The sequence below is a fragment of the Xenopus laevis genome, chromosome 1L (assembly GCF_017654675.1).
Source record: "Xenopus laevis strain J_2021 chromosome 1L, Xenopus_laevis_v10.1, whole genome shotgun sequence".
NCBI classification, from domain to species: domain Eukaryota; kingdom Metazoa; phylum Chordata; class Amphibia; order Anura; family Pipidae; genus Xenopus; species Xenopus laevis.
In genome coordinates this window covers 141,000,702-141,144,880 of record NC_054371.1, presented here as the reverse complement: position 1 = coordinate 141,144,880, position 144,179 = coordinate 141,000,702, and the positions used below count along the sequence as shown (strand labels likewise).

Here is a 144,179-nt window from a genome sequence, read left to right as displayed (position 1 = left end):
ACAGCTAAGCTCATCTTGACACAAAATTTCTGATTAACTTGAATCTCCCCTTTCAACTTCACCTTTAAAGCACTTCAGACGCGGTTCTTAAACTAGAAGGAATGCCTATGGGTATAAAATACACACTGTATGGATACAATTCCTCATTTACACTTATATTGTAATTGAGCATGCCAGCATAGCTACGAAAACCCGCAGACACAGACAGGAACTGCTTACTGCCGTTGCTATAGACGGGAGCAGCAGTTTTTTTTACCAGAAGGTTCATCAAATTGTCGCTAAAAAAATGTCAACTAAAAATAAATAATTGTTTATGCTGGCATGTGATATTAGGGGGTTATTTATCAAATGTCAAATTTTAGAGCTATGTGAGCTTTTTTAAATCTTGAATGAACTGACAACTCGAATGGTTTCTAATTTAATAAAAAACTTGGATCGGCGTTTCCGGAGTTTACAAAAAACCCGAAAACTCAAATTGATCGTGTTTTTGGCAAAAAAAAACAAACTCAAGTCCATCGAGTTTTCGAGCAAAACCCCACTGAAAAAATTTCAAACGTCATGAAGGCTATTAACTTCTTCAAATGCTTCAAGGGACCTCTGCCATTGACTTAACAGGTTTAAGATGGTGTTTTTTTTTCGAATTTGAGCTATTTCCAAGTAATTTTTTTTAACCAGAAAAAAATTATTTTTGACAAAAACATAACCTCAAAAATGTTTTTGTGGAAAACAACCCGCGACCCTTAATAAATCTCATAACCACTTTAAATATACATCTCCTGATGACTTGCTTACACTAGTGCAAGAGTGGGCCATGTTTGGGAAAATACTTCTTTTGGTAGTATTTGTTACTTTTATTTTGAAACGTAGATACGAATGGTAAACGGTTCTTTTTATTCTTATTCCCTTTACTTAACATTAAGGGGTTTCTTGGAATCTTTTCAACTTCACTAGCTATTGTTTCCATTTCTGTTTTACTGTACCCTTTTTGTGTGAATCTTTCAACTAAGTCAGCAGCTGCTTCTCTATAATCATTAGTCTCACTTGTTATTCTCCTAACCCTAAGGAACTGACCTTTTGGAATTCCTTTCTTAACCTTTGGGTGATGGAAACTATCTGCTCTCAACAAGTTATTTCTATCCTGAGGTTTCCGATATAGATTAGTTGTAAAAGTAACAAAATAGAAAGGGTGATTAAAAGATATTGGCCATTACTACAGAATGATGTAACATACGGACATTTATTTAAGGATCAACTACTTTTTTCATATAAAAGAGGCAGGACACTAAAAGATAGATTATGTAGCTCTGACCTTAAAGCTAAAACTGTACCATCAAGATTTTTTGATAAGCCCAAAATGGGAACTTTTCCCTGCTTGAGTTGTGGGGTTTGTAATTCAGTGATAAAAGGTGAAAAAGTGAGTCATCCATTCAAAGGCTTTGATATACCAATAAAAACATATGCTACATGTGAGAGCTCATATGTTGTTTACCTGATTAAATGTCCATGTGGGTTTGCCTATGTGGGGCAAACGTCCAGACCAGTAAAGACTCGCATTGGGGAACATAAGGGGTATATAAGGAATTTTCACCCAAAAAAACCCAGCGACTCCTTACTTGCTAAACATTTTTTTGAAGCAAAACACCACCCGTCACAATTGAGATGGAGAGTTTTAGATGAAGTAGAACCACTTCCTAGATGTGGAGATAGGGTTAAAATGCTTCTACAAAAAGAAAATAAATGGATAAGGCTTTTGGATACAATGCAACCGAAAGGTTTTAACGATAAATTTAGTTATAAATGTTTCTTATAAGTATCTAATATACCCTTGTTTCTATGCAGCTCACAGAACTAGGAACTGAACACTACAAATGTAAGTGTAGAAAATCTTACAGTGAATGAATATTTGAAAATAATATAAGAAGTGACATGTTTCCTATATTTTTAATATTTAGCTTGACAGGCAAAGTTATGCAGTGTCTTAGCGTTAATACTTAGATAGGCGAGGTGCAATGTCTAAAGTATTTTTTACTTCAACAGGATGTTTTTGGAATCGTATTTATAACACTATGGATTGCCCTACAAGAAAAGGTGCTGGATACATGGACTTAAGGGTTAAATCTACCAGTAATGAATGTGCATCACATGGTGTAGTTGGGTGGAGGCTTAGGCCTGCAGGGTATTTATTGTGTATTCAATTGGCTTTTTTGTATCACTTGAAAAAGGGATTCCTGAAACATGTCGTGATTAAACACCAATAAAGGGTGATTGCAGAGAAAAGTACTGCCTATGTTCCAGTCTGTTTCGACTGATCATTTGGCCCTTGAACAATGATAGGATGAGAATGCCAGCTGTAATACTGAAGGCCACATCAACGAGCAGATACGGAACTCGATGCGACAGGAAAATCAAACCTATTTGACATCTGGCTGATTTACAACCAGATATCAGTCAAGAGAGCTTGTCAGAGGGCCCCATAGACAGGCAGATAAGCTACTGAGTCGTTAGAAGGGCCTGAGTCGACGTCTTAAATCTGTTTATCACCTTTAGAGACAAGCTACTGAGAACTAACATTCTGGCTATTGAGATATGTGTTGGCCATGCTGGCCTCCCTTGCTCTATTGCCAGATGTTCGCGCTTACATGCTGTTCATGGTCTGCTGTTTCCCTGTTAGTCGCAGTAATCCTATTGCTCACATAAGAAGCTTTATAAAATAGGGTTCATTTAGCTAACTTAGATGGGCCACTGTCATAAATACAGATAGTGTTAACCCAAGACTGAAAACTAAAGGCGCTGAAGCCTCAAAAAGAAAAACTCTTTGGACACTGCTAGTAATAAAACTAGTAGTAAAAAAAATGTTTTTGCCATTCACGTTTTCTGTTTGCTGCACCAACTTTTCCCATTATGGTTGTCTTGACTCTAGATCACCATGTCCTCACCATAAAGCCATGCTTCCATACATTTAATTGTAGGAGCTGTTTCCTCTCCAATACTTAATTCAAGCATCCATAGTGATTAAACATTTATAACCCACCCCCCAATCCACATTACAAGGATATCATTACATGGAATACAGACAAAAATGGTTAGGGAAACGATAAGAAGGATAATCAAGGAAAAGATAAAACATGTTAGAAGTTTGGGAAAGCACTTCAATAGTTATCAATAATTTAATTATATCTTTTTAAAAAATGGCCTGACCCACTTCTTATACTCATCTTGGTCACATATCATATGCAGTACTTCAGTTTATATGAGCTGGTTTATGTCTGCACTGTTTCAACATGTCATAATGATTCATCTTGTTAATTAATCTGCCTGTACTCAAATGAGAATGTACCGAGATGTTGTGCCACGAGCAATCCTAGAGGAATTAGGGTGGGAACACTGTCCAAATACTGGTTTTTAAGCACTTCCTTACATAACAATAAGCAGGTTAAATGCTTATAACTAGTTCTTGGGTGCATTTAATTAATGCAAGCAATAATTTACATAAGGTAGTGCATACCAGTGCTTAATTGTACACCATTTATTATATAGCTTAGATTTCCTTGCATTTGTTTTATAGCACAGGTATCCGGGCACCTTGAAGATAAGTTAGCCTTGAATGTTGCGAATTTTTAACTTTTAAGGGGAAATGTAATCAATCTTAAATTTGCTACTTGTCTAGTATCCTATAGCAGCCAATCGGCAGGTAGCATTTATTGCTGTTGGAAAACAAACATCGGATTGGGTGCTATGGGTTGCCAGATGTGGGTAAAATTAAAATGTTTTATTACCCTGTTAATATGTCAACCATTTGCCGTTAATCTTGATTTTATTTATTTTTGCGGTGTTTCAGTTATTTGGCTTTGTGTTATGCCGCTCTCCAGTTTGAAATTTCAGCAGATATCTGGTTGCTAGGTTTCAATGTTCCCTAGTAACTAGACAGAGGTTTGAAGGAGTGGCTGGAAGATGAGTAGGAGAGGGCCTGAAAAGAAGGATTAGTAAAAAAAAATCAGTAATGGGAAAAATATAAATTTTACAGAGGTCAGTGACACCCAAAAACCAGATAGCATTTTACATTTCAAGCTGGAAAGAGGCAGGAAAGGAAGGTTGTTAAGAATAGGACATATTATAACACAGTAATAATAGTTAACTTAAAAATGCCCCACCCATATAATTATTATATTATTTAAACATGAACATGAGGTATATTATGATATTATCATTACATTAAATTGCTACAGGCATACATAGGGTATATATACCTGTAAACTTAACACACCACTTATGATTACATAAATTCCATATATATGGCAAAAGAGTGTTTTTAAAGCTCCCTATGTGAATGTAGTAGTGCTACTGGATACAGTGTAAACAGGAGATACTAACTATGGTACAATAAACTGAGGAAAGGGATACACTGATAAATATTGGCTTCCTGTTCAAATCCCCCTGTAGGACAATGAATTTCCTTCATCGACTCGGTGGGCACATCCTTAGTTCATTTACATGACATGTCGCATCTCTCTTACAATGTTTGTTGCTGGATCATGTCATGGTCGCTGCCACCCTGGGAGCCCTTGGGTTTAATAGGGACCCTTGTATATATATATGTGCAGTGTATACAATTCCATTGGGAAGTAATGTAAATGGGCTCCAAATAAGACTGGAAGATCATTGCAGACATTATTACACTAAGATTTATGGAGATGTACGCAGTAGGCATTCATTTTAACCATATATGATGCAGGTCTAGTTCCAGGGCAGGGGCAAACTTACTAAAGGGCGAAGTGGCTAACGCTAGCGAAAATTTGCCAGCGCGACGTCATTTTGCCACTTCGCCAATTTACTAATGGGTGCTGGTGTAATTTTACTAGCAAAGTGAACCTACTCGAAGTTGCGCTCTGGCGAAGGGACGTAACTACGGTAATTCAGTTGCGGATTTTCGTGAACATTACCTCTTGCTCCAGACTTTACTTCGCCACCTCAGACCAGGCGAAGTGCAATAGAGTAGTCCCAAAAAACACGGGCGTCTTTTACTTCTTTAAGGGTGATAGGCTGAAAAAGAGCAAAAATTTTTTTTAGGGTACCCTCCTTCCCCCCTACATTTGATAACATATGGCACCTAAACTATACTGTGGGCAAATGTGTAGGGCATAAGAATACATTTATTAAGGTTCCCTGGCCTTGTGTAGTGTAATTTGTCTTCACTAGTGTAACTTCGAACTGCTGATTGTAACATCACTAGCGCAACTTCGCTAGCTGCATGCCATATGCAAATTTGTCTTCACTAGCGTAACTTCGAACCGCTGATTGTAACATCGCTAGCGCAACTTCGCAAATGATCGGTAACTTGTGGGCAACTTCGAAACTTCGTGAATTTGCACAGCCCTGGCGAATCTACGCCTAGCGAAGTGCAGCGAAGGCAATGCTGGCGCAACTTCGACGGTAAGTAAATTTGCCCCCTAGAGTGATACGGGGTAAAGCTGTATATCCGCCCCAGGAGTTTTTGTGAACCTTATTATTTACTGCAATTTATCTATCCACACAGAGCCCCAGATTGTATCTGTCAGACCAGAAATAAGAGAAAATGTGGAACCAGATTCCGAGCCTGATCATGCTTAGATTCATTCCTAGCAATGGTATATCTTGGCTGGCTAGGCAATACAGGGTGTATCTGACATATAATAGACAAAAATGCAATATTATTAATAATGAATAATATTTTTCCCATGATTCAACTGCACCTCACATCTACCTGATACTAACTGAAGCCATCACCTAAAAAAGGATTCGCTGGACAAATGACAATGAACGTGACAGCTCAACAACTGTCCTTCCACTTCTGCCTGCTGAGACAGACAAGATTGATAGTTTCATTACACTGTCTGTTACCTAAATAACTTTTGTCCATCTCAGATGGGGCGATTCAATCATCTTGAAATATAATTTTTTCTTAATTGATGATAATTGAATTTGACTTACATTTATTTTAATGAGCCAAGCCAGGCATGCAAAGCAGTTTATGAGTACTAGGTCAGAACCTCTGTGGCCTGCGTGACACAGATCTCTGAAAAACAACAAAAAAAAAAAAACATTCGAAAAGTCTGCTAAAATAGCTGTTTTCGTTAGAATTGTCACCTCACTATTTTCAGAGGGCCATCTATGCGTGCGTATGGTTCTGCAAATGTGAAACTAACAGGAAGCTGCACGCTGAGCTGCTCCATCGCCTGTATCTAGGAGATACGTGTTTGTGCTGTTATGCTTTTTGTGCAGCATCGGTCAAGTTTTTAATAAAATGTACCTCTAAAGGCTGTGTATTATCATTTTTAGCAAGTTAAATAGGTTTGCTATTTTTTGCAAAACTAAAATATTTCATATTGTGCAAATTTTCTGTATATATTTGCATGATGTTTTTTTACTTTTTAATGTTGCCCTTATGTTCATAATGAAAACTATCAAGGCCCTTTCTAGGTAAAATGTTGAAATCATTGTGTCATTAAAGGGATACTGTCATGGGAAAAAAAAAATTCAAAATGAATCAGTTAATAGTGCTACTCCAGCAGAATTCTGCACTGAAATCCATTTCTCAAAAGAGCAAACAGATTTTTTTATATTTGATTTTGAAATCTGACATGGGGCTAGACATATTGTCAATTTCCCAGCTGCCCCCAGTCATGTGACTTGTGCCTGCACTTTAGGAGAGAAATGCTTTCTGGCAGGCTGCTGTTTTTCCTTCTCAATGTAACTGAATGTGTCTCAGTGAGACATAGGTTTTTACTATTGAGTGTTGTTCTTAGATCTACCAGGCAGCTGTTATCTTGTGTTAGGGAGCTGTTATCTGGTTACCTTCCAATTGTTCTTTTGTTTGGCTGCTGAGGGGGAAAGGGGAGGGGGTGATATCACTCCAACTTGCAGTACAGCAGTAAAGAGTGATTGAAGTTTATCAGAGCACAAGTCACATGACTTGGGGCAGCTGGGAAATTGACAATATGTCTAGCCCCATGACAGATTTCAAAATTGAATATAAAAAAATCTGTTTGCTCTTTGGAGAAATGGATTTCAGTGCAGAATTCTGCTGGAGCAGCACTATTAACGGATTCATTTTGAAATTATTTTTTTTCCCATGACAGTATCCCTTTAAGTAATCAGCAGGAATAAACTATAGATCCCATTGTTACTTAAATCAACCCCTAGTTAATCCTCAGTATCTTATTTAGGGTGGTGACACATGTTAAGATTCTGGGGAGATTAGTCATCCAGCAACAAATCTCCTCTTCTGTGGGCAACTAATCTCCCAAAAAGCCTTCCTGCCAGCTAGAATGTAAATCGATGGTGCTCCGAATGCCATCCGAGTGCCATCCCGCCAGCGATTTACATTCTAGCTGGCAAGAAGGCTTTTTTCGGGAGATTATTCGTCTGAAGAAGAGGAGATTTGTTGTCGCTGGGCGACTAATCTCCCCGGAATCTAAAGCTCCCCATAGACGCGACGATTCTTCTTGCCGAATGACCGATTTTAGGGAAGTCCGACCAATCCTTCGAAATTATCGTGTGGTTAGTGGGATTCGAACGATCGTACATCTACATTTCTGTCAGGAAATTGATCGGCCAGGTCAAAAAATCTTTGTCGGTCCCAGTGCAATTTATCTATGTTTGCAGGGCCAAGCAGGCAGCTCCCCTTTGTTTTCCTGGTAAATTGGTCTTTTTAGTTGATGGTCAATTCGTACGATCGTGCGATTGTTCCGAGAAAATCGTGGTCTCACAATCAGGATCTGATCTTTTAAAAATCTCAACATTTATGGCCAGCTTTAGTGTGTGTCACCACCCTAAATAAGAATAAGATACTGACGATTAACTAGGGGTGATATAGATCATTTAAAGTAACAATGGGATCTATAGTTTATTCCAAAGTCGCTGAAGTTTCCTCGTGAGGCAACTTTGGACAACTTCAGAAAACAAAGCGCTCTGAGTGCCATCTCGCGGGTGATTAACATTCTAGCCAGCAGGAAGGTTTTTCGGGGAGATAAGTCACCTGAAGAAGAGTAGATTTGTCGCTGAGCGACTAATATACCCGGAATCTTAGCATGTGTCACCACCCTTAAGGTACAGTATCTATGAGATAGCTAAGAAATATATTCAATGAGACATGGCATTTATGCATATATATATATATATATATATATATATATATATATATATATATATATATATATATATATATATACACACTTATATGGAGAGTCAACAAAACAAAGAACTACAAACCTCCTTATGAAATCTTTGGTATAAATAGGAAAGCAAAGATTGTCAGCTATCGGGGATGAGATTAGGACTGATGGAGAAGCCAGTATCAATGCTAGCTGGGGTGTAATTGACAGGATTTAAGAAGACTACAGGTATAGAATGACATGGGATTCAGAGTGCTAAACTTGGAAGATATCCATTGGAATTCATAGCTGGAGACTTTGCAGGAAAGACAACTGCAAAAAGCGGCAGGAAATATTTAATGATTACCATGCAGAACGACGGTGGTGGGCAGACATTAAAGATGATAATAAGCTTTTCCAGAGTATTTCATACCTTTTTGGACTGCATGCCCCCAAACTCATTGGAACCTGATCCAGATACTCAGACAAGTACTGCTATATGTGGGAAAACTACTAGTGTGTATGACCCCTCTCTGATGGCTTCCCCAATAGACATCTGGCTGAAAATCCTCCATATATCTATCAGGCAAATCCTTTTTGGGCCAGGAGCACATCGGCACGTTCATGTTCTCCTCTTCTGGTGGGACTGCAGAGGCATTAATTATAATTTGATCCATGACCCAGAGGCCAATCAGATCAGTCCAAATGACCCAGAATGTAGGAGGTTAAATCAGTTAACTCATCTTGTTAATTTTGTTAGACCTTATAGGGTCCCTCATCTTGTTAATTTTGTTAGACCTTATAGGGTCCCAAAAATAACTTTGCATAGTGACAGAAAAATGTAATGCTGAGCAACTTTCCATTATACATCAATTACACGTTTACAGTGGTTGTAAAGTTATTTGTAATGTAATAGCTATTGAAAGCAGACTCCTGCTTCATAGTTTTAAGAGTCAGACCCAGCGAACAGAAATAGATAAACATATTCTGCTTTAAATGGCAATTATATTTACACATATCTTTAAAACTATTGACATTTTGTAATGAATGTACATTGAGAAGTAGCTTCTAATGCCTTTCATTGTGCAATAAATCTGTTTTTGGGTGTAGGGCCCCTTTAAATAATTGATATTATAGTTTTAAAAAAATCAACTTTTGTAATCTTTCCGTATACAGATAAGCTTCTCTTTCTGGAGCAAATACTGCCCTATCATTGTGATCTCAGTTGTGAGAGGAGAACAGAAGTCATCAACAATAAATATTTACAGTCTGAGGTTGCCATTTCTGCTCTTCACTTCTGCGTGTTTCCATGTCAGTTCCTGTTTTTGTTGAGTATACACATACACAAGCCAAAAGCCATCTTGCTTGCAATATGAACCGCAAAGACTTCTCCTAATAGTAGTCACTGCTCCGGGTGAGGTTTACTGGGAACATGAGCCTTATATGAAAGCCATATATCTACCGTAAGATAGCGTGCAGGTTATGTTCTTATGACTTATGTCATCAGTTCCCTGACAGATAAGCACCCATCCCAGAAGCAATTACTCACCCAGAGTCATGCTCTGACATCAGAATGCACCCTTCACATCTATTTCCAGCTACAGGGATGAGACCCATAGTTTGTAATAATTATTTATGCCCTTTCAATTCCTGTTTTTGTCACTTTCAAAAATACAGGCCAAAAGCCATCGTCCTCCCAATCTACAGAATGATAATGCTTTTCCTGGAAAGGATTATATAAAGTGTGGTTTCTCTACCCTGCAGAACTAGTTACTCTAGCAGCGTTCTGTGAAAAATTCTGGATAAAGTCTTTTCTTCACATTCCTGAAGGGTAAGTCCTATATAAATGTTTCTACATCCTTATATATATATATATATATATATATATATATATATATATATACTGTATATATAGGGTGACCATATCAGTCCTGTGGTAATACACTATTTATAGAAATCAAATCATTTAGATTTGCCTACCAGGGGGAAAAAAGCATTATCAATGTTCCAAGCAAATTATTCTACAGTATTGTGGCTTGATGTAGTGTATTCTATATGTTGCTGACAGGCACCATACATTCATTTAGTTCAGGACTGTCCAACCGGATGCTCATTGTTATAGCCCTTCAGGCCATATTTATAGTTTCTAGCCTGCTGAAGATATTTGTTGATTTCTATGCATGACATCCTAATTTTAATATTACTCCCACAAACATATTACCTATTACATGACTGACCCAAGTGGAAAAGTCCTAGTTCCACACAATACTATTATTTTATTTGTATTCTTTATTTATATAGAGCTGACATATTCCACCGTGCTTTACAGATATTATACATCGTTAATATCAGTCTCTGCCCCCGTGGAGTTTTAAGTCTAAAGTTCCTATCACAATCACACATACACACTATGGTCAAGTGTTTTTGAACCAACATTTAGGTGGTCATTTATCAAAGGCCGAGTTGTTACCCGTTTACCCCAAAAAATTGCGTTTTCAAGGGTATTTTTCAGTCAAAACTCGATTTTTCAGGTTTAAAAAAAAAAAAAAAATTGAATTTTTCGAGATTTATTATACCCGGAAGCTGAAAATAGCTCTAATCTGTAAATACTCCAGCTAAAACCTTTAAAGGTAATGTAGAAGACAATGGCAGAGGTCCCTTGAATCATTTGAAGATGTTGGTAGTCTTCATGATTTTTCTTCGGTGGTTTTCACTCGAAAACTCGATTATTTCAATTTTTTTCCCGTGGAAAACTTACTTAGGTTTTTCACCCCAAACTCATTGATTCAAGTTTTTTTCCATTTGGGTTTTTTAAAAAATAAGAAAACATTTGAGTTGTGAGTTCATTCAAGGATAAAAAAAACTAAAACCATTGATAAATAACCCCTTTACAGTCTACAGCCTAGAGCAGTGATCCTGAACAAGTGGCTCGTGAGCAACATGTTGCTCTCCACTCCCATTGATGTTGCTCTCAGTGGCCTCATTTTGAAATTCCTGGCTTAAATTCAAGTTTTAGAGGCCCTTAGACACCGGTTTACTTCAATAGAGCCTCCTCCAATTTAGTAGTCCACATGGAGCTACCAGTTAGCCCACCACAGCACTTATTTGGCATCCCCAATGAATTGTTCTTGCTTGTGTGGCTCCCCAACAGTTTTATGTGGCTCATGGGTAAAAAAGGTTGGTCTAGAGTGTTGATGTAAAACTTCTTTAATGCACATTTTCTATTACACAAAAGAGAGTTCTGTTCACACCTCTGTTTAACATAAATACGCTCCCCTCCCGTCTATACAGGACAGGTGTCAGGCTTCTTCTCATGTATCTATCTATACTGTATGCTGACAAGAAGAGAAAAATCTCAGTTGTTTGTATGTACAGACTGTGTATGTATGAAAATCTTGCTGGAGTTGTTTGAATACTGAAATTCATTCAGGTGCATTTGCCCCATCATGTTTTTGCAAAGATTGTGAGTGGTTTAAAGGATAAGGGAAAGGTTCAATCACTGGGGGGGGGTAGTAAATGTTAAGCTCCCCCAGTGATTATAATCACTTACCTGATACCCCAGGCCAGTGCTCTTGTTAGCAGAAAACTTCTATAGCAGGTGTGCAAACTGTGTAAGAACCTTGGACAGACAGGCTTTGTTAACATCTTGGAAAACATGAACCTGTTTCTCTGTTTTGCACTATTGCATTTTGCTGAAATTATGTTTATCTTTACAAGCTTCCCATTTTTTTAAACAAACAAACATAAAACACACAAACCACAGTGAGCGACAATAATAAAGGGTGTTGCATTGCCTCTTAATCCCATTAAGTGCTGCGCCTCTATAGCAGCTAACACATCTATACCATCATTTCCAGTTGCAGACAAGGGGTGTTACTACAAATCTCATTGCTGAATTCAGTACATGTGATACCAATGAGATATGTGATTACTGTTTTATCAGTATGGAAATGACTTGTTCTCAGCAGCCACCTCTTCTATAGCTCTGCTTTGGACTCATACATAGTATTCCAAATATCATCTCTAACATCATCAACATGATTCTGGCAAGCCTGCATAACAAACAATGAGCTGTAAGCATTAAAGTGGCAGGTCTTTTCCCTCTCCATTTACATTTTTGGCAGTATAGGATAGAACATTAGCTAACATTGCTTCAGTTTGACAATTTTTACATGGTGATAACCCATAGAGCTCCATAGACTACTATCTCCATGAATTTCATTTACTTTCTGGCACAATGATCATGACACAAATAACAGTGCAGCATAGCCAGTCTATGAGGAAGACTATTATAAAAATAGTACTACTTGGTCATTTGCATAAAGTTTATGAATGGACTACATTAAACTTTGCAATTTATACTATTGTGACCACACAGCTCACAATATTTCTCAACATACCCCCTGTGCTTTGTAAAAGTCCACCCCCCCAACCCAAGTTGTGCATGAGTATGGATCCTAGGTAGGGTTGCCACCTTTTCTGGAAAAAAAATACCGGCCTTCCTATATATTTATCTTTTTTCCCTATTAAAACATTGGGATCCACCATCATTTTTAACGGCCAGGCCGGTAAAATACCAGCCAGGTGGCAACCCTAGTCCTAGGTAGTTCCTTTCTGCCTATCAAATCCCATGAAAAGACAGAGACAAATGCCCTTGATTATTTTTACATGAGCTGTTAAACGTATTCCAGGGGCAGAGCAGAGGATTTCCTGAGAAAACAAGCCAGTGCAGGAAGCAGTGGAAACCTTGTAGTTACTCGCCAGCTGTAATTAATTGAATGGGTGCAGCAGGTTTTGAAACTCACATACTTTTTATTAGTCTTAATTTGTTTTGTGACTCCTTTAATAAATGAGCCCTATATTGCCTTGCCTGTAGACTAGACATTCTTCACAGGCCTTTAGGTCATAGAGTCCAAAAACGGGGTGTTTGTCTTTACTTGTGGGGGCTAAAACACAGGAAACAGGGGCTCAGTCTAGATTAAGATTTGATATGATTTGCTGTTCTGGATCCCCCTAAAAGATTTTCGGTGTCTGTTGTTTTGAATTCAAAGATACTTTGGGATACCCATATGGTACTCTGCTAGTTTGATTTGTTTTCTTTATTAGTATGCCTATTTTACCCAGAATGCTCCATTTCCCCTACATGATACTTTAATAACATGATAAAATTCCGGGGCCTTTATTCTAACAGACTGTCCATGGGACCCTGTTTTCAGTACCGTATTCATAAGGTGCAAACCAGAAACCCAGTGAAACACAGAGAACTCAAGAAAAATCCAAGGGGTCATTTACAATGCAGAATGCAGCATGCAAAGTAAAAAAAAAAAAAAAAAAAAAAAAAAAGAGTATGCAAATGTCCTTTTTTTGCACTTTGCACATAGTATACTGAATTATGTGAATGTCTGCAGGCTATTTTACAGAGCAGAGACCTGGCTCTTGCCTCTAGAATACATCGGTGACTGAGGGGCGAGGCATTTAGGTTCCCATACCCATATATATGTATCCCTGCTTGGACAAAACACTAGAGGTTATTTTCTATTACCCAGGCACTAGTCCTAAAGTGCAAAGTAACACAAGAGCATGCCCCTTAGTGCTCATTAAAAAGCTCTTGTGTCCAAGGGAATGTTTATCTCCATGGCTGCCATCAGGGAGGACAGTTGTCCCAGGCCCGTGGGGTTTTTGTTTAAGGAAGGGAGGGCAGGAGCTCTGGTACCTGCATTTTGTTTTCTTACAGACCTCTCTTTAATCAGTTGTCAGAGCTAGTAGAGTGAAGGCAGAATTTGGATGCAAGGGGTCACTTTTTTTATTATAAAAAGAATCTGGACTTTTTAATAAATGTATATTAGAAATATGGCTCTTTTTTAATGTGGAACCAAGGACCAGGAGAGCCCCTGGCCTCCAATATGTAACATCTAAAAATGAAAGTGTTTTAAAGGAATGACAATATAATATACTGTTGCCAAAATTGGTGTATATGCTTCAGAAAAACTAGTATAGTTTATATAAACAAGAGGCTGTGTAGCTATGGGGGCAGCCATTTAAGTACATGATAAAGTAGATAAGAGATAAATTCTGAAGCATCCCATTTTATACTACAGAGTTTATCTGTTATCTTCTTTGTAACCTGTGGCTTTTCTTCTTTTTCAGCTTTGAATGGCTGCCCCATGGCTACCCAGCAGCTTGTTTATATAAACTATAGTAGTCTTTCTGAAGCAACAGTGCAGGGCAACATTACATTTTATTTTAATTACTTAAAAAAATTATATTTTTAGGTGTTACTGTTCATAGGCTCCTGGGAGGGGGCCCCCATGATTTCTGATGGCAGCCGTGCTGCTCTCTACAATGAGTACTAGTTTAAAGGAACAGTAACATCATAAACCGTTTTTTAAAGTAATGAAATGTTGACCGCATGGCGCTGTTTGTTCAGTGTATCAAGATGTTTAAATAAAGAAAAACTGTTTTACTTACTAATCGAGAATGAGCGATTTCTCTGAAAGGGACACCGGAGTGCGCCGCCACAACCATTGATGCATACAGCAAATACGTTTCCCTGAGTGACAGACTCATGGCGGCAGCACCTGGGTCACAGTAAAGTCCGGGTAAGAAACTTTAAGACATACATTCCATATGTTTGGGGAGTTTGAATCGCTCCAAGTGTTGTAGCGAGAGGTCTGGGGCAAAGTGCACCCGACCATAGAGTTTGAACGGTGAGGGGGCATACAGGAGTGATCAATTAATTAATTAAATAAATAATAGGACTTGATATTATGGACCTGAGATTGATTAAGAGAACCCCCGGTGTGGCGCTGCATGCATGTGTATATATAATGTTGACCTGCACTTGTAAAACGGATGTGTTTGATTTAGAAACACTACTATAGTTCATATAAAATATGTCAGCGCGGCTATATATGTGGGCACTATATAAATAAATGTTAATAATAATATAAACAAGCTGCTGTGTAGCAATGGCAGAAACTGAAAAAAGTCTATATCGCACAGTATAAATAGTAGATAACAGATAACATAATTATATCCTACAGAGCTTATCTGCTATCTGCTGTGTAATCTGAGCCTATTCTCCTTTGAATAGCTGCCCCCATGGCTACACAGCAGCTTATTTATATAAACAATAGTAGTGTTTGTGAAGCAAATACAGCAGTTTTACCAGTACAGGGCAAAACTGCATTATATTTTTATTACTTTAAAACACTTCCCCTTCCCATCGCTCTGTATTCTAGGGGCGAGTGTGCTCTGAAATAAGTGCAGAAGCCTGAGGCCATTTACACAATGCAGAATGCAGTATTGTGCACGTTGCAAACTGCATTAAGCATTGCAAATGATGCCTACTATGTACAGAAACCTGTGGACTATTTGGGACACAACTTACTATTAGCACGGGAAACCACTTGTATCACACTGTATTGAGACAGTAAAAACGGTGGTCCTTTAGTAAGTTTACCTTTATGTCCCCTAAAACTCAGAACTTACTTTTGAGACGGGCTGTAGTATATAGTGGAGCAATAGTTCTTTACTTCTTGTATGGCGGGAATTATGTGTAGGGTCTGCCCTGGAATGCACAGTTACGTAAGTAATTTCAGATAACAGTGTCAAACAGCAGTGCTCAATGGCAGAGGCTGAGATATAGTAAAATACTTATGGAGAGAAAAGATTTTAAGTCCTTGTATTACAGTTTTTTATGTAGCTTGTCCAGCAAATTTATATATATATTAACACACATATGTGTGTGAGTGTGATATATATATATATATATATATATATATATGTATATATATATATATATATATATATATATATATATATATATATATATATATATATATATATATATATATATATATATATATATATACATTTGTGTGTGCAAGTCTGTGTGCGTTTGTACATTTTCCGGAACCCCACCTGGATGCTTTCCGATGGCAAGTACTTAATACAAAATACAGGGGTTTTTTTTCAATTTTTCCAGACATTCAGGTGCCATCTGTTTGTTGTAAATTTAAAACTGGCCAGAGTGCCAATACCCTGCCTTCCATTGCTCTAGTTTCCACTTGGAAAAAGCTCATTCAGGCAGTAATGTGCTACATACAAGTGAAATGACTTTAAAAGGCTATTTACTGTGTATATCATAGAAATAGTTGGCGTTAGAATTAATTTTCCATATCAGTTCTTCAGTAATAAAATATGTGTTCAGATTCCATGTCAATGTATTTTATTATGAAGTGCTACCTGAATTAAGCAGTGTTTATATTTAACATGTACAGGTATGGGATCCGTTATCCGGAAACCCATTATCCAGTTAGCGCTGAATTGCGGGAAGGCCATCACCCACAGACTCCATTTTAGCCAAATAATTAAAATTCGAAAAAATTATTTCCTTTTTCTCTGTAATAATAAAACAGTACCTTGTATTTGATTCAAATTAATGTATAAGCAATCCTTATTGGAGGCAAATCAAGTGTATTGGGTTTATTAAAGATTTAAATAGTTTTTTAGTATACTAAAGGTATAAAGATCCAAATTACAGAAAGTTCCATTATCCAGAACACCTCAGGTCCCAAGCATTCTGGAAAACAGGTCCCATGCCTACCTTGAATAAACAACCAGGGAATATTTACTCACAGTACTGGGCAATATATACAAGGGCAGCAAGAAATCATAAAAGGAAGCTACATGGCTCTAAGAGTTTGACTAGGTATGGGGCTCATTTATAAATGCAGGTACAAGATTGTGCACACACAAGGGGTGTGCAAGGCCCTTCAAGTGCATTCCAGGGGATTCTCCTCTAGCCAGAAACTACCCACTTGGGATCCTCCACTGGCAGATCATACCTGGGGTACAAACCCTTCACTTTCATTGGTGGAGTCCACGACTGCTCTACTAATGACCATAGTCTATCTCTTACTCTAAAGCTAAACAAAGGGGCTAAACAAAGGAACTAAACATAAGGTCTAACTAACTAGTCTTTTTCCTGAAGTTCCTCCTGTCTAAAGCTGCTGAGGTGTCTCCTCAGGCTCTTCTTTTAGGTGAGGCCTCGGTTGCCTTAGTATTCTTGCAAAATGGACACCCCTCCATGAGTGAAGTTCAAAGAGCCTGAAAATAGATAATGCCTACCTTTTATACTACTAACAGAAACCAGCTGCCATCCCTGGGACAGTGAGGCTTCCCAACCTCACAGATAACCTACCTACCTAGATGACCAACACCATCTCTCTTATATCTAAGAGCAGTTAAACTTCTATCTAGGCATGGCTGAATGGACTTCTAACAATAAGGGAAGGCTAAAGCCCTTCCTACATTAGTTAAATAGTTTAATCACCTGCCTTCTTTACAAAACGGTGGCAGTCTGAACTCTATTTATATTAGAGTAAGAGCATATAGTATATATAAGAGTAATGCTCTTGTTTGTGGAACACAAGGACACGTTTCCATCTCTTTTTTACTACAAGATATTTTTGAATCCTAACTGTTTTTTACAAGAATAATCAATTTTAGGGTTAATGGCTTTAGCAAAGATTCCTCATCATAAGTTAGGGCTGGGGAAATCATTACATACAGTATATTGTAGATGGCAGCTGACTAGAAAAGTGCCAGACTTGAGAAATATTGCTCTCCACAAATGCCTGAAATAAGATACTCAGTTGTAGCAAGTTGAAACTTTGCTCAAAGAATCATTATTTAGCTTCTTGAACCAAAGAATGTCCAGGGGAATCTCTAATTTAATCAGAAAAGGGCAAATAGGCCTTCCTAACTCCACAATCTTTATTTTTATATTTAGGCAGAGGTTTTTTTTTCTCAGCATCCTCTTTTTGTTCTCAGAATTATTGCTGCATGCTGTTCATCCTACTAGTTTAAACTAAATATAAGGCATTGCAGGGTACACGGGGAACTGATATATCCTTTCAGCACGAAAAAGTAGCATGACTCAGAATCAATATCATTCTGGGAAATTAAGATAGCTCAAATATCAGTTGAACCAAATTCATTCATGAATATAGATAACAGCAGGAAGGGTGTATATTTACCGTTCTTACAGATAATAATAAAAATGATCAGTATGACTGCTCTGAAGCAGTGTGCAATGCAAGAGATGTGCTCATACCAAGAGCCAAAAACTTAAAGATATGGAATGTAGTGTTTTTTTTACAGTTTTGCTGAAATTAACATAATAAAAATGTAACGTAAAAAATAAAAATGATATACAGATTCAAGCTTTGGCTAAAGCTGCTTTCTAAAATAACTGCAAGTCTGCATCTAAAGGTAGGCAGGCAAGGCTGCTGTAATATACTTTATATATTGTTGATGACCTAGATATTTCTTTTACTATATTACCCTCTATCCACTCCATCTTGTTGGTACAGCAACATTCTGCTGCTCTCTGCCAATCTCATTTACTTTTATAGTTGCTGCAGCACAAGGTATTTTCCCATATGAATTAATGAAAGCTTGTTGGATGAAATACCCATACATACTATAAGTAACCTAGAGTTTTTTAGGTCTCAAAGCAAAACTTTTTCTTAATAAACTTGTACCCACTGCATTGTGTGTGATTAGGCCATACAGATATAGATGATGTCCTTGCATGCCATTTTCAGAACCTGTGTGTACAGTAAATTATCAGAACAGCTGGTACCACAACAACTGGTTCTTTCCCTGAATTGGCAGGACTGAAAATTCTGGAGGGATCGGATCAAATGATTATCTGTTCACGCATAGTCAGTTTAACTATGGGGATAGAACATTAGTAACAAAGGATGCTTCTGATTGGTTCCCTACAGGCATCTTTACATGCATGGCTGGACTGCCAAGTAATCTTTCATACATACGATAATATTTCCGAGATAGCAATTTTGGCATTTATAATTATTTGTTCTCTATATAATATTTGGGGGCCCAATTATTAAACCTCTTTTTTTTTTCTGGTCGAGGTTTTTAGATATTTATCATACCCCAAAGCTGCTAAAAATCCAAAAATACACCTATTGAGGTCATGTAGACGTCAATGGCTGAAGTTTTTTTTGACATCGTGATCTGCGCTGGATAATCCGAAAAAGTCAGGGTTTTCGTCCAATAATCTGAAAGAGTCACGTTTTCACGTTTTCAGAAAGTCAATTGTACAATATGAATTGACGATCAATATTGTCACAACGTTTGATTTTTTAAAAATGATTGATAAATGAGTTCAATTCGTGGAAGGGAATTTGGTTGATATTGTTTTTATAAAATACTGAGAATAATTAGAATTTAATAAGTTATATAATAATATCTTCATTGCCTTTACTATGCCGATGCACCAAGCACACATAGTGTCTGTATATAGTGCTGCACCGTGATGGCAATGAAATACATTCTTAATAAGAGAGAAAATTAGCCATGATTCCAATCTCCAGTGTATTAGTGATCTATATAGAAGTGAACAAAAAGACATTCTCTGGTTGATTTAATTTCACCCATGGGCTCATTTTATTACTCCCAATGCAGTTTTTATATGGAAACCAAATAGGTGCATCTGCTCTTACATGAGGCAAACTTACTATTAAAAGCATTAATATCCTTTTACTTCCTTAATATTCATGCCACTTTCCCTATTAATCATATAGTTCCTGTTCTGCAATGCAGTTGGCATAAAACCCACAATTATGTAATCAATATTTTGCAAGGTACTAAATCTTGTAAGAACAATAAACCACTTTTTTCTGGCTGATTCTAAGTAGGCAAACGGTAATAGCAAGTCATATATTACACCAATTTAAACCTTCAGACATCATCAGACGAAACTCAGACCTCAGCAGATATTTCTGGATAAATTATTGCATCTTGTATTGAGAGCAAAAAAATATTTTGCTGATCAGAACCAATACATTGACTATCTGTTTTAGTTCTTAGACCAAGTTTGAACCTCTGTCTTCTAAGTAGCTGATTGATTGACTACATTAGCCAAGCCTGGACTGGCAATCTTTGGATTTTGGCAGCTGCCAGAGGGGCTGCTGTAAGATGCCACAGATAGCCACTATTTATTGGGCTGGTGGGGGCCTGTTTGAGCCTCTGTGTATTCGGAATGCAAGGGCCTTGTTCTAAATTTCAGATTCTCATGACATGTGACATCAGCCAGCACAGCCAAGCAATTTGCCTTTCCTTTTTCAGAATTATCCTGCAATGTGTTATTGTGTTATTTAACTGGTTGCTTTGGAATATATAGAAATACAATTGTAATGGTATCTGTGACAGGTTATTGATTAGCAGCGATGACATCCTACCAACAGGCGGCTAATGAGATCTAACAGCATTGATTTAGAAATAGCTGACGAATCTGTTAGCGTCTCAACTCAAGTTCATAATTAGTCAGATGACTCACACGAGACGTTGCCTTTATAAATCAGATTTGCTAAGTGCTTACTTTCAGTCCCAGATTTTTGTTTCTTTTAGAAAGGGGAACAAAGACAGTATTTATTATTTTAAGCCTCCATATAACCACTCAATAAATGCCTGCTGACTTTTAATTGTGAGTAAAAGGCTTTTGTGAATTGGAACACATGTCTTGAATTTCTTTTCCTGCACAAGTTTTATTTACTGCCATCTATTAACTCCGTTTTTTGTTTGTTACACTGGTTTATGGCAGTGGAACAAGATAACTTCTAGTACTGGTTCCAATACTGAAAGACCATAAGGGTATAGAACATGATGAATTTCGGGAGAGTCATGCATAGCCGATAACCTTGTTTTGTCATGCACCTATCATTTGTAAATTCAGTGAAGAAAGTATATAATTGGTGATGCACTCCTGCCTAATTACCCATTCAAATATGTGGTGCTCATTGCAGGGGTCCCCTGGCAGATCTTCAAAAGAAAACAAATATTATTAAAATAGCAGGGCACTCAGGATAATGTTAGTGCAAAAAAAGTTTATTTCTCTCTAAGAAAAACCCCAGCGTTTTTCGACCCCCACTGAATTGGGGGGGGGGACTTTGTCAGGGAAACAATAAAAATTCAGTGGACTGTATGCCATTTAACATATTCCATTTAGTTCCACATATCTCTGTAACTTCACAGTTAAGACCTGGCTGTCAGAATACTTAAAATGAACGCGCGTTCTATATTTTCAAAGACCTAATTAAAGTTTGGAAAGAGAAAAAAGGGACAGTTTCTAGACGGGTATTATAAAAAGCTTCTGCATTGTTAATGTAAAGGTCTGAACTACCAGTTAGCTTCATTATGCTCAAAGCTGTTACTGCTCCTCACAGACTGGAGATACAACATACACAACTAGCATAATGCCTTCTGTTTGGTTTGTCTGATGAGTCTGCTTATTATACACAATGGGTATATGCTAATAAAATAATTATTCTGCATATTATCCGTCATTTGTGTGCTAACATTATGGCTCCACTATTGTGAAATAGACCTTCATTAAAACACCACTCAAGGCCTTTTTCCATTTCAGAAGCACTTAATCCCTTGCATTCCATCTGTTCCACCTTAATCCCTTACCTCCTTATTAGTCCACAAAAAAAAGTCTAATGGGAAAAATTACACATGTTAGAATATAGAGATTCACATAACAACACTCGCACTGCAAGAGAGAATATTTTTTTTACTATTACCTGTAGGGGACAGGAAGAATCCTTCCCCTGTTTGTCTTCCAGTGACATCATCCAGCCCAGTTGCATGCTGGATAGTGACCCGATTGGCTGGGAACCCCAGTGCATCCTGGGGAGAAAGGGTGTGCCTGACTTTGGAGCCAAAAGCACAGGGTCTCCCAGGAAGAGAGCTGAGAGAGCCAGCGTGAGTAGCTGTAAGACTGTGAGGTGCAGAGAAGAAGCTGCTGAATCTGGGGAGATTGAGCCCAGCCTGTCCCCTGCCAAGTTGCTGCAAACTCAGAAGGAGAAAGGTGCCACTAGTGAGACTGATTCTGCTGCAGAGCTGTGTGTGATCTCCAGTGTGAATTCCTCTGAGAGCACCCCGGTGAGTGAGCCACCCAAGGGAGGATACTGGCACGGATACAAGCGTGGGGCCCCATACTGAAGACAGCTGTTAACCCTTTACCTGCTACGAGAGAGCTGCTGCCAACATTCAAAAGGGAGAGGTACTTTTGGGGAATAAGGTAGCGCTACCTGGGGAGTAAGAGCTCTGGGGAAGGGACAATCATTTGAACTGTGTGATTATTAACCCCTTCAGGAGGATTGGGACTGTGATATCTACTAAGGACTGTGATATCTACCAAGGACTGTGTGAAGCAACAGTTAAGCACCTAATAGTGGTTTAGGGAGTGTCCCACGTGTCCCCAGTGTAGGAGTGCAGAGTGTATTAGTTGCCCAAGTGTTTACTTTTTGTTTATATAAAGTTTATATTGGTTCAAATTGCAAACTGTGTGTTTTATTATTCCTAGTGTAACCCCCTGAGGTGTCTTTCTCAGTGTTCACTAGGTGGAGGCACTGCGCTGTAATTCCCAGTTCCCAGTACTTTTCAATGCAAAAGGGACTCAGGGCCCCTGGATTGCCAAGGGTAAGTGGTGATTTAAAGAGACAGTAACCAAATTAGTGTTACATTTTGGAGGCACTGCTGAGATGTCGACTGGGAAGCTGGATATGTTTGATGAAAATATGTCTTCATTTGAAACTCCACAAACTGTTCGCCAGTGGTGTACTGCATTGGGACTTAACCCTCGAAAGGTTGCCGCTGTAGGGCCTATGGTGCCCAGAGTGAAAGAAGAATTTATTTACCAAATTCTCGATGGGGAACAGACTTTTTACCGCCCAAGAGTGGCTGCGTCACGGAGAGATTCTGCTGGGGTCCTACTAAATGTTCTTATAGAAAGCCCTAAAGAGATAGATCGTGACCGGGTTCCCCCTGATATTGATGCTGAAAGTGAAGGGCCCTGGAAGATTGTTCTGCCTGATATGTCTGATGATGCAGATGAGTTAACTTCCCAGGGTGATGCCCTTACTACTCAGTATGCTGTGAAGGCACAGGAAAGTGTGCTGCGGGACAAGACATTGTTTGATTCACCAGCTGGGAAGAGTCAAGTAAAGAGATGTCCATCCTGTGAGAGTGTGGTCTCCAAGGGGAGTCGGCATAGCTCTGGTTGCCGGCTGGATACCCCAGAGATTGTGAGCGCGCTGGGACAACTGACTGACCAACTAACACAGCTGGCCTGGAATGGTAATTTTAAGAGACTTAAAGTGTTTTCTGGCACAGATCCTGTACCTACTGGTGAAGAGTCCTTTGAGAGCTGGAGAGACTCCACTGTTGTGTCCGTGAGAGATTGGACTGGCCCCGAGACGACTATGAGAAGGAAGATCCTTGAGAGTCTCCGCAGTCCTGCCGTGGATGTTGTTAAATCCTATATGGTTGGCCACCCTGATGCTACTTCAGGTGATCTGATTGAAGTCCTGGAGGTGACGTTTGGCCCTGTAGAGAGTGCTACAGAGATGCTTCATCGCTTCCACTCTACCTTTCAAAAAGAGAAGGAAGATTTGTCTGTTTATCTTGTGCGGCTAGAACAAGGCCTGAGACTGCTAGTGAGCCGTGGTGCAATTTCAGACGGTGAAATGGATCCTCTGAGAATTCGCCAATTGAAGAGAGGGACCCTGAATAGTGACCCTGTTGCCATGACAATTAGAGCACACTACCAGGATAAGTTACCCCCTGGGTACATTGCTCTGATGGAGAGAGTGCGGCGAGAGGAGGCGGATGCCTATGTGAGGGTCAGACGAAGTCCCACTTCAGGGCATACAGAGAAATCCCCTGCTGATGCTAAACTGTTGGAGGAAAACAAGAAGCTTCGCAAAGAGTTGGAGGAGTTAAAAGCTCAACTGTCAGAGAGAGCCAGACCACCCCCAGCTGAGGCTAAGAAAATTCCTAAGTGTTACCGGTGTGGCAAGCTTGGCCACATCCAGCCAAACTGTCCAGTTCCTGATGAAGGTGAAACCCAATCTGCACTGTGTAAAGTACGCCGCAGGCGTAGAAGTTTCTTTGGAAGATGTTACAAGTGCCAAGTGATGGGTCATCAGGCCCGGAATTGTAAGACTTACAAAAATGTTACAGTACAGAAGTCTTATTATGAGCCTTCCATCTGTGAGAGTGACTCCCTTGAAGAGGATAAGGTGTTGAGTCGAGAGAAGACTACTGTGGAGAATCCTATTGGCATGAAGGTGGTCCCTGAAACCTCTGATACCCCCGATAGATCTAAAGGACTGGGTCTGGGTAAGCGCAGGTCTTCATGTAGGGCAAATGTTAGGGTCTCAGGTAACAGTAGTGACACCAACATTATTGACTGTTTTACTGTTCAGGCATGCCAGGGCGTACGGCAAGCGAGGTCGTTGCCGGTTTGTCCAAGGGGAGAATGTAGGGGACAGGAAGAATCCTTCCCCTGTTTGTCTTCCAGTGACATCATCCAGCCCAGTTGCATGCTGGATAGTGACCCGATTGGCTGGGAACCCCAGTGCATCCTGGGGAGAAAGGGTGTGCCTGACTTTGGAGCCAAAAGCACAGGGTCTCCCAGGAAGAGAGCTGAGAGAGCCAGCGTGAGTAGCTGTAAGACTGTGAGGTGCAGAGAAGAAGCTGCTGAATCTGGGGAGATTGAGCCCAGCCTGTCCCCTGCCAAGTTGCTGCAAACTCAGAAGGAGAAAGGTGCCACTAGTGAGACTGATTCTGCTGCAGAGCTGTGTGTGATCTCCAGTGTGAATTCCTCTGAGAGCACCCCGGTGAGTGAGCCACCCAAGGGAGGATACTGGCACGGATACAAGCGTGGGGCCCCATACTGAAGACAGCTGTTAACCCTTTACCTGCTACGAGAGAGCTGCTGCCAACATTCAAAAGGGAGAGGTACTTTTGGGGAATAAGGTAGCGCTACCTGGGGAGTAAGAGCTCTGGGGAAGGGACAATCATTTGAACTGTGTGATTATTAACCCCTTCAGGAGGATTGGGACTGTGATATCTACTAAGGACTGTGATATCTACCAAGGACTGTGTGAAGCAACAGTTAAGCACCTAATAGTGGTTTAGGGAGTGTCCCACGTGTCCCCAGTGTAGGAGTGCAGAGTGTATTAGTTGCCCAAGTGTTTACTTTTTGTTTATATAAAGTTTATATTGGTTCAAATTGCAAACTGTGTGTTTTATTATTCCTAGTGTAACCCCCTGAGGTGTCTTTCTCAGTGTTCACTAGGTGGAGGCACTGCGCTGTAATTCCCAGTTCCCAGTACTTTTCAATGCAAAAGGGACTCAGGGCCCCTGGATTGCCAAGGGTAAGTGGTGATTTAAAGAGACAGTAACCAAATTAGTGTTACATACCCTTGCAGATATGTGTGTTTGCACATTATAAACTGTAAATCAAAGAAAGGGGAATGACGCTGGCCAGCAACCAAAAAAAGGTATAAGTCAGGAAGCAAGTCAGGGCATTTTACAATAAAAGCAATTGCACGAGGTTGCATACATATTGGTTTATTATAGCTGGAATATGACCCCCACAAATTAAGGGAAGTGGTATTTAAAAAGAAAAAGGGGGTGGGTGTTTGCAGTCTGACTTTGTATTTACCATCTTTCTATTTCTGCTCACATTTTCTCTTCTGCAACTAAAAACAAATGATTTCATCTTAAAAAAAAAAAAAACGTTTTAACAACATCAAGTTCTTAGCCTTGAAGGAGGCAGATAGATCGTATGAATTCTGCTTGTTAAATTTTAATGGCTGGGGAAAAAAAATGACATCTCTTATTTGCTGAGCCACATAAGATAAAAACCTTGAAATAACCTCCTGGAAATACATATAGCTTCTATCTGGACAATTCTAATTTAAGGGAAAGAAGGATATATATACCGTCTTTTCATATAAACCATATATACCATCTTTTCGAGCTGTGCCTATGAGTGCAGGGTGTGCTTAATATATTCATGTTGTCTGCAGAGGTCAAATCTTCAAGGGGAAACAATATCAAAGCTTGGACTTTTAGGCATGGCAGCAAAGCAATCAACCCTGGCATTGCTGCATACCTTTTATAAATATGTACAGCTCAATTTCATTTTAAATTGGAAGAAGCCTGCTACATGAAGGCATGAGGTGGATGGCTCATCCTATTCTATCATCCTGGCTATGCAAATAGCAGAGGTTATTGGACTGTTTTATAACCTCCCGCGTGCCTGAGGCAGTTCTCCTCGCTGCTGCATCCAAAGTAAACAAATGATTTGCGTTGTAATGAAATCAGGCCTACGCGCATTTCATTTTTAAATTGTTGCATTTCTGCGTAATGCCATGATCAATATTGATTAGGACCTGGCAATTGTTGTCAGAATAATCGTTTGAAATAGTTACAAGTGGCAGTTTGCAGAGATCTGTTTAAAGGGCAACAGAGAAGATGCAAATGCCTGCATAACGATATTCTTGTTCAATTTTAAAACATTAAAAAAAACGAACTCGGTCCTAATCCTAAAATCAAATTGCAAGTCGGGCTATCTATCAGGGTCCATTATTTCTGGGTGAACATGCAACCATGGGACATAATGTTTTATATAGCATAGTCTATGGTATTTCCATAAAGTACATAGAAATAGCATATAAAGCACCTCATTTATAAATGGGATAAGCACAAAGTGCCAAAATATCATGGCTTCTTTGCAGGTTCTTTAAAAAGAAAGACAGAATGGGTGCAGTTGTGCAAGAAAATAAAGGCACAAGTGCTTAAAGGGATCCTGTCATCGGAAAACATGTTTTTTTCAAAACGCATCAGTTAATAGTGCTGCTCCAGCAGAAATCTGCACTGAAATCCATTTCTCAAAAGAGCAAACAGATTTTTTTATATTCAATTTTGAAATCTGACATGGGGCTAGACATTTTGTCAATTTCCCAGCTGCCCCTGGCCATGTGACTTGTGCCTGCACTTTAGGAGAGAAATGCTTTCTGGCAGGCTGCTGTTTTTCCCTCTCAATGTAACTGAATGTGTCTCAGTGGGACATGGGTTTTTACTATTGAGTGTTGTTCTTAGATCTACCAGGCAGCTGTTATCTTGTGTTAGGGAGCTGCTATCTGGTTACCTTCCCATTGTTCTTTTGTTTGGCTGCTGGGGGGGAAAAGGGAGGGGGTGATATCACTCCAACTTGCAGTACAGCAGTAAAGAGCGATTGAAGTTTATCAGAGCACAAGTCACATGACTTGAGGCAGCTGGGAAATTGACAAAATGTCTAGCCCCATGTCAGATTTCAAAATTGAATATAAAAAAATCTGTTTGCTCTTTTGAGAAATGGATTTCAGCGCAGAATTCTGCTGGAGCAGCACTATTAACCGATTCATTTTGAAAAAAATGTTTTTTCCCATGACAGTATCCCTTTAATCTTAATTTCATGCATGCTGTTAGTAAATAACACCTTGATAATGTAATTCAGTGCTGTTCACTGGCAGGGGTGATGCTAGGGCTGCTTCTGCCGACCCCTCCTCCTGCTCCACACATAAAACGTTGGCATTGGAGCGGGTCCAGGAGGGACCGAAGTGCTCGTGCAATGAGCACTATAGCACTCTCTGCACTAGTGAAACCAAATTTCCATTTTGAAAACCAAAATCTGCCTCTTAAATTATTTTAATTGATTAAAGTAAACCAGCACTCATCTAAAATACTGGTTTCCAACTTTTTTTCATACCTTAGGCAATTCAGGACTCAATATGAGTTATAGGCATTAGCTATTTATGATGTTTTATGTATTTTTCCCTTTGCCTCTAGAGTAAACCTTTAACTAGAGGATTAGAAATGGGGTATTGTGTCTTAGAAATGCTGTTCTAGCAGAAATGAAGGGTTGGGAGCTGTTGGGAGACTTGTTGCTGTCTTATTTTTCTGATATAGCTTGCTGTCTGGAGTCTGTGCCAAATATGTGAAATAAAGGCATTTTAATTCAAAGAACTAGCCTTATAGTGCTGTCTGGAACATGTATGCAGTTATATCCCAAGCAAAGTGAACATAAAGGGACGTGCACCAATCCAATAATTAAGACCACTAGACCAGTGGGGTGCTGACTACAAATTGGATACCCATGTTTGGAGACCAGATTATAAAAAAAAGTTGATACCATCCAAAGAAGTTTATTGTGCACATAGACAGACCTGGGGACACAAATCCACTGGGGGCCACATTTGGTTAGCTAGCCTCCAGTTAACAGATAATAGTAATTGAAGAATCAAGCATGTGAACACCTGATACTTCAATGAAAACCTGGTTCTGAAACCTATGGTCACGGACCACCTGGTCTCTCTCACTATCTTTCTGTCATCTGGTTACTAAAGCATAAAGTTGAATGAATATCAAGTGTTTTTCTTATTTGAATTAATGAAGCATATTTGTTTAGCAGAACCATAGTTCCAATGTCAGTGGTTTAAAATCACACAGGAACAAACCTGAAAAACCAATTATGAGCGTAATGATAATGAAACTGGGTATATTTAGAGCTCTCAGCAAAAGGAGATCATTGATCTGATTTAATTTGGCACTGAGGAAATTACGACCACAGGATGAAGTCAACATAGATTAATGTAAATGCTTGTCATAAAGAAGCATTTTACAGATGTCATAGCTTGTTATTTATTTATTGAATGTCTGTCAGTAGTTTTGCTTTAAAGTACATTAACTTACTTTCTTTAGATAAGATTATATCTTAAGTGTACAATATTAAGATAAAATTAAGAGTTTCAGAAACCTCATGCTTTCAGTGGACTGCCAGTCAAAAAAGCAACGGGATTTCATGGTATTCGGGGCATGGTACAACATTTTTTCATCTGTGCTGGATTATACTCTAACAGGTTGAGGTTTGATAGCAATGATCATAGACTTTATCCCGATACCTACACGTGGAGGTGATCGTGAGCGACAGCTATTACAGACTGAACTCAAATGGATACACCGTTTGGATACACTCAGCCCTAGAGGACTGCATGAACTTATTTCATATGCCCCTTTTTACTGAATTGTTAGATACCTCAACTTTCTTACCCATTCATAGCTGAACCAATGAAGGCACAGCCTTCTTTCGATATGGCACCTACATGCCACACCGGAATGTTTGCTATAGCCACCCATTCTTTTGACTTCTTCACTTCTTTCTCCACTATTCTCGATTCCCACCCTTGCACTATGCACGTCCATTAGCCTTACTCTCCGATACCCAGACTAATATGACCCCTCAGTCTATGTGGACAACATGGGTCTATGAGTATTATCTTTGCCTGTACTATGGGCATTATGCCATATTTGAATTTTAACTTATATACGTTTGAAGTGCACATTTCTTGGAATGAAATGTGACGCTACACCTCTCGCTCAATAGAGGGAACAAGATACTTTATGTGTACATAAACAAAACATATTCAAGGAAAAAAACAAAGAAGAAACACAGAAAACAAAATGTTAAACCATCTAATGGTAAAGTGAAAGGAAACCTTGTGCCATAGTGTAACAAATGTAACAACTTGGTAGCGACTGATGAGTAGCTGAGAGCAGAACATATCAATGGTCATTGTTACATAGTATCAACAGGGAATCAAGCTAATTATATCACTAAAACATCTTTTTACATCATACATAAAGGGGTAAATTAAAAGGCTAGGCAAACATAACCGCACTTTCATTCTATGGTGCGAGATCAATATAGTAAGAGACTTCGCTTCTGTATTGAGTTAGAGCACTTCTGTAATTGAGTTAGAGCATGGGATATATATATACGAAACGAAAAAACCATGTAGTCGCAGTCCACAGTCCCGTGGTGTATGATGAAGGACAAAAGTATCTGTCCGAGGTTCAAGATCATTAACAGCTGTAGAGGTTGGTCCCGGCAATCTCAGTAAACATTGAGACGTGAGGGATCACGCTGGGATGCAGCCGCGCTTTCAGTGTATCTAGGGCTGTAAAGGTTGTTAGGAGGTGATGACATAGCAACCAGGGTTGAGGTTAAATCGCCAATCTGGTGTTCCCATGGAGACGGCTAAAGATGAATAGTTGGTCTAGAGCCGATTATTAAGACAAGGTTTCAGAGACGGAAAGCTGGGGTAACTGTCAAAAGGTCGTAGCTGCTGTGTGTGTAAGTTTGTGCAGACAATGGTGTGGTATCACACTGGAACGTGAGCACATTCTCGGTGCCTCTGAGGTTAGCAGTGTTGTCATGGGCCGATGATCAAGCAACCAGGTTCCATGTCTGTATACTAGTCCACCTCCGTGTGGATAGCGCATGAAGTAAGAGGAGAAAAGTCCAAAGCTAGAAAATGAACATTGACAAAAAAGTGACAAGAAGGAAAAGAAAAAAGAATAAAGAAAAAGGAAAAGAATGAAAATTGGAAAACGTGTCAAACATAAGGAAGAGGATAGAAAGTAAAGAAATAAAACAAATCAAAAAAATAAACCGAAAGAAAACAAAAAACAAAAAATAAATAAATAAAAAATGAAGAATGAATGAAAAACAGAAACAAAAAATAAACAAGCTCAGTGCACAGAATCTAAGGCCTACCATAGGGAACCAGATCGGGAACTATACCCACAAAGGACTAATGGGAGGACACACTAGGTACTGGGCTGGGTAGACCACCTACTTTGTAAGGGGTACATAACACGAAGCCAGTCCACAGTGAGGTGTCCATTCAACGTATACTGTTTAAATCATCAGGTACATGTGTCTCATTGTGAAGTTTTGCCGGTAGCACATTAATTTTAATCAAAAATAAAGTATAAATCTGTTATGTCTTTATTGTTTACAGCAAAGAATATTTTCAAAAAAGAATTGATATGATCAAAGGTGCACTGGATAGCAGGCATGGTATACCATCTCAGTGTTGTGAGAGGTGTAAAACACATGGCCACTCCTAGATATGTGCACAAAACTCTGTAATATTGTATGCAAAGGTAGACGCTGTCCCTGGTGAGGGATGGGCCACGGTCAAAAGACAGATTGCGTCAGTGATATGCTCTAGAGTGGGTCCAGATGGCCAAGTGGCGTAACTGTGCCTGTTGTGCCTGCTTGAGGTCAAAAGTAAAACAGGGGAACCGAGAGGGGAGGAAACAAAATTTAAATACTGACAAAAGAACAACAGGTCTATTAAGAAGCAAAAAGAGTAGAGAAGGTGTAAAGGTGAAAAAGTAGGGCTGCGCACATCACAGTTATATGGAAAGAAAAAGAAGAAAAGAATAAATCCTATGCAGAGAGGATCATGGCATAGGTCCTTAAACAATTTATATGAGTTTAAGGAGTGAAACAGTTATTTGTCCAAGTGATACCAAGCCGAAAAAGAAGATTTCTTGGTATGACTGTATACAGGGAAGACACGTCCATGGTGGCAAGAAGAGTATGATTAGGTAACGGTAAACAGTTCTTTATTTTGTTAAGAAGATCCTCAGTGTCTTTGAGGTAAGTGGGGGTATTCTGGACCAAAGGTTGTAGATAGTAGTCCACAAAGGTTGCCAAGGGTTGAAGTATCGATTCTCTCACATTGACTATTGGACGGCCTGGTGGCTCTTTTAAACTCTTGTGAATCTTGGGGAGTGTATAAAGAATGGGGCAAACAGGGTGTGTTTTCAATAGAAATGAAAATGTAGTCTCCAAGATGATCCCCTGTGCGAGGGCAGAGTTTAGAGAAATATTAACTTGTCTTTTGTATGTAAAGGTAGGATCTTTGTCCAGAAGTTGGTTAGTGGATGATCGCTAAGTTGTTTTAGTACCTCTGCTGGATATGAAGTATAGTCGAGAACAACTATACCCCCGCCTTTATCCGCAGGCCTGATGACTATATTTTCATTCTTTGTCAATGAAGCGATGGCTTCTTTTTCAATCTTTGTTATGTTTGGTCTGTAGTTGCGGTCTCTGGGTTTTAGAGATTCATCTATGATTAGTCTTGTGAGGGCTGCAATAGATTTTGGAGTATTTGGGGGTTTGAATGTGCTTGCAGAATGGAAAGGGGTAATTGCTTTGGTTGTCTTGGTTCTGAACTGATCCTTAAGTTTCACGGTCCTCTGAAATTTGTGTATGTCTATCATCAGGTCCAACGAGTGGATGTTGTTGGTTGGTACAAAAGACAGTTCCTTTGAAAGTACTTTGTGTTCAACTGGGCTCAGTGTGTGGGAACTGAGATTGAAAACTACTTCCTCTTATGGAAGCTTGGGGGTGTTGTGTCTAAGCCCTCCTTGCCTTTTATGGGGACATCCCTGCCTTTAGAGCGGTTGATTGATCCTAAAAAATGTGAGCTTGGATTTTCAGGAGTGGTGATGTTGGATATTGTGCTGGCTGGTGAATATCGGCCTCTGGATTTTCCTCTGCCTCTTGTGCGGGTGTCCGTATCAGAGGGGGAGGAAGTATAGGGGGAGGAATCAAAGCCGATGAAGCCGGTGCGCTGTCTGTGCGGTTTCACCATCCATCAGCCAACCGTACAGTCTTCGGTTTTGGTAATCAGAGTTCACAATTTAGACTTTATTCCGTTTAAACTTGTGTAATTCAGTGACATACTGTATCAACTGGTGTTCGAGTTTGACGTTTTAGTGATATAATTAGCTTGATTCCCTGTTGATACTATGTAACAATGACCATTGATATGTTCTCCTCTCAGCTACTCATCAGTCGATACCAAGTTGTTACATTTGTTACACTATGGCACAAGGTTTCCTTTCACTTTACCATATAGATGGTTTAACGTTTTGTTTTCTGTGTTTCTTATTTGTTTTTTTCATGAATATATGTTTTGTTTATGTACACATAAAGTATCTTGTAAAAAAAAAAAATTCTGACACCAGATGACGTCAGCACCTACGTTTTCCCGCCACTTGGTGTTTAAATGATTGGTTTGTATTTTTGTTTGGCACTTTGAGAAAGGCTAGAGAGCTAGCCGAAACGTCAGCAACTCCTTTTTGTTCTAATAAATTTTTTCTTTATTTTGTTATAAGCCCTGTGAGTGCTCGCCTTCTTTATGGATATCTACGTTTGATGCTGATAGCACCCAGGCAAAGTATACCTGCTACATGAGAAGTGCTGGCCTCCTACGGACATATATATAATATTGCAAAACAGCTGTAGTGCTGTGACATCTATTGATACTAAAACAGCTGTAGTAGACTGGTTGTATGTGACTGAGAAGGCTAGATAGTGCAAAGACATCCTCATATGGGAGTTGCTAAATAAGGCCTATGATTGGTTATTTGTTAGCCCTGTGCTTACAGAATACTTTATACAGTACACTTGTATCTTTATGTCTTTAAACTTGCTTTAGAAGTTCAAAATTGAACACTTGCTTGAGACCACTAGGAGCAACACAAAAAGTCATGGTGAGTAAGTAACATATTGCTCATGAGCCACTCGACTCCTATAATAGACTCCTAAAATAGAATAGTGTACCTAATCTGATCAAATCAGCTCAATTTAGAATGCCTACAATACAATATACAGGTATGGGATCCGTTATCCAGAAAGCTCAGAATTCTGGAAAGGACATCTCCCATAGACTCCATTCTAATCAAATAATTAATTTTTTTTTTTTAAAATCTTTCTCTGTAATAATAAGACAGTACATTGTACTTGACCCCAACTAAGCTATAATTAATCCTTATTGAAGGCCAAACAATCCAACTGGGTATAAATAATGTTTAAATGACCTTTAGTAGACTTAAAGAATGGAGATCCAAATGACAGATCTTATTTGGAAAACTCCAGGTCCTGAGCATTCTGGATAACAGATCCCATACCTTTACTAACATCTCAGAAAAAAAGTATAGTTATTCAATTAGGATCTAAACTTTAAGAACACGTAACCTTTTCTCATGGATTCCAACCTCAACTAAGTAGGCCTAAGGATATACAGTCCATCCCCTAGTGCATTTTACCAGTCAATAAGCTACTACCTTCTTTTGTGTTCCTTAGTCTTTTTCTTATCATCATCATTTATAATGTCATCATTTATTTATATATCGCCGACAAGATATGCAGTGCTTTACCTTAGTTATAACAAACAGGGAATAAATGGTGGATAACAAAAAAAGGGTTTACAGAGAACAATATGATTAGAGGGCCGTACTAATTAGAGTTTACAAACTAAAGGTTAGGGTACAATTGAGACATTAGGATTTTAGAACCAATTTTGTGATTTATGATACAGCAATGATATATTAATTAAGGTACATTAAATAAGCTTCTTTAAACAGGTGGGTCTTTAAGGAAGCCTGTGTGGTGAAATGGAAGGTAGTGTTGTTTACTGTGAGTCATATCTGAGGGACAGGGGAAAATCTTGGAGGAAATATAATGAGTTCTGTTTTTGAAAGGTTCAGTTTCAGGTGGCGCTGTGACATCCAGGAGGAGACAGCAGATAGACAATCTGTAACTTGGGAAAGTACAGAAGTAGAGTTGGGTGTCATCAGCATAAAGGTGATAGTAAAGTCCAAATGACTGAATACATTTTCCTAGCGAAGTAGTATAGGGTGAGAACAGCAAGGGGCCTAGAACAGAGCCTTGAGGAACTCTGACAGAGAGAGGGAATGTAGTAGAAGTAGAGTTAGAGAAGGCAACTTTAAAGAATGGTCAGACAGATAAGATGTAAACCATAAAATAGCAGTGTCAGGAACCCAGCTGAGAATAGAATGTCTAGGAGGAGTATGTGGTCAACTGTGTCAAAGGCTGCAGAGAGATCTAGAAGGATGAATATGAAATAGTGACCTTTAGACTTTGCCAGTAGAAGATCATTGGTTACTTTGGTGAGTGCAGTTTCAGTTGAGTGTGTTGTGCGGAAGCCAGATTGCAGGGGGTCGAGAAGGGAGTTGTGAGTGAGATGCTGGATCAGGCGTTTGTAAACAAGCCTTTCTAGTAATTTGTATGTGAATGGAATGCAAATAAACTTGATTGCAATCCCTATATTTGGTCTCCGTGGAATGAATCCACTTGAAGACCTCTTCCAATGCCCTAACTCAGTGCTGTCCAACTTCTGTGGTACCGAGTGCCAACATTTTACTGGCCTATGTGGTGGAGGACCGATAATAGAAGTCAGTGTTGGCCACTCCCCTTTTAAACCACACCCATGTTACCACAAGAACTTTTAAGATCATATCCACATTAACGGTGGTAGCACACCAAAAAACCAAATGGTTGGTGCTCACTGCAAGGAAATCACTCATATGTGAAAAAAAGTCATGTTAAAACATACCCTTAAATCCATATGCCTCATCCTCCCCTGTGGATAATACAACAACCCCCCCCCAACACATGATTAAACACCTTAGGGGCGCATAACAACAATTTCCAAATGCTAACAAACCCCAAGAACAAACCCCTAACAGGCTTACATTCCACAGGTAGCGTAAGGCAAGCAGAGAATGGCACACACAAGCAGCACTGGGCAAGCAAAGAATGGCACACACAGGGAGGTGAGGCAGAACAGAGCAGAAGACAAGGAAAGCTATCATTCTAATATGTACTACATACAGTGACACAGTGCTGGTGCCCCATTAGCATTTTGAATGAAGTGTGAACAAGAGAACAATATGGGCAGTTTCATTCTGGGTCTCTGGTGTGAACAGTACAGGGCTTTAGGAGTGTAAACAATAGAGGTGTCACAAGTGTGAACAATGCAGGGGGATCACAGGTGTGAACAATACAGGGGATTAGTCTGCATTTGAGGTTTAAACAATGCAGGGGCCAGTAAATTTCTGTAGTGATACCTTTTAAATCTTACATATGGTAAACAGACACAGCAGGTGTAGGGCCACAGAAGCATGCGGCCCCCGGGCCGCCAGTTGGACAGCCCTAATTTATTAAATTCTCCTTATACAATATTGTGTTTTTTATCCTTATCATTCTGCCTAATGCAAGCCATGCTGAGCAGTGGCAACATTTGGGTGATTGTATCCATATTCATTTACCTATATGTTACTGGACCACAGTAGATGAAGTAGGAGGAAAAGTGATTCTCTATTACAAATAATTCCTAATAATACCGTGCAACATCACTAAATGTTTCTGTTATTCAGATGTGAAATGGCAATGAAGTGATATTTTGAGTCATATCATTTGCTATATAAAAGTTTTCAAGGGAGACAATTTAAAGGCAGTTTAACTGGGAGTTGACCTGATTAGCAGACAATGGCAAACAATATGCTCATAGAGAACGAATCTTTCTATGCAATTATTTCAGACTCATTTCTAATAATAGCGCCTGAAAAAAACCTAATTAGGAATGTCAGTGTATTATCTTTGCAAGAAAAAATCTTTTTATAGATAAAAATAACACAATAATGTAAAAAAAAAGAAAACTGTTATTTCATTTGCATTCATACATTTATCTCTGAGATCAATATTTTTTCCAGAAACCTTGATTGAAAATGTATCTTACAAGCAAAATAGCTCTTATATAATATTTAGCTCTTATATAATACAATATATACAGTAGAATTGTGATATTGTTAACACTATGCTCTCTCTCTCTATTTGTGGTTTTTAAATTAGTTAATGCTTTATTCAGAAGCCCTCCATTTTGTAGTTTGTGCAATCTAGTTGCTAGGGTCCAAAGTATCATAGCAACCATGGGTTGATTTGAATAAGAGACTGCAATATGAATAGGAGAGTGCCCAAATAGAACGATAAGTAGTAAAAAGTAGCAATAACAAGAAATGTGTAGCCTCACAGAGCTTTTGTTTTTAGATGGGATCAGTGACCCCCAACTGTTCCATGGACACCAGTTAAAACATGCAATTATAGCCATTAATATGAGATAGACTGTATGTTACAGTTTATGTAAATGGAGTGTTGGGGAGCACCTCCCATCAAATATGACGAACAGTAGATGGTGTGCAGGGTCAAGTAATGAATCACAAGGAAAAGAACTGACCCATATATTTGCACCCTCCTATCTAATCGTGTCCACAAACTCATATATATATACACTCAATTAAAACATGACTTTTACTAACCAAATTAAAATAAAGTAGTCCAGTATAACACAACAAAAAATGGTTAGGACCAGGGAGACGGATTTACTAAGGGTAGTGGGCTGGTGGTACATATAAAGGGCAGTATTTAGTCTGGGTAATCATCCCATGGACCTGTTATCTCATCCGTATTTTACAGTTAAAACTACTTGAGCTGCACCCTGGAACCTCAACAAACCACAGCCCCTAATCCATTCTGCGCCCTGTGGTCCTTTATAAACCCAGAAACGGGTTCATTGTAAAACTGGAAGAACCCACAACCTGCAGACCCTCTGACACACATCTCTTTAATTATCCCTACCTGCATCTGCTTTTGCAATGGCTTGTTACACCCAGAGAAAGAGGGTAAAATTTTTTAAAATTATTTTTAAATTATTTTTAACATTTATTTTTTTTCAGAGTCATCCTCTCAGTCTTTCAAAGATGTTACTTTATTATTTTTTGGGTGGGTTTGTCATTATATTTAATAGATTTTATGGACAATAGGTTTAATTAGGGTGGTCATATATAGCCCAATATCTGACAAGTTGGCTTACAGCTAAGCAGACAGTTACTGAGCGGCCATAGTACATGGTATGGCCCAGAATGAGAGAAAACTCTGCCTTTTCATTTCCTTATTTGCCAATGCACCATATACTGGCTGTCATGTTACGTAGGCACATGGAATTTTCAAAGCAACCCAAACAATGAACTAATATATATCTTTAGTGCATACGTAGATATTGTTTGGGATCATCCAGCCAGTATACAACTGGTAGTGTATGGCCAGCTTTGTGTTCAAACACAATTTATATGAACCAGATTTCATTCCAATGTCTTCCACTGAGGGTGGGGCTATATAGTAGTTTTATATCCTGTATGAAGGAGATTGATTAAAGAAATTGATTTCGGTGGCATAGCAGATTGGTGTTTCAGAGCACTGTCTCACATCAGGGATATTTTTAATGAACACCAATTACCCAGTGATATTTTCACTTTGAAATGCAAGTTATCCCAATGAACATAGTTTCACCTTGACTCACTTCCCCGCAGACTTTCCTATCATTATAGACAACTACAAAAAAATCCCTTCTTACTAAGTTTTTTGTTACTTAACAGACAAGGTAAGAGCCGCTTGGTTGAGAACACCTTGTTAATGAATCAGGTTTCAAAATGTTCTAAAATAAATTATGCCTTATTTTTATGTTGATCAATGGTGTAAAACTGCACCTTCAAAACTGCCGTCATGAGTGATTCATCATGTGAGTCAGGAATTGTCATTCGGTGATTTGCAGAAACAACTTGGGTTCCTGTTGTATGTAGATTAACTCTGCAAATACTCTGACCAGTGGGAAATTTTTCTTATTTGGTAAAGATACAACTGACAGTTTAAAGGACCAGTTACACCAACAATTGAAAGTGATTTTCTGAATATGTATATCATTTACAATTACCTGTACTTGAATAAATGATGTGTTTGATTCAGTAATGCATTTAGGGGGGTATTTACTAAAACTCGAATTAAAACAAAGTCAACCTAACTCCTTTCCATGAATTTACCTAATTTATCAAAAAATAAGATCGAAGAAGTTAGTTTGGGAAAAGTCTCGCCAAAATCATGCGACAATTCGAATCGTACGACTTTGTAGAATTTGACGCTCGAATCACTTTACTTTTTCAAATTGTTGCTCAATAACCTCGACTTTTTTGGATTATCTCCGCACTGATCACGGTGTCAGGAAACAAATTCTAATTGTTAAAGGGGCATCTGCCATTGACTTCTACATGAACTTGACAGGTTTTAGCTGGAGTATATTCGGATTCGGATTTTTGGCTTTATGGCATTGTTTGTCCATTAATGGTGGTGATTTGCAGGTGACCATCAGAGCTACTCTAACTCTGGCCCCATCTATTGCTTTGATTTATTTGATTGTCTGCTCTTATGATTTATCCTGCTCATTAAAAAACTGCTAGCATTTCTTTTAACGAAGGCTTCATTGATTGTGCTGTACGGACACATGCTCTGCATCAGAAATCAGTTGGGTATAAGAGACCATAAGCTCAAACACTACTTTAGAAGCACTCTTCCTGCTATCTTATACACCACTGCGCCAACATTTTTAATATTTTTCTTTTTATTTGCTTAGGGCACCTATCATAGAACAATTATTTCGGCCAATAGAGCCTGCACTCCAGTCGGGGGTAGCAATACTATTTTAGGCATTTGCACCTGATGAGCATTATGCTTGGTGTGGGCATGATGTTTGGTTACACATATGCAAATAATGAGCTAGTACCTGGGCTTATTCATTAAGCATATATTTGTGCGATGTAAGATTGGCGGAGGAGTTGACCTATCCTACATCACATTCATGTACATAATGGGCAAGCTGGGACACATTATGCACATGCGTATTGTCCCAAGATGGCCGTCTGCTCCCTCCTGGTGTGATCAGCATAGTGCTTGCCAGGGGTGTTTTCTGGCCAAAATAGTATTGTTTTCTCCAACCAGAGTTAGTCTGCACCTCTGGTAGGGAAAACAATGTTGCTGTGATAGCTGCCCTTTAATAACCCCCCTATGGCACGCCTTTCAGTTTTAGCCTTGCCTGAAGCTGGTCACACAAAAAATATAACTGTCTGACCAATTCTGACAAAAATGGTCAAGCAACTACCCTTGTGTGTAACTAAAATATGTGCACTTTCCAAATAAGAATTTGCTTGGCAAGCGGATTCCAATCAGAAAGATTATATCTTACATTTTACAGTGATCATACCAGTTGATAGCCATTGTGGGGCTCATGTATCTTTATACATAAATTACTCTCCTCTAGATAGACTTGTGAAGTAAAAATATTCACATTAGTAATGTGAGCAGAGCCTGTCTGGACAGGAATAAGAAATATATCCTTGTTTTGCCTATTGATAAAGCAGTAACATCAGACAGACAGTGAAGTCACTTGTAAACCAGAAAAGCAGATTGAACAGGATGTAAGTCGGTTCTCTGTAATGATATAGTATTTCATTTCTTCATAGTGTTAGGGAGGGGGAGAAGCTCTAGGAAATACTGCACCAATGCCAAATGCTCTGCTGCCATTTCTCTATTCTGCAGTACAATAAAAAAGATGTAGGTGGTTTGTTTTTTATTTAACAATATAATGTTGCAGATAGAAGTATTATGCTGACAGGGTTCAACCCACATACCAGATACACTGTACTGTGGGAGCAACATACACACCAGAATTCTAATTTGTATACCTAGTGGTGGGAGGAAAGTTAATACCTGTCTCAGCATACATGGAAAATGTATTTATGTGGTATTGCTACACAGACACCTGGCTAATCATTTTGCATTGTACTCATTATTTATTTTCCCATTTGATGAAATTCTGTCTTATAACATGAATCTAAGACCAAGCATCTGATACCAGTGATACAGTATTCCTTGAGGCATGTTTGTAAAGATTCCCATACCCCTATAGTACAAGATTCCCCCTTTTCTGTGGTTGGGAGATGTAGTTTGCCTTTCGGGAAGCTGAAGTCTACACTGACAGCATTCACCAGGAAGTGGTAAATGAGAGGGGAATTACCAGCCTGAAATCAGAATGTAAAGGAGAAGGAAAGCTCCAAGACAGTTTATTGCCAACATATTAGCCACAACAGTGCAAGCTAGAATGCTATATTTATTCTGCAGAATGCTTTACAATACCTGAGTAAACAGCTCTAGACACTGTCTCTGTTTGTTTAGGATAGAAGCTGCCATATAACCTTGGTGTGACATCACTTCCAGTCTCTCCCTGCTCACTTACAGCTCTGAGCTCAGATTATAGCAGGGATGGGAGGAGGGAGGGAGAGAGGAGCAAACTGAGCATGCTCAAGCCCTGCCCTGGAGGTTTATGCTGAAAACAGGAAGTGTGATACAGAAGCCCATGTGTACACAATAGCAGTAAAGAAATGTGGGTTTTTTTTGACAGAGGAGGTTTACTGGTGTATTTATATAGATTACCTTTCTGATAAAGCTTACTAAATTTTAACCTTTCCTTCTCCTTTATGCAGCTAAATCATACTGACTGATTTTCCCCTAATTTGTCCTAGGACATCACGATCCATAGAAATGTCCCAGTTTTAGGCTTTTAAAGGGCGAGTAACATCAAAAAGTGAAAGTATTTTTTTATATATGTAGGGGGTTATTTACTTAACTTGATTTTTTTTTCTGATCGAGGTTTTTTGGGCAACAACTCAATTTATTTATGAAAAAAACCTTGAATTTTACAAAATTTATTATACCACGATGCTGCAAAAAGTCTGAATCCAAGAATCCACCATCTCAAACTTGCCAAGGTCATGTAAAAGTCAATTGCAGATGTCCCTTTCCCAATTTAAAGATATCATGGTCTGCACTGGGTTTAGCCCGATAATTTAAAAATTTGGGGTCTTTGATGATAACCCATAAAATTCAGTTTTTTTTGGGCGATAATCCCCCCCAAAAAAACGAGTGATTCAGGATTAAGGTCTGAACAAATCTGCACAGTTTAGCGTTTTGGATCGTGCTCATCGAGTTTTTTTCCAGACCCAAATTTTCAAGTTATTTTATTGATAAAAAAGGTAAAATCACGGATGTGAGTTTGGTTGAGCTTTGATAAAAAAAATTGATAAATTCTGATTATAAATAACCCCTTTAAAGTTTGTATCTGAAGATCAAGCTATTTCATGGCAACAAATAGTTTGTTTTTATAGTGAGCCAAGAATGGCATTTGATCTGTGTTTATCTTCCTATGTAAGAACTAAACATTGTTATTCTGCACATACATACTGTACATACCAACAACTTTTCTTCTGCGATTAAACTGAGAAAATCTTTATTGAAATATTTTCAAAATATATACATTCTTATAGCATTTATATATTTTAAAAATGTTCCAATAAAGATTTTCTCTGCTGGTTGGTGGTCTGGCAGAGCACAAAGCTGCAGATTGTTGGTGTTTTGGATTCTCCCACCTGCTATGGGCTCAGGGCTGTGCTGAACGTAAGAAATGATAGTTTGATTTCGTAGCCATTGTTTAATTTACTGGCAATGGGCTTGGAGCTTCAACACCCCGGCCATGGATCTAATAGTCTGCGTATAACAACTGGCAATTTTTAAGAGATCTATTATCTGTTACACAACCTGTGCCTTTTTTCCCTATTCAGCTTGAATAGCTGCCCCCATGGCTACACAGACCCTTATTTTATATAAACTATACTAGTGTTTCTAAAGCAACACAATTTTTACAATGCAGGGTAACTGCATTATTTTTAAATGCACATAAAAATGGTAATTTAAAATTGATCCCCACCTTGTCTATTACAAAATAACACAGTCAAACAAGTCATGTCAAGGTACATAAATACAGTAGGTGAGAGAAAAGGATTAAAGGACTAAACAACTATAAATAAGGTTTAAGTTGCATACACATGAATATAATTTAATAATATAATAATATAATTCAAAAGTCTGGAAAAGGTCTATCTTTTGCAAAGTAAAGGTGGCCATACATGGACAGATTTAAGCTGCCAATTAGAGTCCTTTAGACTGAAGGTGGCCATACATGGAGAGATCCGCTCGTTTGGCGATGTCGCCAAACGAGTGGCTCTCCCTCCGATAAGGTGGGCAATATCGGGCTGATCCGATTGTGGGCCCTAGGGCCCAACGATCGGATCCTAGCAAACGCAAACGGGTGGTCGGATCGCGGGACCGCATCAACGAACAGTTGCAGCCACAATCCGACGTTCGGACAGATCTCGATCGGGGAAGCCCGTCGGGGGGCCCCCATACACGGGCCGATAAGATGCCGACTCGGTCTGTCGGCAGCTTTTATCGGCCCGTGTATGGCCACCTTCAGTTGCCAGTTTATCTGCCCGTGTATGAGGCTTTCCAACAGGACTACCTGACCAATATCAGGCCAAAAATTAGTCAGATATCAATGGGGCAGGTTTGATTTTCCCGACAGATTGAGGAGTGCATTGGGTCATTGATGCGATCTCGCCCTGACAGCCCCTATTCTGGACGTTGTAATCTGACCATCCTAGGGTCAAACAATTGGATTAGTCTGATAAAGCCCACCTTTGGTGGGCATATCGGGGAAAGATCCACTTGCCAAATGAACAGATCTTATAAAATATGGCAACCTTAAGTCTCTTTCACTACATTTAGCATTATCAAGCAAAATACCTATTGCATCTGCTGTGTATATCAAACAATAATCAGTGGTCACTTTTTGACAGTACAACTTATTACCAAATCAAACCTATGCGCATGTATTGCGTTATTATTCTTTATCATATGGTGATGACATATCCTGCAGTTAAGCAATGGTTAGCACACTGTAGGTTCTAGGCTATGAGCAATAAGACAATATTTTCTTTCAGTTATAAAAGTTTTTATTAGATTGGACTCATGCCTAGATTTAACATGAACAATTTACAGTATATTTTCTTAAACAACACATTGTGGGCCTATAATATAATCTTTGATGTATTAATACTTCTGTTCTGTACAGGGACATAACTATAGAAGAAGCAGACCCTGTGGGCAGCAAATATAGGTGCCCCACAAGGCCCTAATTCATATACAACATCAAAATATCGGTAAAACAGATCAACCTCTGGATATTTTTGCTGTGGGGCTCTGCAACACCTAGTTATGCCACTAGTTCTGTATTATGTGCACTGCCAAACCCAAATTAAACACAAAGTTTACATCTTAAAGTGTTATTATAATAAATATGATATTTTTTTAGTTAATGCTATTACAGTTTATATGGAATCTTTGTGTCCCGGACATTTAAGGGTTTAAATTTCTTGTAGTTCCCTGCAAACTTTCCAAACTGAAACAGAAAAACAACCACCTGACTTAATAATGAGCCCAGCCATCTGTCAGTCAGCTTTTGATTATTGTGTTCCATGGCAGGTTTGAATGGCATCTGGGGATAAAAAATAGAAACTCTGGATGTCATTAGAAATAAAACCTCTTTATTTCATTGTTGTTATGACCTTAGTATTTATCGTTTCATGTGTTTAGGGATATGCTGTCACACTCACTTGCCAATCTTTTGAAGCCTAGGTTGACTACTTTCTCCCTATGCAAAAAGCTGCTGGAAAATAAAAAAAGAGAAGCTGTTGCTTCTGTTCTGTACAGGGACATAACTATAGAAGAAGCAGACCCTGTGGGCAGCAAATATAGGTGCCCCACAAGGCCCTAATTCATATACAACATCAAAATATCGGTAAAACAGATCAACCTCTGGATATTGTTGCTGAGCCATCAGAAGCTTCCTTTTTTAGTCAGTGTCGTTCCAATTACGGAAATAGGGCACCCTGGCAGTACAGAATAGTTGTGGCTGTACTTATTGCACCATCTAGTGGTTAATAAAATACACAGAATCAGAACTTAATCATAACATTTTCACTTATTGCATAATGAAAGAAAATGCAATTCGAAGCAAATTTCCAATATACAGTATATATAAACATTGTGAAGGGTTGAAATGTATTTCTAAATATCATCGCAATTGCAAGCAGTATTTGTCTATCCCTTTATTTTCTCTAGAACTGCCCCTTGAAACAATTCTACAAAGATGTCAGTGTTTGCAGGTCTGTTTATCAGCTGGCTTCTGCTACATTGCCAGAACCAGCAATGCAAATAATAAAGACAAACGGGTTCAGGTGCAGTTACATTTACAAATCACTTTGAAAGCATTGCAGGTTATTAAGATAGTCAGCTCTAATAAGATTTCAGAACTGGAGTGCCAGTGGCGGGGGATAGTAGTACCTTCATTTTTTTGAAACTTCTGTGTATCCTGAGTTCCCATCCTGCCTAATTCCTGTGTTATTCTGTGGATTCTCTGGTTCTAACTCCTACTTGTATATTTGACTCTGCCTCTACCTGATATCTGTTCACCATGAGCTGATAATACTTTCCACCTCTTCAGCAGAGCACTCATGGCTCCATGTCTGTTACCCAGGCCAGCATGTTGGTTTTAGTCTATTTATACACTTCTTTAATCAGTTATTTGTCTAACAGTTATACAGAATCTTCATGCAATTTAAATTGCTCAGGAAGTCTTTAAACAACACAGAGAACAATACAGAGTATATCTAATTAACACCATTTCTTATTCAATTTTATAATATAGTACTGTCTGTTTAAATCAGTTGTGCTAGTTACTTCCGTAAATTTTTGTATACACATTACTATAGAATAAATGCAGAAGAGACTTTCAACATGAGCTCAAAATAGATAACTTGGGCAAGTGACCTAAAAAGATTGGAGGCATAGGAGGGAAGTTGTCCCTCCTCCCACGCCCAAATACACACACAGACAAATTTAGAAAAGCTTAAACATAATCTGTACTTCTACAGATTAAAGGTCAGGATATAGATTTTGGTGGAAAGCTCAGGATATATAATTGTTAACTCTACTTATAACCAGCCTTGTTTAAACAACTGTGAGGTCCCAGATTGATCATACTGTACTACTCCCCCCAGTGGTTGCCCATTGGTTTCAAACACAGACGTGAAAGTTGTTTTTTTCTATGCACAATACACAATACAAATACTAAACTACCATAAAAATAACATATTGTATTTCAGAGTAGGTGCTTATTCAGTTTAAACTTGTTCAGTTCATCTTTTATACTTTTTTTAGTTTTCTATTGCCTTCCTTATGCTATAAAAGGCCTAAATACAACAAATAGATCTTAAATGTAATGCTTTAATTTTTCAGGGGAATGTGCCAAATGATGTAACAGCTCAAACAGATTAAAAGATCCTTTTATTTCTAAATATATTATGTATACATATTAAGTGATTTTGCAGCATTTTCCCAGCATATTTAATCCAGAAATCATTCATGCGGGACCCTCCATTATCTTAATACCAGCGGTTATATGAGTCAGGTTAGTCAGCCATTTCCATATTGCCAGGAGAATATTACCAAGCTTTGCCTTGTCTTTGTTCTGTGCTGGTCTGACATTTTCTGAGCTCATAAGCTCAACATAGTGCATCAGTCCATCAATGTTCATAGGCAATGGAGACCATTGCCCTATTTTTTATTAATTTATTTTTTATTTATTTAATTTTTGTTCAAGCAGACCAAATGCACAACAGTATTTTAAGAAATCTATTAACTTAGGGGCAAATTTACTAAAGGGCGAAGTGACTAACCTTAGCGAAAATTCACCAGCGTGACGTCATTTGCCGATTTACTGATGGTCGTCGGCGAAACTTCGCTAGTGAAGGAGATAGACTCTAGTGGTACTTCGCTCCCTAACGCCTAGCGAATTTGCGCTCTGGCGAATGGACGTAACTACTCAAATTCACTAAGATGCGCCGTTTCAGGAACTCCAGACTAAATACCAACTTGCAGACACTGATAGATATACCCACACGAGAATAACGCACCTGTTGCTATCACACATACCTAACTATAAGAGTTGCCCGCTCCAATCCAACTTTGAGCGACTTACGGCCTCAGGATGGTCCTCAAGAGGAACTCTTTCTAACGCCTACAAACTTTTGGTCATGGACCCTCCGGACTACAAATATCCCTATATGTTAAAATGGGAACGAGACCTGAACTTATCCTTTTCTGTGGATCAATGGCACGAGGCAATGCAGATATTATCTGGGACGACCAGGTGTACAAACCATATTGAATCTTATAAGAAATTGCTGTACAGATGGCACATGACCCTAACGCGACTACACAAGATCTCGCCTACACACTCGCAGTTGTGTTGGAGAAACTGTGGGGACACTGGAACCTTACTACATTTATGGTGGGACTGTACACTCTCCCAACAATTATGGAAGTCGGTATTCTGTTTGATATCTACAGATCTCCATATAAATATTCCTTTTGAGCCACAGGTGGCACTCCTACTGCTGTTTCCAGATCAAATCCCCAGACCTACTAAGAAATTGCTCTTTCATTTATTTAACTCTGCCACGACTTTAATAGCTAGATATTGGAAGCCAGGGGGCCCCATCCAATTGGAACAACTTATTGCTGCTGTTGATGTTAGAGCGGCTATGGAACGCATGGCGGCTCGTAATGAACACAGAATGTCAAAATATGAAGAAATCTGGTCACCATGGCTATCCTACAGGCAAGGGCAAACTTCCACCCTGTGATATTGTTACTATATTGTGATATCTATATTCACTTCTGGTCTTGACCCGTCAATGCTACATTGTGACTGAATGCTGTCTGGGTTAGGCTCTACTTATATTTGTATAATTTTATACCTTTTTTTTAATCTGAATGCCTTCATTTTGGATCTACTTTCTTTTTCTTTTCTTACATTATTCTTTCTATTTTTGTTGTTGATGCCAATAGAGGTCTCTTCTTATGTGTGTATCTGCACCTTGATCTACAGAATATTGTTTCTAATTACTATGGTGACCTTACTTTTCAGAGTGTGTATAAGGTCTACTACATGTGTACTGTGTTATTCTGTTTTTCACTGATATCCTCTAATAAAGTGAAGTTATAAAATTCACTAAGATGCGGCAGAATTGCTTTCGCCACCTCAGACCAGGCAAAGTGCTATAGATTAGATAGGAGTTCCTAAAAAAATAGTTGAGAAGTCCTAAAAAACGCTAGCATCTTTTCCTTTTTCAGGGTGATGGGTTGAAAAAGAGCTTACATTTTTTTTGGGGTAACCGGCTTCTCCCCTACATTTCCCAACATATGGTACATAAAGTATATACTGAGCTCATGTGTAGGGCAATATAACAACTTTATTATATTTTATTAAGGTTTCCCGGGCTTGTGTAGTGTAATGTATTTGCTGCAACATATACGCCCATTAAACTTTAACTTCCTGTCGTATGCAAATTAGGCAACGCTAGCGCATCTTCGCTTCTCTTGACACAGTAATGCTAGCGTTCTGCACCCTGGACGCAACTTCGGATTTTAGTGAATTAGCTTTGTCCTGGCGAAGTGTTGCCATATTAGCGATGCTGACGCTGGTGAATTTGCCCCAATGTCTTTTACATATCATTATAAAATTCATGAATACTTTCTTAGAACAATAAAGGGACAGATTTTCAAAGGTCATGGTAAGAAATTTAGTTAGATATTGACATTTTTCGTTTATTTTTAGTTATTTAGCAATTTGTGTTGCTTCTTTTCACAGGCATTTTTAACTTCATGAAAATCTATTAATACACTAACTAGAGAATTCTTGACAGTTCTTGAATTGCTTTACTATTAAAGTCTAAAAGTAATTTAGATGCCATCAAGTTCCACCTCTCTGTCTAAGTGAAACCTGTCTAATTGCTGGGTCATCTAGAAAAAAAAAGAAAATTCCCATCTGTATTTATTTGTTATCATATCCTTCTTAAGCCCTTCTTCCCAGTGTACAATCCCAATTTAGCCAACCTTTCCTCATTCCTCATGTCCATTTTGAACACTGGAAATCAAACCTGCACTGTATATTATTTTCTCATTACATGCAGAGCTTTTTTTAATCATCTTGTATTTTTCTCAACAACTTATTTTTGTTAATTTTGTTAATCATCAAAGGCTGCAGCATACAAGCAATATTCTTAGACTTGTGACTTTATTTGATGCTTTATTATGAACTTAGCTATATTCTAGCCCATAAAGCATGGCTACTTTATGTAAGAATGGAGGAAGGCACAGTTACATGAATAACTGTGCCTATGTAAATACACATAGGAAAAGTGTTGCACTAAGTCTCTTAGGGCCTACCATAGAACCCACACAACAGTTAGATGGAGGCAGTGCTGAATGGTATTGGATTTTATTTGGCCTTGAGATGGAGATAAAAAATGGCTAATTTGACATTTTCCAGGCTATTATTTGTATTAAAAAGCAAATCAAAAAGAGTACAAAGGCATAAAGATAAACAGAGATGGTCGTTCTAGGAAAATCAGGGTGTCAAGAAATTCATGCAGGTTTGTGCTAAAACAACCAGTTTGCATGAAGAATTCTCTTGCATTTAATGACACTTGTCCCGGTCTTGAAGACAACTCTTCTCTCAAACCTGCATGAAATGGAAAGATTTGCCTTGTTGCTGAAATATAGGAATTAAAAAGTGGTTTAAGTGGTTAAGTTGTGACTTACAGGTAGCAAAAAGGTTTATGTAATTACAGGTGCAAAGTTCTTGTAACCCACAGAAATCTGCTATTTGAAAGTAAACATGTGATAGTTGCTACAGGTTTATAGACCTGAAGCATATATTGTACAATCTTGATTTTATTACCCCTTACATTCAATACAGTTTGAAGCCCTTTGAGACCTTATGACTAATGCCTAGATCAATTAAACCTAATAACAATGTGTAGTGTGTCCACTAGCTGTGACTATTTCAGTTTTTCGCAAATCTGAATGAGAACAGGCTCATACAACAAGACAGTGTAAGTCAATAATATATAAGTAAATTTTAAAAGTGGAAGTTTATCTCTAATAAAAGGGGCAGTATACTCCTTGGTCACCATGAGTTCAATGAATAGGAACTGTGCTGAACATACTTTTTACCTATTGTTTTAATTACTAATAATCTAAGCTTTTGAGCTAAACAGAGCAATTGGGGAACTCCATATTTGTTACTTGCAAGGTATATTATTAGATCACCAGTGCACAAACAAGCAGAGGTCCATTGTGCAGGATGAGTATTTATTTTTATTTATTATATATTTTGTACACATTTTGATTTATCAGTGTTTTTCCTGAAAGGGCAAGTTGGTTGTTTTGCAAAAACCAAAAAACATATGAACTGGGCGGGTTACATTTTCATTGTTATTCTTATTTTTTATGGTTTATCTGTCTTTTTAAGTATATTAATCTTCCATTTTGACTTCAAACCTGCTGCCTGGATGTCAGGGTAATTAACCCTAACAACCAGACCAGCAGTTGAAATTTCAGTTTAAAATACACAAACAAAAAAAAAACCTGAAGAAAATTGCAAATTGTCTTAGACAAATTTTGTCTTTATCATATTTAAAGTTAATTTTTAGACTTAAACTACCCGTGAATTAGATTTTATGCATACGAGTTGGTGAACTAGTGATGGCACCAAATGAAAATATTATACTCTTGCTCTGTTACACAATCATACAAGCAAAGGCAATACATGATTGGACAGAGGGGGCTGTTCATGAGAGCTTACAATTCTTAGTTTTTTTGTAGCGACTCTAAGCAAACAGTAGAAATAAATATGAACCCTCAGACATCTGGCAAATGTTGGCCTTTTTGAAGTCGAGTATTTTTATTGGAGCTGTAAAACAAGAGAAACTAATTATAGATGCAATCCAGGTAATGGCATGCAGCTGTTTGTCCCTGTTGTTTAAAGGGAGTCTAAAGTAATAAGGCACCAAGTACTGAGTCATTGCAAACATGCATGTATTAAAATGAACATTAAAGGCATTAACGTCACAGCTTAGCACCAACAAATCCATCTGTCACAATAAAGGTTCCCTGAATACTCCTTTGCACAGAAACATCACCAGGTATACTAGTTGAAACGAATCATTACCAAGACGGTTACTCTTCAGACTAACATCAGTAGATGTTTGTAGATGTGACTTTTCTTGTTTCAGATAAGTGAAAGTTGAGGTTTACTATAATGATGAAAACCCATAAAATATTAACAGACCACAAAAACATTAAAAAATACAAAAACTAAACTAAACAAATATATATATATATATACAGAGGAGGAACTCACCTGTCAAGCAATCTAAGCTAGAGCTTGGGTGAAGAGCAAGTTGATTAGAATTGTTTGATGATTTTAAAGTAATTTTTGCTAACGTTCATTTCTGCCTAGCGAAACTTCGTTAATACACTTACACTTAGGTCAATTTGAATTGGGTGGATACATAGGTCATATATATGTCTTTATTAGAGATGTTGGGGAAATTGCTTGAAGTGGGCAGTTATTACAAATGTTAAAGGAAGCAAAAACAAAAGATCCTCTAATGTTCTAGACATGAGCCCACCCTAAAACAAATGTGGCATGCCCCTCAAATGGTAAAAAGTTAAAAAAACAGTCACAACTTTTAAATACAATGCCACTTTAAAATATGAAAAAAGGCCAGCGTATTAGAACTTTATGACTTTTCAGCATACAGGATATAACGTCACTGACATTAGATTGAGGAGGATGTAGCTTCATCTCAGTTCGCCAGGTCTAAGCTGATGAAGAAAACTCATGAGAAAGGTGTAACATAATGGAAAATTTGCGGAATTTGCGGAGTAACAATCATTCGCCTGAGCGAAAATTCGCCTAGCTCAAAATTGCGCTAGCGATGGTCTCTTTCGATAGCGAATTGTCCTCTATGCCTGTTAGTAAATTGGTGATGTCCCTGCGGATTGGATTTCTGGTGAATTTTCTCTGTCGACGGCCACTTCGCCCTTTAGTAAATCTGTCCCTTTAACGTTCAACATAAACCTGCTTGAACCACTCATCACAAGGGTCATCAACCAACTTGGCTTTCTGCTTCACCTAATCCACTATGTTATGAACACAACAGAGAGCAATTTCTATTATTCAGAATACTTTGGGACCTGGTGTTTTCCAGATAAGGGATCTGTGGATCTGTCTGTAATTTGGATCTCCATACCTGAACTCTGCCAAAAATAATTTAAAATAAGAGATAAGTAATCTGTCTGTAATCAGATCTCCATACCTTAATTCTACCAAAAAGCATTTACCATATATACTCGAGTATAAGCCGAGTTTTTCAGCCCCTAAAATATGCTGAAAAACTCTACCTCGGCTTATACTCGGGTCAAGCGCAAAAACGGTCGCCCGGCGGCTAAGAATAGTCGCCGGCGTCTAAGAATAGTCGCCGGCGTCCAAGAATAGTCGCCGGCGTCCAAGAATGGTCGCCAGCATCCAAAAACGAGACGCCGGCACCTCCAATGGGAGCAGAAACCCTACATTTTTTGATTGAAACTTACCAGAAGCTGCTGCATTTCTCACCCTAGGCTTATACTCGAGTCAATAAGCTTTCCCAGTTTTTGGAGGTAAAATTAGGTACCTCGGCTTATACTCGGGACGGCTTATACTCGAGTATATACGGTAAGTATTAAATAAACCCTATATGGTTTGTTTCATCTTAACTAGGATAAAGTACAAGTTACTGTTTTATTATTACAGAGCATAAGGAAATCATTTTTAATAGTTCCAAATTATGGGAAATGGCCTTCCCATAATTTGGAACTTTTCTGTATAATGTGATTCTGGATAAGGAATCTCATATATGTACACTTTGTGGGCCCACAAAGCATTCCACTTCATCCAGTGGGAGCACAACCCAGTTATTGGTCAGTGACCAATAACAAATGATAAGTGATCAGATATCTGCTATTGAACTAATGAACAACAATTATTGGGAACACTGCCATTATAACTTCATCTGTGCACTTTGGCACTACAGTTAGATATGAGCCCTTATATGTATAGATAATTCTATAAACACTGCATTATAAATGCATAATAAAAATGAAAAAAAGTTTCCCAGATAGAGGGTAGTGCAAATCACATTTCTGTGCATTGTGTATTTCTTGCAATCAGGTCAGTAACAGGACATTGGTTGCATGCACAATAAATACTTGGCTTCCAGGACATCAGCAAATGCATTGCTCCAAGAAAGCCATAGAAAGGACCAGATGGCTTCAAAGTATAGGGGGTGGAATCAATAGGCCCTTTATGGTAGAGTTGTTTCCCATTGAAGCTTATTAAATAAAGGGCTGTGCTGCTGGCAAAATACATTCTTGGAATCGGGATTAGCTAACCTGATCTACAGATGTTGTGCTACAACTCCCAGGAATCTCAGCATGCCACCAATAACTTATTGTTGTCCACAAATCATTTTTACATTAGCAAAAGGAGGTATGTCTTGTAGAGACTAAGAAGTGAGTTACTGTAAATCCTTATTCTCTACAAAAAATATATATGTTTACAGCAGCACTTTAGATTTGTATCTAAGACAGTAACATGTCCTGGGACTGAGTCTTGGAGCTTTCCTTCTCCTTTAAGTGCCATTCATCTCCATTATGAGACTCAAAAGCAACCAGAGCAGAAATTTCTCTCTAACAACCTATTTAATGCTATTTACAGGTAATCTTTTCTAGCTGTATGTTGGGGAAATTGCTTGAAGTGGGCAGTTATTACAAATGTTAAAGGAAGCAAAAACAAAAGATCCTCTAATGTTCTAGACATGAGCCCACCCTAAAACAAATGTGGCATGCCCCTCAAATGGTAAAAAGTTAAAAAAACAGTCACAACTTTTAAATACAATGCCACTTTAAAATATGAAAAAAGGCCAGCGTATTAGCTGTATCCTTTTGGTGTTAGTTTAGCAAGTGACATACCTCCTTTCTAAATACATTGATTATTTTTGCCTACAATCTGCCTTAGAAACTGTTCACATTGCCTGATATTAGTATTTCTACTGACGTACAAATGTGGAAAAAAAGAGGCATTTAGCAATTTCATTTTTGAAGAAGGTAAATTATCCCCTTCTAAATTGTGTGGATTTCATTAGCCTGGAATTAATTACTTTCTTAATTTTTTTGTGTGAATATTCTTTGGAATGTTAACAATACCGATTAGTACAAATTATTGTTGTGTAATGAATATGCAATATGCATATTAAAATACATTGCGTAATTTTGTGGTGAATTAATTCAGTGCACTATATGGAACTATCACTGCAAGGTTTTACAGGGCCTCAAAGGGAGGATGAACCAAAAAGCCTGAACATTGCTTTTTGATAGGAGCTCTACTATATGATTGACATAAAGGGGCCAATTTATTAAATTGCAACTTTTTCGGGTTGGGCTTGTTGATGCCAAAAATACAAAAAAAGTTGCAGAAAAAACCCGCAGCTGAGATTGTGCAGTGGCCCCATTGCATTTAAAAATCTGTTTTTATTTTAAACAGGTGACCATAAAATCCTAGTTTCTGGTGGATTATTGTTATTATTTTAATAACATACATTTATAAATTGATTTAATCCCTCAGCAAACTTTACAGCATTTACTATACAGGTATGGGACCTTTTATCCAAAATGTTTGAGACCTGGGGGTTTTCCAGATAAGGGATCTTTCCGTAATATGGATCTTCATACCTTAAGTCTACTAGACTAGAAAATCACGTAAACATTAAATTAACCCAATAGGCTGGTTTTGCCTCCAATAAGGAGTAATTATATCTTAGTTTGGATAAAGCACAAGGAACTGTTTTATTATTACAGAGAAAAATTTTGAAAAATTGTATTTAAATAAAATGGAGTCTATGGGAGACGGATAACGGATCCCATACATGTACTATATTTGTTGCTTTTTTATGGGGAATGTAATAAAACATATGAAAGGAAAATTGTATATTTTACATATATTTCATTAATTAATTTAATGACATTATGCCGAATGATAGCAAAAGTCTTAAAAAAGTATAATCTCATTATACTTATGTAAACAGGCAATATAGATGAATACATTATTCTACTTTATAACCCATACAGATGTTTTATTTGTTATTCATGTCCTGTAATGTAGGGCAGGCCCAGTCTTTCAATAGATATTAGTTCAACTTGTATTTTAGTTCAACCTGTATTAGTTACAGTGGCAAGAATAATTCTCTCACTGAACATCAGAGAAGGGCGTAGCAAGAAATGATCTTTATCCGGCATGTACCTTTTATTGCATTCAGCAGGTGCATGATTCATTGCTGTGAACTTTGAGTACAAAGGGAGGATAGGTGAAAAACAGAGAAGGGTTGGCCTTTCCAACTTTCATCTCTTGGCACAGAGACACAGGAGATAATGAGTGCTGCTCATGAGTTGGTACATTATATAATCACGCAGTCAGCTTAATCTCTTTTCCATGGAAAACTGAACATTCCACTTTCCATGGGAAACTGAACAGCGCACACCTGCTGAATTTATCTCCACTGACATCAGGTATATGTATTCAAGATTCACTGCATCCAAATTCACCTTGAACGCAAGCCCAGGGCAAGATCTATTCCTTATATAGAGGACAATGTTGTGAATAACATACAGTTTAATGAACCGGCACCCTAGACACCTGAACATATAATAGAAAGTTCAAGTAAATTAGGTGCAGGTACTATGTGCATATCTCTGTTCCACATATAAAGAATGGAATTAATTACACGTTAAAGGTGCTCCAACATATGAATGCATGGAAGAAGAGCTTTTTAGCACATGTGTACACAGCTTCTAGGGTTGCTGTCTTTTCTGGAAAACAGTACTAACATTGTAATAATAACGCATTAATAACATTGGCATCAAGCAACATTTTTACCATCCAGATCAGTAAAATACCGGCCAGGTGGCAACCCTGACCACTACTGAAGCTGGATGTAATTTCCCAGTGCAATTTCACTTACTGCCAGTCAGATAGTTGTGCTAAACTTGCAGTATGTGACTTCAAGCTGTTTCACAGTAATTTAAAAGGGATTGTTCACCTTTTAGTTAACTGTTAGTATGATGTAGAGAGTTAAATCTGTGTTAATATTTTATCATTTGTGGGTTTTTATTTGTTTAGCTTTTTATTCAGCAGATTTCCAGTTTGCCATTTCAGCAGTCTGGTTGCTATGTTTTAAATCACCCTAGCAACCACGCATTGATTTGAATAAGAGACTGAAATATGAATAGGGAGTGTCCCTGAATAGAATGATAAGTAATAAAAAGTAATAAAAAGCAGGGCCGCCATTAGAAATCACGGGGCCCAAGCCACACCCCAGATCCTGCTCACTCCACATCACAGTTAAAAAACCACACAGACATCGGCGCTAAAAAAGTAACCCCCCCACACACACACACAAGTTATAAAAAGCCATTGATGGTCAGGGCAAAAAAAAAAAAATTGGTGCCATGGCCCCCTTACAAGTTAAAAAAATTGGGGCCCCAAAAAATATTTTTAAAAAAAACATTGGTGCCAGGGCCCCCCATAAAAGTTTTTAAAAAAAAACAAGAAAAAAAAAACATTGGTGCCATGGCCCCCTTACAAGTTAAAAAAATTGGGGCCCCAAAAAACATTTTTTAAAAAAACATTGGTGCCAGGGCCCCCAATAAAAGTTTTTATTTAAAAAAAAACATTGGTGCCATGGCCCCCTTACAAGTTAAAAAAATTGGGGCCCAAAACAATATTTTTTTAAAAAAACATTGGTGCCAAGGCCCCCCATAAAAGTTTTTTTTTTAAAAAAAAAACAAACATTTGTGCCATGGCCCCCTTACAAATTAAAAAAATCTGGGCCCCAAAAAATATTTTTTTAAAAAACATTGGAGGCCAGGGGCCTATAGAACATTAAAATAATACATTGGTGGCCAGCGGATTTAAAAAAAAAAAACACACACATTGGTGTTCAGTAGAATTGAACTCGTGGCTTCAGGACTTCAACTTCGTCTCCTTTCGTGACTTTGGGTCTTTTCACTGCTTGACGACTTCGGCTATTCTCGTGGCTTCAGGTCTTTTTTGTGGCTTCGGTACTTCGTCTGTTTTCGTGGCTTTGGGTCTTTTCGCTGCTTCATGGACTTTGGCTATTTTCGTGGCTTTGGGTCTTTTCGCCGCTTCAGGATTCGGCTTTGGCTGTTTTCGTGGCTTCGGGTCTTTTCGCCGCTTCGGGACTTCGGCTGTTTTCGTGGCTTTGGCGCTCTCAAGGGGAGCTCTGAAGGGGGGCCCGGCAGTGCTGCACTTTTGAAAAAGCTCGGCCCCCCTTCATGCCCGGGCCACTTGTCCCCCCTGATAAAAAGTAGCCATAACAATACATTTAGTCTTACAGCGCATTTGATTTTTTTTTAGATTGGGCCATTTGAAAGCAGGAAAGTGTCACAAGAAGGCAAATCATTAAAAAAGAAAACTATAGAAAATAAATAATGAAGACCAATTGAAAAGTTGCTTAGAAGTGGCCATTTTATAACATACTAAAAGTTAATTTAAAGGTTAACCACCCCTAGTCGTCTAGTTTTTATTTCCCTGTTGCTGCTTTGTTGCATGTCTGAGATTGAGACTGTTTGACGTGTTTTATCTACAAATTATCCTGGTTATAATTTAGATACATTTAATATTTGGTGACCCTTTTTAAAAACATATACATATATATGAGAATTTGGACCATAAAAGGCATTTGCGAGCTGAAAATCCTGTCAGCGAGGGGATATGAGTCAGCCCTCAATGTGACTGTAGGGGGCGCACAGGATATGGGTCAGGGGACGGCAGGGTTGAAGCCCCTCCTCTTTTGCTCCATATACACACACATATATATGGCAAGTCCCACTAAAGTGCTGCTCTGGAGAAGACACAAGGGATTCTCTCCGAAACCCCCTCCCGAGTTGATCCCGCGCCTCTCTTCCTCCGGTGCCAGCGGTTTTCTTTTCAGTCAGTGAGTACAGCCGCCGCCGAGGTTGGCGGAGAGGAGGCGGGGAAGTCACACAGAGGAGTCCCAAAGCCAAAGAGGAAACAATAAAGTAAAGCACAGAGCAGCCAAAGCGAAATAATTAGCAGCTAGAAGCCGGGCGCTCAGCAGTAGTAGCTCCTTTTGTTGTTCAAACGCCCCAGGTCGGGGAGGATACAAGAGAGAGACGTCATTTCTGGGAGGAAAAACTTGTGGTACCTATTGAGCAAGCCGTGCCCACTGCCCAGCGCACAGAGGGGAGAGTTGGCCTGGGTAAGTGCCACTGTGCCATGGCTGGGGGGAGACTCGCAGCAACAGCCGGCTTCTTCTTGCACGTGTGAGCGCTCTACTGTATTACTGCCTGCGCGCAAGGTAAGGACTCCTCCATTGTCACTCTCTCTATGGGGGGGGGGGCACAGTCGATAAATCACGTGATGTGACTCTTTATGGCAAAGGCTTCTGCCTCATCTCTGCTTTTATTGTTCTGTGTATGTTCCCTCAGCGCACTCTCCTTATACGTATCCTGCTGGTGACTGTCAGGAGTTATACATAAACTAGTTATACGTGAACTGTCACGAGTTATACGTGAACTAGCATAGATAAACTTGTTTTTTTTTATTTTACTGGAATACCACTCTAAGCTTATGGAGAATGCTGGGAGTTGTAGGCCAGTGAACAAATTGGATGTCATTGGTGGTAAACAGTCACTTTATCATCTTACTAGAGATCTAATGCAGTGTCATGTAACCACTTCTGGCTTTCAACCCACATACTTCACGCCACATGAGTATCTGTCACCCCCTGCTGGTCTGTGACAGTGAAGGACCACAGTGTGGAAACACTTTGCGTTGTGTGAAGGATTCATACTTATTGCATAAAATGTGCCATTCAGGGGCTGTTATTGAAATTTGCATTAACTTTAAAGTAGGGCACATTTAATATGCTTTTATTAACAACCAAAAATGATGGACAAATGCCCTCCCCTTCCCATTATTTGTAATGGGTCCTCCATAACCCACAAATAGTGTGGCAATCTACTGCTGTACATTTAGCCTAAATGCCAACAAACTAAAACATTTCTGATTTGGCTGGCAGTGATTGGAGAGCAGGAAAATCAGTCTGATCTGTTCTAACTTGCACTAGAATAAGTTGCTGATGCTTTGATATATATTTATATATGCGCACCTTTATTTGTAGATAAGCCCCATATAGATAAATGGGTATGGTTATAGTTACGTAGTTAAGTTGGCTTGATAAAAGACCAAAGTCCATCAAGTTCAACCCCTCTAAATGAAACCCAGTGTTTATATATATATATACACATAACTTATATATATATATATATATATATATATATATATATATATATATATATATATATAATCTATCTATCTGTACACTCACATATAGGTGCAACACTGTAACAGCTTTGCAGGCCTGAGTGCATGATACAATTCCCAGCTGTATGTAGTAATATCCACCAATTCAAGCAGTGACGATTGCTCTCCAATCTTACAGTAGAACACTCAGCAGTTTATTGGAAGATGTCACTTCTGGCACAGTCATCTCTCTCAGCGGGCCAGAAAGCTCGAAGAAGGGCGGTGATCGACTTTGGTTAAACAGCAGTATGTTTCAGCTCCATCATTTTTTGGCAACTGAGTGACAATGACATGTTTCGAGTGTGAGCACCCAGCAATCATCAGCTCATAATCACATTAACTACTGGCACAAATGTAATGAATACCTCACAGTGAGGTGACACTACCCCTTTAGTTTGTGTGCTGACCTAGCATCAGATCTACCCAGTACTGATAACTTGTAAGAATAGCTGCAGACCTGTGGATTGCTATCATGCCAAGGATATACCCTCTCTTGCCTCTCCCCCACCCAGTCGTTTACCGCCAGCACCTTCTTGTGCCAAATTCAGCATCCGTAGTGGAGTCACTCCAGTAGATTTAATTGCTGATTGTAATCAATTGTGGCTAGTAATGCTGATGGTAGATTGTGGTTGCTGCACACCCTTGGAACTTCACACAGTAGCTGCGAGGAGCTTGTGTTATTGTGAGACATCTGTTACTTGCTGTTAACAATTTATGAGCATATCTCTTTAAATGTACTTCATACGTCCTTGCCAAATTATATTAATTGCTTGAATAATATGTTATTTGCCTTAAACATTACTATCAAAGCAATATTCCAGCACACGTTGCATAACTTTTATCCACTCAATAGATATGTTCACTTTTACATTCCTTCCAATTCAAAGTGAGCAAAGGTAGCAGCACTCCCATTATGTAAAACAGTCATTATTCTTACATATACGGCAATACCAGCAACGTTTCAGACCTGCAAGTTCCTTTTTCAAGCTTGTTACTTTGTCAGCTTGAAAAAGGACCTGGCAGGTCCGAAACGTTGCTGGTATTATCGTATGTAAGAATAATGGCGGTTTTATGTAATGGGAGTACTGCTACTTTTGTTCAGTTAAGCATTACGATTCCCAGATTCTTTTCTCCAGTAGGTTCCTTTGAGTAGTAGTGTACTAGACCTGGGCTGGTTGAATGTAAATTTCGGACCTATAGATAAATGTGTGGTTTTGGGGGGGAATCAGCGGAAAATATGGTTAGCTTTAAAAAATGCATGTGCATCTCATTTACTGTGGACTGCGGTGCTAGTTCTGGCATTGTTATGTGCCCCTTATAGTCTATAAACAATTTGCTGCCATCAATCACAGCAAGTGCAGCCTGCACCCTGTGCCTATTCAATCCAGTGTAATGCACTGAGCACAGCAGTCTCATGTGCAAGGCAGCCCTGTATTTAAATGAACACTAACATCAAACCATTTAAGTGTTTTAAAGTAATTAGAATCTAATGCAGTGTTGCCCTGCACTGGTAAATCTGCTGTATTTGCTTCAGAAACACTGTTTATATAAATAAGCTGCTGTCTAGCAATGGGGGCAGCCATTCAAAGGAGAAAAGGCTTAGCTTACACAGCAGATAGTAGATAAGCTCTGTAGAACATAATGGTGTTATCTGTTATCCACTATTTAGCCTGTGCCATATAGCCTTTTTTTCAATTTCTGTCATTGCTACACAGCAGCTTGTTTATATGGACTATATTAGTGTTTCTGAAGCAAACATATCAGTTTTACCAATGTATTGCAACATTACATTCTATTGTCATTACTTTAAAAACACTTACATTTTTTGGTGTTACTGTTCCTGTAATGTCTGCCCAGACAGAGCTTCAGAGTGCCTTTTTTCCTTCCTTGCACATTAGTAATATACTGGTGTGCCAGGTGATGCCCACATCCTTCCCCTTTACATTCTAGCATCAACAGGTACAACTTCTCCATTAAAGGTAAGCGTGAAAATGACAGATCCGGTTTGAGGGGTTGCCAAGGTTCATTGTTGGCACAAAATATGTCACATGACTCCCATGCTGTAAATTAGCCTTTCTTTTTAATCCCTATAGGATAAAAGGAGATAATCAGTGCCCTGTTACAACATTTTCTGTTCATTTTTTTTCCCACTACCAATACTATCTGCATCTTTTCCTTTCTTTTAATTCTGTAATAGATTTACCCTTTCCCATTGTCATGAATTGTTTTGTCGACCCAGCCTTCTGTATTGTTGAGAGATATAGAACTGATGTAAGATTTCCCTAGAGACTACTTTCCTCTGCAACAGACATTCATAAAAGCTAGGGCTAAAGTTTCAGTAAGTAGATATTCTTGTCTCCTGGCTAGTACGGTATGTTCTAGAAACCCACAAGCAATCGCTGTACCATGTTTTCCATAGTCACTGGTAGTTCTATTCAATTTCTCTATTCTGCCATCAGGATGTATATGCTGCCTCTTTGCTAGAATGTTACACTTAAAGGAGATCTATCGCGAAAATCTAAATTTAATATAAGTATATATATATATATATATATATATATATATATATATATATATATATATATATATATATATATATATATATATATATATATATATATATATATATAATATATATGTATATATATATATATGAGAAGGCTTGAGCACACACTTAGAAAAAACTTCACCTGGGTGCAAAGAGCTTCCCAGACGTGGACCGAAACGTCGATTAAATAAAGTAACTTTGAAAAGAAAATCCTGGTGTGCATCAGCATTCTATCTATATATATATATATATATATATATATATATATATATATATATATATATATATATATATATATATATATATATATATATATATATATATATATATATATATATATATATATATATATATATATATATATATATATATATATATATATATAATCTCACTAAAACTATACAAACTCACTAAATCAATTACAAATTATGTACCATTTATGAAATAATCAAGTAACTCTTCACTCTAAGCAACCTGTCTCCCTTTATTCTGTCTTCATGCAGTAGGTGGAGTCAGTTTTTGAATTTTGATTTTTTTTTCAGGGGGGGGTGCTCACGCTTTAAAAATAACCTAGGTGCTCACGCTTTAAAAATAACCGGCTCTGATGAAAATCCTGTTTCTCTGCATGCAGGGTGTTTGCCAGAGTCTGTTATTTTGTTACCTTTTGTTTGTGCTGGAGTTAGTTATATGAGTTATTCTGCTAGGAAACGGAGCCCCCCTAAAAGACGTATTAGACTTACTTGTCAATCAAAATCCGACCCAGACCTCAGCATGAAGAGTGACAGGTTGTGGAGTGTGAGATACTGAGGAGTAACTTGATTATTTCTTAAACCGTACAGAATTTTTAATTTGATTATATTTAGAACATTTCTTATTTCGGTAAGATAAAGCTTATATTACATTTTCATTTTCGCAATAGATCCCCTTTAACTGGTAGAGTGAATTGATTGGCACTCTGGGTTACAGGAAGAACTTATAATCAGTGATAATTAGTTCTTAATGTAACCCACTACTGTGTAATATTTACTGTTTGGTAGTGACATTCAATCACCTGTTTGCTTTCAGTAGCTAATTTATTGCTACAATCAACGTAATAAGTGTCAATCTATTCTACTCTATACTCGTATATTGCAACAAATTGGCAGTTGCCTTTGCTTTGTGGAAACTACTGAACTCGCAGGTGCAACGGAGACCTGGGGATGGATTAACATCTGCAGCAGTTTAGAATCTGAATTTGAGGTGTAAACAATGCAGGGGACAAACAATCTCAGTATTGATACCTTTTAAAAGTTACACAAGGTAAACAAGCACAACAGGCAGACTTTCATGTGGGGGGCTACGCAGGGTGGGGTTTGCAGGCCGGATGTGACCCACGGGCCAACAGTTGGACAGCACTGTTATAGATAAACCTTTTCTAAGCAACTTTTCAGTTAGTCTTCATTAGTTGTTTTGTACGGTTTCTAAAACCAGAATATGAAGGAGAAGGGGTTGAGGCAGAAGGTGACACAAGGTGCCCTACTGGTATTATGCCTGCACTGAATTGAAAGTTAATTTTATGGGAGAAGGCTTTACTTTATTCAGAGCTTTCTAGATAGCGGGCTTCTGGATAACAGATCCCATACCTGTATAAACTTATCTGTCTTAGATGTTCTAGGTTATTTGTAAAGTTTAGTTACCATTGCTTTCTAAAAATTTCGGCTTCTAGGCATGTGCTTCTTGGCAATGTCTGGATTCATTGTGACCCGGCTGGCAGTCCTCAATTTATGTCCATTAATGTTGGCTCACACAAAGTCTTCTATTTGGTGACTGATTCGTAAAGTTAAAAAAACAGCTACTGTCTAATAAAAAAGGATTGAGAAAGCTCTATCCAGTGTGCTTCATATAAAGTTGCAACAAAAAAAATCTTTAAAGAGAGAGTAAACTATAGGGATATGCTTTTGCTGGTACAAATTGTGATACTGATAGAAAATACATTGTTTATCAAAATACAGTTATTTTTGAAAAACATATTCTTGTGATTTCATGGTTTTCCCCTGCGTGCTTTAGAGGATCTAGCGCTAGTTTATTTGGATTATGGAACCAAGATCTCTAAGGCTCGACATGGTGTTATGCAAGGGAACATACATAGATTTATTTAATGTACAGCATGTATAACTGCCTGTGGTTATTAAGGTATCGGATTACTTTGAGTACTGTCACATTTCTCTATTCAAGTTAAATTTCTAGACACCATAAATATGGTTGTAATCTATTGCAGTGTTTATAAGGTTGTTTTTTCCCTTGAAGGTTTTGTGTAACAGCTAAATCTCATTAGAGAAAGTAAATAATTGTTTGTTAGTTTTCATTAGTTCAAGGTGGCCTATGGGTTATTCAATGACTTCACCAAATGATTTTAGTTGGACCTGCTTATAGCTATTTTATTTAAGCATTTTGTTGTCGTCTCTTAACAAACTGTCGTATTTTTAATCTTGTTGGCTGGGTTCACACCATATTTTTAATATTTAAAGGTTAGAGGGTCATTAGGCTGTTTATTTGCTTTTGCTCTTATTATGAAGATACTATATTGAGGGAGAAGGCAAACCTGTATGCATCCTATTTTGAAATACTAACATTCTGTGAATGTGTTTGTCATTTTGCAGTTTTATCCTTCCTAAAGTCGGGCCCTATCCTTTCTTGTGACCTACAAGAACTCAGTATAAGTAATATAATCATCTTACAAGCAGGAAGATAAAAAGAATTCAAGAGATGGCACCATTAAAGCAACAGTAACCAGTGCCAGGCCAAGTCGGCCAGGTGCGCTAGGCAACCTGGCCGACTACATTGCCCCCCAATGTTTGCGCATGCGCAGATGAAGCATGAGTGCACGTGTGCGGAAGAGTGGACCCGCCAGTGGGCATTCACAGAAGAGCGCACATTTAGCATTTAGGAAGAAGCAGCCACAACTTAAAGGGATACTGTCATGGGAAAACATTTTTTTTCCAAAATGAATCAGTTAATAGTGCTGCTCCAGCAGAATTCTGCACTGAAATCCATTTCTCAAAAGAGCAAACAGATTTTTTTATATTCAGTTTTGAAATCTGACATGGGGCTAGACATATTGTCAATTTCCCAGCTGCCCCAGTTATGTGACTTGTGCTCTGATAAACTTCAATCACACTTTACTGCTGTACTGCAAGTTGGAGTGATATCACCCCCCCTCCCTCCCCCTCCCCCCAGCAGCCAAGCAAAAGAACAATGGGAAGGTAACCAGTTGGCAGCTCCCTAACACAAGATAACAACCGCCTGATAGTAAAATAGTAAAAACCCACGTCTCACTGAGACACATTCAGTTACATTGAGAAGGAAAAACAGCAGCCTGCCAGAAAGCATTTCTCTCCTAAAGTGCAGGCACAAGTCACATGACCAGGGGCAGCTGGGAAATTTACAAAATGTCTAGCCCCATGTCAGATTTCAAAATTGAATATAAAAAAATCTGTTTGCTCTTTTGAGAAATGGATTTCAGTGCAGAATTCTGCTGGAGCAGCACTATTAACTGATTCATTTTGAAAAAATTTTTTTCCCCATGACAGTATCCCTTTAAGGACACAAGGCTCCGAACTAGGGGAAGGTGTCAAAAGAGGTAAGTGCCTGGAACCCCTCTGCCTTTGTACCTAGGCACGAGCCTCTTCTGCCTACCCCTAGTTCTGGCCCTGACCGTAACACCCAAAATGAAAGTGTTTCAAAGCAATGAAAATATAATGTACTGCTCTACTGAACTGGTACGACTGATATGTTTGGTTCAGAAACACTACTATAGTTTTATATAAACAAGCTGCTGTGTAGCCATGGGGCAGCCATTCAAAGCTGAAAAAGGAGAAAAGGCACAGGATACACAGCAGATAACAGATAAGCTCTGTAGTATATAATGGGATTCTTCAGAGTTTTTCTGTTATCTACTGTGTATCATGTGCTTGAATGGCTGTCCTATGGCTACACAGCAGCTTGTTTATATAAACTATAGTTGTGTCTATAGTTGTGTTTTTGAAAGAAAAATCAGTCAGTCTCAGGATCGGGCAGGTTGGCAAGTTTTATCAGCATATGCATCGTTGGCCAGGGTATGGTGCATCAGCAGATAAGGATTTCCAGGTAGTGCACACAGGTATGAAGATAACAAATGCTACATGTTGTTGCATTTATCATCAGCATGATTCCCTCATGAATGATCTAATGATGTGCAGCGTGTCTTGGGTTTTTTTTTTGGGGGGGGGGGGTTGCAAGCAATAAAGCTAGAAAAATGTGTATAAAGGTCTGTGCAAACAGTTTTGCTGTTAAAAGCTGCAGAACTGCTATGAGCAATTTCCTGTGGAAATTCACTGTAAAGTGATAGCTGTAAAAACTCATTTTTGGTAGCACGTATATCTTGGCATTGGGGTGAGAAGTAAACGTTAGTCACTACTGATATTCTTCTAGCAGCTTTGTAGGTCTGTAAACTGCCCCAAGGAGTGAATGTGCATGTATTTGTGCCAGCTGAGGTCAAGTTGATCAGTTGATTTACATTTTTTTTCTTAATGCTGTTTGCATCTGAGTAGCTCAGGTATAAGATAATTTATCTGGAAACCCGTTAATCCAAAAACCTCAGAATTAAACGTAGTTTTAAATAAGTAATTCAGAATTGGAAAAGATATTTCCTTTTTCTCTCTGTACTTGATCCGAACTTGATGTTCTTTATACAGGTCCCATACCTGTATAAAGAACATCGTTATGATTTTATAACCTTTTGTTAGAGTAGGAAACCTCCCGTGAAAATAATATTTTGTTACGTTAATTGGCAGTTTAATTGGCTCCTGAAGAAATTGTCCCTAGTGTGTGAGCGCATTACACTTTGCAGGGGTTTGTTACCTTCCATTGCTTTTTTCAGTTTATTTGGTTTCAGATCGTTCAGAAATAAAGACTTTTTCCAATTACTTTCTGTTTTCTATTTGTGACCACTGTAGCATGAAGTCTTATTTTTCACCTTTCTAAAGCAACTCTGGGAAGGGGGGGGGGGGTCGTCGACTCTGTAACTGTTCTTAATTGATACATTTAGTTGATACATTTCTTATCTATAGCCCTGCTGAGCTGAATCCCTGAGTTTCCTGAGGGCACCTGTTGGGCAAAAAATTTATACCCAAACAAAGGTGTGGACTAACAGAATCCGTTTGGGGGTAACAATAGTTTTATTTTATTTGTTTTAAAAAAAATGCCCCCTGCCAATGCTAGGACACTCATGTGAGTGGCCATTTTGTACATAGCGCATGCATATAATACACTTCTGACATCACGCGCATGTGCATAATGAGCAAGTTGTGCCATTCGCTTATTATGCACAGACGTGTGCCCTAACATGGACGCTTGTACCGGGAGCTCACTCCCAGTGTGTGTGGCCTAGCGCTGGTGGGGGGTATTTTACAAAAAAAAAAAAAAAAAGCTGCTGTTACCTGGAGTGTGCCCTCCATTTGCCCGCACCTTTGGTTGGGGATAATATTTTTGCCCAACAGGTGCTCTTTAAAGGTAGCTGTTAGAATTGATACAATAGTTGCTAATATTCCACAGATGCTGAGAAATGTATCAACTACTATATCAAATTGTAACAGTTCAGAATCTGCAGTTGGATTACTACTGCACTGTCAGACTGAAACACCAGAGACAGGAGCATTAAACTTTAAACTTAGATTTTGGAAAAACTGTAAAAAAAAAAAAAAGTAAGGCAATTGAAAATAATATCTTTTTCTGGAGAACAGTTTGAAAACAACTGAACTGAAAAATTGTTTGGAAGGTAAACAACCCCTTTAAGCTGCACCAGGACAGGAACCTAAGGCGATAATGAACAATAGTATGCTATATTATGAATCACTGATTTTGATTCAAGCTGCATGATCCGAGATACCTATAAACTTGTTTATACCTTGTGAATATTGTAAACCAACTCCAGGGGTAAACCACTCTTCAAATAAACATTTAGCGGAATGTATTTCAATCTGATGAATAATAGTTGGACGAGAGGGCCTAGACTGTAGCAACTTCTAGTTTGAGAGGTATTAAGAAATAACCAAAGCACCATGGCCAATAAACACTGAGTGCAGGAACTTTAGTGGGGATGAAGCTTATATGAACAAATGTATTATAAGGACATGTTGACATGCTGAAAAGTTAGATGATGATTTATGAGATCATGGTAGAGCATTCCAAGAAACCATGGAGAGGTCTCAGAGTGAGAGGCTATAATGTAGGTCAGTGCCAGAAGAAAGTCTTCCTGTGAGCAGAGGATGGTTCAAGAATTCTTTTGATGTCATTAAAGAAATGTAGAACGTATCTGAATTGAAGAGAACTTTTCAGGAGTATACCCACTCCAGCATAGATTAATAGTCTCAGGTATGAAAAATTCCACCAGGGCCACTTTCAACTATATGTCCCCAAGTCTGCAGCAAGTTCAATGTTCTGTAATTCCAGCTTAGTCAGGAGTTTGGGATGCCTGGTATCTGTGGCATTAGAAAAGAGAAATGCTATAAGCTTGGCTTTTGCTATCTTTAGTTAAGTGATGACAAGTCATGAAGGGTGTGCTTGAGGTGTCTTATGAGAGAGCACACTTATGTGTTGATTAAAAGGATGTTAAATGCCTTTTTTAGTAGATACAATTGTGTCCAATAGGAATGAGTTAAAAAAAAAATCCACACAGTTTTGCTGAATTATCTTAACATTATGTTATTGCTGTGTATTATGAAGGCTGTTCTCGAGTAGGTTTATATACTTCTCACCAGAGTCACCACATCTCAATGGAAGTGTTTGTTTAAATCACCTGCGGCATGGCACTCGCGGCGCTTTGTTTTCCGCAGTTGCCGCACGAGGAAACTTCGGCGACTTCGGTAAACGAAGCGCCGCGGGTGCTATGCCGCAGGAGATTTTTCATTCTAGCAGGCGGAAGACAGGGTGAAGCAGTTCGGGGAGATTAGTCGCCCCCAAAGAAGAGGCGATTAGGTGCCGGGCGACTAAATCTCCCTTAATCTCCCAGTATGACCATGCCCTAACTTGGTTATTTCTTGAACTATACAGAATTTTTAATTAATTATATTTTGAAAGTGTCTTATTTCAGTGAGATGAAGCTTATATTAAATCTTAATTTTCGCGATCAATCCCCTTTAAATATAAAACTGCCATCATCCTCTGTGAGTGGCTGGAAAGGCACCTCCATTCTGGGAACAGGATGTGCTGTTTTCATCTGTTTTGACGTAGACTTGGGTGCGATCATATCTGTTACTGAAGGTATTCTTTAGTGGAGGCCAGTTGCAGAATGTGGTAGAGATCAAGGGAAATAGTGTATCTCTGCCAAGTGAATAACAGGAAATATGTCCGTTTCTATCAAGGTGTTTGAAAAATATTTTTTTAAAAGAATTAGAATGTGCTGTATGCTAGGATTTGTTTGATGGAATTCTCTTTACAAGTGATAGTGGAACAGCTGCTCTTGCCCTATTTATTACCAGGACATCTGACCTCCTTAAGGAGGCTTTTGAGTTTGAATGCTGGGTTAAGCAGATGCTTAATGTAAACAACATTAAGCATCTGCTGCATGTGTGTACATTGTCACATAGGAGCAGCAGAGATGTGTTCAGTTGACTTTACCTACTGGGTGCAGGAGCAGAGCATAATTCCTCTGGAGCCTTAGGCAATCAGAAGGTTATTATAGCGAAATATTAGCTGTAACAGCTATTTCTTGTGACCTAACCTGAACCACTTTGATGGGAGTTTAAAATGCCTATGAAAATAAAGTATGCTTGAAATGGTGGAAATATTAGTTATTACTTTTTAGGGCCAATGATGGTGTTGGTTACAACCACAGAACACATTCTTGCCTTGTTGATTCATTCCTCATGCTAACTCTCTCCACATGCCTGATGTCTGTAATGATCAATTCCTGTAATAGGCATCAACAATATCATTTATACTAGAACCAGACAGAAGGACAAGCAGACTGTTTAATGTAGGTGCTTGCAAGCGTAAATTCCACTGGACATACTTAATTCAAGCAGAATGCTCTTCCAATTTCCATTGCACATTTTTGTGGCAAGTTTGGTTTATATGAAGTCAGAGAAATGGAGTGGTTAAGTAAAAGCCCACAATATAAGCCACCAAATGATTCTGTTTTATTGTTGCACAAAGCAGGCATGAAGTCAAAAGGGAATACATTGTAATAAATTCCAAGGATTTGGTCACCATTTGTTAAATTCTATACATTTCCTTTTAAAGCTTTAACTTATACATGCAAGATGCAAGGTACCACATTTACAGGGCTTTCCCAACTGAAGCTACCAAGGAGTAAATACGGTTATAAGGTATATCGGCACTGCTTCTATAAAATAACTGGAGAGACTGCAATTTTTAAAAAACAAAACAAAATGTGTCTAATGTGTCTAAATCATGTGTCACATGGACATACGTCACAATGTTTTTTCCCAAAGATCCTTAGGTGATAGAAGCCTGGGATTGCTTACTAGAAGAGTATGCAAGTGCAAATCTACCCAGGTTTAGTAAATGAGCCCTGCTGTGTTTAAATGCACAGCTTGGGTAGATGCTGCTGGAATCACAGCTACAGACTGGTTTTCCATTTTGATTCTTATTGGTAAACATATGTTATGAGCTTAGGTGAGCACAGTAGCCAATAGTCTGACATTTTCAAGATATCTCTATTGAGTAGCTTAAAGGAATTGTTCAGTGTAAAAATAAAAACTGTGTTAATAGATAGGCTGTGCAAAATATATATATTTTTTTAATATAGTTAGCCAAAAATGTAATGTATAAAGACTGGAGTGACTGGATGTCTAACATAACAAGGGACTCATGGGTCATAACTGTTGCTTTTGAATCTGAGCTGAATGCTGAGAATCAATTGCAAACTCACTGAATCGTTATGTTCCATGTGCCCCCCCCCCCCCATCAAGTCACAGACTGACTGAGTTAGAGAGCTGAAAAGCAGAAAGTTGGGATTTGGCTATTAGGTTAGACATTTGCTAACTAACTATATTAGAAACATTTTTTATTATCTGTTTAGTGTTTACCCAGTTTTTATTTGTACACTGAACTGTTCCTTTAAGTGCTGCATGTTTAAAAACACGATTCTCTTATTTTATTGCCAGCATTCCTATATAAATATAAGGAAACTGAACAGAAGCTTTTGCACATCAGGGTAGTTATTTGAAGTTGTAGTGGCATTTCGACAGTATTATGCAGAAATAAATCTATTTTAAAATCAAATTTTTCCTAATTCAGTTGCAGATTCAGTTCAAGAATTCAATGTTTTCATGAGAAGTTTTTTCTTGTTGTGACCGATTCACCCATATCAAACAAGTAAACTGAAAAAGGATGAATATGTATGAGTGTATGTATATTTTTATTTACATAGCACTACTTACGTACGCAGCACTGTACAGCAGATAGCGATTATAAAGAAAAACATAGTAATCATTTTGAAGAGCATAAATTGTGTTGTGCACAAATCATGATTATTTAATCCACAATCCATAGTTATTTCCTAGAATATCTGTAATTGCAGGTGCCAACAAAGTAGCAGAAACCATTTGAGTTGTTTAACAAAGCTTACTCTATTCAACCTTACTGTGCATTACACAAGTTGTCTTAGGTTTTTGCTTGCATCAGTGTGGATATGAATTGAATTGTAATTTAACTGACTAGGTGCAATTCAGTTGCAAATGCAGTTACATCACACAAAGTAACGCCTCTTCATGGGTCCATGCTCCATGTACAGGTATGTGATCAGTTATCCAGAAACCTCCAAAATTACGGTCTCCCATAGACTCCATTTTATCCGAATAAACCAAAATGTTAAAAATGAGTTCCCTTTTCTCTGTAATAATAAAACAGCACCTTGTACTTAATCCAAATTAAGATCTAATTAATCCTTATTAGAAGCAAAACCAGCCTATTGGGGTTTTATAATGTTTACATGGTTTTCTAGCAGACTTATGGTATGAAGATCCAATTGATGAAAAATATCCTTTTTCAGGAAAACCCCAGGTCCCTAGCATTCTGGATAACCCATGCCTGTGCTTGCACCTTAAGCAGCAAAGCAAGCACAACTGCTAAGTTCATGCAAGTATAGAAGTGCTGAATTTACTCCTAAAGCTATTTTGTGCTTTGTGCTGCACTTGCATTAGTAAGTGAGCCCTATTGTCTCCATTAGGACATGAAACATACTCTACAAAGTCATAAGATATTCCTGGTCATTGGATTTGCCCTTTATTTATAAAATGTATCAGTACAATATCTTGTTCCCTAGGAACGTGGCTGCTGGTCCTACTTTCTATCCAAAGGAAGGAGTTCTGTCATGCTTTATGGTTGACATTCTAGCTATCTATATTGCACAGCAATCTCTCCAGATGTCATGGGTTTCATATGAACCTTAATTTGTTAATATGATCAAAAAATGAGTTACAATAGAACACAGCACAGTAGTGGTGAACTTATTAAAGGAAAAGCAAATAATGAAATGAAGAGAACTTCTACTGCATGCAGCTGAGGCTGCATGTATTTTGAAATGAAATTTCCCCTTGTTCTATTCCCCAGAGGTGAATAAGTATCTGCTTTTGCATTATTGAGAACAAAGGCGCACATGCTATTCCTTCTCTCTGAAAGATTACTCATGGCATCACCCTCCCCCAGCTGTATAAATGGTTCCCTGGCTTCTCACTTGTAATGCAATTTCTTAAGGCCAGAATAGCCGTTATTGATTCGTCTAATTTTTCTTTCTTTTGCATGCAGTCTGTTAAATCCATTTCCACAATGCTGTACATATTGCTGAATAAGCTTTTTTTTTTTTTTTTTTAAACATGAGCGTTTACATTTTTCCTGTTAATTTCTATTTCCTCATTTTTCTTTCACATTGCAGATTTACATTTTAGAGCAGATTCATTACAGACCTTTTTAATAAAGGTCATACATCTCCACAAGGCTAAGGCTCAAAACAACATTCTGAACAGGATACAGTTGACCCACCTTTGGGTTTGTCTGAGACACACCTATAGGATAACAAAGGGGTGATGCTTATCATGGAAAGTGCAGATGGGATCAAAGTGTAAAGGGGAAACTATACTCCCAAAACAGGATGGATTCATTACATTAAAAAATGTTGTTTCCATTACATATTTTCTTACAGCCAAATACATTATATGGGCAATAGCATCCAGTCACCTGCCTGTCCAACATCTTATTTTGAAATAAAGGGTATTGAGATAAAGTTAGTTCTCTTGGCTGCTTTAACAGCCCCCACCTTTCTAGGAAGGCTTTATGTTTTATGGTGGACCATTGATGTTTTAATTCATTCACCAGTGCATTAGTGAGGTGGAGCACTGATCTTGGGTTATTGGGCCTGGCTCGGAAGGAAGTACAGAATTGTCAGCAATGTAAACTGTAGACTTTGTTTATTTTCACTGCATCCTGGGGCCCTAGCCTAATCCAAGACAAAAAACACACCCAGACCATTATTCCTTCTCCGCCAAACATTACAGTTGGCATTACGCTGTTAGCCCTGTTTATCCAGCATGATGCCAACTAGCTTGTGGGAAAGGTGAGCTCCAAATGCATTTTCCTTTGTGTGTTTATACGGAACACTAGTTCTGCAAGGAATGAACTTTTTTTCCATTGATATTTTGACTATAATTGTTTCCCTTTCTGTCTGTAAAACTGATTTTAAATGCCTCTTGTTAGTATAGGCTATGCTATGCACCTTCCACAATTAAAGAAGAATTAATTGTTTATCATTTTAAAATATTGCTCTATGTCTGTACATTTTTCCTAAATACTGAAATGTCTTTGTTAATTTCAAGAGTTGTCTGTTAATCTACCTTCTCCTTACATAGCAATATTATTGAGCCCTTTCATGTGGCATATATCCTGTTACTATATAATCTTGTTAATAATGCTTTATCTTGAAAAAAGTATTTTTCTGCATTCATTTGTGTCGCCGCTGCTGAAGAAAAGTTAATATTTTTCCCTAAAACAACACATATAGTAGGCCACATCCATTTTCTAACTTGCATGTCATTTAGACACTCAAGTTAGGGAGCAGGAGCAGATGCAGTCTGTTTGTTCTTCCAATCTATCCTATGGCAGGCAGTAAATCGGGCTGACCTGCAGCTGCTGATGTTGCACATGATCTTTTTAACTGGTGTGACTTTCAGAGCACAGGCAAACATGAGGCAGAAGTACTATGCGCATGTGCACAAATGAACAAGGTCTTGCTTGCACTTCTGCATACGGTCTACATAAATAATCCCCACTGCCATATCAGAGCCATTTGAAAGCATATGGAGTTTGATGGGGCTCAATCAAAGAAGGACAATGAAACCACCCCACACAGAAAAACATAGCAGTAGTATTATGTTTTATGTGAACTAGAGTATTACAAATTTTATTTCAATGGATTTTAAAAAAAAAAGTCTTATCCATATATAGTCTTATATATAAAGTCTGATATATATATTTATCCATCTCCAGTGACCTCTAGCTCATATGACAATACGCCATTTTTGAGTCACAATAAGGACAACTGAGTTAAAGGAAAAGGTTAAAACAAAGTAAGCTTTTTCAGAAAGGTCTATATAAATACACCAGTAAACCCTCAGTAATGCTGCTCTGAGTCCTCTGTCAAAAGAAACACCACATTTCTTTCCTTCTATTGTGTACACATGGGTTTCTGTATCAGACTTCCTTTTTTCAGCTTAAACCTCTGCTAGGGCTTGAGCATGCTCAGTTTGCTCATCTTTCACTCCTACCCTCTCTGATGTTACCTGAGCCCAGAGCTAAGGAGAGGATGTGATGTCACACCAAGCTAATATGGCAGCTGCTATCCTAAACAAACAGAGCTTCTAGAGCTGTTTACTCAGGTTTGGTAAAGCATTCTACAGAATGAATATAGCAGTCTAGCTTGCACTATTGTGGCTAATCTATTGGCAATAAACAGCCTCAGTAGCTTTGCTTCTTCTTTAAGTAAGGATTGCCGAGTGCTTACATTGTCCTTGCCAAAGCCAGATTTCAAAGGGTGTGGAAAATGTCTTCACACAGTTCCTACATCTTTCTGACATCGTCATGGCACTTAAACATTTTGTACCATTTTATGACAAACTAGGGAGCTCAATCTGTTTCTGCACCAACTTTGACATAAGAATGTCAGAAGTTGGACATTATCCATGAAAAGTAATATCCACACTGGGTGCTACTTTGCTTTCTAGCAATCCCAGCTCAGGCTCATAAATGAGTACTTCGCACATGCTCTTGTGTTCCTTTGTGCAGTTAAAAGGTTGTGCAGAGGAGAAACATTTGCCCCTCTTTAAAAATACATTTTGTTTGAAAAAAATCTATATTCATTTTTTTAGCAATTTTTTAGTTCTCAATGTGTTTAAAGTATATGTGTGAATGTAGGGGTTTTGTTTCTTATTAGCAAAAAGCAGACAGTGAAAATACAAGGGAATTATCTGGGCAGTAAAGAAATAAAACTCAACATTTCCACTGTAACTGCCCAGATTTGATTATTTAGCAATTGCCAGCATACAGTATACTGGTATACAAAACTATGAAGAATCTCTGGACAGGAAACCACTTTTTAATTGTCAAGACCTAAAAAACACAGGACGTAGCTTTTATAACAATTATAGTATTACTGCTGTGTGCTTTTTTTGTAAATTCTGCCCACGTCCAATTTATGATAAAAGTTCTTCCTGTACCCTGGTAAAGTTTTTTTTTTTTTAATAAACTCAACCCTGTCAAATGTTTGCACCATTTCAGCACTTATTATAATTAGCTTGGATGGCCAGAGAGCAGTTTCAGGTGGTGTGGGCCAGCCCTATCCTTACTGCATGCCATATGGCAGTGCCCTCTGCAACTTCTAAACTTGTATGTCATTCAGATGTGTAAGTTAGGGTGGGTGGGGGACACGTGCCTGGACACTGCTTTCTGTTTTGTAAACTACCCCTCATGAGTTTATCGTCTTTGCCTAACTGATAATGAAGGGGTCCAATGCAACTCCTTTTCTACACAAATTGTTGATTCATAGTAAATGATGTGTTACATATAGGGGCAGATGTACTAAGGGACGAATTTCGAAGTTAAAAAAGCTTCGAATATTGAAGTCAAGGGATTTTTACCGACCGATCGAACGATTGAATAGAAATCGTTAGATCGAACAATTAAATCGTTTGAATCGAACGATTTTTAGCGAACGATCGAAGGATTTTTATTCGACCAAAAAAGAAAACTTAGAAAAGTGCTATGGAAGGTCCCCATAGGCTAACATTGCACTTCGGTAGCTTTAATTTGGTGAAGTATGAAGTCAAAGCTTTTTTTAAAGAGACGGTACTTCGATTATCAAATGGTCGAATAGTGGAACGATTTTTACTTCGAATCGTTCGAATCGAAGTCGAATATAGCCTATAAAAATTTACTTTGAAATTCAAACTTTTTGCAATTTGAACCATTCACTCGAGTTTAGTAAATCTGCCCCTTAATGTATTGTTTTGGAAGGAAGGCTCACTGTGATAAACTACACTGGAGAATTGTTGTGTTGTGAGTTGCCCTGTGGTCTACCCTTCATCCCTACCCTATAACTAATAATGAAGCTTTGGGACTCAGTGCTTACCTAACTGACAAGCCCATGTTGTTGGACTAGCATTTAGCCAGGTTATATAATGAATAAAGTACCCCCTCTTGTAAAATATAAGGATATAAGTTACCAATGAGTTTCATGACCATATTAAAGCACAAGGCCAAAGTGAGCCATATGACAGAAATGACATCAGAACTCACCGTTTATAAAGATATAATTTACAAGCTATTTATGGCTTTTGTGTATTATATATTTATAATTAAAAGGTTGAATTTGTTGGGATGTGTGTCTTTTTTTTTTTTCAACCCAACATACTATGTTACTAAGAATGGTGCCTGCTGTGTTTGCTAAAAAATTGCTTTTTTTTGTTGTGCCTAGTTTCGGCTATTTTTTTTTAACTGACCAAGTGGATCTACTTCAAGATTAAGATTTATCCATTTTTTTATAGCTCCATGGAGTCAGCGATGCAAAGATTTCATGTTGCCATGTTTGCAAGTTTAAAAATACAGTGTAGCCTTACAATAAATAGATGTAAAGTCAACCTAGTGTAGCTCAAAAAAGCATTATTGAAACAAACAACATAACAGCCTAGGACAAACCTAATGAAGTGCATCATTTGTAAAGTATGCATAGGAAAATGAGTCCTTTTTGCCTGTTTAAAGGCCATAGAAGAGTTGATAGAGATACACAGCATACATCACAAACTTGGTTGTAGCTTTAAATATGTCTCCGAATATCCAGGACTACTGTAGATAATGATTCTTGAAGAGTTACAGCTACCTTGGAAATCACTTTTGGTTTAATTATAGTCTCATGGCCACATAAAGCAGATAGTTGAAGTGGTAAAATAGGTTGTTGGGGCTTTGTCTAAGGGACAACTTTACCTACCAAATATATTGTCAACCTAGAGGGGCATGATGACATCTCACTGTGGACAAGATTGGGCCTTTTGAATGAACATTCCTAAATTTTGTTTATTCTGGAAATCCTTTATTGTAATGGATTCATTTTAATAGCTCTAGGATATTGCTTTTTAGATGTCTGGATTGTATCCACCTATGGGTGTTCCTTAGGGTGTGGCTTTGATGGTGCTTTATGTATAAAGTCCGTATTGGTGGTGATTTGTATCTTAGTTTACCTTGGGAATGGACTTCAATAAACACCAGACTCCCAGCCTTCATTGTTTCTGAAGTAGTTTCCCTGTGCTGGATTGCATCTTGACTATATAGACCTGGACCAAAGTTGCTGCTTCTGAGGTGAGTGTGTGGCTGACTATACACTGTTAATTATGCAGCAGAGGATGACTATTATGGTATGGTATTTAAATGGCTTCACAAATGATTTTAACAAACTGAACCAGTTGCACAATACTAGAATCTCCATGTCACACGGTTCAGGAAAACTGATCTCCCTGGATGCCTGCTCAGCATATATCTGAGGACAGGATGCTCCAAAGAGTACACAGGAAAATAAACTTCGTAAATATAACCAGATGAGGTTTTCAGAATGTATAAAAAGACATCCTGCGCTGATGGTTCTTTTTTGTTGTTGTTAATTTTTATATGCACGATTTTTACTGTATATATAACACCACTTTGTGTCTCGTACTATTTTTCATTACAGTGTTAAGATGTATGTATGTTTTTAATATGCAAATTGAACGTCCCTTCTTTTCACCTTGTCCCTCAGTCTCTTAAAATAAGGAGATGCTTAATGTAACTATTTTTACACATCTTCTCCTTCCTCCTAGTAAATAGAAATTCTGCTTTTCATGTTTAACCAAACTGGCCCTTATTGATGCTATGATGTTCCACTTTCTTCCACTTCTTTTACAGTTTTAAGCATCAGGGGCTATAAGAGATTTTCATGTCCCCCCTGAAAACATATAGGTTATAGGTGCCTCTGAATGTGCCATTCCCCATGGTCTGGAAGCAAACCAGGAATTCTGTGCAATGAAAAATTGATCATGTTTCCTCAACCACTGCCTTCTATTTAGTTTTCCCCTCGGTGGACTGTCTGTGTTTATCTCAATCACTGATTAAAATGTAACCAAAATCACTGTCTATGATGTGCCACCTTCTATTAAACCATTAGAATGATTAGAATGATTAGCGAATGCCAATTGGAATGTGATAATGCATTTTATTTTCATTGCATTGTGACACAGTGGTTAGCATTGCTACCTTGCAACTCTTTTGGCCTGGGTTTGTTTCCAACTTGGGACACTATCTACAAGGAGTTACATAGTAACATAGTAAGTTAGGTTGAAAAAAGACACACGTCCATCAAGTTCAACCTTTTGACTTTTTTTTTTAACCTGCCTAACTGCCAGTTGATCCAGAGGAAGGCAAAAAATCCCATCTGAAGCCTCTCCATTTGCCTCAGAGGGGGAAAAAATTCCTTCCTGACTCCAAAATGGCAATCGGACTAGGGACTTTCCCTATTCAACCTGTACTATGAGCTATCTTCCATAACCCTGTATTCCCTCACTTGCTAAAAATCCATCCAACCCCTTCTTAAAGCTATCTAATGTATCAGCCTGTACCACTGATTCAGGGTGAGAATTCCACATCTTCACTGCTCTCACTGTAAAAAAACCCTTCCGAATATTTAGACGGAACCTCTTTTCTTCTAATCTGATGGGTGACCTTGTGTCAGCTGGAAAGACCTACTGGTAAATAAAGCATTAGAGAGATTATTATATGATCCCCTTATATATTTATACATAGTTATCATATCACCCCTTAAACGCATCTTCTCCAGTGTGAACATCCCCAATTTGGCCAGTCTTTCTTCATAGCTAAGATTTTCCATACCTTTTACCAGCTTAGTTGCCCTTCTCTGGACCTTCTCTAATACAATAATGTCCTGTTTGAGAGATGGAGACCAAAACTGTACAGCATATTCTAGATGGGGCCTTACCAGTGCCCCTTTTAATACAGCTCAAGACCTTATTTGCCCTTGATGCTGCTGACTGGCATTGCTTGCTACAGACAAGTTTATCATCTACAAGGACTCCAGGGTCCTTTTCCATAATGAATTTGCCTAGTGCAGTCCCATTAAGGGTATAAGTGGCTTGGATATTTTTACATCCCAGGTGCATGACTTTACATTTATCAACATTGAATCTCATTTCCCACTTAGCTGCCCAGATTGCCAGTTTGTCAAGATCCTGTTGCAAGGATGCCACATTCTAGATGGAATTAATTGGGCTGGAAAGTTTTGTGTCATCTGCAAACACTGATACATTACTTTTTCCTAAAATATAGGCAGGTTATTACTGGCCTGTGGTTAACCTGAATCTAATGGAGGTCCATTAAGGGGACAAGTCAGTCAAAATAATGCTCACCACCACATGCATAGTGAAGTAACCATTATATACTGAAAATATAAGGATAATATAATCCTCATATTTTGCAACACGGGGTACTTTATTTATTATAATACACAAGTTTTAGTTAGTCATGTGACAGAAATGACATCAGAACACACCGTTTTTAACTGATGACATCAGAACTGACCATTTATAAGGATATAATTTACAGGATATTCATGGCTTTTGTGTATTATAATAGTATTACATTATACAGTATAAAGGAGTTGGTATGCTTTATTTGTAACCTGTTTGAATGAATATTCCGAATTATAAATCCTACTTGTTCTTATTAATTCAATTAGAAAAACCGACTATATAACAGTGACTGTAAGCCCTGCTTTCAGGTTCTTGACTGCAATCTGTAGTGTTTCTGTTTACTACATATAGTAGTACAGTCTGAAGCACTTTTAGGTCCTGAAACACAAAAGCAGCTTTTTAAAACTGGGTTAGTACTTCTGACTTGCTGCCCTGGCGCTTAGCAAGGAGTAGAGCAGTCCAACAAGTGGCCACCGGGGTGACAGATTTGTTTAAGAAAAGATCAAGAACCATGTGTGTTTAATAATAAAAAATCAACTTAAATTGCTGGTGGACTATAAATCAGCTAAACAAAAATAAAGATTTCACATTAGTCTGTAAATGCTGTACAGTACAATATATGTAATATTCACCTGCAAGCTGCTTCTTGTTCAAAACCTCTTGTGTATTTAGTGCATGCTATTTCAGTTATGTGCAAGTCTTCTATAATAACCTGGAATGTGTTGATTTGCGTTTTTCATCTTGTGACAAATGCAGAATTCCTTGTTCCTACAAAATGTTATGTCTGGTATAATCGGAGCTTTAAGAATGAATGTCTGCGCCTGGACATGTTTCTTTGTGCTTTAAAAGACCCATGGCTCCCATGGTATTCTAAATCACTCATCTATGTGAGCCTGCTGGATATTCCATCTGTAATTGGGGGAGGGCAGTTTACACAGAAGGAGGTTTCACTATGAAAGCAAAACTTCTTTGCCTGTCTTGTTTTTTAGTTATACAGTAGGAAATCTAAATATTAGTGATATTAAGGCTTCTTTTTTCAAATGGTCTTCAACTTTTTCTCTTTTCTTTGTGTTTTATTTTAGTGACACACTGCCATGCAGTCAAGTGACTACAGAGGGGGATCTCCCCTTTTCCTCCCACCGCACAATGGCAGCAACCTCAGATCCCCAGGCTATGTTCCTGGAAGAATAGTTCCATTACGTCCACCACCACCTCCAAAGAGTCAAGCAGCAGCCAAATTCAACTCTGCCGGTCAAGAACCAAACACAACTTTTGGGTTCTCTGCAGGCGACCAGCTGCATCATGCACATGTTATTCGCAGGAGAAGGCACAAAAACACACTTATATGCTTTGCAGTTTCTAGTGTTACCCTCTTCATTATCCTTGCCATTTATTTAGGAATATCCTCAAAGTATGCACCTGATGGTAAGTTCTTTATGTGTGCACTTCTTCTGAGTTAGTAGTATCGAGGATCTTATCACTGCACTTTGCAAACCTTTTCAAAGCATGCAGAAAAATGTGTATTTGTATGGAATCCTGATATCCAGAAAGCTCTTTTATGGGAAGACCATCTACCATAGACTTAATTTTAAGCAAATAATTGTAATTTTTCAAATTATTCCCTTTGAATCTGTTTTTATTGTTTTTAAGTGAACTTAAGTTAGGATGATTCAAACAGATCCCATACGTATAAGCAGTCATGTTTTTAATGCATCTCTCCCTCTGCTGTTCTTTGTGCCTTGTTGAGTCATAATGCACTGTTAATTCCTGAAAATGTTCTAGATATTTTTTTTTCAGAAAAGTTTTCCTAAATTGAGCTCTATATCACTGAGGCTATTAAAGGATGCTACTAGAGCTTGCAGTTTAAAAACTAGAGAGATGCCCAGTTTGCCTAGATCCCATTCAAATATGTCCCTTCACACTTTATCATCTGAATGTTAATAGAGCACTAAAAGCATGTATCTGTATGTACAGCCATATGCAGTATCATTATCCTCAGAGTAGCCCCTGTCAATAATATTGTACTGGTTGTGCACCCCTCCGCTCCATCTTCCATGACTGTAATGAGCAGAATTTCACCACAACAAATTGTATCTATCTATGTATACCATAAAACAAAATATATTCTCCTGAAACCGTTTTGTTATGGAGTGCACAAAAACTTAAAAATCAACTATAATTTTTTGCTTGCTATAGTAGTAGATATTTACCCGGCAACTCCCTTATTGTTGTTGAGCGATGGCATCCCTGTATCCCATTTCAGGGTGATGGGACTTGTAGTTTGAGAACAGTTGGAGGGCTGCAGGTTGGAGCAACTTAATCAAATGCACACATTCATGAAAAGACAGCTGCAATCACTTTTGGGTATTGAAATATGCAGTAGAAAATTATATGATTATTTTAATTGTCAGGGCTCCCTTTCCAAGTGAAGGCTACAGTTCTTGTGGTTTTCTGTGTATTCTGCCAACTGAGTTTCTTCACTAATGCATTTCCTTGTAGATGTGTTTGTGGTAAATGCTTCATCTGTAAAACTGCAGAACAGCTTGAAATATTATAAAGGAAATGTCAACACTGAATGTTTTCCTGTTATACCCTCATCTGAGGTTAGAGGGCCTAAGCAGTGAAATTTTAAGCAGAATATATTTGGAACAGAGAAATATCCAGGGAAAGGGCATGGTTAATCAGATCCACATTACAGCTTGCTCTCCTATGACTCATTTTCTCAGAATCCTATTGATAAATGTGTCTAAAATCGATGGGGTCGGTCACTTATACTATATTGGCTGCAGGTCTGTCTTAAGAAGAAATGAGCACCATTTGTGCTTTGAAATGTTCACCAGCCAATTAATAAATGATCTGTAATGGTCACTTATTGTTTAATGAGATCCTTTAATAGCTGCTTTCATATTCTCATGGAACTGATATCATAAGAATCCTTTATAGGTCTGTTAATGTGAGGGGGTAGTACAATGCAGTAAAGATGCAAGTTAATCTCAGGGTTGTGTTCTGTATGAATATGAAGTGCTGCAGGATTATGTTCTAGTATTGAGATTATGCTCCAAACACTATTTTGTTAGTCACGCCAGAACTCTTACTCTTGACATAGTATAATGATGTATTTATGAAAGATATCTTTAATTTATCTTCTCTCCCCCTTTAGGGGGAAAATGGTGTCTAATCACTAGCTGTGGTCAGAGGACCTGATGCTTACTGCAGTTTGCATCCCATTATAATACTAAATAAGGGAATAACTCAGGGGCACCCCAAATCAACAATTACAGGGTTAAACTGGCCATAGACACAAAGATAAAGTTATACAAAACAAAGGTTCATCAGATTTTCGTACCATGTGTGGATTGTCCTGACATTTTTTGTACCATGGCTGTCAGGCGTTTAGTCAATTGGACAGGTTAGAATATTTCTGTTGGCTAACGATAATACCTCTGCATGTATCAATGGGAGATTGTCACTACTATTTGTCAGACATAACTTTTGTATGAATGTTGTCTGTGAATTAATGCCCAGAGCATCGTTTGATTTGTTCTTTGTACTACTTGCTTTAATCTGAATGGTTAGTAGTAGGTTGGAAGATTGCAACGCACATTTGCATGTCTATTGCCAACTGAACACTTAGGAGTAATTTTTGTCAAAATGTAGGCTGTTTATATAGTTGTGCCTTTGTAGATGTTGGTATACCTTTATTTCCCATTTCGTGAGAAACATACAAAGTCCATTACTTGTAGTGATATTACTTCAAGAGTGATTGAAGTTTATCAGAGCACAAGTCACATGACTGGAGGCAGCTGGGAAATTGACAATATGTCTAGCCCCATGTCAGATTTCAAAATTGAATACAACAAAATCTGTTTGCTCTTTTAAAAAATGAATTTCAGTGCAGAATTCTGCTGGAGCAGCACTATTAACTGATGCGTTTCGAAAAAAACATGTTTTCCCATGACAGTATACCTTTAATTACTATTAGTTGTGGGACTCTGGGTTTGGATACAAAGTCTGAAAAGCCTTTCTTATTTGCCGCCTTTTTATTATTAATAATCCTATCTTCTATTGTTTACAATACATAGTAACATAGTAAGAAAGGTTGAAAAAAGACACACGTCCATCAAGTTCAACCTTTTTTTTTTTTATCTGCCTAACTTCCAGTTGAAGCCTCACCAATTTGCCTCAAAGGGGGAAAAAATTCCTTCCTGACTCCAAAATGGCAATCGGACTAGTCCCTGGATCAACTTGGACTATGAGCTATTTCCCATAACCCTGTATTCCCTCACTTGCTAAAAAGCCATCCAACCCCTTCTTAAAGCTATCTAATGTATCAGCCTGTACAACTGATTTAGGTAGAGAATTCCACATCTTCACAGCTCTCACTGTAAAAACCCCTTCCGAATATTTAGGCGGAACCTCCTTTCTTCTAATCGGAATGGGTGACCTTGTGTCAGCTGGAAAGACCTACTGGTAAATAAAGCATTAGAGAGATTATTATATGATCCCCTTATATATTTAAACATAGTTATCACATCACCCCTTAAGCGCCTCTTCTCCAGCATGAAGATCCCCAATTTGGCCAGTCTTTCTTCATAGCTAAGATTTTCCATACCTTTTACCAGCTTAGTTGCCCTTCTCTGTACCCTCTCTAATACAATAATGTCCTGTTTGAGTGATGGAGACCAAAACTGTACGGCGTATTCTAGATGGGGCCTTACCAGTGCTCTATACAGTGGAAGAATGACCCCCTCTTCCCTTGACTCTATGCCCCTTTTAATACAGCTCAAGACCTTATTTGCCCTTGATGCTGCTGACTGGCATTGCTTGCTACATCCAAGTTTATCATCTACAAGGACTCCAAGGTCTTTTTCCCTAATGGATTTGCCTAGTGCAGTACCATTAATGGTATAAGTGGCTTTGATATTTTTACATCCCAGGTGCACAACTTTCCATTTATCAACATTGAATCTCATTTGCCACTTAGCTGCCCAGATTGCCAGTTTGTCAAGATCGTGTTACACACACACACCCACACACACAGACATAATAGTTTGGAAAGTTATGTCTTTCCAGAGCATGCCTATGTAATAAACCAAATGTTAATCTCCAGCTTTAAGCCTACTATTTAATATCTAAATGCGGACATACTCTTGCCAAAGCTTCAAGGTATCTTACCAGTTAGGCAATTATCTGAATACGAGTATGATTGGCCATGCACAGGGATATGACAGCAAGTCAAGAGGAACTGTTATCCATGTCATTCATGTTCATCTTCCACTGCACCCTGCTTCTCCTGACAAGGTGTATTGGAAGATGACATATGGAAATCTGTCAAACTGACAAAATCTACAAATTGTATTAGCTAGTACAGTAAAACTGTTCACTTAAGGAAATACTAAACTTAAAATGTGGGAAACGGCACCATCTTTGAGGGGGCACTAGCAGTTGTGTTACTTACCACACACATTTGAAGAAAATATATACTGGTTAGGACAGATGATTGATTGATAGATAGATAGATAGATAGATATTGCTATTGTAAAACACTTGTTGCAGATCTTTTATTTCTTTCATTACATCTGGAAACCAAGTCACTACACTGTGACAAGGCCTTTTCCTTAGGTAGCATAACATCTGAATATGACTTAAATATGATTTTGAAAATTAATCTCTAAAAAATATTCATTAGTTTTTAATGTTTTTTTTTTTTTTTTTTTTTAAAGAAAACTGTCCAGATCAGAATAATCATCTTACCAACTGGAATCCTGGACATGATGCAACAAAGAAAGTGATCATTAAAAAAGGAAACCTTTTTCGCTTGCAGTCAGATGCAACAGTGCACTCTATAACTATACAAGACGGGGGTGAGTTTTTATTGTCATTTATTTAGGAAAAGTTTTAATTACAGTAGTTGGGAGAAATTGGGTGAACATTTCATTTCTTGAATCTCACAGTAAACACCAGCAGAATGACTGATGTTTGAAAGCAAGGGTTACCTGACACCTTTATTGTATTAAAGGAAAACTATACCCCCCAAACAATGTAGGTCTCTATAAAAAGATATTGCATAAAACAGCTCATATGTAAAATCCTGCTTCATGTAAATAAACCATTTTCAAAATAATATACTTTTCTAGTAGTATGTGCCATTGGGTAATCATAAATAGAAAATTGCCATTTTAAAAAATAAGGGCCGCCCCCTGGGATCGTAGGATTCACTGTACTCACAAACATACCAACAAACCATACATGTTGGGTCACATGAGCCAATTAACAGACAGAGATGTGTCTTTTGCTTCCACACTTCTTCCTGTTACAGTTAGAGTTGAAGTATTTCTGGTCAGGTGATCTCTGAGACAGCACACAGACCATCATGAAATGGTGGCTCAAGGCAAGAGATGTAAAAGGGCAATATTTACTTAAATATATATTCCAGTTTGGTAAGATTCTTTAATATGCCATTTACTATGATATGAACTATCTGTTGCTTAAATGTTCATTTTAGGGGTATAGTTTTCCTTTAATCATCCTAATTACACATGACCAATGGGACTTGTGATTGGATGTTCATATGCAGAAAAATTGGTGGATCTTAAGAGGAGGATTAATCAATGCACATTACCTGGTGTTTAACCATTGTATTAGCATCTATTATATTGCTTACAATTCCAAAAACAGTTTTTTTTATTTTTTATAACAATTACAAAAACTGTTTTTTATTTACAAGGTTATGGTTAGAAAATTGGTAAGCTGCCATACTCTGTCACTGTAAACCCCATATAGTGGCCCTAACTATTTATCTCCTGTCATATTTATAGGCTGCCACCTCCCTGCATTTCTTGGTAAAGGTGTCTCCCAACCAAAGTATTGGCCTACACTAGTTTTTAAAGGGATAAGACCTCCTTTAAAGGATTTTTTCAATATAGAAATAAAAACTGGGTAAATAGATAGGCTGTGCAAAATAAAAAATGTTTCTAATATAGTTAGTTAGGCAAAAATGTAATGTGAGTGACTGGATGTCTTACAAAACAGCCAGAACACTACATCCTGGTTTCCACTGATTGGTTACCAGACAGTAACCAATCGGTGACTTGAGGGGGTGGGGCACATGGGTCATAACTGTTGCTTTTGAATCTGAGCTGCATGCTAAGCATCAATTGCAAACTCACTAAAGCGTTATGTCCCATGTGGCCCACCTTAAAGTCAGTGACTAACTCAGAGTTAGAGAGCTGAAAAGCAGGAAGTTGTGTTCTGTTCCATTATGTTAGACATCCAGTCACTCCAGCCTTTATACATTACATTTTTGCCTAACAAACTATATTAGAAACATTTTTATTTTGGACAGCCTATCTATTTACCCAATTTTTATTTTTACACTGAACTGTTCCTTTAACTTTAACTATAAAGATGTTCAAGAAATGTTTTTTTAAACTTTCAATTAAACTGTATTTATAAAACTGCATTCAGAAGTTGTATTTTGTAACACATTTTTTAAAACTGAATTTGTCAGTACTTGTGGTCAGAATGTTAACACCAATGTGCAATAAATGCAAAACATATGTATTTATCGACAGGCAGGTATATTCTAAAGATACATAGGGTATGTGTTGTTGCATCTACCATCTGAAATGTTCTTCTCCCCTCCACTCACATTTGTTTAGAGTTTCCACTACATCAATCATTTATAATTTACTTAAGAATCTCTCTTTCCTGCAGGGCGGCTAGTTTTTGAAGACAATGCAAATGGCTCCAAAAATATTACTTTAAGAACTCGTTTTATCCTGATAAAGGATGGTGGTGCGCTCCATATTGGAGCAGAGAAATGCCATTATAAATCCAAAGCAAATATTATCTTATATGGTAAATCGGATGAAGGAGAGGATGTGCCAGATTTTGGCAGGAAGTTCATTGGTGTATCAGCTGGTGGAACACTGGAATTGCACGGATCTCGCAAATTATCTTGGACATTGTTAACAAAGTCATTACATTCCTTAGGTCTTATATCTGGATCTTACAGTTTTGAACGTTCTTTTGTCAGAGGTATGAATGTAAGAGTTATCGATCAAGATACTGCCCAAAGACTAGACATAGAAAGATTTGATACATATGTACATCAAAATGAGAGCAAGAGGTTCCAGGAATATCTTAAAACCCTGAAGCCTGGTCGAATTGTTGCTATTGCTGTTGGCGACTCTGTTGAGAAAAATTTGCTGGATGAAACACGACTGACGATTCAAAATCTACTTGGGAGTAAGCTTGTCAAAGGATTAAGCTATAGGTAAAATAAATCGGCAATTTTATATGTACTTTTCTATTAACAGTATTTAAATCAAATGTTCTTTCTGTTGGCTTGTTCTTTGCAATGAGTTCTCTTATCTGACTTTTACTTTGGAATGCAAGCAAATTCAAGACCTTTTTAAATTTGATACTCTGATCTATCTAACTACATATTCCTGATGTAAATCTATAATATTGCATGAGAACATGGTGACTGACAGCAAGGTATACTATGAACACATGGAACACTATCTTCATTACAGTATGTAGTAAATATACCAATTTCATATGTGGGTTAATATATGTATGTAAATTCTATAATTGTAATATTCAGACCTTTTATATGCTTGTTTTTGATTATTGTGATGGCGGTAGACCCACAGCGTTAACATCTTAAGGAATTTTATTTCAGGCAAGCTTGGGCTTTTGTCGGAGTGATTGGTGGAGGAAATGATTCCTACAGCGAATCAGTTAGAGATTATGAAAATCATAGTTCTGGGGGGAAAGCATTAGCTATGAAAGAATTCACCACAGTGGATGGTCAGAAGTTTGCTGTGAAAGCATACAGTGAATGGAAAGAAGGTAGGCATTTTGATTTCATGCAGTTGTTTCCCACTAAACCAATATCCCTTCATTTAACTGCATAGTTATTTGGGGCTGGTCCCATACAGCTATTTTTGGGAGTTGTGAGTTACACTAGTTAATACTGAATATTGTCAATTTTATTTATTTTTATAAACTATCATGCCAATTTCCATACACTTTAATGGGAACCAACTGTTTGTGCAGTTCTTGAAGAGTTTCTTTAGAACTGAACTATTTTCCCTCTCACTTTATCTTTTCTGTCTTTATTACAATAAATACTTTAACTAGCAACGAATTACATTTTCTGTTTCTTTTCTTTGCACTTTGCATCTAACTTGGCCAGCCTCACTGACATAGTTTGTCCCAATCTTTTTGATTCAGGCAAGCCAATTTTCGGTTTCCAAGTGGAGGCTGTGGGTGGTGTTATATTGGATCTCTTGGAAGATGTTAGCTCCTGGCAACCAGGAGACCAGATTGTTGTTTCAAGTACTGACTACTCAATGTACCAGGCTGAGGAATTTACTCTCCTTCCATGCCCGGAGTGCAGCAAGTACCAAGTCAAAGTAAAAGGTACAGTATGCCTGAAGTAACATCTTTATCCTTGTAAAAATTATGCATGTTTTTGTATTGTTCTTTGTTTTTACTATAGCAGTTCTAAAGCCATGCTGGAGCCCGTTTTGAATGTGTTTTGATTTATTTATATTATATTTACTGGCTTAGAAAATGAGTTAAAGGGTCAAAAACTACCCAATCAGTTATAAACCCTAAAATTATATGAATTACATTTATTCTTTTTTTAACATATTGGTTTAATTTTTATGGCTCCTGTTTAATTATATTTCTTACTCTCAAAGAATGCCCAGTTACTGGGATTAGTAAAGGTGGCCATATACTGGCTCTCTGTCCGACCACCTGTATCCTCAGTTGGGATCTGATTATTGGGATGTTTGGATCAGCCCAATATTGCCCACCTCATGGGATCTCTGCATGTATGGCCAGATGGAATTTAAAATGCCAAAATTTAAAGCAACAGTATAAAGAAAGGTCAAAAAATATTATAAGATCCACTGGGGAAGGGACTGTTTTAAATGAAGTAGAATATCTGTAAAAGTGCTGAGGAATCTGTTAGTGCTGTATTATAGGTTAGGTAGGTTGTAGGGTGGTTGTAGGGTGCTATTCTTTACTAAGGTGAGAAATTAAAAGTTTAGTAGAACTCCTATTTTACGTTTTGCAGGGAACCATAAAAAAATGGTTTAAAATCCGGGAAAAAGTAAAATTAGGGCAATGTATTATGCATTATAAATTGGTGGAACCACAAAAAAAACTGTGTAAAATGCAGGAAAACTTAAAATCAGGGGATGCAAAATTCAGGTTACACTGAAACAGAAGTGCAATTTTCAATGAGAAGTGACATGTGGCATATAACTGGCTTTTTGATTCTTCCCCTGTTCTTGCCTCACACCTGCGTGCTTTTCTGCAGCTGGGTCCCATGCACATGCCCAGTGATTGGCATTTGCAAGGGGCACTGAAACTGGGCCAAAGGAAAGGTACCAACACTATATTATTACTATATGTAAAATTTTAATATATGTCTTTATTTTCTGTCATTAGAAAAGCCTCTTTATTTCCACATGGGAGAGATCACAGATGGTTTGGACATGAGGGCTGAGGTTGGAGACCTTACAAGGAATATTGTAATACAAGGGGAAACGGAGAGTACCTGCTATGGGGATAACCAGTGCCAGTTCTTCAGCTATGACACGTTTGGGGGGCACATCAAGGTTTGGCAAATTTCTTTCTAGCAGTACTTTTAATTGCAAATATGTGTTCCTGTATTATAAAAGACTACAGGATAATTGGATAATGCAATTTCTATTTCATATGTATGCTTTAGTTGGAACAGATTTAAAAGGGTTACATTTAAATTTTGTCTAATGTAAGGAAATATAACTTTAAGCAACGTTCCAGTATAACCCACTAGATTCCTTACACATGCGCAGTGGTTTTAAATTTAGCATAAGCCAGCTGGTTTCACAGACCTATAAAGAAACATTAAAGACAATGAGGTTTAAGGAATGCTGCTTAGTTCCATTAGTGCAGAAAAAGACAGGCCGATACTAGTTTCAGTGACATTTTTAATTAGCATGTATTGTAAAGTTAAGTCATGAATCTCATCACCAGTAGTATCAAATATTTTATGGGGATGGAGAGATTTATCATTCTTGGGATTTGCACTACCTGTGGCTGTCAAAACTCTGTAAAATACCTTCGTGTTGGGGCCAGTCAGAATCTTCAGAGCTAAAATCTGATGAATCCCTAATCCTGAAAAATGCAGGACAAAACAGTTTCTGGCAAGTTTGCAATTCATATGTTTTCGTGCCAAAGATTCCCATTGACACCAATGCAAAGGTATTTTAATGAGATTTGTCAGTTGGGCAGGTTTCATACTGCCATAGGTCAAAGGCTTCACTGAAAACTCCATTTTACTCAAGCAGGTTCATGCATAACAAAGCATTTTACAAAAATGGGCTATGGCAATTTAATGATTGATATAATCAATAATTGCTACTGTCCCTGGGCAAAAACCTGACTGTGCCTACTGACCATGATTCCCAATATATGTGCATGCATTTTCTCTTATGTCTGCTATTCTGGTGCCAAGCATTCTAGGAAGTGTCTCAAGTAAATACCTTGTTTTTACATTCTACCCATTTGTCTCCAGACCTGGCATTTGTCATAAAAATACAGGTCCCCTTACAAAATAGGATAAGAAAATAGCTAACAAATGCTATGGCATTTTATGGCTACAATCTCTGCATTTAGTGTATAACATAACATAAACCTTATTATAAGTAAGAACTTGCATAAGAATCTCTTTTACCAGTTTTAATAGCTATGGCAACCAATCAACAGGTGGTATTTACTAGTGAACTATTTTAAAGTAAGTATTCCCAAGAGAGCTCTGCTTTGAACCACCTGCATCTGGCATAAGCAGTGCATTTCCCATCCCTAAGAAAGGCTGCAGCTGGGAAAGGGTGTTTTGTCCGCCATAATTCTCCCTGAGAGCACTGTGGCTGTCAAAACACCCTCTGTGCTGTAAGTCTTTATCTGGAATAATATGGGTTCTTGTGAGTAATGTTGATAAACTGAATAGCTGATATGATTTTTGTTTTTACTGCATTATGGAATCATTTCAGATAATGTCATGTCTAAATTATTATGACTTCATTTATCATTATTCATGAATGTAAGCTTGCATATGACCTGTTAAAGAGGAACTCTAGGCAAAATGTTTTGCAAAAAAAAAAAAAACAAAGAATTTCTAAGCAACAATTTTTCAGTGGTTTTATTTGTAAATCTAGGTGCAATCCCTTTCTGTTCTGCTGTATCTGCAGACTGGTTACACTTTTATCCTACATTTATTTTTAGATTACATTACTTACATTATTAATTACAGGGTTTCTGCATACTTGCAGTAATGGTCTCACCTTCACAAATGATCACCAGAGTTGCATAACCATACAGATGTCCCCTTGTTGTAGGTTTAATTCAACCTTCTTCTTTGTTTTCACGTTTCCCCTTAAGTATCACTGTTTTCCCTATTTATTTACTCTTTCGTGGTATGGAGACCCTGTAGTTCTTATTTATATTTAAATTTTAAAAAAAACCAATAAATAAAACTTAACAGCCATTAGTCTGTTGAGCCTCTTGTTTACAGTAATTACAGCAATGCAATTGAGAACAAAATCAAATACATTTTATTGACCTTTGAAATGTTATTCTGCACTGGTCTGCTTTTCTGTGCTTCCTACTTGTCATTGCTCTTTTTCTCACTCATGCCTTTTGGAAAATGAGTCATAAAACACTACAATTCCTTCTTTATATGTCAGGCAAGCAGAAGGGCAATTTGTATCCTGCGCAGTAATGAAAACAGCAAAAGCTTCATAGCAATTATGCTTCATTAAAAACCTAAACTAAGAGGTATCAGAAACACAGTAGTTTGTATTTCTTTTAGTCTATTATAAACACTATAGTTGTTCCAAAAGTCATTGCAACAATTAGAATTGGCTACTTCTATTAAGCATGATATTTGTCTACAGGAGTACTATGGGGGAGGACTGTGATGGGCCTTTTCTAAAATACTTTGACTTTATCAGTCCTGTTGCAGTAATTTGTTTATCTATCTATACATGTTAATTTTTGTAGGTTTTAAGCAACTTCACCTCAGTACATCTGTCTAATGTGGAACTGAAGAAAATGGGTCAGCAGTTCATGGGACGTTACCCTGTTCACTTTCACCTCTGTGGAGATGTCGATGAAGTAGGAGGGTACAGCTCAGATACCTATGTAGATGGACTGTCTATTCATCACTGCTTTTCCAGATGTATTACTGTCCATGCTACCAATGGATTGCTTGTAAGTATATTCATTTATTACTAAAAACAACATTGTCTACATAAGAAATTCCTGCATATCCCATATTCCTTTGATCATCAAAGTGTTCTATTGAGATTGTCTCTGAAACGCTTAAACAAATATTCAGAAGCGTGAAATAGTTTTAGAAGAAATTCCAAGGGCGGTTGATTTCCTGAAATCCAAGCCAGTTGTTAAATGGGGTATAAAGGGCATCTAAAGGAATGCTAAATTACCAGTGTATGAGTTTGTCAGCAGGAGAGACAGAATGGCAAGAAAAGAGAGGTATAAAAACATGGGGATGGTTGAGTGGGAGGTGATGAAAAGCAAAATATAGACTCAGGGAAAAAGCAAAAACCATATTTGCTTTGCTCCATATCCACCCCTGTGCATTTGCACTCTAATGGTGGAATGCTTATTAAGCATGTAACTATATTTGCATCCCTTCAGACTGAGCAAAACAGTACAAAAAGAATGATTGGGTTCAACAGTTATAAAGCATGTACCCATTTTTACTTTCTGCAACATTAATATCATTATGGAATAGCTTTTATCAACCTCTGTTCTTGCAGATTAAAAACACCATTGGCTATGACACCCTAGGGCACTGTTTTTTCTTGGAAGATGGCATTGAACAAAGAAACACGCTGTTTCACAACCTTGGACTCGTTACCAAACCAGGCACTTTATTACCGACAGACCGAAATAACAGCATGTGTGTGAGCATTCGGGACAAAGTCTATGGCAACTACATTCCTAACCCAGCCACTGACTGCATGTAAGAGTCGCACAATAAACTGTATCTTTGCTGGGGTTACAGTAAGAGAATGTGCTCTAATTCAGAATTATTGAGAGATATATCACTTTACATTGCACAAGAACAAAATTGTATTTCTTTCATAACTTTGGCTTTTCAAAAATGTGCAGACTAGTCTTTTTTTTTCTTTCAAATAAAATAACTTTTTCTGTGTCAAGATTAGACTACAGTTTGAACTCTATAATTTTTTACATGGTACTACCAAGCATGCTTAAAATTCTAGAAGTTGTAGTTCCACTACAGCTGGAGTGCCAAAGCTACACATGCCTGATGTAGGCGTATTAAACATCAGTTTCCGCATACAGTATCAACATTTTTCAAAATGTAATATTCCTGTTTCTTCAAAATCTGCAGAACCAAGACGTTTGTCAGCTTTGCCTAGTGCTTTGTTTCCAACCATTTGATATTCTTCCAAGAAAAGTTTTTTTGGCCATGAATTTCTTTCTGGGTTAATTCAGAATTTTCTTAGGATCACATTTCTTTCCAGTCCTTTGAACATTTAGTGCTGTTGGAAAGCTAAAGTTCTCAAAGTCAGGTAGTATTTTTCTTTTCAAATTGACTTTATCCCCTGTGCTGTTTTTTTCCATCAAAATTGTCCATTTCCATAGAAATCTGCATGCAGTATGCACATGATTCTGTCGCTCTGCCTCGTGTAGAAGCCTTTTAATGCTTTACATAGGCAAGAACTGTACTGGAAAGAGAATATAACTACCAGAGTGCTTCCATGTGTACATTTTGTTTTATTTTTTCATCAGGAGAGCATAGTGTTGTCTAGGTTATATGTGTTGTATAATGTGACACCGTAAGTTCCTCTAGAACAAGAAGATCTTCTATGAAAGGTCACTACCCAGTGCAGTTGTCTGCTTGTCAATCTCATATTTTTTGCCAAATGTTTTAATCTGTAGTTTTTATGTCTTGCCCTAAACAGGGTAAGCAGGGAGACTTAGTTGCTCCATATTTGATCCTTTCAAGGTATATTATTAGATTACCAGTTCACAGATAGCAAGCAAAACTCAAATCCTATTAATTGAACACGTGTTAAATAGGGAGTAAACTGCCTCTTTAAAATCTGGCTATATATGTTGCTGGACTGTAAGCCACAACCAAGATTATTTTGTTTATATCTTACATATGACTGATTAGAGGCAACAGGGCATCAGTACATCAGTAATGTAAGACCTTTAGCAGCAAATGCAGAATGATTGGGAAGAAATTGTTTATAGTGGAGACAGGACTATGGACATATTCCAAAATGCTACTGTGATAACACTGCAAACAGTGAGTCATGCAGTGGAAAGTTTGCTTCCACCAGCTTGCTAAAAACATCACGTGAAAAATCACATCTCTCCAATTAGGGAAGCTTTTACATATTTTCTCTGTGTATTGCGTGGTGCTCCCCAGTAGAACAACAAGAGCTATATATGCACAACTATAATTTTATTAATGACAAGGGCAGAGTTTAATTTAGCATTCATAAACTCAAGGAAAAGAAGACAACTGGAATGATATAATAAATGAACAGAAGGTATAAAATACCTTTAAAATAGATTTAAAAATCCAGTGGTACTTTTGTGGCATTTATCATGTGACCCAGTGCAACACAGCTCATACAAAATAAACATACAGAGATTTAGTGGTACTTTTGTGGCATTTATCATGTGACCCAGTGCAACACAGCTCATACAAAACAACATACAGAGTTTTAGTGGTACTTTTGTGGCATTTATCATGTGACCCAGTGCAACACAGCTCATACAAAATAAACATACAGAGATTTAGTGTTTGTTACTGACATTTCTATTTTAATTGCAAAAAGCAGCTTCCATGACTGGCACTTGAACTTTATTTTAATCTTTCCTGATTTCAGGGCTGTTTCCACCTTTTGGATTGCTAATCCTAAAAATAACCTAATAAATAATGCAGCCGCTGGCTCTCAGGTAAGCTGTTTGCTTTTCTCTGTATCCTATTTTTTCAGTGTTCCATATGCCTTGAATTACAAGTGACATTTTAGGCCTGTGGTATATGTAGCTATTATCGAGTGTTTTAATAGACTCAGAACAGATTAAATTGCCCCCACCAAATTACCCACTGCTGGCATTTGGATTTGTGTGAAATTGTGTGAAAAAGTATTTTTTGTGGTAGCAGTTCACAACAGAGGTGGTAGGTACGAAGGGCAACTTCTGAATTTGTGAGCTGGCCAGAAAGTAAAATAAGCAAGAAAGGCTTCTCTTTATTTTCTACTGAATTTGTCTTGAACGCTCAATCTTAAAGTGTGTCTTCTCTGAACTTTTGTCACATGTGCCAATAAATTTACATAGAGGTCATCGTGCTTCAGCTTCTCATTAATGTCATTATATGTTCTGTGCTTTGTTCTATTTTCTATCTTGAATAAGATGATTTAGAAACTAGTGGTATTTTCATTCATGTGAACAGAAAGTTCTTCATTTCCATCATGTTCTATTTCCCCCTCCACTTCTCCAAACATCCGTGCTTTTCTTTTTCCCAGCCATGTGGAATTCATGCTGTTTTATAGACTGTAATGCATCTTTCTCGGATGCTTTCTAGATAGTAACACATTGTTGTTTTTCTATGCCTTTCATATACAGTTGGAGTGTTAATAGAACAGAGTTTTCACTGTATCGCTTCCTGTGTCCTGCACCCTGTCATGACCTATGATCTTACAAGCTTTTATCTTCCTCTATAAAACAGCTAGTATCTTCTCCTACATGGCAAAATCATAAAGATGGGATTGTTGAGAGATAGCCACTGGTTGCATTTTCTAGTTATATATGTCATGGCTGCTTTCCCTCACATTAGGATGAGATGATTGATATTTCTGAATGAGTGCCATTCCACAAAGGCCAGTCAGTTGTTTCTTTCAACGCACTGCCATTAATAACTATTTATAAAAAACTATGCAATAGCACCACCATTTTGTTAAAACTTGTCTCTTGCAATGAGATGCATGAATTCCCTTGACCAGATCTCTCATTTTACAGATTGTATCCTCTGAAAACCAAAACTATTTTTTGACATTTAAGAAAAGATAAATGTGTTGTTTTACAGAAGAATTTCAACCCTGTTTTTGTTGCGCTGCAGTCACAATTTTTGATGCGGATTAAGATAATATTCAAAATATTTTTGATCTATCGTGGTGATTCTTGCAAATACTGATTTTTAGGATTAACTGGGCTACATTCTTGCAGAATACTTCCTTCTAGTCAGTGTCAGCATTTTGTCTTCCTAAAGAACACCTGAAAACATTATAATTGGGCACTGGTTGTTACTGAATTTTCTTTGTTTCTAAATCAAGGATGCTGGCATATGGTATATTTTCCATAGGATGTCAACAGGAGATTCCCACGGACTTTATCCAGAAACTAAAGCAGAACTCACTCCTCTGGGCATGTTTTATAACAACAGGGTGCATTCAAATTTTAAGGTAAGGCATATGAAATAAGAAGACTGTATTCACTTATGTTAAAGGCAAAAGTGTATTTCTCCTCATTATACTGGCATGAAAGGGGGGACCAATCATATACACGCAATGCGCATCAAGAGCTGCCAAGCTGAGTGTTGCTGAGGCAGCTTATTAATGCCAGTATGTATTTATAGTGTGTGGCAGTATACAGTCATGAAAAAGTTTGGGAACCCCTCTCAGCCTGCATAATAATTTACTCCACATTCAACAAGAAAGATAAAAGTGGTATGTCTTTAATTTCCTAGGAACATCTGAGTACTGGCGTGTTTTCTGAACAAAGATTTTTAGTGAAGCAGTATTCAGTTGTATGAAATTAAATCAAATGTGAAAAACTGTAATTTGCTAATTTGAATGCACGTAAGTGTAATTTTGCTAATTTGGATGCATGTAACTGCTCAATACTGATGACTGGCAACATCAAATTGGTTGGATTAGCTTGTTAAACCTTGAACTTCATAGGCAGGTGTGTCCAATCATGAGAAAAGGAATTTAAGGTGGCCAATTGCAAGTTGTGCTTCTGTTTGACTCTCCTCTGAAGAGGGACAGCATGGAATCCTCAAAGCAACTCTCAAAAGATCTGAAAACAAAGATTGTTCAGTATCATGGTTTAGATTAGAGGAAGGCTACAAAAAGCCATCTCAGAGGTTTAAACGGTCTGTTTCAACTGTAATGAATGGAATCAGGAAATGGAAGGCCACAGGCACAGTTGCTGTAAAACCCAGGTCTGGCAGGCCAAGAAAAATACAGGACCGACATATGTGGAGGATTGTGAGAATGGTTACAGACAACCCAAAGATCACCTCCAAAGACCTGCAAGAACGTCTTGCTGCAGATGGTGTATCTGTACATCTTTCTACAATTCAGCACAATTTCCAAAAAGAACATCTGTATGGCAGGGTGATGAGAAAGAAGCCCTTTCTGCACTCACACCACAAACAGAGTCGCTTGTTGTATGCAAACGATCATTTAGACAAGCCACATTTTGAAACAAAGTGCTTTGGACTGATGAGACAAAAATTTAGTTGTTTTGTCATAACAAAAAGCTCATTGCATGGCGGAAGAAGAACACTGCATTCCAAAAAAAAAAACACCTGCTACCTACTGTCAAATTTGGTGGAGTTTCCATCATGCGAATGAATTCAACCCAATATCAACAAATTCTTCAGGATAATGTTCAAGCATCAGTCACACAGTTAAAGTTGCACAGGGGTTGGATATTCCAACAAGACAATGACCCTAAACACACTTCGGAATATACAAAGGCATTTATGCAGAGGGAGAAGTACAATATTCTTGAATGGCTGTCACAGTCCCCCGACTTGAATATCATGAGAAAACTATGGGATGATTTGAAGCAGGCTGTCCATGCACGGCAGCAATCATGTTTAACTGAACTGGAGAGGTTTTGTATGGACCAATGGTTAAAAATACCGCCATCCAGAATCCAGGCACTCATCAAAGTCTATAACAGGCGTCTAGAGGCTGTTACATTTGCAAAAGGAGGCTCAACTAAGTATTGATGTATTAACTCTGTTGGGGTGCACAAATTTATGCACCTGCCTAATTTTGTTATGATGCATATTGCATATTTTCCGTTAATCCAATAAATTTTATGTCACTGCTGAAATACTACTGTTTCCATAAGGCATGTTATATATTAAAAGGAAGTTGCTACTTTGAAAGCTCAGCCAATGATAAACAAAACTCCAAAGAAGTAAGAGGGATTTCCAAACTTTTTCATATAACTGTAGCTGTATTCATTGAAGTGTTGAAGAGTTAGTTTAAATTTTGTAAGCAACATATTTCCTGTTTAGGCTTTCCTTTAGTCAGGGAAGACAATGAATACATGGGTAAATCTTTAACCTTGGTTATTAAAAATAAGCAGTATGGTAATTGATGAAAATATGTAAATTATATTCTTCAGGCTGGGTTATTCATCGACAAAGGTGTTAAGACTATAAATGCCAGTTCTGAAGATCCACGAGAGTACTTATGTTTGGACAATAGTGCAAGGTGAGCCATCATATCTTAATCCATTTCAAGGGAAAAGTTATTTTTTATCAAAGTTTGGTGCAATAATATTTCCGTAATATTCCATGCTTCTGTAATGGGTGGCAAGGTGCAAGGCTAAGATAGGCAACTTTATTACTTCATCAGACTGCATCTTATAATATAGTAGTGTTAAAAAGCTTTATCCCATGGGCATAGTCTCTCAGACCACTTGCTTTCTGCACATGTATGTATGTATGTATGTATGTATGTATATTTTTTTTATTTATATAGGGCTATGTGCGTATGCAGCACTTTGCAGGTTATTTATAAATGGAGCAGCTTGCTTCTGAAATATATCTGGTAAATGTCACCTATTTCATTTTTAATTATCTGGTTGTAGGGGTCATGCTAAATATAGCATGACAGACTAACCAATGAATATGGTGCCTGTCTCAAAAAATATTAATCAAAAATAAAAACCATATGTATCTAGCCATAAATTACATGATCTCAGGGTGCTCAGCTGACCTTGGCAACCATATGTATATAATAATAATATAATTAAAATGTATCAAAAGACAACTGGTTGAAATGTGTCTTTAAATATTCATGTTTGCATGATATTAAAATCAAACACTTTGATGCAATTCCCTATTAATTATTTTGGTGCAACTTGTGAGGATGTGCAACTTGTCTATATAGGGCTGTTGGCAAGCTTGGCCTTCTCCAAACTCTTAACAGACTGGTACAGTTTGGCCATACATGTTTATGATGCTATTGTGCGCAAACCAGTTGCTGGCAGGGTCGAACTGGGCCGCAGGGACACCAGTGAAAAAACTGATGGGCCTCTGATCTTGTGGGCCCCCACCCCAGACCTGCACCCCACTGAAGACTGTGTATGCTTACAGTTCATCCCCTGACCCTCGGTGCTAAGGACAGTAATTTAAAGTAGACACGGGGAGAAGGGGGAGAGTTGCAGTATCGGGTGCTCCCTGGACCCCAAGTACAACCTTGGTTGCTGGGATCCTAAAAAGAGTCCCATTCAAATCTGAGTTAGCACATTTACAGAGTAGGGTGTTTTGTAATTTATATGATCTTTTGTACAATGTATCCTCCTGCAGCCTCCTGGAATCTGTAATAAATTTCAGAACACTACTGTACTGTAAATGTCAGATGCATATAAAGATAACTGCCATGGCTGGATGGAATTAAGAGAAAATATTGCTGCCAAAAACCCCAGTGTGCTGCTTGCAATGATGATTCTGTCATCTGTTCAGCTCCACAGAAGCACACTTGTTTTTATAAGAATAGTTAGAATCTGCTTTGCTGAAAAAGGAGCACTATAACTAATCCAATCACTGACATGACTCTATATTTTGGCCTTGACTCCAATTTTGTTTTATCAATGCAACGCATTTCTACTTACATTTGACCTCCGTTTGTTTCCACTTAAGTACTAATATACTTCAGTATTAAAGCCATTGTATTCTGAGGGTGTCATTTAATTGGGGGACTTCTGCCCTATGGAAATAGGCATGGTAGACTCTTGACTACATAATGGCTTATTATAAAAAAAAAAAATGTATTCAAGCTGCTAGAGGAAACGCACAGTTGTTTGCATCATATATTATAAATCTAAGATCTTCCTTTGTAGTTAATTTGCATAAAGTATCTCCCTGTCACTGTGAGACAAGTCTGTCACATGCACTGAACCATTGTTTTAAGACTCATTGATGCTTAAAAGAAAGTATGGCAAACTCGCACACCCAGGCCTTCTAAAGATCCGCCAGGTGCTCAATTGCTTGGAAGGATCGGCACCCTCCTCATACAACGAAAGAAGAAAGCAAATGGCACTCACAGCATGTTCAAGCAGGGTAACCCTTGCGTATATTTATTTGCACACAATGCAACGTTTCGGGGAAGGTCCCCTTTGTCAAGCATGCTTGACAAAGGGGACCTTCCCCGAAACGTTGCATCGTGTGCAAATAAATATACGCAAGGGTTACCCTGCTTGAACATGCTGTGAGTGCCATTTGCTTTCTTCTTTCATTGATGCTTAAAGCCAGGGAACATACAGTAGCGCATTAAATATACATTTACTGTGTTAAGAACAAACTTTTGGTAGAGCAGGAGATGTTAAAGTAAGGCAGGATAAAATAAGCCTGCCATAAAATCAAATTTAAAGTGTTTTAAATATCTCATGCTATACACATGGCATTTATTTAAAACCACAAATTTATGTACCGATCACCTCCTAAACCTCCACAAATGCTGCATAGAATACACCTTTACCATTCAGAGCCATTAGTCCAAACTTCAGCTGGTTTGATCTTGTTAGACCTCAGCATTGCAAGATATTAGAACACTTGCTTCTGAGAGGTAGGACGTGGAGAGTAACCACGTTACTCTAGGGAAACCTAGAGCGGTTAGGGTGAGATTACCTGAAAGAGGTTAAAAAAAACCACATCACTGTACCACTGTACAACCTTGAATAAACGGAACCTTTTTTTATGATATTTTTTATTGTTCTTGTCGCTCATCACATGGATAGAAGTCATTTTTTAGAGGCCCATTTATCAAAGGTCGAATTTTGAATTCAAGTGAATTTGTGTGAATAAATTCGAATATACTCAAATTCAACTGGGAGGTTATTTAAGGAAAAAATGTAATGTCTAAAACTCAAACTAATATTACCGACCCGAAAACTCGAATTTGAATCAAATTCAACTAAACTCTAATCGAGTTTTTTTCTCTATAAAACATTGAATGGCTAATAATATCTTCAAATTCATCACTGGACCTCTCCCATTGACTTATACATGAACTCGGCTGGTTTAACGTAACGAATAGTCGATTTTACATTATTCCCAGGGGAAAGGTTTGATAAATCTCGAAATTTGAATTTGGATAATTCACAATTCGAATTTGAAAGTTTTGACCAAATTTTTTTTCGAAAATTAAAATTTTCTATTCGACCCTTAAATAAATCTGCCCCATAATCTTGAATTTCTTCCTCTAGTACACTAGTTTTGTTTTTCACTGTATGTTACTAATGTGTATTGGTGGGTGCTCAGCAGTGTATACAAATGCATGAAAATGGGGCAGAGACTAATATGAGTGATTGAAAATATTCGTGAAAGCAGTTACTGATTAGTAAAATGTTATTTATATAAGATAAGAATTTGTTAGTATAATGCATTCCTTTCATTTTCTTGATGAAGGTTTCGACCCCACGTGGATGCTGATCCAGATAAACCTCGTGTAGCAGCAGTGATTGACCGCCTTGTTGCCTTTAAAAATAATGATCATGGTGCTTGGGTGCGTGGAGGAGACATTATTATACAGAACTCTGGGTAAATATATTATTTATTGTCATCTGTCTCACAGCCAGTGTTGTACATAGTGGTACAAAAATCTGTTTATTGTTTTTATTCTTAATAAATGGATTTTGTGCAATATTTCTGGAAACTTTTCCCTAGGAATCTCTTGGCTGTGGGGGTTGTTGCTGAACAGCTGGAGAGTATTGAGTTGCATGGCATTACCTTTACAGGATGCAGCTGTAAAAAGTAATGCTATTTCTTTATCTTGGGGGGAAAATGTAATATCTGAGTAACTTTAAATAAACCTACAGTCCCACAGAAAACTGTTTTAGATCCCAAAAATATGGAAAGGAGTAAAAACTAAAATAGGATAGGATGCTAGAAACTCTCCTTGAAGGGAGTCCATGTCACTGTCCGTGCCAAAGAATTTGCATCATATCTATAATCCTTCCCATAGGCACCTGATAATGTAGAATGACTGTTTCTAATCTTAGTGTTACATTGTCATTATTGTACTCCTCTCATGTTTTCTAAATAAACCTTAATTGCTAATGAGATGTTTCTTATTTTTGTTTTTTTTTATTCTCTCTGCACAGGTTTTCTGACAATGGTGTTGGATTAACATTTGCTAGGTTAGTACATTTGGGTGTCGTTTTTTTAATATATACTGTTCATTTTCTATTCATATGCATGGACATTATAAATTGTTGTACCACATTTAGGGCAGAGACACATGCTAAAATTCGGGGAGATTAGTCGGCCAGCGACAAATCTCCTCTTCTTTGGGGCGACTAATCTCCCAGAACTGCCTCCCGCTGGCTAGAATGTAAATCGCTGGCAGGATGGCAATCGGTGCGCCTCATGAGGAAACTTTGGGCGACTTTGGAAAATGAATCGCTCCAAGTGCCATCCCGCCACCGATTTACATTCTAGCGGCGGGAGGCAGTTCATGGAGATTAGTTGCCCCGAAGAAGAGGAGATTGGTAATTGGCGACATTTCCTTAAGGGCAGAGACACACGCTCAGATTCGGGGAGATTAGTCGACGGGAGACAAATCTCCTCTTCTTCGGGCGACTAATCTCCTAGAACTGCCTCCCGCCGGCTAGAATGTAAATCGCTGGCAGGATGGAAATTGGTGCGCCTCACGAGTAAACTTCAGGCGACTTCGGAAAATGAAGCGCTCCAAATTCCATCCCGCCATTGATTTACTTACTAGTGGTGGGAGGTAGTTCAGGGAAATTAGACGCCCCAGAGAAGAGGAAATTTGTCGCCAGATCTCCCCGAATCTGAGCGTGTGTCTCTGCCCTTAAGGAAATGTCGCCAATTACCAATCTATATGTGAATGCAGTTACACAAACAACATTCTTTAAAACTTTTTTCACTGAAATTGATTATCTTTGTGTAATCAGTGCTGTCTGACCAGCAAACTGATTCTGATTTGCTGTTTTTTTTTTTCTGCAAAAAAAATAGCCAACCAAATGTGTTTTACTCTTTAAATGTGGCTTAATTCACTTTAGACACGGTGCTCTAAATAATGGTAACCCCATATCCAGAAAAAAACCCTGACGCTAAGCATTCTAAAACGTGTATCCTAGGTTTATACGGTTTTATAGTTTTTACTAGATTGCCTTTAAATGTATCCAAAGATTGTTGGAGATTTAAAAAAGCAGCAAAGCAGCAGTAGAGGTCTGGGCAGTATATGTTCTTACCAGCCTGGAATTGTGTTTTACTCCCTATGAATTTATGGAAATGTTTAAACTGACATTTACTGCTTACTGACTAACAATATTAGAAAACATTTTTTATTTTGCACAGACTATCTATTTACCCAGTTTTTATTTTCACACTGAACTGTTCCTCTAAGCTGGCCATACACATTAGGAGTCATTTGTTTGGCTCATCTAAAATAAATCCAGTTAGATGTGCACTGATTGCAATTTGTTTTAATGCAACCCTGCAACAATCATTTATTAGATGTGTCCCTGAATTTTTAAGCAATTTGGTATTTTTAATCTTGGATCATACCTTAAGTGTTAATGATATAAAGAATTGAGTCAGCAAGTATACCATTTTTTATTACAGTAACAAAGTTGTTATTTTGTCTCCTTTTCTCTAGTGATGGAAGCTTCCCTAAAGATGAAGGCTCTAGCCAGGAAGTGTCAGAATCTCTGTTCATCGGTGAAAGCAAGAATTATGGGTTTTTAGGAGGCCAGAATAAATACTGGGGTAGTGGAGGAGTAGACAATAAAACTCGCACTCTACCTAGAAACAGGTAACAGATATAAATTCTTTTGAATGAGTATAATCATTAATGTGCTAGTTTTCAGACTGTGGCATGACCTATTTCAGCTGATACAGCACTGTAATAGGACATGTGAAGTAATGTACAGCCCTGCTCAAGCTTCACTTCATCATGGCCACGAAAGAGATTTTAAAATAAGACAGATGGCAAATGTTTTTATACTTAAATGTATGACGGTGTTACAAAGGCTAGACTTGTGTTTTAAGTTCCTAGAATGTTTATATTGTTTATGTATCCCAGTCTCGATACAAAACTGTATTAGCTGCCAATAAACTTGTTGTAGACAACAAATGAGGCACAATTGTCAAACATCTCACTGTAGAGCAAGAAAAATGATGCATAACCATGGCTAACTTGCATAGTTTTAACTGAGATTTTTTTTTTTTACATATTTAGAAGAAATCACAAATGAGTCATTCATTGGGGGGAGGGGGTCATTTACAAATCTTCCATCTCCTTTTTGTTGTACTCGTATATCATAAAAATCGATAATTTTTTAAACGATAAATCATTAGCACACTTTTATATAGCGTATCTTATTTTTCTCCCATCCCACAGGACTTTCCCTATAAGAGGATTTCAGATTTATGATGGACCAGTTCGCCTAACAAAAAGTACTTTTGCAAACTTTGTGCCAACACCTGACCGATTTACCAGTGCTATTGGCTTTCTCTTGAAGAACCCCTGGCAGCTTACTCCAAAGAACAATGTTTCATTCCTAAAGTTCGGAGCCAATGTAAGTGCATGTCAGCATGAATGAAACTGCATGCATGATTCTGTTGCAGTAGTAGGTATAGGATCCGTTATCTGGAAACCCATTATACAGAAAGCTTTGAATTACGGAAAGACCATCTCCCATTGACTCCATTATAGTCAAATAATCCAAATTTAAAAAAATTATTTCCTTTTTCTCTGTAACAAAACAGTACCTTGTACTTAATCCAAACTAAGATATCATTAATCATTATTGGAAGCAAAACCAGCTTATTGTTTTTTTTTTTAATGTTTACATGATTTTTTAATGTATGAAGATCCAAAGTATGGAAAGACCCCTTATCCGGAAAACCCCAGGTCCCAAGCATTCTGGATAACCGGTCGTACAGTGTACCTGTAGTATGGAATGATAGTTGTGATATAAATGCGAACTATTATCAAAACAAACATTTAATATGAGCTTCATCTCATGGAAAACTTCCTACATATGATCAATTAAGGATGCAGGAATGTTTCTGCCATAAGCAACTAACTTGTCACCTTTATAGCAATCTGTCTCTACCCGTGGGCTTGATGTCTCTCAGTATTTTCTTGATGGACAGTTAGCTCTTTGGTCTGTGCTCTTTTTGCCAACTACCAAGTCTGCATGTAGAGAGACAGGTTGCTCAGAAGGGGATAGTGACTTGATTATATCTGAAATGGTACACCATTTTTAATTATTTGGAATGTTTCCTTTTTCCATTAGAAGAAGCTTAAAAAAATGTTCCTGATAGTTCCCCCTTTAAAACAAGAAGGTGATAAGATATTCAAAGGGAGTGGGGTAGAGTAAATGATGTTTGCACATGCTGTATAACTGCAGATTTGTTTCGTCCAAACTGATTAGTCAGTGATACAAAAAATAATTTGTTTAATAATGTGCAAGAGCTTCAATACAGTATAAATATACACTCACGCAATGGTGTAATATGTCTGTGGATAAATAGAGTTATTAGCTAATCAATGCATGGCTTATATTATAGTCTCATAAATACAATATGTAGTACATATGATTGACCCATGGATGATGTCCAACTGTTAAATGTAATGTTCACAGATGATGACCAATTGACATTTCAGATAATAGTCACAGGTTTAGATAAAGGTGGCATTTGGAAATAATGGCATGCAGCTGCTCAGTTGTTATGCACTATACCTACATATAATCAGCAGAGGTGATAATAGGCTGGATTTATATATGTGTACATTGGCACTCTTCCAGAACCTGACCATGTCTCCTTTCATGTACGCTGTACAGTTTGCACATTTTCCTTTACTCCCTCTGTGCTTCTCCAAAGTTTCAAATTGCAGCACTGTTACATATACTAGTGCATGATCTGCTGTGCAACCACACAGGTACTGTGTTTTTGTTATAAAACCAAACTTTAAGAAAAGAAACAAAAAACAAAAATACCTGGCTGCTGAACCAAAAATTAGAAAATTGTAGTCTCTTATTACAGACCCTGGGCTTAGCCTTCTCTTCTTTCAAAGATGAATGGGCCAGTGGTGCTTCTCTTCTCAGAAAAAAAAAATCATAGATCATAATATACAATTTGTCATGCGTATGTATAACTTTATTCACAAAGTGCTGCAGGTATAAGCATGCATCATATGATCTGTTGAGTATGCTATGAATACATTATTTTTAAAAACTCCAGCTATTTTAATGTATAAAAATATCCCCTATGATAACAGAAAGTCATTTCAGAGATTGTAGTCAATTTTCTTAAATCAAGTTTATCATCTTATAAGAGCTTCGTCCACTCTTTGATCTCACCAGTCTTATTTGGCCAGACATCTTGTTTGTTCTTTTGAGAAACACAAGGTTTAGTTTATCAGCCTAAGAGGGAGCCATCCTGACAATCTTCCTGTAATTATTCCCATAAACTTCAAATATTCTAAAGCTCCAAATCTTGCTTCAAGCTTGGAAAAGCAATCTGAGCTCTTAACCTCTACATACTAATTCTCCAAGGCGATAATATTATAAATGAAACTTACAGCTATGATGTGTTCGAATGTATGCATGCTTATTTGCATTTTTGTCATACTGTCTAGGGTTGTGGTTAATTTGCTGAATTCTGCTGTAAAGTTCACTGATCATCTGGATGTACTTAAATTGTTCATACTAGCAATGCAGTCATTAATGGGAAGTGTCTGACGTCGCTCACCACTGTGTTGAGGTTTTGCAGTTATTAGAGCAAGTTACTACCCCATTTTCAAAAAAGTTGGGACAGTGTGTAAAATGTAAATAAAAGTTAATGGATGATTTAGAAATCATCTAAATCCTATATTTAAGTGAAAAAAGACACGTGAAATGTTGAAACTGAGAAATGTTATTGAATGTTTTTTTGAAAAATATATGTTAATTTTGAATTTAATGCCAACAACTCATTTCAAAAAAGTTGGGCAAGGGGCAGGTTCCCACTGTTGCACCTTTTAATAATACTCTGTAACTGGGAACTAAGGAGATCAGTTGCTGTAGTTTTAAAAGTGAAATGTTGTCCCATTATTGTTCGATATAGGGTTTCAGTTTTGGGATCATCTTTCTTTTTTTTTTTTGTTTCATAATGCAACACATTTTTTCAATGGGTGACTGGACTGCAGACTGCATGCAAGGCCAGTTTAGCCCTTGGACTCTATTACTACAGAGCCATGCTGTTGTAATATATGCAGAATTCAGTTAGCCATTGTCTTCTCCAAAATCCGCATATATTATTCAGCGTTAATGGTACAGGTGTCAGGCTGTGTGCAGACACATAGGGGTTATTTATCAAAGGTCAAATTTTAGAGCAGTGCAGCTAGCATCAGAATTTAATAATCAGCCCTGTAGCATCATCTTAAATTACAGGCCAGCCTCATTTTCTTTTGGATAATTTGCGACGACCCCTAAGCTTAGCTTCTCAACAGCTGCTCAGAGCCCACAGAGCATGTGAGTGTTGCAGACACTTTCCAAGATGGTGACCCCCTGTGACAGTTGTGAAATCCTGGATCATTGCTGCTATTGACAAGCTGAAACTTTAGGCTGGTGCAATAAGTTCAGTATCTAAAACATGGCATTTTTAGCCCTATTCATTTTTATGGTTTAGTTCTCCTATAAGAAAAACTCGAATCAGTGAATTCGGGGATAACAGCCCAAAAATTCAAATTAATAGAGAATTTGCGGGGGGAAAAAAACTAGAATCACTGTAATGAATTGAGTTTTCAAGCGAGACCTACCGTAAAAAAACGAACATCATGAAGGCTATTGACATCTTCAAATGTTCAAGGGACCTCTGCCATTGACTTGTACAGGTTTTAGATGGTGTATTTTCAGATTTCAGCTATTTCCAGCTTCAGGGTATCATAAATCTTGAAAAAATGGGATTTAAAAAAAAAAAGAAGTATTTAGAAGGACACATCCATCATGTGGGAACTTTCCAGCAATAGAAAAAAAACACTGTCTGGAAGAAGGTACAAATATAACAGTAATTCCATAATTTCACTGGTCATCCAAACCCACAGTTTAACAGGACAGGAGGTCTTCATTGGGGCTGAGAATAAAGTCTCAGAAGCACTGATTATTAAATAAAAATATCTTTTTGTGAAAATAAGAGATTTGCTTTTCTCCAAGTCTTGGACATGATCCAAATTCTTAGCTTGTCAAAATCCACAAATCAAACAATAGTTCTTTTGATTACAATAGAGCTTCCTTTGTGTATTTAAGTACCAATCTGGGCAACTGTTTTCCCACACAAAAAGACAATGGAGGTCATGTGTAATCACTTACAGCACAACTCATTTTACTTTAGAAATAGAAAGTGTCTTGATGAAGTACTGTAGATATTAATAGACTTTAGTGAGTTTTTTTTTTTTCTTTCAAAACTTTAATGGCTCAGAAATGGCCCAAGGACATCCTTTGTCCTGTGTAACATCATTAGCTGTGCCTGTTGCTGTAGTTTTATCCTCTATTGGGGTATCTGTTGGTAGGCCGAGCTATGAGCCTTGGGGCTTCAGCCCTGATCCCCTAAGCAGGTTCACTTGGACTGGCTACTTGCCAACATGCTCTCAAGCAGCCTGTGCCTTCTCATCTTACAATTTACATTGCTGGAAAGTCTTATAGAGCTGCCTATATTTTCCAGTTATATTTTCTATGCAGCATTCTGATACTTGATTCTATAGGGGCTATAGGAAACGTTTTTGAAAAACAATCTAGTCATCATCTCGTTCGCCTTCATACTATCCAGAATTGGGCTATAAGCATTTATGAGACCCATGTTCTCCAGTGTTATTGGTCTTCTTATTTTATTTTCCATTTATTTCCATTGATTTTTTTAATATATGTGTTTAACATATATTTTACTTGATTATTTCTTTCTGTCAGGTATCACTGAGAGCCTTTTTTGGCCAGCCTGGACCTTGGTTTGAAGATGGTGATCTGGATGGTGATAAAAATTCCATTTTCTATGACAAAGATGGAACTGTGACAAACTTTAAAGATATTTATGTGTCTCGAATGGACAACTACTTGGTCAGACATCCACAGTGTATCAATGTTACAGAATGGAATGGGGTTATATGCAGTGGCACCTATGCACAGGTTAGATTATTTGTCTTGACACCTTAAGAGTCCAATTCCAACAAATGGTTTCTGTTATAGCAGTTTTTCACCCCATTGTTTATATTGCACTTCAATAATGATTGATGCAAAAAAAAAAAAAAATTAAATGGTGTGGATACTGGGACATATGTGAAAGAGGTACACTGGTGAAGTTACCATGTGTTAACATCAGTAATTAGCATTCCAGTTAAATTTCCCATACATGCTTTTTTTTTTTTTTTTTTTTTATCTACATTTTGTATCCTTTTCAGAACATATTAATTATATTCCTTACATGGGAATTTAAAATTTAGCACTCTAGTACTGATCCTTGACCCTCTCTGGCTCCCTCACTTCCAACATGATCTGCCATTAGACAGCCACACCTTATACCTATTTGTGGTTTTTCTCAGACTTTATAGCATCAGGTTACCTATAGATTGCAGGAAAGCTGATTAAAATAATTCCATTATTTTAAAAAGGAATTATGATCTCTGCCCGGCACTTACAGACTTTTAAGTCTTAAACCTTAATGAAGGGAGTATGGTTCTGTTTTATTATATATTTATTTCATTTGTTCATTAATGACTTTAGTGATGGCATTGTGAGTAATGTATCTGTGTTTACTGATGACACAAAAGTATGAGATTTAGAAAGTCCAAAGAACAGCTACTAAGCTGGTAAAGGGAATGGAAGGTCTAGGAAAGGTTGGCTAAGTTGGGAGCAGCTAAGATTACATTGTATAACTATACATGGGAAGCATACAATAAACTCTGATGCTTTATTCACCAGTAGATCCTTTCAGCAAACACAAGTGCATCCATTCAAATTTGAAAAAAAGGAGGTTCCACCTTAAAATGGGAACTAAATCCCCTTTGCTAATTAAAACCCCTACCCTCCATAGTTCCCCCCCACACACACACAGGTGTTCACACAAGTAAATGCCCCATATCTGGTAATTACCCCTCATTGCAGAGCCAGCATAGCAGAGCTCATGGGCACCATCTTGCGGAGCTTCTGGAATCTTCGGTCCCTTCGACAATTTCTGTGGCTTTCGGTGCATGCACAGTTGTTCGGGACCGAAATATTGCTACAACTGCGCATGCGCCGATACGGCGCTTACTTTCTGAAGTTTCCCGAAGCGCTGAAGATGGCCCCGGTGAGCTCCGCTGCGCTGACTCTGCAGTGAGGGGTAATTACCAGCTTAAGGGTGTATTTAGACTACTTAGGTAAATAATGTGCAAATTTTGTCATGTGTGTCAGTGGAACTGAAATTGTACTAACCTATTGAGTTTTTAAATATGTGTTTTTCTCTATTTCAATGCTAAACTTTGGTTCTCCTATACAGTTATTACACTTTACAAGTTCTGTTTTTTCCGTTTGACTGTTCCTCTACCCCCCACTGGTGATTATACAACATATTTGGCTCACAGTTTAAATCTGATGGATAGTTAAGATGATATCTGTTTTTCATAATTTCATGAAATTGAAGATGTAGATCTTCATAGTTTTGTACTGAAACATTTAATCTATGACAACATCAACACAGAGTGTTTAATTAAGCCACAGTGCTTGTCTTTTCAAGTGCTGCCGCTAACCAACTCCTTTTTCCCTTTAGGTCTATATTCAAACATGGAATCCTAGTAATCTCACTGTGAGCATCGCAAGGGATGAATACCCATCCAGGCCCATGACGCTCAGAGGAATCACTCAGAAAGCCCCGTATCAGCAATATCAGCCAGTAGTGATGCTACAGAAGGGATACACCATCCACTGGAATGCTCAAGCACCACAAACCACCTACTTGTACCCCATAAACTTCGATAAGTAAGCTGCTTCTTTGATATGGGTGTACTCCTATGAGACTTTACCTTTAAAAAAAGTTAATGCTTCAATTTTTTTTTTCTCCAAAGGGGTGATTGGATCAGAGTTGGTCTCTGTTATCCAGCAGACACAAGCTTTCAGATAAATTCACAGATTTTTCAAAGGCAAACTGCTACATTCTCCAATGGAGAGGAATACCTGCCTGTGTCCTCCATGGAGGAACTGCAGAATAAGCGCTCAAAGGGATTTTATTTTGACAACAGCACAGGGTAATTTTTTTCAGAACTATGATCATGTATGTGATTAATTAGAGCTAACTATAAGCTAGCTATTTTTAGTGATTCTATTATTAGTATTACTGTTATTAAAGCTTTTATTATTTTAAATCCTATGCAGATTGCTTTTCCTCTTCCTCCAAGCAAAACACAACCGGGACGGTCACAGCTACTGCTCCACTCAGGGATGTGAAAGAATAAAGATTCAGGCTACAATGCGATCCAAAGCTACCAGCAACTGTATGGCCAAAGCATATCCAAAGTATACCAAAGCACCAACAACAACCAAGGCAATGCCAGCAAAGACAACTGCACCATGCTCCAACTGTGGAGCTTCTCAGGTAGCTGGATGATCAACATAATGATCATGTCATCTTATCTAAGAATACTTTTCCTCTGTGAAACTTTGGGTTCAAAGTATTCGTATCTCCAGCTTAAAGTTACGGCATAAATCTGCAAGAATTGATAGAATGTTTGTATGTATGTTTGTTTTTTACATACATGTACATATTTTAGAAAGCTGAATTATGTTTGGAAGAGAGGCTAGTTATGCCATAACTATGCCTTTTCATCTCTAACAAATATGCTGCTAAAGGGGGGTGGGGTTGAAACTGCAGGAATATACATCAGGTGAAAAGTGTGCTAGTTGTATTTTGCACAGAGCTTCTTTTCCTCTGTTTTTATTTATGTTTGACTTTTTTACTGATGGCCACTTTCAGAGAGCAGGTCTGATCCTTAGCAGGCTGCTTCCAGGCTGCTTCCAGAGAGAAATGCGTACACGAGTGTTTATGTATTTTAAATTTGGGAATGAAGTGCTAAATTCTGCATATTTACCCCAGAGCACCAAGACCTTGTCATGTAGTATATATATGCCATTAATTAGTGATGGAACTCCATGCTGACTTCCAATTACATTATGCCATATACAGATGAAGCCACTTGGATTTGTGAGATAAATGCGTCATGACTCATGGTTAATTGAAGAAACTGCGTTATCTAAAGTCATCTTAACTCATTTAATGCATTTAACCTTTCCATTAGCATACCAAAGCACCATTGTGAACAATGGTGAATGCCTTAATTAGATGGGATGTTGTGACGCAGTTTTCTGTGTTAAATGAGATAAATGGGATATCTGTGTTTAGTTATTCTGTGTCAAACAGACAAACCAAAGTGGCTGCATCTGTATCTTTCTTTTTTGGCTTGGTAAACAATGGCCCGCTTTATTCCCTTTGCAAAACCAGTTACATGAAAGAATAAATCTCCAGTAAGGACAAAGTTTACACTAGCCTTTATTGCCTCTGCAGCTTTTATCTATTTTTCTTTTCAAACAGAGCTGGGTTTGGGACAGGAGACATACTTGTACAGCCAAAAAAAAAATGTCATCAAGCTGTTGTTTATTTCCTTTTTTCTGAGTCCAGAAGACTGTGTAACTTGGCAGTACAGTAAAATCTTATTTTCTGCTCCTGGAATCCCTGCCATGTTTTGAAGGGGTTACTGTAGGCCTGTTGGGAAATTCTAAAACTATTCTTGGTGCTTATAGCATATACCCTTATAAAAATGCCTATATATTGATTCAATCTATGCCTTGATACTGTTTATTATTTTTTTTCCTTTTTTGTTGCTGCAATTTATATTTTTTGAGCTTGTCCCTATCCAAAGAACTAGGTATAGTGGTATTTTTAAAGGGATTGTTCACTTTCAAATTAACTTTTATTATGATGTAGAGAGTAATATTCTGAGACCATTTGCAATTGGTTTTCATTTTTTTTTTTTTGTGGTTTTTGAGTTATTTAGCATTTATTCAGCATTTCTCCAGTTTCCATTTTAGCATTCCAGTGGATAGGTTCTAAATTACCCTAGCAACCATGCATTGATTTGATTAAGACTGGGATATGAATAGAATAATAAGTAATAAAAAGTAGAGATAAAAATACATTTGTAACCTTACAGAGCATTTGTTTTTAGATGGGGTCAGTAACCCCAATTTGAAAGCTGGAAAGAGTCAGAAGAAGAAGGCAAATAATTCAGAAACTATAAATAATGAAGACAATTTAAAATTTGCTTAGAAGTAACCATTCTATAACATGCTAAAAGTTAAGTTAAAGGGGAACCACCCCTGTAAGGAATGCCTAGTTAGTTAGAAACATCATCTATGTTTGGAAGAATGTTTAAGTAACAATTACCATTACACACATGCTGATTTGTTGCCTCAACTTTTGAAATTAATCTGCAACTGATCGCCATAGTGCAAACATCCCGCTATTCATCGCAGTGACAAATTAATAAGGCTTGTAATCCCTGTTACTTGCTCAAAAGTATTTCAGCCATCTACACTGTGGAACTTTTCAATACAATTTACTGGTAATTTCATTTACTCCAGTGGTAGCTGCAAATATTTGCTAGAATCTTTAGCTGTCCATTGGTAACTTGCTACTGTATTATTGTGCACTCAATGATTGTTGTATGTAAAGCTGTGGAAACTATTGTTCTTTTAATGGCACTAGTGCGTCATCGTTGATCAGGTTTGAGAAATCTGGTTGGCCTGTGAAGCTAACAAGTTCTTGTATGGAGTCAGTGGCCAGCCTGGAATAGGATGGGGCTGCATATTTTCAGGCTCTGTCTGCACTGTGAGCCAATTCTATCTATTTGCTCTGCCATTTGGCTTGAGTACTGAGGCTTGCCTAGAGTTCTGGAACATTTGAGTGGCCAGATTTACAAATATTTTTATCCAATCTGTATTCAAATACTGAACTTGTAAATGCTTAATACATAAGACTGTGTACGTTTAATAATATTGACTTTCTGTTTTGGAATCAGATGGTTTTTACCAGTGATCCTCATAATATCTACCTCCCTGTGCTGCTGCAGTCTCTTAGCAAAGAAGAAATCCAGCAAGGTACCACAGAAGCTTTTATCTCTGTAAGTAATGAGGCATTTACAGCCAGAACTTTGTACAATGGGTATTGCTGCTCTCAGTCTTTGTCATCTGACATCCAGATATGATATATAGTGTGGTTTAGTCGACTTTCTGTAGTATAAATAACAAGTAGTCTGTGTGTGAATAAGTAAAAATGTAGCCAGTTCTTATAGTAAAGGGACATATAAATACTTACTATAAGTAACTACTTCAGTTAAGTCAATTAAAGGGCCCTGTATAGCATAGGCAAACAGTATGGCAGCTCGCACATAGTTTTAAATGAGCTATTAATATATTAATGGCCAGTGGCATTGAGGGAACTTTATTGAATGTTTCCAATATTGCAGCTATTTTGTTGCACGTGTTTCCTGCAGCTGCCCCAATTTTAAGAATGGAAAACTATACCACCCAAACAATGTATGTCTCTATAAAAAGATATTGCATAAAACAGCTCATATGTAAAATCCTGCTTCATGTAAATAAACCATTTTCATACTAATATACTTTTCTAGTAGTATGTGCCATTGGGTAATCATAAATAGAAAATTGCCATTTTAAAAAGTAAGGGCCGCCCTCTGGGATCGTAGAATTCACGGTGCACACAAACTATACATGTTAGGTCACATGAGCCAATTAACAGACAGAGTTCTGTCTTGTGTTTCCACACTTCTTCCTGTTACAGTTAGAGTTGTAGTATTTCTGGTCAGGTGATCTCTGAGGCAGTACAGAGATCAACACAAAATGGTGGTTCAAGGCAAGAGATGCAAAAAGGCAATATTTACTTAAATATATACAGTTTGGTAAGATTCTTTAATATGTCACTTAATGTCATATAAACGATCTGTTGCTTAAGTGTTCATTTTGGGGGTATAGTTTTCCTTTAATGTTGTATTTGATAAATGTACCCTAATACGTAGAAATGTGGCACATGTTTAGAAGCATTGTTAAAAATGCTTTAATTTAGAATTAAAGCAGGAAGAACATGTCCGGTACTTTGTAAGGCAGACAGCCAAAGGAATATTTGCCGACCTGCTATTTATTGACTTTACTGGTCCTGCCTGTAGCACAGTCCAGTGGCCTTTCCTGTTTTCTAAAAGTCAGAATAAATGACTTTCCCCATCAGTCCATGTCTGTTTTATATAATTAGTGCTAAAATATAATCCTGCAAAAAGTGACCTCACTGAGTATTTAGTTGGCACATGCCGAGTTTTGAAAAGCAATCCTTTGTGATCGTCCAAAGCGTTGTTGCATTTGGCAACCCTTTCTTTTTCTCTCATGTGTCTACGGCAGGTTAATGGCACCAAGTTTTCCTTCCAAAAAGACGGTTTATTCATTGTTGTCATCGATGCTTGCACTGGCGCAGTGAGGGAAAACATGTACTTTCCACAAGGGGAACTGCACCAGCTGGAAGTCTATTTAAGAAACAAAGTTCCTCAAAGGTAATATCGTTTTTCTGAAGCATGTAAGAATTTAATAGGGTTTTTTTTTTTACTCTTAAATAAAAATTACATGCATAAAATGTGTTTATTTTAATCATTTAATACAGTATTTTTTTCCATTTTATCAGGTCAATCATTTTATTAGCTTCAAGAGGGTACATCACAGACTTTGGTAACCTTTCTGAAGAATTACAGCCCTTTGGTACAGCCAAAGCAGCCTATCTCCAAAACAAAGGTGAGTGAGAGCAGACCTTTAATGCCTTTAAATTATGAATATGGGGAAGGGACATATTTTTTAATGGTGCTCTATACAGTTGTCTGCTAGAAAGCATATATTTATATGACTGTAGTCATGCCTTCAAGAAAGAGGCTTGAAAAAGACAGAAAATTTGCTTCACTTGTTCCACAAATAAATAGGATCTGTTATCTGGAAACCCAGTATCCAGAAATCTCTGAATTACAGGAAGGCCATCTCCAATAGATTCCATTTTAATCAAATAATTCAAATAACTTTTGAAAAATGTCCTTTTTCTCTGTAATAATAAAACAGTACCTTGTATTTGATTATAAAAACTAACATATAATGAATCCGTATTGGTGGCAGAACAATCATATCGGGTTTAATTCATGTTTAAATGATTCTTTAGTACTTAAGGTATGGAGATCCAAATTACAGAAAGATCCCTTATTCAGAAAACCCAGATCAAAGCATTATGGATAACAGGTCTTGTACAAGCTTGAAAACGATTCCTTGAGGTTAGGTGACAGATTCAGTGGTGGGCACAAGCCTTACTTTTCTCTTTCTCTTCTCCTAGGGAGTATTGCATTCTCGGGATTCAAGGGAAACTTCAAACCATCATGGGCCAAGCTGTTCACAAGTCCTGCTGAGCAGGGTCTGGGGCTGCTAGAAAGATATATCCCTCTACAAATGGAAGAATATGGGTGCAGCAGAATCAGTCCCAAGAAAAGAAAAGATCTCGATCTCTTGAATAAAGCTTTAAAGATGCATTAGATTAATATATACCTTAAATGGTGGGGAAAACAAAAAAAAATGTGAACTAACTTATTTTTATTTATGGCAATTACACTGTTATCCAGCGTAAGTTCTGTTACTGGCTAATACAGAATTATGCCTAAAATTTACGCCCACATGCCAATGCACCTTCTAGTTGTATAAAATCATGAATGAATATACTTTTTTTTTTTTTTTTAAAGCTAGATTATGCTGATTTTCATTGTGATGGAGTTTTGTATGTGTTGCAAACAGATTGGTTTTTTTGTACTTTTGTATTATTGATTATTGTAAGGTTTTTTTAATTGTTTTTGGATCAGACTGGAAGAAAATGTTAACAGGTTTTATTGCACCGTGGTTTACTTGAAAGATATTTATCAATAAAATCTTTCTGTGTAGATAAATGAACGTGCTTCTGTTCATTTCACATCATGATTTTTTTTGTGTTCTAGGGTCAGGGCACACGCTCAGATTCGGGGAATTAGTCGCCAAGCGACAACTCTCCTCTTCTTCGGGGCAACTGATCTCCTCGAACTGCCTCCTGCTGGCTAGAATGTAAATCACCGGCGCAATGGCACTCTGAGAGCGTTGTTTTCCCGAAGTTGCCTCACGAGGAAACTTCGAGTGACTTTGGAAAACTAAGCGCTCAGAGTGCCATCCCGCCAGCGATTTACTTTCTAGCCGGGAAGAGGCAGTTCAGGGACATTCGTAGCCTGAAGAAGAGGAAATTTGTTGCCAGGCGACTAATCTCCCCCAATCTGACCCTTAGAATATAAATTTATAGTCATTTATTTAAGGAAATGATAACCAGAAAACTCAGAAATCCAGACATTTTTACGACCCCTGAAAAATTGTACATGAACCCTATGGTTATATAAAAAAAAGACACTAAGTTTGCCCAGGAGCAGTAACCCGTAGCCACCCATCAGCAGGAAGCATTTTACTGGTCATCTGTTTAAAAGCAAAACTCTTCTTGGTTGCTCCTGGTTATCGCCCCTGGGCAAGCTTAGTGCATTTTATTACAAATGGGGGTAACTGTGTTAAAGCAACTGCAGCTATTGGGACACATAGTAACCCCCAGTAAATATAATCAATTACCTTGGACCCTGGGCTGGTTCTTATCTTTGCTGAAAAACGGTCCACCCCAGGGAATATTCCTGTTCAGTGTCATGGCTGCCATCTTCACTGACTTCCTTGTAGTCCTTAATGCTGCCTGGGGCTGTGCAAACACATGTAGTTTATTAAAAAATGACAATTGTATTGAACTATTTGTGTGTAGGGTTTGGCAAGGGGGCTCAGTTCTATGAAAGGGGAAAAAGAAGTCTTATTACCCAACTGTAACCACTTATTTAAACTTCCTTATCTGTCTATGCAGATTAATGCTGACACCCACTCCAAGTGCAATTCCGCTGGTGATTTAGATTCTAGCCGGTGGGAAGGCAGTTCGGGGTGAATAGTCGCCCGAAGAAGAGGAGATTTGTCGCCGGGCAACTAATCTCCCCGAATCTTCACGTGTGTGTCTGCCCTAATCTGTGCGCTTGGGCGCCAATGCAAACGAATCTAGCATATTTGTATTCAATTGCATAAATTGGTTGCTGCTTGGGTTCAGTAACCCTGCTGGACGCACAGTATTGTTAATGTGCGCACAAAAAAATTGTTTCCTGTACACACGGCCTGAAATAATTAGGAAGAAGATTGTTTTAGATAGGATGTGTAAGAACTGATTTGTTAGAAAGATAACTGGGATGTTTGCCCTGGAGCCTGAGAGGACTATGGCTTTGTGAGCAATACGGATGCTACTGAATCATTGCATTACATGTCTGTGTAACAGGACAGCAGCAACTGGCTGGGGGCTGTATAGTACAATTATGGGATCCATTCTACTGTTATCCAGATATTTACGAGAAGGCCACATATCAAACAAAAAATTATTATTAAAAATTTTAAAAAAGTATTTCCTTTTTCTCTGTAATAATAAAACAGTACCTTGTACTTAGTTCCAACTTCGGTAGAGTTAATCTTTATTGGTGGCAAAACCAATCTATTGGGTATATTTAATGGTTACATGATTTCTAGACTTAAGGTATGAACATCCGAACCCTTATCCAGAAAGACCTCTTTCGTTTCTGTAACGGGCAAAATACAAATTTTAAGGGGCCTCATGTTTGGCCAATGAATACTTACCACGTACATTATATTTCCTATTGACTATAAGTACTTGTCAGGATGAAACATTTGCTCCTACATTTCTGTATACATAGGGGCAAAGTCGGCTTTTCTAGAGAAAAATCTCCAAAAAGACAGTTCTCAGGGACATCTGCAATTTACTCAAAGGCGAAGCAGACAATTCACTAGTGAAAAATCTCGGGCAATAGGTAAACGATTCTTGCTCCACTAATTTATCAAAGTGCACTTTCCAATACGGTACCCTTTTCGCCACAGTTTGTTTCACCGGGTTATACCTGGCGAATTGATAAGATAAAGCTACATCCTCAACTTTGTCAGTGACCTCATATCCTGAATGCCGAAAAGTCCTAAAAAAGACAAACCGATGGCGTTTCACATATTTTACTGTGGGATAATGTTTAACAGTTGTAACTGTTAAAAAAATGTTTTTTAACTATTTGAAGCTCATGCCACATTTGTTTTAGGGTAGGGTCGTGTCTAGGACAATAGAAAATCTCTTTTGTATTTATTTTGCTTCCTTGGACATTTTTAATAATAAGTGGCAACTTCCAGCAATTTCACCAACAATCACTAATAAAGATATATATATATATATATATAAAATTGACAGTCTGGTCATTTCCCTATGGGACCAGACTGTAAATGATATCCTTATAATATCCTTAAAATACACAAAAGCCATGAATATCTTGTAAATTATATCCTTAGAATCAGTGAGTTCTGATGTCATCAGTTATAAACGGTGAGTTCTGATGTCTGATGTCATTTCTGTCACATGACTCACGGTAGCTTATAATATCCTTATCATTTACAAGAGGGGGTACTTTATTCTATATATATATATATATATATATATATATATATATATATATATATATATATATATATATATATATATATATATATATATCAATCCTAATGCTGGTGCACTCAGTGAATACAGCTCCAATGCCTGTGTGCTGGTTCAAGTAAATATATTCGTAAGTAAATAGAAAAAAACGCACCACCCAGGACTTTGTATGGTGAAAAAACAGCAAATTTATTCTCAACGTTTCGGCTCCAAACCTCAAGCCATCTTCAGGAAGAGGTTCGGAGCCGAAACTTTGAGAATAAATTTGCTGTTTTTTCACCATACAAAGTCCTGGGTGGTGCGGTTTTTTCTAATTACTTACTATATATATATATACATATATATATATATAACCTGTATGTACCAGCCATATTTAAATTGACGTAAGCGTAAGTATGTTAACGAAGTTTCGATAGGAAGAAAGAAACGCTAGAGAAAATTCGCTTGGAAATGTTCTCGCTGACTACATTTTGACAGTGAAACTTCCCCAGCACTCATCTGTCGAGACGAAACTTCGCCTTTTGATAAATACCCGTATTTGCTGTGAAATAATGTCTAATGAAGTTGCGATAAGTATGGCGAAGCCTTCAGAGGCAAAAATTCGCCCCTAGTAAAGCAAAAAGATAACCCAGTTAAGCAGTTCCATGACCCATTGGACATGGAACTGCTTATCATTTGAGAAACGGGACCTTAGCAGTCACAGCTGCTGGAAGTAAAAAGTTGTAAACTAAACTGAAAAGAAAAATCTTTCTTGCAACATTTATGAATATTTAGCATATACAAGTACATACGTTTTTTTTACCATTTAATGTTTTTGTGAATTTTCAGTCGTATTTTATTAGCCTGCTAAGGGGGATCACACAATTCAGACTAAAGATATCTAATATACAATGATACCTAGTGACCACCAGTCTGCCGCTGAGTCATATGGATCCTCTGACAAAACCTTAAAAAAAACAGATTATTTATTAAACTGATTCTATGGTTCTATATATTATTCCTGCTTCTTTAACTCTTTAAATGATACATTTTGCAGTGGTTAAATCAGACTCCGAACCATGATAATTATAGGAATGCAATATTGGAAAACAATGCTTGAATGAAGACAAAGTTAATATGAAAGAATAATTACCATCATTCTACTAGAATAGTACTGTGTTTCTGCATAATAAAAATTAAATTCTAAGAAACTTTACAACATACTTTAATAAACCATTTTCACGCACTGTATGTACTGTATGTTTTAAGTCTCTGCACTCCTGGTTCTTAATCCTGAAACAACTTGGGAAATTTATTAAAGAGTGAAACTAAAACTCACCACAGTCCACTCTCCAGAGTAAAATTTTATTTTCCCTTGTATTTTAAGGGAATTATTTATCAAAGGTTGAACTCTCACTTTATATTTTTCTAAAAATCCCATACAAGTATTTGTGGTATAAACTTAGGACGGTTGGGCTTTCTTCAAAGATGTAAACGCAGTTCTGCCTTTGGAACTATAGAATTCACCACAGAGAAACTTCACAGCTCACTGTTTGCTTTAGCGTGATGTTTAGAGGCATATTTAACAAAAACAAACTCTTTTTCTATCCTACTACAGTCTCAGATAAAGGTTTAAAGGAGAATTCCACCCTAAAGTAAAACCTTACCCTACATAGACCCTTCCCCCCAGCCTAGCTGCTACCCCAGGTAATTGCCCCTAACTTTTTACTTACCCCTCCGTGCAGATTCTGTTCAGTGAAGTTCACGGCAGCCATCTTCTTCTCTTCGGTAATCTTCGGGAAGTAAGTGCTGTATTGGCTTATGCGCAGTTGGAGCAATTTTCTGTTTCAAGGCAACTGTGCATGCGTCGAAAGTCACGAAAAGTGCCGCTCTCGTTCCGAAGATTACAGAACAGCTGGAAGATGGCTGCCGTGAACTCCGCTGGACAGAATCTGCACAGAGGGGTAAGTAAAAAGTTAGGGGCATTTGCCTGGGGTAATAGCTAGGCTAGGAGGGAGGGGGTGTCTATGTAGGGTAGGAGGATAGGGGTTTTATTACTTTAGGGTTGAATTCTGCTTTAACCCACATCTCCCCCCCCCACTAAGAGTCAATACAATGGCAGGCTAAGAGTGCCATAAATCTCATAATGGGTCTCATGGGCAAGTTTATTTGTTGCAAATCTTGGCCGTCTCCGTCCAGGAAAATGTTTTCTGGCTTGAGGTCTGTGTAAGACAAAGGCATAATTATAATGGCTCAATTAAGTAGAAAGCACAGGCTGAGATATAAGCATTGAAATATACAGAGAAGTTAAGTTGTTCAACATACAAAGTGAATACAATGATCAAGGTTTGGCGAACTATACCTCCAAAAAGAAGTCAATAATAACTACCTACAAGTCACATAGTGAGATGAAGATATAGGGAGTTAACCCACAAAATATGGTAAATGTGATTATACAATTGCTAGAAAAAAAAGATATGCCTGTCCCAGCCATGACATTTTCATTATTTATTTTTATGGTGACAGCAAATTATGCAGCATTTTATGATAAAGTGCCTAAAATGCATTTGATTCAGTTGAACAGCTGTGTTCATAGGGAGACCAGCTGGATATTGCCATAAATGATTGGATTAATCTATTGCGCCTGATACTCTTAGGGGCAGATTTATCTAAATGTGAGATTAGAGCTCACCACAGAAAAACTCTGTGGTGCAATGGGTTTTTTGAAGCTTATTTATCAAATGGTGAACTTAAATCACCCCATAGGAATGAATAGAAAGTGGGTGATTTTTTTCTGTTGTGGGCTCTAATCTCACAAACTGATAAATCTGCCCCTTAACCTTTTTCAACTAACTAACTAAATTACCCACCTAAACCATCATTTAGGTTGAGCTCCCTGTATGCAGGTCTGTATGGTTTTGATGAAGCAGATTTAACCCTTTTTATACCTGGGCTTTGGAGCTGGAGAAATTAAGGAGCAGATTTATCAAAATATGAGATTAGAGCACAGAAAAATTTACCTACTTTCTATTAATTCCTATAGGATTTGTTGAGGTCTGTTTATCAATGGGTATCACCAAATGGTATCATCATTTGATAAATACACTTCTAAATATTCCATAGGAATTCATAGAAATTGTGTGAGTTCTAATCTTTCATTTTGATAAATCTTCCCCTATATACAGTATCTTGCTGGGTCTTGCAATTTACTATCAAAGTAAAAGGAACAAGGGAGGTTTTACCAATAGTTTTTCACATGGTTTTGTAATATTTAGGAGATCTTAAAGACTAGGCATACTGCTTAATTTCCATTGTTTTCTATTGTGGCTTTATCCAAATTATATTTTTATTTCATTATCTATAAGTTGCAGCATTGCTGTAAGTTCCAGTATCTACTTGCATATACAGTATGTCTATTTTAGAAAATAACAGCCTTTCTATTTCCACAGTATAAATAATTTATCCTTGCTAGCTTTGTTTCCACAGCTGAATGGGAAGTGAAAATCCATGAATACTAGGAGCCAGTCTTGAGCATCTATGTAAGTGGGATCACAGACAGTTAATATTTATATTCACAAGACTGGACTTTAAAGAAGTTAGGGGAGCATAAATATGTCTTCAGTTATTGATAACAGCTCTCTTGTATCTCAGTCTGCTTGCTCATTCTCTCATTCTCAAGTAGCATATTACTTACAGTATTTTCTGAATTTGCATTCTCTTTTGTGGCTCTTTTAAGCTTTGCTTGCAGTGTCCTGCCACTTGTGTATTCAAGAACCATCAATAGAAGTGACTGGTTACAAAAAAAGAAAGGAGTGTGAGATATAGAACATAACAACACAATATAGTGATTTTGTTTTTTATTAGAAAGACATTTTAAATCTATTTGGTCAAAAATCTCGAATGGCAAAAACCCAAATGTGCAAGTTTGAGTTCCTTTTATTTGGAAGTACTATGTCTTCAAATGTGAAGACAGAAAAGTACATTTAAGAAAGGTGCATTGAACCTTTTGCTTGATGGTATCTACTTGTTTGACTAGCCTCATAAATATGTGGGGTGATAATCATAAATTGAAGTATATACAGTATATTTTATGCACAAAATAAACTGAAAAAGAAAGACAAAGGGAAACCATATATATCAGCACTGCAACCACTGATAGCTGTGCAACTCCCAAGCAATAGATTTTAGAGGAAAGTTGATGTCCTTTTCGTGGCTTATGTCTCCTTTTGGTTTTATAATAGATTTACAATACAATTAATTTTCCCTTAAGAAGCCAATCACTCATTCTGCTGAAGCTGCCACTCCCCAGCTCTTTGATGAGTCTATAGTTGGTGGTATTGAGTCATGTCGGTGGTGCTGTATCCTGTCTAATTCTCTTCTCTCCCATCTATGGGGAGTAAAAAAAAAAGTTAATTTCATACTTATACACGGTAATGCATATATAGTTCATAAATACATGGTCAGACAACACTACTCAAGCACTCTAGTTACTCAAAATGCATTCTTCTTTTGTGTATGGATGAAAGAATCTGTTCTGTGGGGAATAAGCTAAGTTTCCCTGTGTTAGAGAAGAGTGTTTCAGTGCAAAGCACAATCCTGTTAAACTACACCTGCTTCATAAAAACACTAAAGGGAGGCCCAAAATGCAAAATCTCCAGCTATGATTTAATCTGCACAATCAAAATCTATGACTTCCCAAAGGGCAACACCTTTATTAATCATTCCAGCTCAACAGACCTAAATAGGCTTGCAACTTTTTAAGAAAGTTCCTATTTACACTGCATACAACTTTTGCAACCATTTAAAGCATTATCCACCCCTGAGTAGTTATCTAGAACAACCAATGAAAATTATCTTTATACCGTTTTACCCTTATTAATCCTACCCAGCAAAATGAATTGGTAGGGTATGGTTGCTAGGGGTTACTATGTAGGACAAAGATGTTGTACAGATCAATTCATTTTTTTAACGGTCACAGTACCATAGGATGTATTCTGTGAGTGTCATCACAACAGCTCAGGTGAGTCAGTGAGTGGATAGAGTTTCCTGACACTGCTTTTTGTTGCCAGTGGTTTGACTGTAGGAACCCAGGAGCAGTCCGATGTTACATGCACCAACAAAAATAGTGAAAGATGAATACACATTCATCTATATATTAAAACGGATGAACAAATAAAATCTATGACTACCCAATGGGTATAACCTTTGCTAGTATTAAAAACATAACACAGTCAATCAGTGGTAGCCTAAGTCTAAAACTAAGTATTAGTAGTCTAATACTTAAAAGGCTTTAGGGCAGGAATTCACTGCCCTTGTTTTTAGATATTATTTCTTACAAACTACCGTACAAGTAGCAGAGTCCAATTTATTATTTTTTTTCCCTTTTCTAATTTTAGTGGGTGGTGGTACATTTTAAAATCATACTTTTCCTAAAAAGCTATTATTTAGGAATTAATCGGGTCTTTATTTTATTCTGTATTCTTACACAGAAGGGGGCCATAATAAGGTCAGGGTAAATTTCTGTCATTGCATTTTTGCCTGATTATGCCTGATACTGAGAGCCACAATTGTGTTGTAGCATTTCTACACCCACTAAAGTAAAAATACTTCCTAACAGTAAAAATGCATAACTCTGCAGTGTCTTAGAATCAAAAAGATTAAACCCCCCTGTCACTTTTTAGTTATTCCTTGATATTTAATTCTGGTTATTTTTACCATTCCCTGCCACTGAACACATTCCTCTACTCCCTTCTACTCATGTGAACTCCTCGATAGCTCTCCCAATGTAGCTTTTTTCTACACCTCTATACATTAACCCTTGGGTATCTTTTTTCTAGTGCCTTGCCCCATTTCCATCGTTATTTTTTAATATACAGTATGCGTTAGTTTTTTGGGTACCTAATATATAAGGCTACTATTAAATTTGGGTATGATTATGCCCCTTGTCTTTCATTTCATGTTGCCTTTTTAACTGCTTATCCCTTTTCCTGATTTCTCAATATTCACCAATCTTCTATTGGTTATACTCTCTCAGCTCTTCCTTGTTTTAGACTTCTCTCTTTCTTTTTCATCATGCTTTCTTATTGTCTCTCTTTTTTTTGTAGGCTACCTCCTGCCCCTATTATGGTCTACTGACCATATCACCAGTAAAGTGCAATGCAGTACAGAATCAATAAATGATGGCTGCCAACAGTTTTGCAAACATCTAAAAGTTGACTGCTACATGAACCGCTTTTTTATTTTTATCTTGAGAAAATGAATATGTACCTACTTCTCTTTTAAATGCACAGAAATTGATTTACAGTATCTGTTTCCAGGTCTGTCACTTGCATGTCCCTTTTTTTGAAAGCTATCAGCTTGGCACAGAACCAGATGAATTAGTCAGGAGGCCGGGCATCTCATGTCGATTGATAGAACAGCAGGGTCTGGACTCCGGCACATAAAAAGACAGCTGAATAAAACTTGTTTGTAAATAAACCAGTTTTCCTTTTAAAACCCACATTATATTTGTTTATGTTACTGGCTTTGATGTTAGCAAGCTCTTTGGAAGTTCCCTAAGGCTAAACAAATCAATCCTTTCTACACCTTTTTTTAATAAATATATAGAGAGAAGGTGTCTTGTAAATAGGATATATCCCATGGCAAGGTCAGCCATGTTATAGACCAATTAGCGCAATAGTTTAACCCTGACTAAATCTGAATTATTGGAGGGTCCACTGGACACTTCTCTAAAGAGGACCAACGATACAGTCTTCACAATCAATATCTAAACATGCTCCAACCAGATATTGATTGGAGAAGCCATTATTTTGGCCCCATACAACTGTCTGCCTAGCAGTCATCTGCCCAATAGTGAGTGTCCTGCTTGCTGAAGGAGACAGATATGGCAGGAAGTGTGCCGTCTGACTGATTTATACAGTGCTGTCTACCACCTTTGCAACTCAAGAAACTGCCACACCAAATGTGTTTAGGTGGCTAAATCATTAGTGGTAGTAAAAGTTATTAGGTCTCAATTAAGTTGCTAGGAATTAAAATAAGAGCCATAAACAGTGTGCCTTTTTGTGTTTATTAATACTAGTGGCATGCAGCAATTTTTGAATTGTTAGGGGGCCCATAAGGACAATTGCAGGACATAATTGCTACCCCTTCTACTGCAGAAACAAGAAGCTTTTATTTATTTAACATGTTAGACAGGTTTCACTTTGACAAAAGGCTCAACATGTATTTTGTCAACCTGAGCTACTATGTAAATATTTGTGGAGATTTTGAGACACTGGTATCTGACACAAAATATTTACTAAATTGGCCCTATATTGTCCATGATATCAGTAAAGGGCTTACTGATATCAAACAGTGTGTCCCCATCACTTCTGTGTTTAGATGACAAAGTTTACAATTTAGTGTTCAGCCCTATGCTCTGGTTTGGAGCTGAGTTTTGTGCGTCCCTCCCTTCCAGTTCTTTCGCCAACTGAACAGTGGCTTAAAGTGATACTGACACTAAAAAATGAATTTTAGCATATGAATGTACATTAAATGTTACCTATAGGTCATGTTGATCATTTTTTGCTGAGAGGTTTGTTTTTGTATATAATTTTTAGTTGAAGTTCCTAAGCCTGACACTTTGACACTCTGACACTCTGACACTCTGACTTTGCCAACCTGACTGTCCCATCTCAGCCTGTTAGTTACAGTTTCTAATACTAACGGACTCCTGCTGCACAAATATGGCAGCCCCCTCATACATGACCATGGGGGATCAGACAGGTAATGTAAAAGCATCATGCAAATACTTTATGGCAAAGTTAGAAGTAGCTTGCAAAGTCAATATTATAATAGATGTAAAAAAAAGTTTAATTTCAGGTGTCAGTATCTCTTTAAGCCCGTGAAACCAATGCTTTTATTCGATATAAATCTACTGGCGGGGAGGATTAAGCCTGTGACTGAGATAAATAACCTGGTCAAGAGACACATTTTTCTTTATTTATACAGTTTTTAGAAACACAAAACTTTGCTGAAGTGGTACAGCAATGATATCACACAAACAAGATGTCTAACTCAAGCAACATTGTGTAGATACATTTTAAGAGCTCTCTAAGGCTTTTAGAATAAAGGATACATATGCCTATGAGTCTGGGAAGAGATTTAAAAAAAATCACCAAATAATTAGACATTATCATTTCATTGTCAAGAAGTGAAAAAGAAAAAACAACTGCCGACTTGCCAAGGCCTGGATGTCCCAGCACGTTCAGCCCCAGATGCAAGATGCTGAATGATGTCTCTAACTATCACAATAGCTCTTGCTACTATTGATATCAAAGTGCATGATTCTACTATTAGAAATAGGTTGCACAAATTACATTTACATGGAAGGTGTGCCTGGAGGAAAACTTTGCTGTTCAGACATTGCATAAAGAATAATGTTTGCCCATAAACACTAGACAATGTGCTCTGGACAGATATGGCAAAGATATTAGTTATTTGGCTGCATTACCAGAAGACATGTTTGCAAGAACCAAATGCAGCATTTTACCAACATACCCTAATACCAGCCATAAAGCATATGGTTTGGGGCTGTTTTGGTTCTTGGTTCTTTGGCCAAGTCAAAGTCCTCACCTAAATCCAATTGAGATGCTGTTGGGGTATTTAAAATGTGTTGTTCATGCAACACATCCCCAAACATCACACAGCTGTACAAATTCTGCATGAAGAAGTGAGAAAAATATCTCTTGGTTGATGTCAGAGACTGGTAGTCAGTTAAACAATGTGCCTACTAGGGGCTGTTTCTGCCAAAGGGGGCAATACCAGCTATTATAGACAAGGGTGTATTTACTATTTCTACATAAGGACATATCTGCTGGTTGTAAAGTTTAATTTTTCTTTCCTTTTTTTTTTGTTCAGTTCCATCCCCTTTATTTTTATATGCTGTTTGAATGAAGATAAAAAATACTGTGTTAAACATTACACCGGGTAGACTTACTTTTCACAGGATTGAATACATTAGTACCTGATTAGTATCTGTAGATATCAAAACAGTAATATGATTGGCCCAAGACTAAGCTTGGGACAAATCTTTAATACCCTGGGAATAAATATTTTCAAAACAATAGTAAATGTAGACTTAATATTGGTGTTATGTACCGTGAAATGAATACAACTTTGTTGGCAAACAAATGAAATACATTAAAATGCTTTCAACATAAGTTACAGGCAGCTATAAACTGCAGAGGAGACCTTGTTACATGTACAGTATATTTCAGACAAGCATGGCTTTATAGTAAATGCATACCATATGTAATAACAAAATGTAGTCTTAATGTATTCCTTTGTATAACCACACCTTGAACTTGAGGGTGGTGAACTCAAGAAAAAATAAAAGGATAATGCATGTCTCATCATATATCTTCCTCTTCATATATTTTCTTAATTAAAGATAAATGCACAGAGACAGCGCTAAGTTTTTAGCCACCTACAATGCAATGTATGGATCTTTGGATCTTGCAAAAACATTCTCTACATGTGGATTCCTTGTGGAATTCACAGTGTACTATGTAACATTCCTATGCCCCTTAATCTGTTCATATGAGCATTTTACAATTTCCCACACATTAAGTTTAGGTTTCTGTCATATGGATACTTGGGTGTAATGTGTTAATCAGTCAATTAGAAGTGCATTTATACATTTATATGGAGACTTGAAGTATACTGGAGACTTCTTCTGTCCTTCCTCAGATGCAGACACAAAACAGCATCTGAAATGACAGGTTGTCTCCCTGTCTACTTCTATATTCGATCTTAAGCTAGCCCATTAAATCCTAAAAGCAAAACTAATAATCAGTAAAAGCAAAGCTCTTGCTAAAGCTTTATTTATACTCCAAACATCTAGGGGCACATTTACTTAGCTTGAGTGAAGGATTAGAAGGAAAAAAACTTTTAATTTAACCCTCGATATTCGACCCTAAGTAAATGTGCCCCAACTGTATTAAAGGACAAGAAACGTCAAATTCACTGGTGGGTGGAAGGGATGGGTGGCATTATGTTAGGCACTTCCCAGTGTGTTAAATACTAAGTATTTTTTATCCAACAGCTGCTTTTATTAGGAATGCACCCGCCCATGAGACATTGTCGGCATTGTTGTTTTGGTTCATCAAGTGAATTCTGCTTTCCTTGCTTTTGTATCCATCTTGTTTCCCATTCTTATAACAAATTTTCTTCTCTTTTTTTGGCAACATCACATTTGTAATGCCCAACATCTTAACGATCATGCATTATGTTTATCATGAAAAACACACTCCTAAAATATTTTGACTGGCAAAGGGTTTTACATGCAAAGACAAGGGACAGCAATGGTAAGTAACCCTGCTTAGCCAAAATCTTATTTTATATTTGGATATCAAGAAAAAATAATAATAATGAAGTATGAAAATTAAAAGGGTGTTGCTGAGTATAGTGCAAAAAATTCTAAATCCTGGGTATCAGGTAAATTAACTGATGGAATTTTTATTATTTATAAGATCACTTTACGTTAAATAATCATCATTTCATAAACAGTTCACAAATCATACAACAAACCAAAAATAACCGAAAACTCTGCAAACCCACCCATGCACCCTCCAGCAAATTTAGCAAATGTTCTATGCAGGACGTTGCCACTTTGCAAGTGATTTCAATACATTGGGAGTCTGGGCGTCAACAACAAGTGTTAACAACAAGGATATGCAGGGTTATTGAGCCAAAATAAAAAGAACACTAGTTATACTCTAAATGGAATTGTGTTGATGGCCTCTATAATTAAAAAAAGATTTGGAGCTATAGTGGTACTTTGCAGTTTCAGGCAACATCTGCAAAAACGTATTTATATTTAAAAATGGCATTGGCGAAGTACAAAGGTGTAATTTTTTCTTAATACAGATCACTGGCGCAATTTGTATAGCAGGCCTGACTCAGTAAAGACAGTTCACCCACAGATTCATACCCCCTTCAGTGGTCAGTACTGTTTCAAGTCGCCCATCAAGGACATGAGAGTGAAGAGGTTTCAGATAACCCATTTTTTGCTGCACCATTGGTGCAACATCTCCAGAGTGGGGTCTTATTAGTTACTGTGTATGGTTTAATTATTTTATGACTGTGGGACCTTATTGGGAGCTGCGACTCCCTTCAAGGTTTCTCAAAGCTTAGGTACGGCTCCCATACTATGGTTTTTCTGTCTGTGCATACTTTGTAATAACGCCTTGTGTAAAAGGGTATAAAACACTCACCCTGTTCAGGTCCTGTATACAGTATAGATAACATCACCTTTGCTTGGGTTCTATGCCTCCTCCAGCAAATGGGAATTTGAGCATGCACAGTTCTACAAGTCTCAGCATTAAAGGGGATCAAAACCCCTAAAAAAGTATTGATGTAAACTTAATCAGGGCTCTTTGATGAACAGTTTTGCGATTTTCATTCCTAGGAGTTTCTGACTTATTTGCATTTTGATATTGCTAATACCAGTATTTGGCTCAACTGAGGGTCTACAATCCAAGGGAACACGAGAAGTGCATTCAAAACAGTTAGGGTCACTGACACTCTTGGCCTTAAAAAAGCTATTAAACCAAAAGCCTGTCAAGTAGTGTAAAACTGTCTAAACAGCTAATATCTCAAAACCCCCTTAAAAATTATTTTTAAAGAAAGAGGACTACTCTGAGTACATTTGCACCATTTGATTTTTTAAGATTAAGATCCCCTTTAAGTGTACTGCTGAATGTAGTGAATACAGTATTAATTCTATGAGTGAGTGTGTGCAGTAATGCTGGTAAATTGGAAACAGGTTTATATACAAAACCCCTGGAATGGGATTTATTGAGGTATAATAGTTTCCATACCCCGGCTTCTATCAGAGGCATACTAATAGGTCGGTGTTTACTTATGAGGCGTATTGCATTAGATGAATGCAGATATTTGACTGATCATATGAACAGGTTATGGTAGGGACAAACTGATTGCCACTAGGGATAATGTTGTAGGTTTGAATAAAAACGGTGTTGCTGGGAGATAGGTTAAAAGTAACTATTAAATCAGAAAGGATTCAACAAGTTTTTAAAAGGAGATCAGCAAGTAATAGTACAGGTCATTGTAGTGATTGCTATATACTGATCTATCTCTCCATGCATATGTTTATCTGTGTAGCACTACCAGTGCACAAAGCTCTGTATACTTCTGCAAGACCCCTGGTGTGGTTCATGGTTTACTGCTCATACACCTTTTCATATGTTTACGTAATACAGTTCTCATGTTAAGAAGAAATCCAAATATCCAAACATTCAGTTGCTATTGTTGAATACTAACAAGTATACCTTTAAAGGGGAACTCCGCCTTCCAAACCAAAATTTGGTTTAACTGTTCTTCTCTTTCTGCATCATTTGAAATCCTGGCAGAGAAGGAGGGACTAAACACTGATGTTACAAATTGTAACAACTACTCCACAGCTTACAGTCAGCATGCAGGAACTACATAACCCACAATGCATTGAACTATGATGTTCTGTTTGTTATTGAAATCACATGTTTAGGGAATTGTGGGGTTTGGAAGGTGCAGGCTGAGGACAGCCTGCTGTTGATACAAAGTAACCGTAGTCAGACAGCTCAGCAAAGTAGTCAGACAGATCAGCAGGGGGCTAGGCTTAAGTTGTGTTTTTGTGGAGTTCCCCTTTAAGGGTATTATAAAGTGTGAGGTTGCCAAAACAGAGGACATGAGAAAAAAAATATGACAATGGGAAATTAGATGGATTGAAAAGATAAACAAGGTAGATCTATGTGGTATAAAGGAGGCTTTGAGTTACAAGTGCTATCAGCTTCATTTTCACTGTTTGTTAAGCTTTTGCTTACTGGATTTTCCACTAAAAAATTTAATAACTATGGAATTGTGCATTTGTGTACAGGCCCGGATTTGTGGAGAGGCCACCAAGGCCCAGGCCTAGGGCGCCAGAATTTTAGGGGGCGGTATGCTGCCCAACCACACTTACATTAGTTCAGAAACACTGGGGAGGCGCAGGAGATACAATAGTTTTTTAAATTTTCTGTGCGCCAATCCTCATTGCTCTGGTCCCGATGATGAAAATTTGAACGAATAAAAGAGAGGGGTCAGGGGTGATGAACGTCAGCAGGCCTAGGGGCACCCGCTATGTAAATCCAGCCCTGTATGTGTAGTTACATAAACTGCTTTGCTAACACTTGAACTTAAGTAGTTCAGATGCTTCTTTATGAATTGTGTACTGTAAAATATTCAGTGATCTTCAGCTCTCAATAAACATTTTACAGGGTTTTAGTGACCTTTCCAGTAGGATCCTATTAAGCATCGTTGATTGTTCATGTGGGTCAAACTGGCCACTGGTTGTATGAGCTGCTTTAGTTATTTGTTCATGTATGAGTTATGGAACTTAACTGCTTGAACATGACATTTGGAGCTTTTTTTGACTCAGGGAAAAAGCCCTGAGACAAACCTCCAGAATTGGTTTTAGAGAAAATTCTGGCCATTGGCAGAGGTATAGGCTGGCACACACACTCTTTCATTTATTGCGACATATTTATCAAAGAGTAAACTAGAGCTTGCCACAGTCCACCAGAGTGAATTCATTGTCTATTCATTCCTATGGAATATTTGGGGGTATATTTATTAATGGGTGAAAGTGAAAAATGAACAGAGAGTGACGGATCACGTTTATGTGCCATAACTGGCCAGACTGGCAACATATTTAGTTAGAAATAGTTCTTTGGAAAAAGTTACTGAAAAATATTCAAGACAAAAAAATGTCACTTGTGTGCTTGGATCACTTGTGTTATTTGGATTGTTTGCCACCCGGTTGTTATGTAGCTTAAAATCACCCCCAATTGAGTTTGAATGGAAATTGCCCAGCATTAACAGGAAAGATACTCCCCACACCAGCCTTTCCTGTTTATAGGTTGTAATTAATTATCAGTCCTTAATGGCACCAATAATGTTGGCTTAGCATTGCATATCCTATTGCCTCAGTTCCTGATACAGGAATATTATTGTGCATGGACATCTCTACTGAAACTAGAATTTTCCCAGGACTGTGTACAGGATACAACATTTTTAAACTGCCAGATATCACTATAAAACATTAACGCAATTTAGTGAATCAGATTTCCTGTGACACTCTGATACAGGTAAACAATGCCTTACTATTTTATTACTTTGTTCCACTTAATGTTTTCTTGAAATTGCTATGACTAAACATCAAAAGTTATCACACAGTAGGAATAACAGCATTGATGCTGACAATGTATTATGGTAATACAGTTTGCTTTAGAATACAGGGAAAAAAACTAAATAGGTTTCCTAAATGTTATGGAACCCTGGATTTGCCAGCCATGCATAATATGTAAGTTCTCATAAAGCAGATTTGTTTAAAGACTTTGGGGCAATTTACTAAAGGGCGATGTGGGCGTCACTAGCAAAAATTCGGCAGAAAACCCATCTTTAACCCAATTTACTTACATCTTTAACAGGCATAGAGGATAATTCAGTAGCAAAAGAGATTGTGGCTAGCGTAGTTTTGCGGCTTATCGCCAGGCAAAGGTGATAAGCCGCAGGAACTGATATGATGAAGCTACATCCTCCTCAATGTCAGTGACATCATATCCTGTATGCCAAAAAGTCATAAATGCTGGTGTTTTTTCATATTTTAAAGTGGGATTGCCTTCAAAAGTCCTAACTATTAAAGATTTTTGTGTCAACATTTTTTTTCACAACCATTTGAGGGGCATGCAACATTTGTTTTAGGGTGGGCTCATGTCTATGGCATTAGAGGATCTCTTTTGTATTTATTATTCTTCCTTGGACATTTGTAATCAAGTGGCCACTTCAAGCATTTGCACCAGCATCACTACGTATAAACGACCTATATGTACCCGCATAATTCAAATTGAACTAAGCGTAAGAGTACTAACAAAGTTTCATTAGCAAAAGTTCGCTATGAAATGCTTGCACTAATGAATTAACGCTAGTGAAACTTCGCCAGCATTTGGCTACAGAGACGCAACTTTGCATTTTAGTGAATAAGCATAGTGTTAACAAATTTATGCCTGGTGAAGTGGCGCGAGATGTGGCAGAATATGCACCCTTTAGTGAATTTGCCCCTTTGGGCTGAATGAAAATTATATGTACTGGACACTCAGACACCCCTCATTTCAGCAGAAAGGCCAATGCTTATTTGTTTTCCGCTAGGGAATCATACAGTTGGAGCACACTATGGTATATCGAGGCATTTAACTTAGCTGGCTCACCTCGTGCCACTATGTCACCTAGTTTAAATCGTTTTTTTTTACTATAAAAGTGAGTGTTGTGAGATATTGTAGCAAGGTGTACCATGTGTGCTGTATGATTTCATTGCTTATTTAATTTGTATGTGGGCACAGAGTTCCAGTCCGTGCATCTATTCCAGGGATTATGTCATGTAAAGGGCAGGGTACAACGGATTGGAAATGGGAAATAGAATAAACTCCAGTGAAAAGCAAGTACAGGTATTTACTACTAAAACCCTAGGGGTTTTTGCATCTACATGAATTTATAACGGCGTCTTTGAGTATTCAAATCTATGAGTGTGGCATGAACAGTGCTGGGCCAATCCAACCGGGCGCCCTAGGCGACCCGGCCGGCCACCGCGCTCCCCTCCGCACTCTTGCCTGAGGTGAGAGGGAGGGGAAGCACTGGAAAGGGAGGGAAGAGTGCCAGAGGGGAAGGGAGAGGGAGGGTTCCTTTAGATTCACAAACTGACTGTGGAACCCCACTGTAGGTTTTTATATGGAAAATTCAGCAGCTGTTTTAGAGATTCAGTAGTGGAGGCCAGTTGCAAGGCGTTTGTTTCCCTAAAAGGGCAATTGTTTTTCAGCAGTGTAAACTTGGAGCATTCACAATGTAGGGATTAAATACTGATGCAAACAGTACATTTTAATTTGTTTATTTCTAACAATGAAAACAATGTGACATTATTAAACTAGTTTCTAGATCTTTGAAATATTTCAGAGCAGGATTTATTATTAAGTAAGATGAGATGACTGGTCCAGTGTCAGCAAGGCATATTAACTATATATTAACTGGTTTTAGCACATTTCTCTAAAGTTATTATAACTCTTTGGCTTTTTCCCCCTCATTTATTTGACTTTACCTTATGGAAAAACCATAAGAACACACAGAGGAAGGAGATGCGGGAGTGCAAACCATAAATACCCCAAATCCCACCTTATTAACAGGTGTGTGCTAGTGAGCATGTAAGTATATTATGTTTTTGGCTTTAGCACCTTACTTTCTATATTGCTGGACAGCCTTAGAAATCAATGTAAAGGCATTGTCAGAGTGGAGCACCTTTTTTTAAAGTGGTGGTTAAAATTTGAAAGAATTTTTTGAAAACATTTGACAGTTCTGCCAAATACATTAAGGGCACGTGGCTTTTTTTTTTTGTAGCCAAAATACCCAGCCCCAAAGTGCCCAAAGCAGCTCCCCACCAGAGACTTGAATGTAAATCACCAGACAAGTGTTCATGTAACTACTTGCTAGGCGATAGTAGCCTAAAGCCACCAAATACTTTGGCATATGAAAACTGATTTTCTGCATTCCGCTAATGCTGTTTATTGGCAGAGTTATATGAATATGGCTATTTTTGAGATGATTAATATGTAGATCTCCCCATCAGGCATGTTTTATAGAACTCAGTAAACTAATAAAAATTATTAGCTGCACACAGAAAGCTCTTCTTCTAAAAAAACAAAGAATTGTCTGTTATCCTATAGCGCCCATTGTTCCTGCTTATAATAAAAGGCTATCATTTTTCATTTTATTGCTTCCTCTATTATTGTTTTGCTATACTTCCTATGTTTTACTTTTGTACTCAAACTGTCACTAAAACTATAAAAGCTTCCTTATTAGGGAATTCCTTCTTAACATTTGAAGCTAATTTAGAATCCTTTGATTACCAGGCATGAAAAATAGCTAAACTTTGGTCCATGTCTATTTGTCTACCTACCTTTCCATCTGTCTGTCCACATAGCATGAGAATTATACAAGTTTCCCCTGAGGACTTTATATGGCCAACACCATAAAACAGTATAATGTAAATCAATGCAAATCAAACAGAATCCTAAACATCTAAAAACATTTCTATGGAGACTTTATAAAGGAATAAAACTGGTTTACATACTTGATAACATGAATATGCAATGACCACATGATTTTTATGCCACATTCAAATTCAAATTATAATCAGCCCATAGTGGTAGAATGTCTGCTTAAAATCCATATGTATGTCATTAGTTAAACTAAACAGGGGGGTTACTGTCTGTTAAAGAAAACCCAGATATATGTACAGACCTTTTCCAATTTATTTTATATAAACTGTATTTATAACTACTTTTCATTGCTTGATTTATATTAGGAAGACATAGTACTTCATTCTGTTCTGCTCTAATCTATTCTGTGGACCCCATTTATGCAATGTTCAGTTTATGTGTAATCAAGGGGAAAATCTGATATCCAGTCATAAACATTTATTGTGCTGTGAGATGGACACATACCGTTTTCCAAACTAAATTTATAAATATGGAATATATTACCCAGAAACCAGAATTACAAAAAGCTCCAATATACAGCATTGCCATTTGTCAGTTGTATTTCTACTAATAATTCTTCACTTTTGACTTATTTGTTTTTTTCTCTGTAAAAATGTATACAATACCAGGCACTGCATTGTAATCAAGCTGCATACATTCATATTTGTGACCTTGTGACAAAGGTGGGGTGGGGGTGGGGCGCTAGGCACGTACCTCGACGGTCGTCTCCCATAGACTCCGTTTTATCCAAATAATCCAAATATTTTAAAATGGTTTACTTTTTTCTCTATAATTATAAAACAGTGCCTTGATCCAATGTAAAATATAATGAATCCTTATTGGCAGCAAAACAATCCCATTGGGTTTGATTCATGTTTAAATCTTATTTTAGTAGACTTAAGGTGTGAAAACCCAATTTATGGAAAACGCCAGGTCCTGAGCATTCAGATCCCATACCTATACATATTAGTCTCACACAGAACAAAGTATAATTTTCAAAAGCCATCTTTTTACCCTCAGTTTTGTCCCAGAATTCCAGCATAATCGTGGGCATCAGAAAACATTACTTTCCACCATGTGCAGCTGTCATAAAAAAGGCTTATATTCCTTGTTAGGCATAGGTCATTATGGGTTTTCCCCCTATACCAAATGTATTAGAGTACGGTTGTCTCATGCTGTAGGTTCTTGGAATCAGAAAAGAACAAGCCATGTACTGACTAAAAGGAACTGCTCTTTTGTACATAAAACCTGCTCTCTGGTTCCACGAAGGCAACATGTTTAAAAACAAAAGCTGATGAGTCATTTAAATTTGCAGATTTGTCCAGTGGAAACAGGAACAAAATGTAATGAAGCCGCAAAACATCCTGTAAAGAAAAGCATATTTATTGCAAGTTTGCATGATTAAACAGATTATATTGTGATAAAATGATATGTAAGGTTGGTGTCTGGCTTGTACCCCCTTCTGATTTCCTATTTCTGAAGGGGAAGGAGAATTGACAAGAGTCTTGCTCTGTAAGGGAACTGACTCATTCCTCAGGAAAGGGACTGATTACTAATAACGCATACGAGGAACTTTACTAAAACACGGCTGTTGTAAAAAAAAACAACCTTCCCTGAGCCAGATGAACAGATTTCCTTCCTTTTGTCCTGTCAAAGCAAAAGCAAGCACTAATCTGCCTCGTTACCATGACTACATGCAACTTGATCCTGGCTCAAGAAAAATGTTACGACTGAAAAACAAAATGGCAGGTACGATACGTTGTTATTTAAAGGTTAACTTGAGCAGCAAAGTAAAACATCTGTTTAAAAGCACACCAAATGAATTCAAAATATATTATTATTCAACTGAAAATTCTTTGTGTTATAAGCTGCTTACTTCAGAATATGGTGATAAGAAAAAGTTTGTGATTGGAGTTTTGTTTATCACTGGCTGAGCTTTCAAAGTAGCAATGTCCTTTTAATATATAACATGCCTTATGGAAACAGTATTATTTTAGAAGTGACACAAAGTTTATTGGATTAACAGAAAATATGTAATATGCATCATAAAAAAATTAGACAGGTGCATAAATTTGGGCACCCCAACAGTAGGAGAAACAATAGCCTGTCTGAAAGCAGTTCCATCATGAAGTGCTGACTCTTTCTGAAAGCACAGGATCAGGCACAATGACGTAGCATGGCTGCCTACACCCAGGGCCGCCATCAGGGGGGGACAGGGGGGACAAGCGTACCGGGCCCGGGCATGAAGGGGGGCCCGGCAGCGCTGCATTTTTTGAAGATCCGGGCCCCCCTTACGAGCGCCCGAGCCGTACGTCTTGCCTCTTGCGTGCCGAATGCGGAAGTGCCGAAAAGCCGAAGCCGATGCGCCGAAAAGACCCGAAGTCACGGAAAAAGCCGAAGTCACGAAGCGCCGAAAAGACCCGAAGTCACGAAAACAGCCGAAGCCGAAGTCCTGAAGCAGCGCAAAGACCCGAAGTCACGAAAAGAGCCGAAATTGAAGTCCTGAAGCGGTGAAAAGACCCGAAGTCACGAAAGGAGGCGAAGTGGAAGTACTGAAGCCATGAGTTCAATCCTACTGAACACCAGTTTGTGGTTTTTTTTTTTTTTAATCCCCTGGCCACCAATGTATTATTTTAATATTCTATAGGCCCCTGCCTCCAATCTTTTTTTTAAAACTTTTTTTTTGGGGCCCCAATTTTTTTTTTTAACTCGTAAGGGGCCCCTTGCCACCATTGTTTTTTTTTTTTTTTTTTAAATTTTAAATTTTTTTAATTTTTTTAACTTGTAAGGGGGCCCCTGCCACCAGTTTTTTTTTTTTTTTTCAAAATTTTTTTTGGGGCCCCAATCTGTTTTTAACTTATAAGGGGGCCCCTGCCGCCAATGGTTTTTTTTTCAAAAAAAATTTTTTTTTTTTTTCAAATTTTTTTTGGGGCCCCAATTTGTTTTTAACTTATAAGGGGGCCCCTGCCACCAATGTTTGTTTATTTTTGTTTTTTTAAAAAATTTTTGTTGGGGCCCCAAGTTTTTTTTAACTTATAAGGGGGCCCCTGCCACCAATGTTTTTAAAAAAAAAAAAAAAAATTTTTTTATAAGGGGGCCCTGACCATCAATAGCTTTTTACAACTTGTGTGGGGGGTTACTTTTTTAGCGCTGATGTCTGTGTGGTCTTTTAACTGCGATGTGGAGTGGGCGGGATATGGGGTGGAGCTTGGTCGTCAGTGTGGGCGGGGCCCAGGGGGCCCCAAAAATTTTGTTGTACGGGGCCCCGTGATTTCTAATGGCGGCCCTGCCTACACCCCAATATTACAACAACAAAAAATGTACTTGCTGGTTCAATAATAAAATGTTATATGGCATGGAGTGAATTATTTGAAGTGTGAACAGTGTCATTTAAAAATAACCACCATAAAATTCATGACAGTATCCCTTTGACTTGGGCAAACCAAGCAATACTCTGCAATAGGAATGCACTGATTCCAGTATTCTGTTCAGGATTCGGCAGGATTCAACATTTTTTGCAGCATTCAGATTTGGCTGGATCCAACTGCCATGCCAAGCAGAATCCTTAAAACCATATAACTTTTTGTCATACAAACAGGTCAGTTAAAATTTTTGTAGCCGTGCACTGCGCTCGCAGTTAACCTTCAAACTATTTGTTTTCAGATGTTTCACCAGAAATAAAGACTTTTTTCAACGACCTTCTGTTTTTTATTTGTGACCATTTTTCTAATATCGAAGTATAAACTTTCATTTTTCATCTTATGTCTCTCTAAACCAGCTCTAAGATGGGGGTCGTCGACTGAAAACTGTTCTAAATTGATACATTTCTTAGCTTTGTCCCTGCTGCGCAGAATCCATGTGTTTCATTAAAGGCAGCTGTTAGAATTGATACAATAATTGCTAATATTCCACAGATACTGCTGAGAAAAGTATCAACTAATGTAGCAAATTGTAACAGTTCAGAACCTGCATCCAAATCACTGATCTGCCAGACTGAAACACCAGGGACATTAAACTTCAATTTTGGAAAAACAGTCAAAAAACATCTTTATTTCTGGTGAACACTCTGAAAAATAACTGAACTGAAAAAAAGTATTTGCAAGGTGAACAACCCCTTTAAAAGTTGAATTTCTAATTGCTGGGTTATATTGGTTTTGTATAAGAATATTATCAGTAATTATATTGCTACAATGCAATTCTAACAATTCATATAATCTTTCTTAATTCCTTTCAAGATTGTTTAACTTGGTCCCTGGTATCAATAGGATCCCAACTACTGATTCATCAATAGATGTTCAGCATTCTTTCTAAGTTTTCTCCTACATGCCAACGTGCCAAAACTTAGCAACAGGCACTAATACTAAGTATAACAGACTGGCCTATATGGGTGGTCTGAATAAATTGAATTGAGCTTTTCTAAAGCACACAGATGTACATTACACATTGACCCAGAAGAATGACATGTGCCAATTTAGCCTTGCAGGAGGAAACTTCCTTCAGATTGATGGACCATCCACTTGCTCTGAGTTGTATCTATCTAACTATTCTAGTCGTCTTAATACATCTAGATACATTGTTAACAATTTTTATGCATGTATGAAGTTATTATTATAAAATGTCTGTAGAAATTGAAAAAAAAAAGAAATAAAAAAAATTGTCAAGCACGCAGGCAAACTTTTGTCTCTATTTTTCGCTAGAAGGAATTGTCAGCAGCAAGGGACAGTGAGTATGAGAGAGCTGCTATAGAATGCACCAGGACAGGAAACACTGCTGTTTACTGACTGATAAGCTATTCCATCTGTGCACTGTTACAGACTGAAACTGGAAGTCAGATTTTCCAAAGAAATGTCACAGTTTTCAGTGATATCTATGCATCCTCCATAGTAGTATATTTCATTTCCTGCCACCAATATTTCTGAAAAGCCCTGTTGCAAGTTTTGTAAACTTAAACACCAGGAATTATTAAAGAATAGTATATATTTTCAGCAACATGTTCAATCATACTTCTATACATGTTTAATAGTGTGTTAGTGAAACCTGACAGATTAATTCAATGTTGAAAACCTCTTAGTAGAGACTCATTAATGCAGTGTCTCAGTAAAGGGACAATTTACTCTGCAGGAGCAATCATGATTGACAAGGTAACCTCACACTCAAATGGAAATCACTTTCCCGTAGCTAAATACGTTTTGATCAGATATGGGAACAAAGTAGGCCATCAAAACTATAATTGTTTTCTGTTACATTTTTAACTTTTAGGATTTCCCAGGGTCTAAATGGGAGACTTGCAGTGGAGCAGTTGTCAAAAGGTTGCAAATATCTGTAAAAGAAGAAAACTCACATAGGACAGAACTGCTAATATAACTTTTTCAGTAAGGAATTAAAAATGGGGTAGTTCCCTACTTCACTAGAATTTGTAATGTGATTACAATGAAGGTAGAAGTCCAATCGTGAGACTCCCCACCATAAGGATATATAGTCACAAGAAGCAATAAATGAATGGGCTCATCAATGTAGGTACCCAAATAGGTCCCAAGAATTCCCATGTGTGCACTGATATATATAAGACCAAAAAAAAAGAATGAATAGTGAAACACTGTTTATTCAAATGATACACACAAGCATGAACCAATATGTACCTACCAGCATGAACCTACAAGACAACAACAGTCTGGACCCATTAAAACACAGATCTTTGCCAGTTTCAGCTTTTCAATTAGGGACCAAATGGAAAAATGTCATAACCCTACAAATTATTTAGTTCATTTTGCAGCTCAATGATTTACAATCATATCTATAGATCTAGAAGGTCAAGTTCAGTGATCTGAGTTAGACTTGGCTCCTATCTATAAGGAGCATGTTACACAATGGGGGAAATAATGATCTGCTTCCTTCTGCCTTGAAAACGCTGTTCATTGACAGGCACAGCATTGGCCTGTTTATGTACAGATGGGGCAGATTTCGGTTAGAAAATACATAATGCCATAATGTGATGATTTATATTCAATGTTATATGATTTATATTCAATGGTCACACCCCTGTGCATGTTGCATGTAAACCTATAGTGAGATCCATATGTAGCATTGTTGGGAACTTCCACAGAAGCGTTATCCCATACTCAGACCCGTTGGCCTTTTATTACATATGAGGGTAAATAATTTTAGCAGCAGGGCTGACTTAGGGGAGGTCCTCCACTATGAATTATAATATGCTAAAGATAGAAATGTCGGCTCGCACACCCAGGCCTTCAGTCAGGGTAGCCAGGTGCTCAATGCTGGAGGGATCGGCACCCTCCCCAAGGTCAAATAGTAGAAATACACTGGCACACACGGCAATTCAAACAGGGAAATCCCTTGTGTCTTTATTTGCAGAAAAGCAACGTTTCGGGGTAGTACCCCTTTGTCAAGCATGACAAAGGGGTACTACCCCGAAACGTTGCTTTTCTGCAAATAAAGACACAAGGGATTTCCCTGTTTGAATTGCCGTGTGTGCCAGTGTATTTCTACTATTATAATATGCTAACCCACTCATCTTATCTAAAAATATTTATCAACAGCAAGGGTAGGGTGCATCAGTGCTCCTGGGCAATGACCTGCATTGGCAGTAGAGGCACACAGGCTACCCACCCCTACCTGT

At 37.7% G+C, this 144,179-nt stretch overlaps 1 protein-coding gene across 2 annotated transcripts; it reads left to right on the top strand.

Moving 5' to 3' along the window:
- The first annotated feature begins 57,310 nt into the window (after positions 1–57,310).
- Positions 57,311–117,828, top strand: cemip2.L (cell migration inducing hyaluronidase 2 L homeolog). 2 transcript variants are annotated; one of them, XM_018258784.2, is made up of 24 exons: positions 57,311–57,848; positions 80,524–80,866; positions 85,165–85,305; positions 87,158–87,719; positions 88,131–88,300; positions 88,685–88,873; positions 89,915–90,084; positions 92,510–92,719; positions 93,289–93,494; positions 95,401–95,470; positions 96,847–96,975; positions 98,939–99,027; positions 102,228–102,359; positions 102,923–102,958; positions 104,443–104,598; positions 105,187–105,364; positions 109,739–109,954; positions 111,573–111,781; positions 111,868–112,047; positions 112,175–112,394; positions 114,874–114,975; positions 116,264–116,412; positions 116,541–116,647; positions 117,228–117,828. In XM_018258784.2, the coding sequence occupies exons 2-24, from the start codon at positions 80,536–80,538 to the stop codon at positions 117,422–117,424; spliced, it is 4,149 nt and encodes a 1,382-aa protein (XP_018114273.1). In that variant the 5' UTR covers positions 57,311–57,848; positions 80,524–80,535; the 3' UTR covers positions 117,425–117,828. The 2 variants fall into 2 exon arrangements, with proteins under 2 accessions (XP_018114273.1, XP_041420169.1); XM_041564235.1 differs by lacking the exon at positions 57,311–57,848 and adding an exon at positions 77,176–77,285.
- The last annotated feature ends 26,351 nt before the right edge of the window (positions 117,829–144,179 follow it).

What these genes read in the sequence shown, in the direction of transcription:
- cemip2.L (XM_018258784.2), top strand. Translation starts at nt 80,536, where the DNA reads ATGCAGTCAAGTGACTACAGAGGGGGATCTCCCCTTTTCCTCCCACCG. An exon ending in AACCCAGCCACTGACTGCAT is followed by an intron (nt 93,495 to 95,400) that starts GTAAGAGTCGCA and finishes TCCTGATTTCAG; the next exon opens with GGCTGTTTCCACCTTTTGGA. An exon ending in ATGCAGCCGCTGGCTCTCAG is followed by an intron (nt 95,471 to 96,846) that starts GTAAGCTGTTTG and finishes TTCTAAATCAAG; the next exon opens with GATGCTGGCATATGGTATAT.